This window comes from Eleutherodactylus coqui, chromosome 12 (assembly GCF_035609145.1).
Source record: "Eleutherodactylus coqui strain aEleCoq1 chromosome 12, aEleCoq1.hap1, whole genome shotgun sequence".
NCBI lineage: Eukaryota > Metazoa > Chordata > Amphibia > Anura > Eleutherodactylidae > Eleutherodactylus > Eleutherodactylus coqui.
Genome location: NC_089848.1, coordinates 95093216 through 95237394, shown reverse-complemented (window position 1 = coordinate 95237394; position 144179 = coordinate 95093216). Strand labels below are relative to the sequence as shown.

Here is a 144179-nt window from a genome sequence, read left to right as displayed (position 1 = left end):
GCCCCTCGCCTGCCCTATCCGTTTCTGTGTCGTTTCCATTACTTTCTTGGGTTTTCTAGATTTTCACAAATTAAAACCTTAGTGAGCATCGGCGATATACAAAAATGCTCGAGTCGCCCATTGACTTCAATGGGGTTCGTTACTCGAAACGAATTCTCGAGCATCACTGAAAGTTCGACTCGAGTAACGAGCACTCGAGCATTTTGGTGCTCGCTCATCTCTAATAGTAACCTAAGTTAGGAACCGTGAGGGGGGAGGGGGGGGAATGGGGGAGGAGAAAAGGAGAATTAAGGTAAAGTGGGTAAGGAAAGGTAAAAGTTTAGGGGTGTACAGGGACAGAGAAATAAAGAAGGCAGCCAAGAGGGCCAGCAGTTATATATGTGTATTAGGCACAATGTCAAGATCTATATTCGGGGGAGTTTGGGAATTTGTTCCAATAAAACAATGTTTTCAGAAATTTGTCTTCTGTTCCTGTAAGAGACGCCATAATGCGTAAAGAGAGCCAAGGTGGCCCCGACTCACACCAAAGCTTCGGGATACATGCCCGAGCCGCATTCACCAATGACGTACCACAGAGCACTTATAGGTGGATATTGGAATGTCACTTAAGTGCTGCAAAAACTACGATGGAGATTTAGGCAATACAGAACACTCCCCAAAGATATGCATCAGAACACCTCGTTCTCTCCGGCATCTCCAGCAAAGTGGAGACACAGAAGGCATCATGGTGTGAAGGTGGGAGGGCACCCTGTACCTACGAGAGAGAATCTTGAACCCTGACTCTTAAAATCTACTGGATATAGAAGATTTATGCATGAAGGTGTAAAGTTTTTGGTTTTGTTCCTCCATAAACGACATTGAGAGATCTCTCTGCCATTTTTTAATGTAGATGGGATCTGGTGATTCAGACTGTGAATTTAGTAGAATGTAAGTACATGACAGTGTGTTCCTAACCGGGCCTTGTGCGTTGCACAGTTGTTCAAAGGGCGTCTTAATACGAGAAAAAAGTCAAGGGGAGGGTAGTGAAATGAGAAAGTGACGGAGTTGAATGGTCTGCCATGGAGACAGCGGTACTGAGTCGGAGATATTTGATAACATTTCCATGGACATCCATGATCCATTTAGGAGGAAATGGTGTGCTTTGTCTTTGTGGTCATCTTGCCAATGTTGAAATATCCCATTCTCCATACCCGGGGAAAGCCCAGATTACAACTCATGCAGTTGACTTTTTTTTCATAAATTAAAGTACAAGAAATACTTCCTGTGAATCCATTTACTGCTGCAGACAGTCATTATAATAGGGCCAGTAGAAGGTGCGGTTTTGTTTCCCCTGGAAGTTGTTGTTCTGTATTTTTCGTCATGGCCAACAAGGAGCAGTATGTATCTATAGTATTTTTTAAGGCTTTATTTCTGAATTTTTGGAAACATTACAAACTGTTGATTGACAGACAAAGGAACACGAAAAATATTCAGCAATGGACCATCAGGACGGAATGGAAATCACAGAATGTGACACGTTGGATATATAAATACATTGTAATGCAGCATTCAAATAGAGGAAACTTTAAGTAGTATTCCTATCTTTCATAGCCAAGATGGGAAACTGCTGCCATAGCTACCGGCCATCCGGCTGAGCCTACAAAAAAAGAGCTGAGTGCTTAGCTCAGTGCTGTTTCCATAGCTCTCGTTGAAGTGAGTGGGTGCTATGGAAGCAGCATAGCTCCCATTCACTGCAACGAGAGCTACAGAAACAGTGCTGCACTAAGTGCTCGTCCCTTTCTGACAAGTGATCGGAACGGGCTTTTGTTTTTTTTATCTTGGGCATGAAAAGTTATGATGGGAATACCTCTTTAAGATAAACATGCACGGTGTGGTATGTAGCTCTAGTATTTAATGCCTCAGTGTATCAAGAGCATGTGTCACATATTGTTAAAATAAAATTGCTAGTGAAAGCGCAAATTAATTTGCTGTGAAAGCGTCTTTACTAGAGATGAGCGAACACGTTCGGCCCGCCCCTTTTTCGCCCGAACACCGAACTTTGCGAACACTTCAGTGTTCGGGCGAAAAAGTTCGGGTGCCGCCGGGGGGCGGGGAGATGCGCGGCGGCGCGGGCGGCAGTAGCGGGGAACAGGGGGGAGCCCTCTCTCTCTCCCTCTCCCCCCCACTCCCCGCCGCACCCCCCCGCGCTGCCACGGCGGCCCCCGAACTTTTTCGCCCGAACACTGAAGTGTTCGCAAAGTTCGGTGTTCGGGCGAAAAAGGGGCGTGGCCGAACGTGTTCGCTCATCTCTAGTCTTTACTCCAGGATCTCTACACTGAAGCAGCAGACATCTGTAATGTGTGGGATCTAAATTAATAAAACAATTATGAGGTTTTCATAAGACGAGTCTTGTGGTGATAAGTGAATACGGCTCATACTGGTGGAGCCTTAACCCTTTGCAATCCAATTTTGGATTCAGGGTTTCCTAGGGAGTTTTCTCTTTCTGCCATTATACAATTGCGCCACCTGCTGGCTGGAGCCAGTACTGCGGTATGTGACATGCTGGAGAAGCCCCTGACAACAGAGCGGCCAGTAATATACAGTAAGAATACCCAGCTGGATGTCTTCCGACATCGGAAGCTGTACAGCCTTCAATCAGAATGTCTTGAGACGTCAGACAGTAGATTGGAAAGGGTTAAAAGAGGTTGTCTTCTTACCGGACAACATCCCTTCAATAGCATTCGCTGTAGTAAAAGAACAAAATAATGAGCATTAATCCCTCCACCACTGCCAGGATCGAACGCTGTAGCACCATTGATGTCCCAGGTTTTTTGTGACAGTTGACGTCACCGGAAGTCAGATGACCACTGCAGCCAATCCGAAGCTCCGGGGCCACGTTATCCGAACTCCTGGCAATATGGTGCTCGGAATGTGAGCGTTGATGCCAGGAGAACGAGCAGTGACACTGCAGCCTCTGCTTGGATGCAGCGGTCACCTGACTTCTAGTGATGTCAGCTGTCACAACAAGCGCCAGAACCACAGCGGGACTGCAGCGTTTCATTCTGGCGGAGGAGTAAGTACTGTTCAGTTTATTTTACTACAGGGGGCACTATTATAGAGATGCTGTCCGGTAACTGGACAACCCCTTTAACCCTTTCCAATCCACTGTCTGACATCTGAAGACATTATGATTTAAGGCTGTACAGCTCTGATATTGGAAGACGTCTGTCGGGGTTCTCTTACTGTATATTGCCAGCCTCTCTGCTGTCGGAGCCTATCCAACGTGTCACCTCATGCAGTACTGGCTTTAGCCAGCATATGGCGCTGTTGTATAACAGAAGAAAAAGAGTAAGCCGCCTAGGAAAACCAGGATACAAATTAGATTGGAAAGGGATGAGACTGTAGTATTGTTGGGTATATGTGCCGCCATATACCCTCTATATACAGATAAAAGTATTTATTCCTAGACAGTAATTATCTACATATAAAGCACTGGGGTCTGTTATATGTGTATGTAATCACCTCAGTACTTCTGAATTCTATACTTTACCCATCTCCTCTCCCACCCAACTCATCCCCATCCTCCTCTTCTTCCTCTTCCTTCATGTTCTCATCAATGTCTTTGTTTCTATATAAGATCAGTTCTGTCTTACATTGTATTGTGGCAGCCAATGTATATACCTACAAGTTATGTCTCATCCATAGAAGTTATATAATTGGCTACACTTACGAGAAGTGGTGCCATAATCGGAAGATAACCAATCAGATGGCTGTGTTTATTGAGTTTTTAGGGACTTCACACAATATTGTTTTCTATAAAACACCAGTTTAGTATTACAGTAAATTATCAACACATTACAGATTATATATAGATCAAGTCCCAATGCTTAGCTACTTTTTTATTAGGAGAATGTGAGGTAACGCTCAGGAGAAAGAAAGCGAATTGATATAGTGGGGTTATACTCATCGTTTTACACAATGTCTAATATCACTACACCATACTTCCATGATACATACAGCAGATGTTCTTCCTCCTCCTCCTCCTCTTTATCTTTCACCTTCAACTCCTCCACCTTCATCTCTGCCTCCCTCCCCTCCTCCTCTTCCTGTTTGTCTTCCTTATGTTTTTTCTGTGTACTGTTAGAAAAGAATGAAGACCATGAGAATCAAGGACAATGAGGCTTATTTACTTAGACCAACATTTCACACGCCATTTCCAAGAAAGCCCTTCGCTACAAGCAACAAAGTAGTTAGGCATCACAAAAAAGTGTAATCATTTATTCCAGTAATTCCTCATGACCATGTGCGAGTTGGATTCCGCATGCGGGAACTTGCACCAAAATCAGACCCTGCCCGCGGCCAAGGACCCTGCGTACCTATCCGGGTCTTCTATTTTCTGTACTGCGGATGTGTGCGGAAGCGCCGGCCAGTACACGTGCGCAGTACATTCTCTTTTTTTCTTCAAACTCCTGCTTTCACACGGAATCCACGGATGGGCTGTGGATTGCATGGCTTCTATTGACTTCAATGGAAGCCGTCCACACGGAATCCGCATTAAAATAGAGCATGCTGTGATTTGTTTTCCACATGCAGAATACGGAAAACAAATCCACATGTGCAAATTCAAGTGTAGGCGCCCATGTTTCCCTATGTGCAGCTTGAACTGTGGCTCTTCTGCACAGATTCAGCAATTTAGATCTGCCTCTGGACATTGGGCCTCAAGTGTATATGAACAAGGGTGGCTGCTGCACATACTTTTGGGGGTTGTACAGCCTCACAAATCTTCCTTTTTAAGCAGGAAAATAAATGTCCTCCCAAAAATCTCCAAATTTATATGTGCATTGGTGACAGTGGGATGTGTGATTTGAGTGCCGGTTTCACCTGTAGTGGCCCAGAACAATGGGGCTTCTCCATAACTGTATGCCTGCATACAGTTATGAGAAGCATTTAATATCAATATGCTGGAAAGAAGGGCCATCTATGCACTTAAGAGGAACAAGGAGATCACCATTAAGCCTGCAGATAAGGGTGGCACTATAGTCCTAATGAATACATCAGACTACACGAAAGAAGCAGAAGGACAGCTGACGGACACCAGATACTACACCAAACCGGATCAAGACCTGACTCAGAAATATGTGAGGGAATTGAGAGGCGTCATCAGAAGCCTGTCTGTGGGCTCCACAAGACTTTTGGACTTGATACCGGAGAACCCTAGAGTTGGAGTATTCTATATGCTTCCCAAATTACACAAAGCTGGCAACCCAGGGAGGCCAATTATCTCAGATGTGGGAACCCTCACTGAAAAAATCTCAGGATGGGTGGAAGGTGCCCTCAAACCACTGGTGAGGAATACAACTAGCTACTTGCAGGACACCACAGACCTACTGAACAAACTGTCAACCATAGGTCCCCTCTCAGATAGTGCAATCCTGGGCACAATGGATGTGGAGTCCTTATACTCCAACATCCCACACGAAGATGGACTGACCGCCTGCCAGGCGCACCATGAGACCAATGGGGTTACCTCTGAATCGGTGTTACAAGATTCATACTCACACACTATTATTTCTCCTTTGACAAAGATATTCCCTCAACTCACCGGGACTGCCAGGGGCAGTAAAATGGCACCACAATATGCCAACCTTTTCATGGCAAAACTGGAGAGTGACTTTTTGGCCACCTGCCCCAACAAACCATTGGCCTACTTCCGCTACATTGATAACATCATAATCATCTGGACCAACACCGAACAAGAGCTGATAAAATTCCATGATGTGGAATGCATTTCACCCCACCATAAACCTGACATTAAGCTACTCGCATACAGAAATAAACTTTTTGGACACCACCATAAAAATTTTGAACAACTCAATACAGACATCCCTATACCGGAAACCGATTGATCGACCCACATACCTCAGATGGGACAGTTCCTATCCAAAACACATCAAAAAGTCCAATGTCTACAGCCAGGCCATCAGATACAACCGGATCTGTTCCAACTCAACAGACAGAGAGGAACATTTACACAATCTCAAAAATACATTTTTAAATCAGGGCTACACTCCCACCTTAATTGATGACCAAATCACCACAGCCACCAGGATACACAGGAATCAACTACTCCAATACAAGGAGAAAGAAAAAAATGGACGTGTGCCTTTAGTAGTGACCTACAATTCACAGCTAGAGGCACTAAGGAAGGCTGCAAAGAAACATCATCATAAACACAAGGATGACTGTCTGAAAAGCATAGTCCCGGACCCTCCCCTTCTATATTCTAGGCAACCTCCTAATTTGAGAAACTTTATAATCAGGAGTGCATTGTCTTCTGACGCACAAAAAGGAACTTATCCCACTAAGGTAAGTAACTGTAAGACCTGCTCACATACACTGACTGCGAACAGGATACGGATCCCCAACACACAGCAGGACTGTAAGATTCCTGGGACATTCACATTTTCCACGTCCAATGTTGTGTACCTGATCATGTGCAGTAAATGTTCTGTTGGGGGGCTTTATATTGGGGAAAGAATACAAAAACTGAGAGCCAGGATGAGATCTCATCACCACTCAATTAGAGAGGGAAAGACTGAATTACCTGTAGTAAAACATTTTTGTGGTCAGGGACACAGCATAGAGCAGATTGGAGTTATCATACTGAAGGGCAATTTCAAGTCGCAGCATCACAGAAGAATTTGGGAGTACAAAGTTATAACCATGTTTGATACCCTCAAGAATGGAATGAACCTCAGCCCGGGATTCTTACATAAGTGGAAAATATGAAAGCTCTGAAGGAGGTCAAGAGGGATGTTCTAATGGCTGCTTGGGGACTACTACTCTCAAGAGTCCACAGCTGGAAGAGAGAGAGTCAGGAGTCATCCTGCAGCATGTCTACCACCAACAGTGAGTGTGTAACGGTAGAAATGGAAAGAAAGGAAAGTGTGTTACTGGGCCCAGGACCTACAGATAACTAACACTGTGGTTTTTCCTGCCTACCCGTGAGTCCTCCCTGTCACACCACTTGTCAAGTTGCTGTTAAACTGCCACCAGATTTAAAGAGCTCTGCTAACCAATGTTTCAGTAAAACGACTAGTTGCCCGTCCGTTTCTGGAGGCTGTGTCTTAAAAAGTACCCGTGTGTGTGGATTTACTCCACCAACTAGGAATTCCCCCACGGAAGCTGTGCGAGAGAGGGTTTACTCCACCAGCTAGGAATCCCCCGCTACAGAAAAAATGGTGGCGTCACGCGTAACATAAAGGACTAAGGTAATCTATCAGTGGGTTCCCCTGTTTAATAACCTCCCCTTGGCACCTTCGACTTTGCACTGGTTACCCTCCAGGTGGGAGACGGTAGAGCCACCATGACAAGGCCTGAACTCTACCCCGCTGTCTCCTAGGCTCGGGGCCACTCCTCGGACACTGCACAGTATGTGTTCCAAGGACTGGAAGTAGAATACCCAGTGTTCCACCAAGACGTAAACGAAACCCATCATGAGAAATGGCCATGCGTTCCACTAATGTTATTGAATGAGGCAGCATTAGTTTCTCTATTTGGAACAGCGTCCACCTAATACATTGGACAGCACTAGAGATGAGCGAACGTACTCGTTACGAGTACTTACGCACCCGAGTACCGCCATTTTCGAGTACTGCAGTACTCGGGCGTAAAGATTCGGGGGGCGCCGTGGCGGCCCGGGGGGTAGCAGTGGGGAGTGGGGGGGAGAGGGAGAGAGAGAGGGCTCCCCCCTGTTCCCCGCTGCTCCCCCCCGCACCGCCGCGCCTCTCCCCGCCCCCCGGCGCCCCCCGAATCTTTACGCACGAGTACTGAAGTACTCGAAAATGGCGGTACTCGGGTGCGTAAGTACTCGTTACGAGTACGTTCGCTCATCTCTAGACAGCACACATAATTTTATTACAGTAGTTAGTTCTTATACGAGCTCTTCGTAGAGAAACTAATGTTACCTTATTCAAAAACATTATTGGAATACATGGCTATTTAGCATGATGAATTCTGTTTATGTCCTGGTGGAACGCACCGCACTTCTGGGTATTGGAGCGCAGTAGCATTCTAGCTGATGCAGTTCCAGTCCTCAGAATGCATGCTATGCTGACGCCGGCTCTTCAGTCACACATAGCGACTGCAACCAATGCAGATATATATAAATTAGGAGATTCTTTTCTTTTGACATTTATATTCTTGCTTGAGAAAGGAGGTTTGTGATGCTGTACACTCCCGAAATGTGTTGCAGCAACAGTCCTTGTACATATATTCTTTACTGGAATAAATGATTACAACTTCTTGTGATACTTGACTACTTGTGTGATTACCCGTTGGACTGTGTCGATTGACGCCTACCTGCAAGGGCATTCATTGGGTTATCCTCCACTGTCCTCTACTAGAAGCAAGTCATATTTAATCATCTTCAAACTACCACATATATTCCTCTTCTATTTGGACCAATCCCCTGAGCAATGGTTTTGTTTTTTCTGCTAATCATTAGTGTTTCAAGTAGAGTAGAGAGCCGTCACGTTGTGTGAATCTTCTAAAGCACAGCTTTTAGCAGTATGTTCTACCCAACAACAAGACTTTAACCACAGGTCTACCATGTCCCAAAGGTCTTGTTGCTTGCCTTTTTGTTGGACCTCATCTGGAGACAGACTTTCAGCAGTACACTGCCATCCAGGAGGGGCTGACTGCAATCCAGAGAAGTGAGGAGAGAGTCCTACATCAAAGCTCCTCTCTGAAAACCAGTGACAACAAATCCTGGATAGAGGATCTTCCCGAACAGTCATGTCTACCGCAGGACAGCATGGAGAAAGGAATAATAAATTACTGACAGACCATCAAAGTTGTGAAGGCCAGAGATAGATTTCTCCTTAGAGTCTGTTCTTTGGCAAATCAAGAAAAGTGGTGGAGTTACTTTGGCAACAAGGCCATTGGTGATGAGGAGACAAATACTTCTTCTGGACTTCCAAGAACCAGGGACTTTGTGGCTTTAGGGTGCATTCAGACGAGCGTGTGCTGGTGCGTACACAGGTGTGCACAAAACCGACGCTCCTACGTACGTGAACAAACATGCGTGAATGCAGGTCGGTGCAGCATTGGTCTGCCGGCAACCCCTACAGTGATTTTCAGGGAAGGGCTTTAAATATAAGCCCTTCCCTGAAAATCATTCCTATTTGGTGTAAAAAATAAAATATGTATACTCACCTCTCCGCCGCTGCCGGGGCTCAGGCATGTCTAGCCGCTTGGGTCCCATCACTGTAAGGAAGTTCTTTCAGCAGTTGGGGATTTAAAATCCCCGCCGGCTGAAAGGGCTGCGTCTGATTGGCTAAGTGGTCAGTCAATCACAGGCAGCGCTCAGCCATTCATTGAATGACAGCTGAACATTGCCTGTGATTGGTCATAGCGCTCAGCCATTAATTGAATTCATTGAATGGCTGAGCGCTGCCTGTGATTGGCTGAGCACTGTGACCAATCACAGGCAGCGCTCAGCTGTCATTCAATGAATGGCTGAGCGCTCAGCCAATCAGACACAGCCCTTTCAGAAAGCGGGGATTTTAAATCCCGAACTGCTGAAAGAACTTCATTACAGTGACAGGACCCAAGTGGCGGAGAAGTGAGTATATATATATTTTTTATTTTTTACTACAACTAGAATTGATTTTTCAGTGAAGGGCTTATATTTAAAGCCCTTCCCCAAAAATCACTGTGGGTGTGCCGGCAGTGGTGGCACCATTGAAATCAATCGGAGAGCTTCACAATCCTCTGCCACAGTTGTGGCAGGGGATTCTTTACTCTCCGCGGGGAGTCCCCTTGTCACTGAACAATGTGACAGTGCTGTTACAGTTGTCAGTGATGAGGGGACTCCCCGTGGGGAATATTGACACGAACCACGGACCTATGGTGCACGCATGTCCTATCTTCTACAGGTACGCCTGTAAAACACGGACATGTGAACACAGCATAGGGAACCAATGGTTCTAATAGATACGCATGTATGTACGCACATAAACACACTCGTCTGAATGCACCCTTAGGGTCTAAGAAGAAAGAAGATCTCCATAAAAGAAAACTGCTGATTTTTAAAAAATATTTACCTTTTGATTTTTTGCTCTGAAGCTCAATTGTAACCACATTGATTTTCCATTACAGAAAAAGGGAAACAATGTAGTAGTATTTTAATTTCACTAATCCCACTAAGGGATAACTGTAGGGAAATGTATCTGTATAATATCCCCAGTGATTTTAATGGATTGCTTGAATGATGAACTTAGAGGGTCTTGTAAATATTTGACTATTTCAATGTATACTGAAAAGTGCTTTTGGTTTAAGCTAATTGACTGCTTAATCCCTTCCCTCCATATGACGTAAGGTTACATCATGGCTGCAGCGTACTTCACGCAACTAGACGTACCATTACGTCATATGGATAGCGCGAGATCAGAAGCGATCTTGCGCTATCCGTCAGCGGGAGCTGTCTATCACTGATAGCCGGCCTCCGCCTGCAACAGCGGGGGTGTATCGGAGATGCATCCCCTGCTGTTAACCCCTTCCCTGCCGTGATCTATGTAGATCGCGGGATGGGAAGGGTTCACAGAGGGAGCGTAGAGAGCCTGGCTAGTTGCCATGGCAACAGGATGCCAGATACCGGCTTCCTGTATTGTCATTGCCTATGATCGCTGAGATAAGCGATAAGGCATTGCAGGAGAGAAGTCCTGCAATGCCTTATCATAGCGAACAGAGCTGGTATGGTGTAAGTCCTTCAGAGGGACAGAAATGGTGTAAAAAAAGATCAAAATAATGTACAAAAAATAAAAATGTAAAAAAAACTTTTGGGGGGCTTTTTCAGTTGACAGCCGCTGTTGCTGGCGGGTGTCAGCTCTAAGAAACAGCTGGCACCTGCATTGTATGGAGCAGAATTGGTACCCAATTACCCTCCATACAAACCCAGAATGCACAGTACTTGATTGTTCATCCAGTGTTGTTAAAGGGTTAACAGATTACAGTCTTTTCTTATATTCCAGAGGTGCACCTATTTAAAGGAGTATTACTGTGATTCAAAGTGAAAGCTCAATGCTTCATAAGTAGAGATGAGCGAGCGTACTCGGAAAAGCACTACTCGCTCGAGTAATGTGCTTTATCCGAGTATCGCTGTGCTCGTCCCTGAAGATTCGGGTGCCGCTGCGGCTGACAGGTGAGTCGCAGCGGGGAGCAGGGGAGAGCGGGCGGGAGAGAGGGAGAGAAAGATCTCCCCTCCGTTCTTCCCCGCTCTCCCCTGCAGCCCCCCGCTCCGTGCCGGCACCCGAATCTTCAGGGACGAGCACAGCGATACTCGGATAAAGCAAATTACTCGAGCGAGTAGTGCTTTTCCGAGTACGCTCGCTCATCTCTATTCATAAGGCAATAGCATGTAATCTTGCAATATAATGTTAGAACTTGTGTTATAAAGTTGCAGAGACATTGCTTTGCCGGTGGTGTCCACCCTGCTTAGTTCTCCATTGGTATCCAATGGCTTCGACCTGTATGCCCCACTGTATTACTGGTCAGACATGCTCAGTGCGTCCAAATTCTGTAATGACAGTTTGTACAGTTATGTAGGCACACTTGTCAATAACTGGCAGTGGAAAACAGAGGTGGCGCAAGCCGATAAAAAAAGGTCTTGCAGTTAAGTTTGATGATTTAGGTGGACATTTAGAATAATGACAAAAAATGGAAATTAAGATTTTTTTTTTTAAATGTATCCAATCTCCGGAAAACCCCTTTAAGTACAACTGATGCTTCTAAAACCTTTTCAACAGTCACCAATGTCATTCATACTATTAACTTGGTCAAGTCTACACTGGCCAAAGTCTTTTATCCTGAAGTATATTCCGGCAGATTGGAAAGTACCTGAAAGCTGCAGTGTTAATAATCAGATTCACTTTATGCACATACGGAGTTCTGAGAACAATATCTAAGTCTACTTGCGCTTCATAAGGCATGAGCTTTCGAAATGGCAGATGTGATCCCAGCACTGAAGGCAAGAAGGTTGCGTGATAGCTTAAACATTTACACCAAATTCTCCTGATGACATAATGCAGTTTAAATAGGCCCTTCCTCTGTCTTGAATACTAAGGCCTCATGTCCGCGGGCAGATTGGGTTCCGCATGCGGGAGCCTGCAGTGAATTCCGACTCTGCCCGCGGCCGAGGACACTGCGGGTCTTCTGCGGACCTATCTGGGTCTTCTATTTTCTTCACTGTGGATGTATGCAGTAGCGCCGGCTGCCGCGCCGCCGCACATACGCAGTGGAGTGTTTTTTTTAAACTACTACTTTCCCGCGGAATCCACGACTCATCCGCAATTCAATTGCGGACGGGCCGCTGATCAGATGACTACCATTGACTTCAATGGAAGCCGTCCATGTGGGATCCGCACTGGAATGAAGCATGCTGCAATTTTTTTTTTTGACCAAAAGGTCTGCAAATCAAATCCACATGCTTTATTTCATTTGCGGACGCCCATGTCTCCTTATTGGCAGCTTGATTTGCGGATCTTATGCAAATCAAACCCGCCTGTGGACATTGGACCTAAGAGTGTATTCACATGGGCATCAGCGATATTGGCCAATTTTACACTCATAAACTTGCAATTTTTGCCTGTGATTGCGACTGCATGCAGTTTTTTTGCGCCCACGAAAATCTCATGTTTTTTCAATGCTAAAAACAGAAAAATCACACTCACATGAAAATTGCATTTACATGCAACTGTGATGCTATTTTTTCACACTTCCATAGGAAATAATAGGTGATTCTTAAACAAGAATCACCCAAAAATAGGATTGCTGTGACCGTTCTATCTTGAACCATTGGTCTGGGAGAAAAATTGTTGATATGAATAAACAGATTTTAATTAATGTGTTTTTTTCACATGCAAGTTCCGTCTATATTGCTATCAGAATGGAACTTGTGTGTTAAACTTGTTCTTGTGAATAAACCCAAATAAGTCTCTCTTACTCCACTTTATATGATTTGACCTTCAAAAGAGTGATAATGACTGTGTAACAGAAAAAAGACTAGTAGAGGCAATGGAGTATGTTCACTCAGGGAGTAAAGTTCCAGCCAGGCATTTACCATTATAACACACTACTTTCAGATCTGTCACTACGTTGCTTCTTCTCCTGCGATGGGAAAGCCATTGAGGAGAACCATTGGCTCTTCTCTCATTGCCCTCTGGTGAATCATTTAAATATAACATTTATTGATATACATTTAAAGGGGTTGTCCCGCGCCGAAACGGGTTTTTTTTTTTTCAACAGCCCCCCCGTTCGGCGCGAGACAACCCCGATGCAGGGGTTAAACAAGAAAACCGGACAGCGCTTACCTGAATCCCCGCGCTCCGGTGACTTCTTACTTACCGGCTGAAGATGGCCGCCGGGATCTTCTCCCTCGGTGGACCGCAGGGCTTCTGTGCGGTCCATTGCCGATTCCAGCCTCCTGATTGGCTGGAATCGGCACGTGACGGGGCGGAGCTACAAGGAGCCGCTCTCCGGCACGAGCGGCCCCATTCAGAAAAGAAGAAGACCCGGACTGCGCAAGCGCGTCTAATCTGGCGATTAGACGCTGAAAATTAGACGGCACCATGGAGACGAGGACGCTAGCAACGGAGCAGGTAAGTGAATAACTTCTGTATGGCTCATAATTAATGCACAATGTACATTACAAAGTGCATTAATATGGCCATACAGAAATGTATAGACCCACTTGCTTTCGCGGGACAACCCCTTTAAATCCTAATTGCTTAAAAGTAAACAAAACTATATAACCTCCGAGTATCATTATTAAAAAGATTCAGGGAAAGAAAAACTTTCACTTCTTATTTTTTTTGGAAATTATTAGTTATATGAATATGTACAATACGAGTATGCTCCATCTAGGCTTTTTTTTTTAATTTAAAGGGGTTGTCTAGCGGCGAAAGCGAAAATTTATTTTTAAAATGGACCTCTGCATTATGCCCTGTGAAAAAGAAAGCATTTGTTAGTTTTTTAAAAAGTACATTTCGCTTACCTGCATCAGCGTTCTGCAGCTTCTTCATTTCTTCCTTTAAAGATGGCGCCGCTGGTCTTCTCCCACGGTGCACCGCGGATCTTCCCATGGTGCACCGTGGAGTTTCTTCTTCTGTCTTCCGCGTTCCACTGCCGATACAGCCACCTCATTGGCTGATCGGCACCACGTGACGGAGGCGGAGCTTCGATGACGACGCGCAGACCAGCTCTCCGGCGCGCGCGGCCCCATTCACCAGGCAGAAGACCGCACAGCGCAAGCGCATCTAAAAACGCCAGAAGACAGCAAAATTTGACGGAGCCATGGAGACGTGGACGCTAGCAACGGAGCAGGTATGTGAATAACTTCTGTATGGCTCATATTTAATGCACGATGTATATTACAAAGTGCATTAATATGGCCATACAGAAGTGTATAACCCCACTTGCTTTCACGAGACAACCCCTTTAACCCTTTCCAATCCAATGTCGGGCCTGCCCCGACATCATCATTTCCCTCCCCAGCTCCGATGTCGGGACAGGCCCGACACTGCAGTGCAGGAGTGAATCTGCACCCGATCATTAGACACACAGGGTGCAGATACACTTCTGCACTGGTCCTCATCAAGGAGCCCCAAGGAAAAGGCAGAAAGGGTTTTTAACCCTTTCTGCCTTCTCCTTTACACATTACATTGCGCTCAATTAGCACAATGTAATGCACGGAGATTCTGCCCGGCGATCATGTCACTGCCGGTTGTCACCTGACCCCAGCTGTTACATAATTGCCGGGCCGGGAGGCTGAAGGGAGAATGCAGAAGTATTACTTCCGTATTCCGCCCGGCGATCATGTGACCGCTGGGTGCCACCTGACCCCAACTGTCACGTGATCGCTGAGCCGGGAAGCTGAAGGGAGCACCCGGCACCCTCCTGAACTCTTTCAGATCAGGAGGGTGAAGGAAGAATTTATTTTTTCTCATCCATTCTCCCCAGCTCCAATTTATTTGGAGCTGGGGAGAATGGATGAGAAAAAGTAAATGGATTGGAAAGGGTTAATACAAACAGCTGATTTAGTATCCATATGTTACACATGGTCTATGCTATGTAAAACAACAAGCGTGATGCCAATGTCTTTGTAATTATTTTGATTGAAAAATATGCAAAATCAACAAATAAAGAGAAGTTTAAAATAAAATTGACTCAATTAGGTAGTTGGCGCAGGAATATGGGATGGTGCTGGAATCACCTTGTAAGGCCCTATTTCTCGCTGCCATACCTAGACAAGGTAGACGCACTGAAAAGCGCATCTCCGTATGGAAACCTCACCCTAATCCCCTTCATTTGCCCAATAAAAACTCAAAATATACAGGCAAAAAATATATATTAGCAGAACTATCCCACTTTAAATACCAAAAAAATCAGCACTCAATACCTAATATGCTCAACCTGCACATAGTGCATAATACTACCTAATTGTTGTTTACATAGGAGCCTTGTCTCACAAATTACACAAGATGCATGACTCATATATCCATATTTCAGATCCAGACGTGCTCCACTTCATCTACCAATATGCAGAAAGACATAAATGCTCTCGGATCAATATGCACATGTATTTTTCTGAAATTAGACAAGATACATGGATGATAAATCCATGTTTCAAAACTAATAATACTCCCCCTTCCATGGGTTCATCAGGGAGACGTCATACAGACATAAGCGAAAATTGAAAGAATCAATACACGTCTCCTCAAAGAATCATTCTATGCAATCGTCCTCCTTTGACACCATGGTCAGTCATGGACACAGGGTCTACCTTGTCGGGATATACCAGCTTGTAATAGGGCTTTATAAGGCGATTGTAGGCAGCTTCTATTCACCCTTATTTTTACCAGCTACTATCCCACATTCCTGCGCCACCTACCTTATTTGGTCCATTTTTGATCATGATCCTCAAAGGTTATATAGTTTTGCTTATTTTTAAGCAACTGGGATTTTAACAATAAAAGCTAGATTTTATGTTTCACATAGAGACAGTAATAGTATTTATGTTAGGGTATACTACCCTTGATATGCCAGCCCGGGTGCCCTAGATCTCACCCACAACCCCTGTCCCTGCCTGCTTGCCTCCACTCCTGGCTAACCCCAGGCGGGCAACTGGGCGGCGGTCCCTACTCTCACTAGGGACCGAAAAAGGGATGCTGGCATACCTGGATGGAAAGGGTAGAACACCAACAGAAAAGGCAGATATAAATAACCAACACGAACAAAACTAAACAGAACTGAGGCAGATGGAAAAACCTGGCAGATAATAGCAAAGTATTGCAGACAAGATGACAGAAGCAGGAGACCCATCGAGGCAGACTAGCTAGCATACTCAGGGAAACCAATAACTGGCAGTAATTGCAAGTCTCTGCCCAACCTTTAACCAAAAGCCTCCGCCCAGGGGTGGAGAGAGGGAGACAGGCAACTCCCAACAGAACGCAACAAAAGGGAGCTCGTGCACGGCAGCTGCACTCACAGGTGACCGGAGCCGGCGGCCGGGTGAGTGCGTGCCCCGCAGAAAATTAGAACATGCCGCGGTTTGTTTGCCGCGCGAGATTTCGCGCGGCCAAACCGCGGCCGTCTGCATAGGAGTGCGTATTTTAATGCACTCCTATGCAAACTTTCAGCAGCGGAAATCCCACGGCGGGATTTCCGCTCGTGTGCAGGCGGCCATACTCTGTGGCCTTCTGTTCTCACATATTGTGCAACCCAGGAACTGTGGCCTATGTTTTGTGTTGTTGTAAAACAAAAAAACCCAAACAAACATAAAAACAGCATGATTTTAAGGCCTCCTGTACATGGGCGGAAATTCCGCAACAGGGTTAGCCGCAGAATTTTCACCTGTGCCCGCTGCCATAGGATTGCATTAGATAATGCAATCCTATGCAGACAGCCGCGATTTGACCATGTGAAAACTTGCACAGTAAACAAATCGCGGCATGTCCTAGTTCTGTGCGACTCCACTGAGGCCCGCACAGAAACATCACTGGTGATGCGCCGACTCTGCACTGCGCAGGTGCGGCTATGTGCCAGCTGGCACATGGCAGTGCAGAAAGAGAAGACACCGGCCATTTGAGTATAAGGTCAATACCAGGGCACAGATAGCATCCCGCTGCGAGAATTTATTTATTATTTTCAATATAAGTAGATTTTTGATGTCAGAGATCTGCTGAGTCAATTTATGAGGGGCAGACATGCTTACAGGGATACAAGCAACATTTGCGTATACCCCAAATGGTATTAAGGTGACTAACCCCCTAATTTACCAATAGTTAACTATTTGTGCTGTGTTCACTGTTACAGATTTCCAAGACAATGTATCTTCTTAGATTCAACAACTTTTTGCAACAGTACCAAAGATACTGTGGGCTAAAGAAAAAATGGATGTTGGACGACTGCTTGTCATTTTAGTGGACATAAAAGTCAAACCTGGCATACAGCCACCCAACATCAGGCAATACTTTTGTTTAACAAAATTTTTATTAATTTTGAAAAGGTCAAAACATATTAATCATGACTTTCAACATTACACTCATGTCTAGTCAGGGATTACAGAGTTGAGCAAAATGCCCATAACTTACATTTCAGATATTAATTCTTACAAAGTAAAATAAAGTAATATTCAAGGTTCTGTTTCTTTAATAGCTTAACCCCTTAAAAAAGTAAAATAGAATCAACTTAAGTAGACCAGAAACAAGAATAACAGTTGGGGGAAGATGGGAAAAAAATGGGGAAAACACATAAGGAGAAGATCAAGGGGGCTGAAGGCAGTTAGGCTGTGGTTATTGCTAGTCATATTGGTGCACCTGTGTTGGGAAAGTAAAGTAAACTCTTCTGTTGACTAGCTCTGAAGATATGTACCTCATAAGTTTTGTGGGGGAAGGGGGTAGAGGATGTATTTGATAGTTAGCTAGATTCCCCTGGAAGGAATGATGATCTGGCTGTTGGGTTTCAAAAACGCATAGTGAGCAAGTATTGTTGCCATGAAGACCAGGTTCTCTCATATACTGTTTCACGGTCTGACACAATAGCCGCAAGTTTCTCATTGATCACAATCCATGATAATTTTGATACCAGTGCATTAGAAATTTGTAACCCGCTTCTGTAATTGACACATTAATAGAAAGTTTTGCATTTGATATGGAGATGTTATGCCACTCTGAAATTGTTAATTCCTCGTCTAACTTCTCTTCCCATCTCCGCATATAGGGGAGTTTATCCTTAGGTGTTGTAAAATTGGAGTACAATTTGAGGCAGTACCCTTTAAGTACTGCTCAGTAAGCCAGTATTCATAAGCAGTTCCAGGCCTACCTTGGAAAGGGGATCATAAAGGAATGTGATTCCCGTTACAATACTCCATTGTTCCCAGTCAAGAAAAAGGTAGCTAAGGAACAACCTCAAACCTTTCACATGGTCCATGATTTACAAGCAGTTAATGCTGTCACAATTATCAATTCCCCACTGGTGCCAAATCCCCACACATTGTTGTTACAGGTACGGCCAGCACCACCTCCTCCACAGTGGTGGATCTCGCAAATGCTTCTTCAGTGTATCCCTAAAGAGAGCGGCCAGCATCGTGGTAAGCAATATTGCTGTGTGTTTTGCCACAGGGGGCAGTCAACTTCCAAGGGTAGGACTCTGATGCCCTACAGTTTTGAAAAACTGGGTCCCAGTTACTTCATTACTTCCACTGAACTCAGAAAAGAGGGGGGAGAAAACGTGTAACACCAAATGAAATGCATGATTGTTTTGCAGTTAATGGAAAATGAGACCAAGGGTCTTGAAAATATTGTTGAAACTCCCATTGCTAATGTAGACTTTGAGTTTTTTGTAGATGACTCCAGATACCATTAGAAAGGACAAGCAAAAACAGGCTATGCAGTGGTAACCGACAACCAGATACAAAACCAACTCCCTCCTCTGAAGTCTGCTCAGGAGTCTGAGCTAATGGCCCTCGCTGAAGCCTGTAAGCTGGCTGTAGGTAAGACTGTTAATGACTACACAATTTCAAGATACGCTTTCGGAATCGCACACAATTTCACCCTGATACAGCGCAACAAAAATTTTGTTGGCTCATCAGGTAAGCCAATCAGTAATGCAGAAGCGGTATCATTACTATGCAATGCATTAACACTTCCCAAGCAGGTGGCAGTGATCAAGGTCCAGGCTTATACCAAGGAAATGAGTCTGGAGGCCCTAGAGAATTGAAGGGCTGATGTCACAGCTAATGTTGCAGTCAGACTCCCACAGGACCTGTCAGCTATACATCTGGTTGCAACTGAAACAGGTGTGGATATCTCTTTGTTGTCCCTTTTACAGAGGTGAAAAGGAAGAGTGGCACCAGGAGGGTGCGGAACTGGATGAGAAGGAAGTCTGGAGAAAAATCAAACCTCTGTGCCTCCCCCGAACACTCTACTCTATGATGTCAAATTTGAGACATGTTAATGTGTGGTGTAGTGTCTTGTGCTTGGATTGCACCAATGTTTAAAAATGCTGCAACCAGATTTGTGCAGGGATGCCTAGTTTGCAACTGACAAAAACCCAGGCAAAATTGCCAAAGTACCTCATTGCTGTTACTCCAAGGCCAGACTACCCATTTCAGCAACTTAATACAGCTACCTAAGGTAGGTGTTTGGGGGTTTGTGTTCGTTTGCATAGACCTCCTCTCGGGTTGACCAGACGTGTGGCCTGTAAAAATGCCAACGCCAAAACCACAGCTAAGAAACTGTTTAATGAAGTGATCTGTATACATGGTGTACCAGAGGTCATAGAAATCAATAGAGGTACACATTTCACCATTCAGATACTTCAGAAGATCATATAGGGGTTGGGAATCACTCAGGCATTCCATACTCCATACCAACCCCCAGAATAGTGGCAAGGTAGAGAGATTGAATGGCACTTTGAAGTTAAAAATACAAAAAGCAATAGAAGAGAAGGGAAAACCTTGGCCAGAATGTCTTCCCTTTGCTCTCTATTCAGTGTGAACCACACCCCTTAAAAGGCTGAAGCTGTACATTTTTAAGGTCCTGTAACAGGCCTATACTTTCCTTAGCAGTTGTAGGCACAGCATGGAGACCTCATGTCCTATGTGAAGGGGCTACACAAGCACTTGACAGCCACTCAATAGATATGTGTCCTTTTCAATTCCAGATCCACTCAAAAGAGAGTTCACACAAACTATTTCCATCGTATTGGGTGGTCCTCAAAAGGTATGTGAGAAAAAGCCTGGAGCCTAAATTTGACAGAACCGTACCAGATACAGCTCACAACTGCTACTTCAGCAAACTGGAAAGAGAAGACACCTGGATACATCTCAGTCATTGCAACGAAAAAAGTATTGACCCCAAACCTGAACAATATTTGCAAGTCTGTTTTTATTGTTCTGCATAGTTCCTAATATCAAGGCACTCAATGACATGTCACAAGATGATTGGGACAATAAGTTTGTGAATCACCATAAAGTTGTTGTTGATGGTTTAATGACAGATCAAAAACAGATCAAGCACTCTTGGACTTGTACACATAGCCCCATAGCCTCAAAAATTATGCCATATGAGGCCATACCTTTGAATCAAGGGGAAATTTATCAATTAGTTAACCCCTTAGTGACCAGCCCATAGTGTTTTTACGTCCTGCCTAAGTGGGCTTTAATCCCCTAGGACGTAAAAACATGCATTCCTGCGTGAATTAAAGCCATGTGGGCTACTAACGTGACAGTTCTATGCTGTCGGTGCCCGGAGGTAGCTGACAACGTGGAACTGTCATCCCGGGCCGCGGGGAGCTCCCCTCGGCAATTTCATTGAAGTGCAAAAAAGATTTTTTCAAAAAGTTAAAGATTCATCTGCCCTCATAGATCGGATATATGGGGGCAGCTGAGATTACTCACTCCAGGCCTCCATGCTGTCCTGCGGTGATCTGGTCCTCCAGGAATTGATGTCGGCCTTCTGCGCATGCACACCTGGCGTTATTACATCAGCTGCATGCGCAGAAGGCTGGGAGCCCGGCAATTTGAAATCTCCTGGCTCCCAGCTCCTGAAGGTAGCTGGCAGGCAGGAGATGTCACTGGGGACCATGGTGACCAGTCCCCAAGCCCATGATTGCCGTTATCCATTGGATAACGGTGATCATGGAAAAGCAAAAAAAAGTTTTAAAAAGTTACAGTTTCACCTCCCCTCATGGATCGAATCAATGAGTGGAGGTCAGAATACTCCCCCCCCATCCTCCATGATGTCCGGCAGCGATCTACAGCTGCCATGGGTTTCTGCGCAAGCTCCGATGTTGACGTACATGTGCAGAAGGCTGGAGAGCCCAGCAAATTTAAAATTCCCCTGCAACCAGCTGTCAAAGATAGCCGATTGCAGGGAGATGTCACCGGGGATCGCTGTATGTAGTTCCTGATCACATGATCACCGTTATCCATCGTATAACGGTGATCATGGAAAGTTAAAAAGTGTAAAAAAAAAAAGTTTAAAAAGTTTGTTTCATCTTCCCTTACGGATGATATCCGTGAGGGGAGATGAAATTACATTCCCAAGGTCCCTGGATTTGTTCCCCGATGAGATCTTTATCCGTGGACCTTACCCCGGCTGTGGCGCAAGCGCCCTTCAGCATAATGGCGGACGCATGCACAAACCTTAAGGATTGCCTGGGAAATTTAAAATCTCCCTGCTTCTGGCTAACAAAGGTAGCTTAGAGCCAGGAGATGTCACAGGGGGCCACAGTATGCACTTACTGGTCACGTGATCGCCGTTATTCAATGGATAATGGCGATCACGTAAAGGTTTTTTAAAAAGTTTAAGTTTCATCTCCCCTCCCTAATGTGATCAGTGAGAGGAGATGAAACATCTTCCCGGCGGCCTCCGCATTTGAACCCAATTCGATCATCCTCCATTGACCCTTCTGGCCTCTGCGCATGCCCCCACCGGCCAAACGCCGGACACATGCGCAGGAGCCGGGAGCCCAGGAAATTTTAAATCTTCTTGCTCCCGGCGACCAACGGTAGCTGAGTTCTTGGAGCAGTGACCGTTCATGTAATAAAAAGGTAGAGATCTACCATTAGGCTGATCTCACATGACCAGATAGAAATTGCGGATTCCACATGCGTTTGATCAGCGGTAATACGCGGATCAATCAAATGCATTGGATTGCACAATTTTGCTCAAATTAGCTGGTCGGAATTACGTAATCACTCGCAGAAAACAGAATGCAGCATGTTCTATTTTACTGCGGATATCCATGACATAGAGCCCATTGTTCTGTATGGTCGCGGATATACCCGCAGCCCATACGTAACTACATTATGTACGGGTACCCGCATCATCGGTAAGCGTCGTTGCAGGAAATTTAAACAAATAAAGGTGTACAGCGCATGACCGCCTGTGTGAGTACGCAGTTATGCGCAGTACATGGCCATATGGAGGGCCACGGCCAGGCTCACAGCTGGCATCCACTGCAGTCCTCCACAAGCGGATTCCACATACGGTTGTGTGAGCCCGGCGTTATTCAGACCGCTACCTGTAATACATAATTTACAAGAAGTCCCAGGAACGCTCGCCTTCCTGCAGTTCCAGGAGCAGCTTGTTGAGCGCCTTCTGTGTGAGACCGCCGCACCTCATCAAGCTTACGAAGCCTCACTGATCGCCACTTTCTACACCCCATCCCTGCCACTGGGGTCAAGAAATACCCCCTAAAAAAGCATGGTAGGAGGAGGGATACCTGATTTTATTGCCCCATGTGCCCATCCCAACCAGCCTCCGTAATTACCCCTGTCTTCGGACATACCACACAGTTTACATTATTACTTTTATGTAAGATTTAGAGAATGGCAAAAAATGGGGATTGGGGGGTGATTATTTTTAGGGAGTCAAATTTTTTTCTGCACAAGTGGGCAATGGGGCCTGGAATTTATTCAGTTGTGCCCTGAAATCCAATGGGTGTGCCCTCTATTATAGGCCTAGCCATGTGTCCTATTAGTAGATTGAGGCTACAGTGGGTATGTTTCTGAACACGGGACAAACAGGGGTATCTATTTTGTGGTGAAAGTCTTCATTCGTTTGCTTGCTGTACAAAAAAACTTTTTAAAATCACACAATTGTCAAAAAAATTTAAATTGCAATTATTTCATTCTACTTTGCTTAGATTTATTCAAAAACTGTGGGGTCAAAATATGCAGTACACCCCTAGATAAATTCATTAAGGGGTCTAATTTTCAAAATGGGGTCATTTGTGGGGGTTCTCCATCGTTTAAGCCGCTCAAGAGCTCTACAAGTGTTCTATGGGGCCTAAAACACCTTCAAGCAAAATGTCTGTTCTGAAAGCCTCCGGCTGCTCCTTTTGGTTTGGGCCCCGTTGTGCATACAGACATAAGATTAGGGCCACAATGGGTATGTCTCTGAACACGGGACAAACAGGGGTATCCAATTTGGGGTGCAAGTCTTTGTTGTGTGCTGTACAAAAAAACAGTTTTTTTTAAATTACACAATTGCCAAAAAAATGAAAATCGTAATTTCTTTCCTTCTGCTTTGCTTAGATTCATTCAAATACTGTGGGTTCAAAATACGCAGCGCACCCCTAGATGAATTCATTTAGGCCTCATGTCCACGGGGAAAATCGGGCCCGCTACGGATTCTACATGTAGAATCTGCAGCGGGTCCCTCCTGCCCCGCGGACATGAGCGCTGAAAATACAAATAAATGAGAATAAACTTACCTCCCATCCGCTCCGTTTCTTCTCTTCGCGGCGGCGTCATCTTCTCTCGTCGCGGCCGGATCTTCATTCTTCGGCTCGGCGGATGTGCACGATGACGTCGGTGACGTGCCCCGCGCATGCGCCGGGCCGAAGCAAAATGATCCGGCCGCGGCTGAGAGAGGATGGCGCGGCGCCGAAGAGAAGAACCGGAGCGGGTAAGTAAAATGTGATTTTTGTGTCCCGCGGATCCGGACGGCTTCCATAGGCTTCAATAGAAGCCTGCGGGAGCCGTCCCCGCGGGAGACCCGCATGAAAATGGAGCATGGTCCAGATTTTTTCATGCTCCATTTTTTTTAAAATCACTTTTATTGACGATCCGCGGGTATTTATCTACCCGCGGGTGGTCAATGCATCCCTATGGGGTGCGGATCCGCGCGCGGGAGAAGAGTTAAAATCCGCTGCGGATTTTAATTCTTCTTTTCCCCGTGGACATGAGCCCTAAGGGGTCTAGTTTACAAAATGGGGTCATTTGTGGGGGTTCTCTGTTGTTTTAGCTGCTCAAAGGCTCTACAAGTGGGCAATGAGGCCTAAATCACCTTCAAGCAAAATGTCTCTTCTGAAAGCCACTGGCTGCCCCTTTCATTTTGGGCCCCCTTCTGCATACAGACATAAGATTAGGGCCACAATGGGTATGTTCCTGAACACAGAACAAACACAGGTATCCCTTTTGGGGTGTAAATTCTCATTTTCATGTGCACTATAGAAAGAAAAACTGCCTTTAAAATGACATATTTGCAAAAATCTGAAATTTTATTTTTTTTCCTCTAAATTGCATTAACTACTGAAAAAAAAATTCCAGGGTCAAAATACTCCTCACCCCCTTAGTGAATACATTAAGGGGTGTAGTTTTTAAAATGGGGTCATTTGTGGGAGTATCTATCATTTTGACACCTATGAGCCTTTGCAATCTTGGCTTGGTGCAGGAAAACAAAGTGTTCCTCAAAATGTTGATATAATCAATGTTAAATTTGTACGTCTCCTAAATGGTTAAAAAGAAAAACTAAAGTTTTTCCAATGTGCGTCCAGAATAAAGTAAACAGATGCAAATATATGTCTTATCAAAAATGTGTGCAGTATGTTTGCACATATTTAATATACTACAATTGAAAATGTGAAAAGATGAAATTTTTTTAACATTTTTCCCAATTTTGACGCTTTTAATAAATATACACAAATTCTATCAGGCTATTTTAACCACCTAAATGAAGTACAACATGTGGCGAAAAAACAATGTCAGAATCACTTGGAAATGCAAAACCTTTACAGAGTTATCCTATGCCAATATATATTGAGGTTGGTTTGTGCTGTATTTATGTTATGAGCTTGGTTCTGGTATAGTATTTATGAGTTTGGTTCTTATGCTGCATTTTTATTAGGAGCTTGGTTCTGGTACTGTATTTTTTTACTGAGCTGTTCTGGTGTGGACATGCTTATATCTAGAACCAGAACCAAATTCATAACATAAAGACTGTGGAGGGGCGGTTGGTGATGGGGGCCTGCTTTCCTCCTCCTACACTGGCGGCTGTCCCCTGGCCTGCGCCCCGCAGATCCCACACCAGTGGCTCCCATGTGGCGTGATAAATGGGTGTTGTTGTGGAATATGTTTACCATTCCTATTCATTTGTTTGTGATGCCAGTGCTTTACAGCACGGAATGAAGATGCTGAATTAATCACCCCAAGCCAGGGTTTAGTAAAATAAACGTAATTAATTATTCTTTTTCTTTTCTCTTTTGTGTTGGAGATTATAGCAGAAATTATATCAGTGTACAGTACAGTCAATATATATATATATATATATATATATAGAGAGAGAGAGAGAGAGAGAGAGAGAGAGAGAGAGAGAGAGAGAGAGAGAGAGAGAGAGAGAGAGGTTGGTTTGTGCTGTATTTATGTTATGAGCTTGGTTATGGTACTGTATTTATGAGTGTGGTTCTTATGCTGCATTTTATTAGGAGCTTGGTTCTGGTACTGTATTTTTTCACTGAGCTGTTCTGGTGTTGGCATTCTTATATCTTGCAACGTCGTGCACAAGTAGGGTGCAGACACACTGCCTAACAGTGTAATTTTATTGTTTTTTCCTTATGATGAGCGGCGCAGGCAAAAAAATCTATATAATTAACCTTTGTAATATTTTACTAAGAGAGAAGTATCACATGCTGTAGTCTTTGAATTGTTTACTTTGTGGGGGGTGGCACATTATATAACCTCTGGCATTAGAACAATAAAACAGAAGAGCTTGTAAACATCGCTTGAGTGTTTCTCATTGTTTTCTTCTCCAGTGCATCAAATAAAATTAGGCATATCTGATTGATGTCTGCGATACCCACTGAGTATCAATTAAATGAAGTGACCACTTCAACAATTATAACAGATGACTGCTTTATTATTATTACACATGGCCTGCCACTGTGTCATGCGACCAATACGGTCGCACAGGGCTCCGGCCACCAGCTTATGAGGAGGACACCAAGCAGATGCCAACTGGGAGCAATTGTCCTCCTTACATCTGCCTGGCTAGATGATCTTCCTCAGTGCGACAGTATCTTGTGACGCTACATGAATCATCCTCCTCCTGGCTCTGTCTCTTCCCCTGTTGTTCTGCTGTTAGTCCATCAGCGTTTCTGCATGATAATTGCTTACCTTTCCTACTGTATTTATGTTATGAGCTTGGTTCTGGTATTGTATCTACATACTGGTTCATTCTGTATTTATGTTATGAGCTTGGTTCTGATGCTATATATATGTACTGAGCTTGTTTTTTGTGCCGTATATATGTACTGAGCTTGGCTCTGGTGCTGTATTTATGTACTGAGCTTGGTTTTGGTGCAGTATTAATGCACTGAGCTTAGTTCTGGTGTTATATTTATGTATTGAGCTTGGCTCTGGTGCCGTATTTATGTACTGAGCTTGGTTTCTGGTGCTGTATTTATGTACTGAGCTTGGTTCTGGTGCCGTATTTATGTACTGAGCTTGGTTCTGGTACAGTATCTATGTACTGAGCTTGGTTCTGGTGCCTTGTTTATGAATTGAGCTTGGTTTCTGATGTAGTATTTATGTACTGAGCTTGGTTCTGGTGCAGTATTTATGTACTGAGCTTGGTTCCGGTGCCGTATTTATGTACTGAGCTTGGTTCTGGTGCAGTATTTATGTACTAAGCTTGGTTCTGGTGCCGTGTTTATGAACTGAGCTTAGTTTCTGGTGCCGTATTTATGTACTGAGCTTGTTTCTTGTGCAGTATTTATGCACTGAGCTTAGTTTTGGTGCAGTAGTTATGTACTGGGCTTGTTTATGCTGCTGTATTCATGTACTAAACTTGGTTCTGGTGCCGTATTTATGTACTGAGCTTGGTTCTGGTGCCCTATTTATGTACTGAGCTTGGTTCTGGTGCAGTATTTATGTACTGAGCTTGGTTCTGGTGCCGTGTTTATGAACTGAGCTTAGTTTCTGGTGCCTTATTTATGTACTGAGCTTGTTTCTTGTGCAGTATTTATGCACTGAGCTTAGTTTTGGTGCAGTAGTTATGTACTGGGCTTGTTCATGCTGCTGTATTTATGTACTAAGCTTGGTTCTAGTGCCGTATTTATGTACTGAGCTTGGTTCTGGTGCCCTATTTATGTACTGAGCTTGGTTCTGGTGCTGTATTTATGTACTAAGCTTGGTTCTGGTGATATATATATATATATATATATATATATATACCAAGGTTGGTTTGTGCTATAATTATGTTACGAGCTTGGTACTGGTATAATATTTATGGGTGTAGTTCTTATATTGATTACATTGATATTATGAGCTTAACTCTGCTGCTATATTTATGTACTGAGCTTGGTTCTGGTGCCCTATTTATGTACTGAGCTTGGTTTGTGCTGTATTTAAGTTAGGAGCTTAGTTCTGGTATAGTATTTATGAGTGTGGTTCTTATGCTTCATTGATGAGCTTGGTTCTGGTGATATATATATCTATATATATACCAAGGTTGGTTTGTGCTGTATTTATCTTATGAGCTTGGTACTGGTATAATATTTATGAGTGTGGTTCTTATATTGATTACATTGATATTATGAGCTTGGTTCTGGTGCTGTATTTATTTACTGAGCTGTTCTGGTGTGGGAATGCTGCATTGTGTATAAGTAGGAGCTTGTCTGTCTACCCATAATATATATCATCCTTTCTTGTGAGGAGGGGGGAGGGCAAATCAAATCTGCCCAGGGAGCCATCTAAGCTGAAGCCATTACTGTTATTGCACTATTATGTCACATCATGCAGTTTTTTTGGCACTATCAGGCCATTATTATCGTGAGGGCGTGGTATTATCGCGATTCCAGCCACATCCCTCCTGTGTGAGGCCCGGGGCCGCCGCCTCAGTCTCCTCACACACATAGCTGCGGTGGGCGGGGATTGGTGTGACGTCACATCGCAATTTACGTCCCCGTCGTCACATCCGGGACCTTTCTCTCGCCGCCGCTCTCTTTCGCGCTTCATCTGCACCGCTCCTGTGTGCCGAGGACGCCGCTCGTCGGGTGGGTGACCGGAGAGGGGCCGCTTGTCCACACACGGCTTTGTTCCACGACCTCTAGCGCCGCAGTACCGGGAGTCGGGGCGGTATATCACTCTGTACAGGGCGCTCCGAGCCCGGGCACTGCGTCCGCCCGCACAAAGAGCGGGAAGCAAGGCCACGACGGGCGGTGGATGGCGGTAGTGAGGAGAAAGAGGTCGGCTGTGGGGGATTATTCTTGGGAGGACGGAGTGTTGGGAGGGAACCGCTGCAGCTGGAGGCCGGAGGGGAATGTGGCGGCTGCAGGAGGGAGGCGGGAACTGCAGCTGCGTGTGATAGGTCGCCATAGCCGGCGATACTCGGCCCTCATACATGTGCGTCCTGTCTGCAGGGGCGAGGAGCCGAGTAACCCCCCTCCCAGAAGTAGTGCACGGCTGGGCCTCGCCCCATTGTTAGTAGAGCGCCCCTGGGTGGTAATGCAGAGAACTGTGCAGTTGAACAAGTAGGGGATCCTGGGAGTTTCCATGTCTGAAGCCTGCAGAATAGGGAGTGCAGCTCTGGAGCTTAAAGGGGTTCTGACATGAATAATGTTTTTATGCTTTAGCAGCCATTGTTCCCTGGTCTGCCTAATGGACACAGGGAACCCACGATTAATGGCTGTTAAAGCATAAAAACATGATACCTTGTCTCCTGTTGTTGTTGACATCGGGGGGGGGGGGGGGGGGGTCATCTCCCGGCAGGCGCTGCTCCTCTTATTCTGTCTGCACAAGCCGCGCCGCTCCGGGATCACGCGCATGCGCAGTGGAGAGGTGCCCTCTGACAGGAGTCAGGACGGGCCACCTCTCCACTGCGCACGCGCAGAATCTCAGACTTCAGCCAGGACGGACGGGCCACCCACAGCAAGCACTGCTTGTGACGTGCATGCTGTGGGCGGCCCGTCCGTTCACCTCGGAAGTGACTGACTGACGGAGCAGAGCAGGAGCGGTCATTTGGACCGCTCCTGCTCTGCTTCTACAAGCCACAGAAAAAGATGCCGGCTGGAGGGGACATGCCTGGCCAGGCAAGGTGAGTACAATTTTTTTTTTTGTCAGAACCCCTTTAATACAGGATGTAGCTTAGGATCTGTTATGTATACAGCGACTGCATCAGCAGAATAGGGAGTGCAGCTCTGGAGTATAATGCAGGATGTAACTCAGGATCAGTACAGGATAAGTAATGTATGTACACAGTGACTCCACCAGCAGAATAGTGAGTGCAGCTCTGGAGTATAATGCAGGATGTAACTCAGGATCAGTACAGGATAAGTACTGTATGTACACAGTGACTCCACCAGCAGAATAGTGAGTGCAGCTCTGGAGTATAATACCGGATGTAAGTTGGGATCTGTGATGTGTACATAGTGAGTGCAGCTCTGGAGGACAATGCAGGGTCAGTACTGTAGGTACACAGCGACCCTGCTGGTTACAGTCATGCAAACTTCAATACTTAACCCCTTTCTGATTGGTCTATTTTGCACCTTAAAGACTACTTAGTTTTTCTAACTTTTTTTCATTGTTATCCTGAAAGCGCCAACACTTTTTTTTTTTTTTAATGGACAGCCATATGAGGCTTGCTTTTTTGTGTTGTAATATTATTTTTTATGGCGTTTCGGAGTACATGGAACGTACTGTAAAACTTCTTACAAACTTTAGGGAGGAATTCGATAAAGCGATTCCATCACTTGCTGCTTGGCTCTCATTTATAAGGCGTTCAGCACGCAGAATAAATACTGTGGTGACGCTGTTCTATTGGTCGGCGCAAATCTACCTTTTTTTAAAATCTATTTTGTGTTGTGATTTTTGTACACTAATTCCCCCCCCCCCCCTTAAAGAGTTTTATGTCACTGCGATTCAAAAATGCGCCCCTGTGCGTGAGGCCTAAGTCTGCCCAAGTCTTATAGCTTCTTGTTGCTCTTTTCAAAGGCCTGCACCGTTCTTTAAGGTTTGTTTGTTTTTTTTCTTTTGTGGGACGAGTTGTACATTTTTTAAGGTTCGCTCACACGGGCCTCTGTGGCCTACAAATCACACAAGCCACGTGTGTAACCTGCAGTGGACAGCAGATATGCATCTAACGTGTATTGGCTACATATGTTAAATCCCTGTAGTCTATATTGGTGACTTAAGTGCCATAATGGGACATGCTGTTTTTTTGGCAACACCCCCCTCCCCCAATGGCTGAAAAAAAACACAGGTATGAGTCGCCCCATAGAAATAAATGGGCTTTTAGGGCTCCCTAGGCCCGTATGTCTGAGCCCTAATGGTACCCTTTGGTGATCCATGTGACTTCTTGATCACTTTCTCTTCCATGTTATGTAAGGCGAGATGCGCCAAATTAGCTGTGTTCGCCGTGTTTTTGTAGGAAGGAAATGAAAAGAAAATGGACTTTAATGGGGTTTCAAAGAAACTGAAAGGCTTCAGTTTTCTGCTGCTCTGTTAGGCCTCTCTTTTTGGGGGGGGGGGGGGGGGGGATGGGAAGATGGCGCAGTCTGCAGCGTTTTTTTTCCATTTAAAAAAAAAAAGTAACCTGACAGAAGCAAACGCTTTCTGCATATTTGAAACCCCATTGAAATCAATCGGAAAGAAAACTGATCCGTGTCTACCCTGTCTGATATTAATTTTTTGCCCCAAGCGAGGCACTAGGTCTTCTTTTTGGGGATGTCTTATTATACTTGCCTAGCAGGCTTGGTCCAGGTCCCTCACGCTGCTGTCTGGAGGGCTGACGCGCTTCTTGCAGTCCTCGTCCGCCCACAGAGAATCACTCCAGGAAGTAATGGCTCTGATTGGTTCTCAAGAACTGCTCAGCCAATCAATGCAGTGCTTGATGAACCAATGCAATGGCTGTGATTGGTTCATCAAGCGCTGCATTGATTGTCCATTTTCATAAATCCTGCCTCCATAACACAATGGATGTGATTGGTTCTTCGACCGCTGCTCAGCCAATCAATGCAGAGCTCGATGAACCAATCACAGCCGTGGCATTGGTTCATTGAGCGTTGCAGTGCTCAAGAACCAATCAGAGCCATTGCATTCTGGAGGTGGGATTTATGAATCCTGTAACCAGAAAGTGATCTTCTGTGGGTGGGCGAGGACTGTAAAAAGTGTGTATGAGCTCCAGGCAGCAGCAGGAGGACATGGACTGAGCCTGCTAGGTAATATGTTCCTTTTTTAAATGTAATGCAGCTAGGGCTTATTTTCAGGGTAGGGCTTATATTTCAAGTCTCCCAAAAATCAGAGTAGGGTTTATTTTTAGGCTAGGTCTTATTTTCGCAGAAACAGGCTAGGTGGGACCATTACCTACCAGACGTTTATTACATAACCTGTGGCTATATATATTGCTATTATCCTCACCCTCTGTAGGCATGTGTAGGTGCAGGTTTTATATTTTGCCACATAATATACTGATGATCTAAAATTGCTCTGTTTTTCATCTGCCAGATTGTGGGAATTTTTAGACAACCGGGTGCTGGATTAATAGAAACAGAGAAAATAGGTGGTAGGAAAAAGATCACATGGTCCCATCTAGTTTGCCCTTATATTATGATGGTGTTAGTTCTCTTGGTATAGCGGTGTGCTGATCTCGGCCTTTAATTCATTTATTGTTGCTTTTCCAACCGCATCTGCTGGAGGTTTGTTCCAAGCATCTAATGATATTTTCTGCCATCGCTTCTGATCTTCCCTCCCAATAGAAGTCTGCTATATGTGGATAAAACACGTTTTTGTACTGTTTTCACATGTAAGCTGGCCTTTCCCTTTTATGTGGTGATTCATATTGGCCTTCTTTCTTTTTACAGGTAGCCTCCGGCTCGCTGCTGTGGTTTCTGTTGACTGATACTGATTAACGTTGATTACCTGGTAAGTACATTATTATATCGCCCTGATTTGCTGGCTCAATGGAATCTGCTCCATTCCTGAAGAATAGTCTAGCTACAAATACAAGTTGAATGTAGCTTAATATCTAGTGAAAAGTGGGGGCTGTCCTTTAAATCTATTTATCGCACAGGTGGATCTTAAGAACAAATCCGCAAGTACTAACTACCAGCGAGAGCTCCCCCCCACTCCCGGGTTTACCACTTTCTTTTACTTTCTACAGACTATATAGAAACAGCCGGCTGGAAGCAAGTTGGAAATTCTGAGAAAATGGATGAAAGTCCAACCCATGTAGAAACTATTGATGTCTATATTGAACCTGACCCTGAAGAAGAGGAAGTGAGAAGGCCGGTGAAAAAGCCTCGTAGGGATGAGGACTTTGTTCCTCCTGAGGATGATCTGGATGAAGAAAGCCTTAATGAGGATGACGACGACAGTGACTATTCTCCACCTACCCATGGACGAAACCTGAGAAGACGTCGACAGTACTACTGTGCGGAATGTGAGAAGTGCTTCAAGCGTAGCGCCTCTCTGGAAGCCCACCGCAAGATGCACAAAGTCGAGAACAACAACGTGTGCGAAATCTGCAATGCCCGTTTTATCTCCAAGAGCGACCTGATGGTTCATCGGAGGGGGCACCAACCTAATAATAATCGTATTGATATTCCAATAACTAACAGAACACAAACAACAACAACTATCATAGCAACGCCGACAACTATCATAGCAACACCAACAACTATCATAACCCCAACTGAAAGCTCTAACTCGAGTGGCAGCAACAGCCCTCTCCTTCTCTTGGATGAAAAGCCACATCAGTGCAACTACTGCGAGAAAAGGTTCAGAGACAAGTCTATTCTGGAAGCCCATCAAAGAATCCACACTGGAAAACTTGCTTATCCCTGTCCCTTGTGTGATGAGAGCTTTTCCAAGCCGGCGCTGCTTGCGGCTCATAGCAACATTCATCGAGAAGGGAAACCCTACCATTGTGACCAGTGCGAGAAGAAATTCAACGACCAATCTCTTCTTGTTGCCCACAAGAGAACCCACACTGGGGAGAAGCCTCAAAAGTGCAACCACTGCAACAAATGGTTCCCCAACCGTAGCAGCCTGGAAGCTCATGGAGAGTGCCACCTGAAACCCAAGCCCTACAAGTGCCGACACTGCGAGAAGAGCTTCAACGACAAGTCCCTGCTCATCACTCATGAGGGAGTGCACACAGACACTAAGCCTTTCAAGTGCACCCAATGCAACGAGAGCTTCTTCCTGAAAACCCAGTTGGTAGCCCACCAGGCCACTCACGCCCCTGACAAACCTTTCCCATGCAGCCAATGTGAAAGGAGCTTCAACAAAGAGGAAACCTTGCTGGCGCACATCCGAGTGCACAATATGCAGAATGTGGAAAGGCCAAAGCCCTTTAATTAATTGCTTTTAAAACTTAGTTTTTAATTTTCAAGCCGACTTCCGGAACTTTTCCAGCAAGCTTTCCGAAGGTCTTCATTGGCAGTATCAAACATTTTCTCTTAACTGCGTGTCCGCCATATTATTCTAATGGAATGGACATTGTGAATATAGTTATCCATGTACAGCATATAGTCACAGTAGAGGACATCAGCAGGAAGATCTTATAAGACACTCAGGGGGTCTTGGAGATAGCTGCATGCCAATTGATGAACATACTGGACTTTTCCCTGATGTAGATAGTAGAACTCAAGTTACTGGATGGGGAAATGACTTCTCTGGAAACAAAATCAGAAGGCAAGGACCTAAAATGTGGGGAACGAAAGAAGCCGGACATCTGTCAACTGCTTAAGAGATAGTGGAGGGGGGAACGGTGTAGGTTCTCTGCGACCTACAGCATGGAGACATGTTGGATGAAAGGGTAGCATGAACTTGTGATACTGATCATTCATATTCTTATTTCTACACACCTGAATCTCATCTTTTCCCCCTCTTTTTGGCTTCACTGATCACTACCACCGTTGCCTTTTATTTTTTTTTCCTAGATTCTGCAGCAGTGCTGGATGCCTCACTGATCGGTTTGCCTGTATAAGAGTTGTACGCTATTAGCGGTTACATAATAAATCAGGGAGGAAGAGGTTTGTTTTGTTTTGTTTTGTTTTTTTAAGTTCAGAAAGGAGAAACAAAAATGTCATTTCAGTCCAAACAAGATGAGAAATGTTTGGGTTTTTCAAGTTCATTAAGCTTTTAATGGTATCTTTACTTGATCTGTATTCTGTATGACAATGTTCTGTAAAACATTTAAAGTGCATTTCCAGTGATCTGGCGACAATGCGAGATGTGTCACAGGTTCTACAATAAAGTTGCTCTAGATGTTTTTTTTATCATTAATCTCGTCTTACTTCTTTTCCCACTTCCAATGCACCAAACTCTGAAAAAAGGAGCTTTAGGCCTAATTCCCACGGGCGGATTTCCGTGTCGTTGCCCCGCAGCTATTAGGTTCTATTAGGTTCTACTGCGCATGCACGCCGGAGCGTCATGCGGGGCCTCGGATCCGGAGGTAAGTATGGGGTCTCTGGGAGGCACCGTGGCGGAATTCTGCTTGTGGAGCCCGTCACGGCCGTGGGCACTAGGCCTTAGTTCTCTGCAGACAGAAGCTCCTCCCATAGTATAACAACCATTTCCCATAATGCTTTGTTGCTATGTACTTTGCTGGAGGGTGCCATCTATACCGGTCTGTATTAATGTATGCATGTGTTTTGTTAGCATATTTTTTTAAATTGTTGGTTTGTTTTGTCCATTTAATTACACAGAATTACCATGACACCCTTTCTCCCTTAGGGTGCCTTCAGATGGACGTATGAACAATTGTGCACTCTTTGGCGCAATGCATTTGTGCTGTGCACAAGGCACTTTTGTGCGCATTTTACTGTGCTTTGGGTGTGCGGCACCCCACCACCACCGTGATGTAAAAATGTATTTTTAGCCTAATGAGGCCTAGATGTTTTTTTTTTAATGAATTGTGCAGCGTATTGTGCATTTCCCATAGACTTGTATTGGGACACTTGGTGCGCAAATGTGCAAAAAAATAGAGCTTTTTTTTTTTCTGTGCGCACAAGAAAAAAAAGACAATGAACCTATTGAAATCAATGGGTTCTGTTCTAGTGCAAATAGGTCTGTCCGAAGGAGCCCTTAGTCTGCCTGGCGTACTGATACAGGCATGTAAGGCTTTTGCATTCCTTTTTATGAAACTTTGGCATTCTTGGACATCTTTATAAAACTATACAGACAACAGTTTTCCTGGTCATTGCCAGCTAGAAGCATTAGTTTCTGGAGGTTTACTTGCGAAGCTGTCTGGTCAGTCTGCTAACAGTAAGTACAGCAGACAAAGCAGTAGCTTCTTGTGTCAACTTGAAGGAAGGTTGTAATTGCTTATTTTGTACCAATTCATGAGACTCCAGATTGTTGTGTCCCGGAACAGTTATCCATGATCTCAATGCAGGCGAGCCATTCAGGACCTCTAAATGTTGCTGTCAGCCTTCGATTGCGGTTGGTGGTTGTTACAGATGGTCATCTCCCTTCTTACAATCCCTGTGCACAAATGCAGTACATATACGACAGATATTGCCAACAAGTTATTGGCTGAGAATCGCCATAAAAACACACTTTTTGTGACGTGCTTAGTTGTTTGTTTTTTTTTTTTACATTTTCCACCTTTACCAACCTGGATAATTTTCACACATGCAAATAAAGTTACTGAACCTCTGTATCTTTCTGAAAGACAGCTGATGCAAAGTGATAAAAGTTCAACAGAGTTTATGTATACTATTTAGACTGATGTCTATATGCACATACCTTGATAAAAATGACCAGAACTGAAAAGACCAAAAAACTAGTTTAAAATGTAACTTGCCCTCACCTTTGAGCCCCATAAATGACATTATGGAGCTCAAAGGTGAGGGAATGGGGAGCTGTGTTTGATACTTATTGGGTGTTCTGTGCCAGCACTGTCCCAGCGAAGTTGGCGTGCGCACCTCCCATAGAGACGAATGGAAGATGTGCATGCATGCGAATGGAGCCGGGACACAGTAGTGGAACGTGATGCCTGTTGAGTAAGAAATACAGATTTCCAACTACCCCCCCCCTTCTCCCCCACCACCTTTGAGCCCCCTAACTTAGTTTATAGGTCTCAAAGGTGATGACAAGTTCCCTTCAAGTAGGAGGTATTTGGGAATTGCACACTTTGAAAAAGTGCATCTTTAAACCTCATATAGCCTGTCAAAATATATATATTTTTTTTCACACTAACATATTAAAAGAAAAATGTAACGAGTTTGTGCTCTGAAAAATGCTGAAACTGAGAACCTGCAATATTTGGCTGTCGTGCACAAATGCTACTAGGCTATCGGAATCTACATTTTTTGAGAGCGAGCGCACTGTTACTGAGTCCTGTAGCTAGCCTGTCTCCAAAGGCAGACTTTGACCGATGATGAGCTTAAAGGAACTCTACGGACTAAAATGTATACTTAAGCAGGCCTCTGGAAAACAAAATCTAATCTGCAAAAACTGTAGGAAGTGAGTGCGTGTACATACCCCATGTCTGTGTTCAAAAAAAAGCCAGCTGATTTTTGCATGCCGATTAGATTGGGAATTCTTGAGTTATACAATCTTCCATTGCTTTATATAAACCCTATAAATATTTATTGTTAATTAAATGGACATTAACTCTTCAAACAACTTTTGCTTACATGAGGGCCAGTGTGATATGTAGTAAAATTGTTACTTAAAGGGGTTGTACCGCAAATACAAGTAAAGTTAAACACGTCTGTATGACCATATACATGCACTTTGTAATATACATCGTGCATTAAATATTGGCCATACAGAAGTTATATACTTACCTACAGGGGGTCCCCCCCCTGTGTTGGCGTCCCCGTCTCCCTGGCGCCAACCGAATCCTTCTCCTGGCTCGAATAGACGTGCTCGACCCCCACCCCCTGTAGGTAAGTGTATAACTTCTGTATGGCCAATATTTAATGCACGATGTATATTACAAAGTGCATTTATATGGCCATACAGAAGTGTTTAGCTTTACTTGTATTTGCGGTACAACCCCTTTTCAATGATTTTTTTTTTGTGTGTGTGAGAAAAAAATTTAATTGTAAATTAAATGTAATTGTTTCCCTTTCTCTCGATTAAGAGAGTTATCCAGGAATGTCTGCCTGGATACACTGGAGTTGGCGTGAAAGCACTGCTTTGACCGCTGTGTAGGGTCCAGTGCTCGTAAGTGTAAGCACAGCGCCCATTGAAATCAAGGGGAGCCGCACCTGCAATACAGATATTATTTAAATGTATGGAGGGAAGGAGAGACTTTGGTCAGATGCTACCTGCAAACAAAGAGGAAGGCAATTTTTACTGTGGTTTAGCTACAGAAATCACATCTCCACTGCTCACTTGGTATACACTGTTCTACAATATGTGTCTTTTAGTTGAGTGAACGTACTCTGCCGAGCTTGATGCTTGTTTGAGTATTAGCATACTCGATGGTGCTCGCTACTTGAGCGAGCGGCACGCTGTATTCGACCCCCGCCCCTGTTTTTTTTCCCCTCCCCATTGTGATGTGTCAGTTTTGGCCTCTCCCTGCTGCAACGCACAGCACGTCAACAGCAAATTTTTTGGCTGGCTGGGCGGAGGAGAGAGAACACACACACAGGAACCAAAAAAAAAACTCGGCACCCAGCGGGCCCACATACAAAAATGCTCGAGTCTCCCATTGTAGTCAATGGGGTTCGTTACTCGAGTAGAGCTATCGAATTTCACGAAAAGCTCAACTCGAATAACGCGGACCCGAGCATTTGGGTGCTCGCTCATCTCTATTAGACATTTACAGAGCAGGATCTGCAGTGCTCTGTGTACAGTATAGAGAACATATCACGCGTAGCATAGAGGAAAATATACAATACAAGTCGTATAATGACCAGAAATTGTGCCCTTTCTAATGTACACACAAATTGCAGCTTCTTTCTGAAGAGTCAGCTGAAAAGTTAGGTATGCGTCAATGTTTCTTTCAGATGGGTGTAAAACTTGTGCTTTTTTTTTTTCTTGCTCCCATATTATGAACACAACATCTAAATCTCCAACGGTTCATCAGCACCATAGCTCGGAATCTGATGAACTGTACAACACACCTGAAAGCAGGCAAATGCTAATTTTAATATATGATTTTTTGTAGAATACGTTGAAAATGATTTATGATAACGGAGTAGTCAGTGAGTGGAAATGTCTTTTCTGTCTGGAAAAAAAAAAGATCATATATAGTAGATGTTCTTCTCTAGTGCTGTTCTTTGTCGCTGACTGTAGCATGTATCTGGTACCATTAAAGAAGTGATCAGCATGGTTTTGACTAAAGATTCTGTACGGGCAGGATAGGTGCAGTGTAAAACATATACATTTTATTGAGATTTGCGCAACTCGTCTGACGCCACAGTTGAAACGCTGATAAACAGCAGCTTCGTGGAGGCAACAGGGTTATTAGGTGAAGAGGGGTGATTTAAATGGGGAAATACTAATCTCCTTTTCTGAAGGAAGAAATGAGGACCCAGATATGGGACAATTGGAGAGCAAGTATGCTTTCTAATTGATAAGTAGGGTGATAGTATGAATAAAAGTCTGTTACTCCACCCCATGGGATCATCTACAGTTGCACAGAGACACGAGGATTTGATCTAACTCTCTTCTCCATGCAGCCGGTCAGCTTTCCCACAGCCTCCCTGTGCCTACTTTACACTGAAGTGAAAGCGAGCAGAGGAGGGGGTGATGCACTTCAACTTGCTATATCTCAGTCTATAACACACCTAGAGCAACGATCATGGTTCTTTTAAAACCAAGATTATTGGCTTTATCTGTAATGCAGCCAGAGGAGCCATTTGTAGCCAGAATTAAAGGGGTTGTCTCGCGAAATCAAGTGGGGTTATACACTTCTGTATGGCCATATTAATGCACTTTGTAATATACATCGTGCATTAAATATGAGCCATACAGAAGTTATTCACTTACCTGCTCCGTTGCTAGCGTCCTCGTCTCCATGGTTCCGTCTAAATTCGCTGGCAGCTTGCTTTTTTAGACGCGCTTGCGCAGTCCGGTCTTCTCCTTTCAGCACGAGCCGCTTCAGTGTGCTCGCCGCTACAGCTCTTCTGCGCATGCGCAGACGAGCTGTCACTGCTCGAGAGCGCGCTGGAGCGGCCATTCTGTACCATCCTCTGTTAGAGGAAGGTGCAGAGCCGCCCAGCTGTCCCGCCGTCCTGCTGTCCAGGTAAGTGATGTGCCGGGGGGGCTGCGGCTGTGCCGGGGGGGACTGCCGCTGGGCCGGGGGGGCTGCCGCTGGGCCGGGCGGAGCTGCGCCGGTTACCTGCTGCCTGGCGGTGGGTGACTGTGTGCCGTGGTCGGCCGCGTTCAATCCAGGGGTCCGGTCGGCGGCTGCGGGGCGTCTGGTTGTCAGGGAGACACAGCTGGTAGCGTCTCGGGAGCGCGCACGTCGGGCTACAGCAAGCGATGGGAAAAGAGCCGGCGGCCATCTTGGGAAAATTTTTATAAGTTGCTGAAACGCTGGAACTGTAAGTACAAACCAGCTAGAAAAGTCATTTACAGGGGGGCTTAGTAATGTATGCTTAATTAGGGGAACTGGGCAAAAAAAAAATTCACTGCTTCCTCGAGACAACGCCTTTAATCTCATACTCTGCTGAAGTGTCTCATAAGATATGAGGGCAAGGAAAAGGTTACATCGCTTAATATATATTTAGAGAGGTTGTCCCACTAAAGAAAAGTTTCTCACAGCAGTACATGGCATAAAATAAAGATACTTGCCTAATCTCCCCCCACTTCCGTGGAAACAGATAAGCAGCTCTGGCACCCCTTATATATGTTTAACGGAAATCGGAGACCGCAGTGTCACTATCCTGAACTCCATGGTGCCCAGCATATTAATGCTGGGAGTTGGGGAGATTACTCTTCAGCCTCTTGTTGGCTGCAGCACCTGACTTACACCAGGCATACATACCGCAAGCCGCTCAGCTGTTTCCCAGGGGCTGAAGAAAGGCAAGTATTGTGTCTCTTTTTTTTTATCTAGGCCTCGTTCACATGGGTGCCACAGCATAGCTGCGAGAAAATCGCAGCGATATCGCTACTATTTCTCGCGGTGATACCGCGACTTTGTAGCACCACATGCGAGGATTTTCAGGGGAGGCTTGAAATATAAGCCCTTCCCCGAAAATACACCGTAGCTGAAGAAAAAAAACCATACATCACCTGTCCCGTGCTGTCAGCCCGGCCGCATCTTCTCCCCGAGTCCAAGGCACAGATTATCTTCTTCTTTTCTGGCTGGGGATTCAAAAATCCCTGCCTCCTGAAGCACTGGCTGTGATTGGCTGACACTTATTCAATCACAGCCAGCACTTGATGAATGGCAGTGATTGAACAAATCACAGCCAATCATTGAGTGCTGGCTGTGATTTGCTAAGCATCAGCCAATCCCAGCCAGCACTCGAAGAATGGCTGTGATTGTTTTAATCACTGCCATTCATCGAGCTCTGGCTGTGATTGGCTTGTGAGGGTATATGTATATATTGCCATATGTTCTTTATGCTTTATACCTATATGCAAGTTCTATTCAATTCCAAATGAGAAAAAAAAACTTATATGTCGCCTTACATCAGATATTCCAAAGGCCTTGCAAGGCGAAGACAAAATGTATCTTAAAACCCAGCAAAGGAAGAACCAGACACAAGGACGCGTACTTGGCTGTTTTTCCAGAGGCGCCGTAGCAAGATAACGACTGTTTTCACTGTCTCAGGCCGGAAATCCGGACTTCCCATGTATGGTTATGAGCCCATCACACATTCCTGGTGGTGAGACAAAGGGTATAAGATCTCATGTAATCTGTAATAAAGCGTGAAGCGCTGTCATGTCCCCGTGTGAGGAACGATACCAGACCTCCGTGTGGTGTTTCTTTCTTTACGGCCGGCAGCGGGGCAAGTGGGGTGGGCCTGATTGGTGCTGTACTTAGAATTTTACCCTGACAATTTGGCGCCCGAACGTGGGGCGGTAAAACACCGGAGCTTACAACGCATTCCACCCGGATCCACGCCACGGAGAAGCCGTCCTGCTGCAAACCGAGCCTGATCAACTCACAGAACTCCAGGTAAGACCAGCATATATTTATGTTGTGTTTTACGCTGAGAGTCTTGCAGCAGGACTGACTATCTGTGGTTTGTGACCGGACGGGTTGGGTTAAGAGTTCTACACGGTAACTCGTGGGCTTCGGGTTTGCCGTCATGGACCACTGACCGTGATATGCGCACCAATCGGTCACCCGGAAACTAGTCTGTAGTTTATTTGTACTTTGAAGTCCATGGTGTTTTTAACGATAGTGAAGGTTGTTTGTTGTATCTGCAGAAGTTTTTTTTTCTCTTACTTTTCATTTGGTCTCACAGAAGAAGGAACCCTCGGTTGTTTTAGTTGTTGATGGTTTAGCTAAGGAGAGGGAAGCACTCTGTGAGACAGGTCCCATAGAAGAGACCCTCGGTTTTAGTTTAGTTAGTTGTTGATGGTTTAGCTGAGGAGAGGGATGCACTCTTTGGGACTGGTTCCATAGAAGAAGATGCCTTCGGTTGTTTTGCCATATATAAGGGGCTGACAATTCGGGTCAGAAGGATGCACTCTATGGAGCGTGTTATTATTATTGTTGTTGTTGTTGTTCTAATATGCGTAAGATCTTATTAAAGAAGACAGAGCCCCTTATGGGCCGCCGCCGTGCGGATGAATTTGTAAACTGTAAGAAAACCTATGAAAATGTGTGACATCGACCCGCACGGTAGATTACAAAAATGGTGTCTGGGAGGAGGTTTTTAGGACCGAGAGGTGCCTTGGAAGATCAAGGTTTGCTAGAAAGTGCTGGAGGAGGAGGAGAGAGAGAGACAGTCAGAGAAAGTTGTATGTACACATTATTTGTTTAAGAAATCCGTAAGTGAAATGTTGAAAAGTACAGTAAGTGATCAAGAGGGCGTCAGGAGAGTGTCTATTGAAGGTTATATTGGCAGTTAGGTAGGGGAGAGAAATAAGAGGAACAAGCAAAGTCGAGAAGAAAGTTACAATGCATGTGATTTGTTGGCAGAGAGAGGAAAATGTGTATAATACAAGATAGATAATATATATATGTGTGTAAATATGTATATACTGTATGTGCAAATAGTTAACTGAGCTTGCTTTTAGAAGAGAAGGTTTTGTTGACATGTAAAGCTAGAGCTTGTGTTTAGTTTTCAAGGTCAAGAGATAACGAAGCGAGAGAAAATGCAATAATAACCCTGGATAATATCTCTGCTTGCTTAAATGGAATGGAGGCTTGAAATGAATTTAATTAATTATACTGTCTTAGTAGGCAGGAAATATAGCAATTTCTAAGGTATATTCTTACTTATACAGGGGTTGAAAATGAATGTTGCAAGGTCCCAGCATATGTGTTAATTATGAGTTCAAATGCAGGGAATAGTTAAGCTAAAACAATTCAGTCTGTGTTTCATATTCGTAGAGAGATAACACATGTTTTAAAAAGGTGGGGGCTTTCAGACTTGACTCAAACTCAGGGTCACGCATTCTAAAATACTTCAGTGTTTAATACGGCATATAATAGTTTCAGTAGATAAGAAATATAGAATGTCTCAGTCACTCAGCAAACTTTTTTTCACATAATTTGTCAAAGATAGCGCTCATTCACAATCTCATCTCAATAGAATCATGTACTTTGTAACATTATAGCACTCACCTCAATGTTTTTCAACTGATGTATGTATGTATGTTTGTCAAACTTTTTTTGTCTGTGCATCTGCATGTACTGGGACACGTTCAATGGGGGGTGACGGAGCAGACTTGAGCACATGGATGGATGAGAGTTAGTGACCCGTGTTCGGGCTGTGGTGAGTGTGTGATGCAGATATTGACTGGGGATAAAAAGTTCCTACCCCATGCATGGGACTTTGCTTGGTTGAGATGTGGACGTGTAGACTGTTAAGCTGAAATGAGCTGTGAAAAAAGACGCACGGAGCCAATATCGAAGGGGTGGAGCTAGATGATGTAATAGTACGTAATGTTTCATCCCTCTTGTCCACAAGGGAGGGGGTGAGGATCTTGAGCAGCTAGTAAAAGTTTTTTTTTTTTTTTTTTCTCCTGTCTCAAATTTGATAAGACATTGCAGGCAGGATCAGACTAATAATGAATTCACTTAAAGGAATATCACATTTCCAATATTAATAGGTGTTTGTAGATTATTCTGTCCCGATGTAACTCATGTCTCTGGTATTGGTGCTAACATTTTACAGGCCTTATCTTCATCCATCAAATCTTTTTACAATGTTGTACTAACTTGAACCCGGCTACTATTTCTTCCAATTGCGTACCCGGGTTCAAAGGGGGGGAGGAGAAGGCATAGGTGATCTAGGTATTGCAAGTCAGCCATTTTTAAATTTTTTGCAAGCCATTTTTAAAATTTTTACATTTTTTGCAACAAGGTTCTGATCTATTTCAAGTAGAATATCAGCCTGATTGTCTAGCATTGATGCAACAAGAAAATTTAAGTTTTAAAAAGTTACTGAAAGCCCTTGTTAACAATGCATATTTTGAGTTGTTTTTTATAGATGGTACCAGGGTGATTGACAGCTCCACACTGGATATGCAGTGGTTACACTAGGTGTCCTAAAAAGCAGAATGTCTCCGCATGTCGCAGCACAAGAAGCGGAACTAAAAGCCCTCGCTGAGGCGTGTAGAGTGGCAGAAGGTAAGACGGCAAACATTTACACTGACTCCTGGTATGCATTTGGCATAGCTCATGATTACGGCCCAAAATAGAAGGCCAGACAGTTTTTTACCTCAGCAGGACAGCCAATTAAGAATGATGCAGCGGTGCAGAGTCTCACGGAGGCTCTACTTCTACCTGACAAAGTGGAAAGCTCACACCAATTCCTACACCGGAGAAACAAGAGGCAACGCCATCACAGGCCACACAGCAAAAGCAGCGGCCCTTAAGCCGTGGAAGAAAAGAAGAATTTGACAATAACTTTGGACTTTGACTAAACCTTGGACTTTGATAAGAACTTGGACTTTGATAAAAACTTGGACTTTGATAAAAACTTGGACTTTGATAAAAACTTGGACTTTGATAAAAACTTGGACTTTGATAAAAACTTGGACTTTGATAAAAACTTGGACTTTGATAAAAACTTGGACTTTGATAAAAACTTGGACTTTGATAAAAACTTGGACTTTGATAAAAACTTGGACTTTGATAAAAACTTGGACTTTGATAAAAACTTGGACTTTGATAAAAACTTGGACTTTGATATGCTAAAGACTTTACAGTTACAAGCCAGCAAGGAAGAAAAAGGAAAAATGGACTAAAAAGGGATGGTGTATGGTGAACAGTCAACAGCACTTGCCTACCACGATCCCTGTGCCCCATGATGGCCCAGCTGATGCACAGAAAGACGCACCTCTCAAAGCAGCAATGATGTCAACACTTGAACAAGGACGGGTGGCTCCTTGGTTTTCTGTAGCTGCTGCATCATTTGTCCAATTTTGCATGATGCAAACAGGGCAGAAGTAAATTTGCCACATCACACTTGCCGGGGCCACTCTACCCATTTCAGGGATTGCAAATTGGCTACATTCAGCTACCACTTGTTGGGAAGCATGAATATGTGCTTGTTGTTGTTGATGTCTTTTCAGGTTGGAGACCTACCCTGTTACCAAAGTAAATAAGCAGGTAATCGCACAGAAGCTCATGAATGAGGTAATCCGCAGATATGGGGTACCGGAAGTGATTGAGTCAACAAAGGTACACAGTTCACAGGTGAAATAATGCAATACATCATGTCTGTTTGGGGTATATTCCAGGCTTTTCACACACCCTACCATCCGCGGAGTAGTGGGAAAGTAGATACAAAAGACAATGAAGAAAATGGGTAAATTTTGAATTGAGTGTCTTCTATTAGTTTTTCTTTTTCTTAGGAGGATACATGCCACAGTAGCTGAGTTTGGGGAATGATTTTCTTGTTAATTTTGTCATAGGTCCCTCCAAGGAATTGTCAATAATGCATTCTGTAGTCTCTGCTTTTCTCCCAGGTCCTACAGATGAGTGTCACAATCTAAAACAAGGTGACAGGGTCTATGTGAAAAAGTTTGAGCGAGAAACCCAGTTTAAAGGTCCTTACCAGATGTTGTTCACCACCCCAACTGCAGTCAAGCTCGAAGGAAAGCCCACTTGGATCCACACTTCGCACTGAAAGAACTAATGATCCTGCATATCCTTTACATGCTATAATGCGGTACAATTCCTCTAACACACACCTTTGACTACTGTACACTAGCCCCCTGTTTCAGAACAAATTAATACAATCAAATGTGCAATATGAAGAGTACACTGAGGGTGAGAATCCAACACCGCATCGTGCTAAGAGAGACATTGACGCTCCAGGTGGTAACTTTAATCCACATGTACACATAGATGCAATAGGAGTGCCAAGGAGGGTGCCAGATGAATTTAATTCTAGAGATCAGGTTAACCCATTCCCGCTGCAGGGCGTAAGTTTACGTCCTGGGAGCGGGGTACTTCCCGCAACAGGGCGTAAACTTACGTCCTGGAGATAGCGCGGGATCACATATGATCCAGCGCTATCCCGCAGCGAGAGCCGGCTGTCAGTCACAGCCGGCGTCTCGCTGCAACAGCGGGGGGACATCGGAGATGCGCCCGCCACTGTTAACCCCTTCCCTGCCGCGATCTAAGTAGATCGCGGCAGGGAAAGAGTTCACAGCGGGAGCGCGGCTCCCTCTGTGTCTCTGGCCGGAACTCGCGATGTCATCGCGAGAGCCCGGCCTGTCACCATGGCAACAGGACGCCAGACACTGGCGTCCTGTATTGCCCATGCCTGAGATCGCTGTATGAGCGATAAGGCATGGGAGAGCAGTAGCTCTGCCATACCTTATGACAGCGATCATCAGGGCAGTGGTTAAAGTCCCTCAGAGGGACACAAACAGTGTAAAAAAAAAGAAAGATTTAAAAAATGAATTTAAAAAAATGTAAAAAAAAGAGTAAGAAAACCATTTTTTATGCTTTTTCTCAGATTAGCATAAAAAAAGGTAAAAAAAAATAAAACCCCACATATTTGGTATTGTCGCGTCCGTAACGATGCGTACAATAAGTTGCACATGCTTTTGACTGTGCACGGAAAAAAACGCTTAAAAAAAAGCTAAAAAACTGAGGCAAAATGCTCATTTTTAGCATTTTGCCTCACTAAAAACGCAATAAAAGTGATCAAAAAAGCCGTATGTACGCCAAAATGGTACCAATAAAATCTACAGCTCGTCTCGCAAAAAATAAGCCCGCATAGAGCTCTGTACATCAAAAAATAAAAAAGTTACGGGACTTTGAATGCAGCAATTTAGAATAGAAAAAAAGATTTCCAAAAAAAGGGTTTTTATTGCAGAAAAGTGGGAAAACCTAAAAAAAATGTTAGAATTTTGGTATCGTTGTAACCGTACCGGTCTGCAGAAAAAATGGAAAGTCTCATTTATGCTGCATGATTAACGGTGTAAAAAAAAAAATCTATGGCAGAATTGATGCGTTTTCTCTCTCTGCTATCATAAAAAAGAAATAAAAAATTTTTACAATATAGTCTATGTACCCAAAATTGGCATCGATAAAAACTACAGTTCGCCACGCAAAAAACAAGCCCTCATACGGCCGCGTCGACGGAAAAATAAAAAAGTTATGGCTTTTGATAAACGGAGAAGAAAATCCGCCAAAAATTGTTGCGTCCTTAAGCCCAAAATAGGCCGTGTCCTTAAGGGGTTAAAGCAGGTTAGGAGTCCTTATTTGCTTTTGTCACTGTTAATAATAATGTAGATTGGATGAATTATATCTATTACAATCAGCAGAGGTTTGTAAACTACACCAGAGATGCTTCACAAGGGTTAGCTGACCAATTAGTGCCTACTGCTTCCATGGCCCTAGAGTGGCCCTGGATATGATTTTAGCAGAAAGAGGTGGGGTATGTAATTTCCTGTATGTGTATTATCCCTTTGATCAAAAAGAGTATGAGTAAGGGACTGGATAATGTGACACCAAAATTTCCCTTGTTTGAAAAAAAAGATGAAGAGCCAGTTCCGATAATGACAACCAGATACGTTACCAGAAGAAAAATGGAGAAATGTACTAGTACTGCGCCGCCCCGGTCTCATAAGATGGACTGTCAGTGGAATTCCCATTTGCCTAGGGAAAGTGCAGAAGACCTTAGGTTCCGGCGAGGGCACACCCTGCGGGGTGTTAACTCGTACAGATAGAGGGTATGGATGCCCGGAAATAAGCCCAGGGAATCCATGGCCTCCTTCTGAGGTGAGGTAGGGATCCCCCCCTTTTAGGAGTAGGGACTTACGGGCAGTGGAGAAAACCCTGACGCAAGGGAGAGACGACCGAGGAAGAGTGCAAGGTCTGGTACTTGATCTCCATATAAGTTTTTTAGGGGGGTTTGTGAGGGTATATGTATATATTGCCATATGTTCTTTATGCTTTATACCTATATGCAAGTTCTATTCAATTCCAAATGAGAAAAAAAAAACTTTTATGTCGCCTTACATCAGATATTCCAAAGGCCTTGCAAGGCGAAGACAAAATGTATCTTGAACAAAATGTATCTTAAAACCCAGCAAAGGAAGAACCAGACACAAGGACGCGTACTTGGCTGTTTTTCCAGAGGCGCCATAGCAAGATAACGACTGTTTTCACTGTCTCAGGCCGGAAATCCGGACTTCCCATATATGGTTATGAGCCCATCACACATTCCTGGTGATGAGACAAAGGGTATAAGATCTCATGTAATCTGTAAAAAAGCGCGAAGCGCTGTCATGTCCCCATGTGAGGAACGATACCAGACCTCCGTGTGGTGTTTCTTTCTTTACGGCCGGCAGCGGGGCAAGTGGGGTGGGCCTGATTGGTGCTGTACTTAGAATTTTACCCTGACAGGCTGAGGCTTAGCCAATCACAGCCAGCGCTTAGAGAAGGCGGAGATTTTTGAATTACCGCCAGAAGAGGAGAAGCTGCGGCCGGACTGACAGCACGAGACAGGTGATGTATGAGTGGGTTTTTTTCTGCAGCCAGGGCTTAAATTTTAGCTTTGACAGTATGATTTCCTACTGTCAAAGTTGCATTGCACCAAAATCGCATTTTCATGCGATGCAACAAGGGAGGAAGGCTCCATAGAGAAACATGGGCTACAAAACCTAACGAGTCCCGTGCATATAGCAGGACCCGTGAGGTTTGTGTGTCGTTTTGCAGCATGCTACAAAACATGGCATGTGGGAAGTAACACATAGGAAAGCATGGGCTTCACATACATGCGATTTGTAGCAATGATACAAAATCGCGCAACTTTGTCGCTCATGTGAACGAGGCCTTAATACTATGTCCAGCTCTTAGAATTTTTGTTACAGTGGGACAACATCCTTAAAGGGATAGCATCAGAAAATGACCTATTATATAAATCACGTTTTTGGGCTAAACATATTTTTTTAGCTCAAAAGAATTTGTGGTGATTTTTTTTTTTTTTGTCATGTAGATTAAAAAAAAAAAGGGAGCATTTTTCACACTGACCACAGAGCCTAATTGGCTGATACTACCTGATCTTTAGGCCGCTTCCACACAAGTGACACAATATCACCGTGAGAAAAGTGATATTGCAACTGTATTATGTGCGATATCGCTGTGCAGTACTGAGAAAATACAGAAAACATGACCTGTTGGCGGTCCCTGAGGACTGGAGTTTGGAAACACTGCCTTCACACGAGCGTTTTATAAAATGCTGGCCGAAAATCGTGACCATCTGATGCATTGCATTCCAATGCATCCGTTCAGATGGGCGATTTTCCATTGCGTAAAATCGTCTAGCTGGAAAAGATAACTCATCAGCCGCTTTTACGCTAGCCTGGAAAGCTAGGTCTCGACCTGTATTCTGGACGGAATGCCTCGGCCGGCCCATAGACTCCTATGAGAGCTTCCGGAAAAGGGAGGTGGGAGGGACTTTAGTAGCGTATCTGCTAAACCCCCTCCCTGCCCCTTGCCAGCTGCTGGCAAAGGGACAGGCCGAAAGATTTGCACACTAGCTTCGCTAAGCTCCCGCCCCCTCCTGTTGCTGGCAGCTGGCAAGGGGCAGACAGAGGGCAGGAGTTTAGCAAACTAGCTTCCGTCTTCTCAGTGCCCGTGTGAAGGAGCCCTTACAGGAATAAAATACTTAGTAATAGGAGAAAATCAATGTAGCTCAATAAAGAAGTAAATGGGGCAAAAAAACAACAAAAAAGAAGGCGTTTAAACTACTAAAACAAGGCAGTGAAGAAGCACTAAAAACCTAAAAAAAATAAAATTATGTAAAAAGCAGCAAAGGTAGAGACAGAGAGACTTATTGTCAAAAAGATTAAAGCTAAACCTAAACTGTTCTTTGATTTTATAAATAGTAAAAAGTTTAATACTGAAAGTGTTAGCCCTTAATAAATAATGTTGGAAAAACTGTAAAGGGTGATGAGGAGAAAGCAAATCTATTAAATAGTTTTTTCTCCAGTGTATTCACAAAGGAAAATGAAACGTCAGATGAGATGCAGCGTGATAAAGTAAACTCTCCACTAAATGTCACCAGTTTAACCCAGAAAGAAGTACAGACTCTCCTTAAAAAGATTAAAAAACAGACAAACGGCCAGGTCCTGATGGCACACACGCCTGGGTTCGAATGGAATGAAGTAATGTGATAGACAAACCGTTGTTTCTTATATGCAAGAACTTTATAATTTAGGGGACTGTTCCACTAGATTGGCATATCGCCAATGTAGTGCCAAAATTAAAAAAGGGGTCAAAAGGTGAACCTGGAAACTACAGGCTGGTAAGTCTTACTTCTATTATGGGTAAAATGTTTGAAGAGTTTCTCAGAGATGCTATCCTGGAGAACCTCAAGGAAAATGCTGTATAACTCCAATCAGCATGGGTTTATGAGGGGTTGCTCCTGTCAAACCACCCTGATCAGCTTCTACGAGGAGGTAAGTTCTAGACTGGACCGTGGAGAGTCACTGGATCTTGTGAATCTGGGCTTTTCTAAAGTGTTTGATACTGTGCCGCATAAAAGGTTGGTATATAAAATGAGAATGCTTGGTCTGGGTGAGAAGGTGGGTAAGTAACTGGTCAGTGATAGAAAGCAGAGGGTGGTTATAAATGGTACATACTCTTATTGGGTTACCGTCCCTCTGATGTAATGTATGCACATAGGTAGAGGAAATACATGTCACCATTACACACTAAATGGCAAACCACTGGGGACACTGACCTGGAAAAGGACTTGGGAATTTTAGTTTACTGTAAACTTAACTAGAGCAATTAGTGTCTGGCTGCTGCTGGCAAGGCAAATAGGATCATGGGGTGCATCAAAAGAGGTCTAGGGGCACATGACGAGAACAATGTTCTTCCTCTTTATAAATCACTAGTGAAACCACTTATGGAATATTGTGGACAGTTTTGGGTACCGATACTCAAGAAAGACATATCAAAGCTTGAACAGGTTCAAAGGTAAGCAACTGAAGTAATAAATGGAATGGGCGGACTACAATAACCAGAGAGGTTATCAAAACTGGGGTTATTTAGTTAAAAAAAAAAAGATGGCTGAAGGGTGACCTAATAATTAAGGAGATAATGCAGAGATCTCTCCCATCTATTTATACACAGTACTGTGACTGTAGCAAGGGGGTGCCCTCTATATCTAGAGGAAAGAAGGTTTCTACACCAACATAGAAGGGAGTTCTTTACTGTAAGTGCAGTGGAACTCTCTGCCTGAGGACGTGGTGATGGCTGCCTTTCTTGAGTGTTACAATATTACATGTTATAGGGTCCTCCTAGACGAGCTGCTTATCATTGAAACTGATAACGTCATTGCTAGCTCCTTCGCTCTCATGCACCCAGTTTAGACCGGCAGATAAATCATTGTCTCGTTCAAGCGAGAATAGTTCAGAATCGTTCAGTCTTACTTTAGCGAATGTGAAAGATTAAATGAGAGCTGTTTAAACTGAACGATAAGTGAACGAGCTAATGATGATTTTTATGAAATGAATGATGAACAAAATGAACAATTATCGTTTGTTCTTCAGTTGTTAGCTCACGCTTAGACCAAACTATTATCGTTGACTTTTGCTCATTTGAAGGTTTTTTTTTTAATGATAACCATTCTGTCTAAAAGCACCCATAGTCACTAATTACTTCAGAAGGGTCTGTGATCCTGGTTGCCAGATTAGAGTTGGGCCTCATGTCCACGACACGTGTGGATTTCGCACGGAAGATCCCTAATGGAATCCGCCAGTGCCTTTGTACCTGTATGTTTTCTTTCTTCTATACTGCGAATGTGTGCGGACGTGTTGGCCACCACGCCAGCACACTTGAGCATTACAAAAAATGTTTTTAAACTCTCCTGCTCTTCCCACGGAATCCACTGCCCCCGCCCACAGTGTCAACGGACACGGACTGCAGGTCAGACGGCTTCCATTGACTTCAATGGAAGCCATCTGTCTGGGAACCACAGTAAAATGGAGCAGGCTACGATTTTTCATCCACGAGCGGAAACTGCAATTGGTTTTCACTCGTGTGCATGAGCAATAGTTTTTCCATAGCATGAGATATGGAGGGTTATTGCTGTGGAATCCGGAGGCGGACACCCATGCCTAAGGCTGCATTCACACGAACATATATCGGCTCGGTTTTCACGCCGAGCTGATATACGTCGTCCTCATCTGCAGAGGGGGGAGGATGGAAGAGCCAGGAGCAGGAACTGAGCTCCCGCCCCCTCTCTGCCTCCTCTCCGCCCCTCTGCACTATTGCAATGGGGAGAGGCAAGGCGGGGTGGGGCTAAGTTCCGAGAATTAGCTCTGTTCCTGCTCCTGGCTCTTCCATCCTGCCCCCTCTGCAGATGAGGACGACGTATATCGGTTCAGCGTGAAAACAGAGCCGATATATGTTCGTGGGAATGCAGCCTTAGGAAGGATTTTTTTCCCCTTAAATGAGGAAAATTCGCTTCTTCCTCATTGGGGTTTTTGCCTTTCTCTAGATCAACACTGGGGAGTAATAGGCTGAACTGGCTGGACATATGTCTTTTTTCAGGCCAACATACTATGTTACTCTTATCAACATTCCAAAAAAGCTCCCATTATGTGCAAAAAACTAATGGGAAACAGATGTGGGAATCTTTTCAGAGGAACAAAGGAATATTATCCTTTAGCAAACAATCTAAGTATCTCCGCGTGAGGCTCAGAGATTGCCTCAACTTTCTTCTTAAATTCCTAGAGTATATAACACCAGGAGTCTTTTGCACAGAATAGGGGGGATTAAAGACCGAAAATGGACATTATATTCCTTGGCTGAGGTGCATTTGATGCATATGCTGGGGAAATGCTGCTCCCTATGGTCATAAGGAAGGGTATTCTGAGTCCTCTAACTAGAATATACAGTATAAACTTAGGGGCAGACACCAAAATTTGCATATTTGGTCTGACTGATGCAGAAATAGGTGAAAATCAAATCGATATAGGTATTTCCTGCATCTTATTCCATGCTAGAAAATTCACTCCTTTCCACTGGATACAAGCAACTCGTACTTTGGTAATTTCAAAATTAAAATGTATAACTCAATTAGAAAAGGGTGTGTATAAAAAGGAATGCTATGTATAAATGGTATACATATTGAACGACAAACATGTAATCAAATTCAAATTAATAATTATTTTACTTACAGCAACAACTTTTATTCAAGGGCACCGCCATGGGAACACAATTTGCTCCCAGTTACGCCAATTTATATATATATATATATATTTGAGGAATCATATATTAATAATCCCCAATTAGTATTTTACAAACATTTTATTGATGGCCTTTTTAGTAGTATGGGATGGCCCAGAAATTGACCTGCGTAGTCTTATTTCAGATTTTAATAATTATAATCTATAGCAGGGGTCCGCAACTCCAGTCCTCAGGGACCACCAACAGGTCATGTTTTCAGGATATCCTATGGTAAGAACCCCTGTGGCAATGTCTGAAGCACCGACAATAATTACATCACCTGTGCAATACTGAGGAAATCCTGAAAACATGACCTGTTGACTGTCCCTGAGGACTGGAGTTGGGGAACACTGATCTGTAGGAACCAGAGCTTATAAGTAATAACATTACGGTATTTTTAAATCTAGAGCTTTTTAATTTTGAGGGGAAAATCCACTCCAAAACTCATTTTAAATCAGTTGATGCAAATAGTTATTTGGATTTTAAGAGCTGCCATGCTAAATCGTGGAAAGTTAATATCCCTTAAATTCTGTAGGATAAGGAGAAATTGTTCCACATTCGCATTTCATTGAGAACCGTTTTCTATAGAAAGGTTATCCTGACACCTTATCGGCTTCAGCAATTTTTAAAGCTCAATTTGGAAAATCATCCACAAACTTGAACTTCTCTATTATTAAAGAACACAATAAAAGTACCACATTTGTAACTCGCTACAATATCCAGCATAACGGTATAAAAAATATTTTATCCAAATATTGGGGCATCCTACTAGGTGACTCCTTTCTCTCCAAAGATATTCCAAGCCAACCATGGGTGGTTTTTACGGGGAATGTAACTGTTAGAAATATATTCGGCCCCTCACTACATGGGAGACATCAGCAGAACCACCATGGAACATCATTGGATGTATGGGGAAATCGCCTTGGTGTCGCTTTCAAATGCAGTGTAAGAAATTGCAAATGCTGTTTCACTATTTGTCACAACAGAAGGGGTGATACTTTTGATGGAGGAAAATAACTATATGATAAAAGATTTCTTGAACTGTAGATCTAAGTATATAGTCCATCTTCTAGAGTGTCCTTGTGGCCTCAAATATATGGAGAACACTATTAATGCTCTCCAAATTAAGGTAAACAAATACCATGCCAATATAGTATATGGCTTCTAGTGCCAGAATGTCTCCTGCCACTTTTCTGTTTATTAAGAAACAAATGTATTGGATTTTTCATCTCGATAATTTATGAATTCTTTAAAAACAAATTTTAATCCCTCCTTCAGAATACTAATGCCACTCATGGGGTCTGCGAGCACAGTGGGAGAAGGTGAATATATTACATTGTGTACTCATGATTTCACTCACCTCCCGCTTTGCTACTAATAGGTCAGCTTCCCAGACTTGCCTTCCCTCTGCTGTTTCTGGCAGATGCGGGTATCATCCTGCTTTCTCTATTACATGAACTACTGCACACTTCCTGCCAGCAAATCAGGGGTTACTTCCTCCAGTACTCCAGAAATTCAGCTGTAGGGCATGGGCAATTACCTCCCTATTTAGCTGAGCTGGGAATCCTCCCTCCTTGCCTCAGTGTTTGCGTGTTTGTCTCAGACACCCAGCATAGGTCCTGTCTATGACTTCTTACTCTGTATTGATACCTGTATTCATTTGTTTGCTGTCTTCCTGTCTTTGTTCCTCGTCTGTCTATGACCTCATGGTCATCTCTGTGTTTTGTTCTCGTCTGTGTGCTTTTGTTCATTGCCTTCCTGTCTCTGCACTATTCCGGTCCCTGTGGTGTGTACTGTCCTGTGTTCTATCAGGGATAGTCAGGCCTGAGAGGAAGACCGTGGAGCTGTCCTTGATAGGACGTCTATGCTTTTAGTGAAAAGAGAAAAGAACTCCTGCTCTCAGAGTGCCCCAGACGTAAGCGCAAGAGTTTTTTTCTCTTTTCACTTCTAGTTCTCACCCCTCCCTGAGGCTGCCTTTACTCCCAAGGGATTTCTCCTTGCTCTAGCTCTCCTCTGGATGTCCTTTGGGACAGGGTGTCTCCCTTTTTGCGCAGCAGTTTTTCTACACACAGTTATGGCAGGCATGCCCCACCAAGGATTTGACTGCAATCAACTGGATACATACCTAGAGGCGCAGTCCTACCAAGCTTCCTTTGTGATCTAAGTACCCCCATCTTCCCAACTAGCAAAGGGTGAGATTTCCCCTCTGACCACCGAAAGAAAGGGATATCTCAGCACGGAGGACGCTGCAGACTTCCGCATCGCCACTGGAGACCAGCAGCGCAAGGTACCGGGACGCCCCGGACCAGGTGACTATAAGTTCCCCCAAAATAAGACACTGCCTCTTTTGGGGCAAAAATTAATATAAGACAGTGTCTTATTTTGGGGTAAACACGGTATAATTTCTAGTAATTATTAGGAAATTATAGTACCAGTATTTCTCTGCTGCATGCACGCCAGATACAGTTCTACTACATACATTCTTCATCCCATACAACAGGCATCACAAGCAGCACATCGGGATGAAGGATTTGGGATGAAGTCACCATCATGCTTGACTCCCGATCACATGATGGTGATGTCATCACAGGTCCTTCATCCCGAGAGTTACATGCTCCGCCCCTGATCACATGGTGGTGATGTTATCACAGGTCCTTAATCCTGAGTGAGCCACATGCTCCGCCCTTGATCACATGATGATGGTGACCTCACCACAGGTCCTTCAACCCGAGTTACATGCTCTGCCGCTGATCACATGATCGTGATGTCATCACAGGTCCTACATCCTGAGTTGCATGCTCCGCCCCTGATCACATGACAGTGATGTCATCACAGGTCCTTTATCCCTGTGCAGATTATAGGCAGACTACATCTACAAACTACCGGACCTCTGATGATGTTATCTTCAAGTGATCAGGGGTGGAGCATGTAACTCCCTCACTGGGAATGAAAGACCATTAATCGCAGTCATGTGATCAGGGCGTAGCATGTAAGTCCCTCACAAACCCACTCACTACTCACTCACGCATAGACAGGTCATCGTTAGTATTTTCACTAGTAATTATAGTACCAGTGTTTCTGGTGGTACAACGCGACATTGACTAATATAAAATAGTGAAATAGATTGGCGTTGTAAGCACACAGCTGCTAGTTTACGACCTGTGATCACGTCACTGTCATTGTACCTCTAGGGTGTGTCATAGATAATAGCTAGCTCTGCTATATGCAAGTCACACACACAGGTCTGCTACACGCACGACACACACAGGTCTGCTACATGCACATCACACACGCACAGCCCTGCTACACGCATGTAGCACAGCACTGTTACATGCACAACTCCTCTACGCTCGTGTCACAGACACGCACACCTCTACTATACCTACGTCAGAGACACACCTCTGCTACATGCACGTCTCACACACAGCTCTGCTACATGCACGTCTCACACACAGCTCTGCTACATGCAAGTCTCAGATGCACAGCTCTGCTACATGCACATCACACATACCTCTGCTACTCGCACATTACGCACACAAATGTACACAGCTCTGCTACTCGCATATCACACACACAGCTCTGCTCCACACGTCACACAAAGCTCTGCTACACACACGTCACATACACACAACTGCTGCGTGCACGTCAGACACGCATAGCTCTGCTGCACGCACGTCACAGAAACAACTCTGCTGCACGCATGTCACAGAAACAACTCTGCTGCACGCATGTCACAGAAACAACTCTGCTGCACGCATGTCACAGAAACAACTCTGCTGCACGGCCCACAGCTGTGCTTCACACACACAGCTGTTATAGACACACACACACACGGCTCCGCTGCACGCACATCCCACACATGCAGCTGTGTGACAGGCACGTCACACAACTCTGCTAGATATGCGCATACAGCTCTGCTACACATACATCCCACACAGCTCTGCTACAAATACGTCCCACACAAAGCTTTACTGCAGGCAAATCATACAGAGCCTTGCACATCATCATGGCACACACAGCTCTGCTACATGCACAACACACATAGCTGCTACACGCATGTCAGACACACCTCTGCTCCTCGTACTAACGCACACACAGTTCTGCTGCACGCACGTCACACATACTTCTGCTATACACACGAGCGCCTCACGCACGCGCAGCCCTGTGCTACGCACGCGCAGCTCTACTACGCACGCGCAGCTCTGCTACACCCAAGTCACACGCGCACAGCTCTGCTACACCCAAGTCACACGCGCACAGCTCTGCTACATCCAAGTCTCACACAGCTCTGCTACATCCAAGTCTCACACAGCTCTGCTACATCCAAGTCTCACACAGCTCTGCTACATTCACGTCTCACACAGCTCTGCTACATCCACGTCTCACACAGCTCTGCTACATCCACGTCTCACACAGCTCTGCTACATCCACGTCTCACACAGCTCTGCTACATCCACGTCTCACACAGCTCTGCTACATCCACGTCTCACACAGCTCTGCTACATCCAAGACTCACACAGCTCTGCTACATCCAAGACTCACACAGCTCTGCTACATCCAAGACTCACACAGCTCTGCTACATCCAAGTCTCACACACAGCTTTGCTACATCCAAGACTCACACAGCTCTGCTACATCCAAGTCACACACACAGCTTTGCTACATCCAAGTCACACACACAGCTTTGCTACATCCAAGACACACACACACACAGCTCTGCTACATCCAAGACACACACACACAGCTCTGCTACATCCAAGTCACACACACAGCTTTGCTACGTCCAAGTCTCACACACAGCTTTGCTACATCCAAGACACACACACACAGCTCTGCTACATCCAAGTCACACACACAAACAGCACTGCTACACACACTTCACGAACACAGCTTTGCTACATGCACATAATAAACACATAGCTCTGGTACATGTACAGGACATACAGCATCCCATACAATGACCACAGCAGGGTCCTGCGCACACTCATCACCCCCTGGTCATGTGACCCTAGACTTTTCCCACACAGATGACTAATCACATAACGGTGACATCTTCACAGGTACCATAAGCACATAACTGCTGCCTAGCTCTGCAGGTTTTTAATAAAGCTCAGAGCCCCTGTGACTTGAGGATGTGAATATGATGGTGTCATCTTCACATGTAGCTGACAGTCAGTGACTTACAGACAGGTCTTTAGTATTCCATAGCAACTGTGGCCATGGGGGTTTGTAGGGGGATGTAGTCTACCTGTAATCTGCACAGGGATGAAGGACCTTTGATGTCACCATCATGTGATTAGGGACAGAGCATCTAACACACTCGCAGACGGACAGGTGGCCGTTAGTATTTTGATTGGGGTGGTGTTAGAAGGTTCTAGCTTACCTGCCTATTATAGTTTTTGCCTTGCTTTTATCAGAACTTGAAGGTAACAATGACTTTAATGCATCACTAAAGTTACATTCTTGGATATGGAGCTTCAGGAAAGGGCATAATCTTATGATCAGTAGGGGTCCAATCATGGGTCTCCTCACCAATTCCTAGAACGGGGGTCCCAAAGGCCACAAATTCACACTATGCCTCCATTCATTTCAATATGAGCATTGGAAAATTGTCAAACACAAGTCCTTGACAATCTCTGGTTCTACCATTGAAATGAATAAAGCAGCACACATGCATGACTTCCGCTCCAAACATGCAGGGACCTCGTGAGCCCCGTTTCTCAGGATCAGTGGGCATCTCAGTGGTTGGACCCCAACCCATGACAAAGTTACCTCTGGCTTGTGGCTAAGGGATAACATAACTTTGCAGAACTTCAATAGGTTTATAGTTCTGCATGCAGTGAGCTCCGCCAAGTGGGGGTTGGAAGCTTTTTTCGGTGTTCCTGTAGCGGTTACTTTACTAATGTCCCTGAATGTACAGCAATGCAAATCTAAAATGAAGGAGATACAAGGCCTTACCAGTCAGTATTGCATTAAAGTGGTATTCCCAATATCAGTGTGTTCAAAATAGTAAAACAAACATCTTATGGGTGAGTGCATGATTTGCAAAATGCTCCATTCTCCAGATATTGATTCCTCTACTTTCTGGTTGTTTACTGTTTGTTGCCAGGGGAACTAACTAGCAGATTTAGAGGAAGGAAAGACGTAATAAGTGCACAAGTGCCTGCCTCTTCTGAGATATAGTGGAGCTGGTCGATTCCCCTGGCAATGAACAGTAAACAAGCAGAAAGCAGAGGAATCAATATCTGGAGAATAGAGCATTTTGGAAATAAATCATCCTATGGGAGTGTGCATTGTTTGGCGATTTCAAAACGCATTCAAATAGGATTTCCGAAATGCGAATACCCCCTTTAAATATGTCAGTCAACTCATTAGGCATTTAAGGCTTCCCCTCCCTTACACCACCTCATGGCTGAATTACATGTACACTAACCATTCGTAACAAAAATGGCACATGTTTAAGCCTCATCCCTTTCTCTAAAGCAGGGGTGTCAAACTCATTTTCACAGAGAGCCACATCAGCCTTATGGCTGCCTTCAAAAGGCCGATTCTAATTGTAAGACCAGTGGCGCACACTATTATACACACACATATATATATATATATATATATATATATATATATATATATATATACACACACATATACACATAGGCGCAAACTATTATTATACATATGTGTATACACAGACGCACACCGTTCTGCACATATATACGCACACCGTTCTGCACATATATACGCACACCGTTCTGCACATATATATATATATACGCACACCATTCTGCACATATATACGCACACCGTTCTGCACATATATATATATATACGCACACCGTTCTGCACATATATACGCACACCGTTCTGCACATATATACGCACACCATTCTGCACATATATACGCACACCATTCTGCACATATATACGCACACCATTCTGCACATATATACGCACACCATTCTGCACATATATACGCACACCATTCTGCACATATATACGCACGGACGCACACCATTCTGCACATATATACGCACGGACGCACACCATTCTGCACATATATACGCACGGACGCACACCATTCTGCACATATATACGCACGGACGCACACCATTCTGCACATATATACGCACGGACGCACACCATTCTGCACATATATACGCACGGACGCACACCATTCTGCACATATATACGCACGGACGCACACCATTCTACACATATATACGCAGACGCACACCATTCTACACATATATACGCAGACGCACACCATTCTACACATATATACGCAGACGCACACCATTCTACACATATATACGCAGACGCACACCATTCTACACATATATACGCACACTATTCTACACATATAGCACAGACGCACACTATTATACAAATATATGTACAGACACACACACTATATATATATATATATATATATATATACACATACACACACACACATATACATACACACACACAAATATATAATGTGTGTGTGTGTGTGCACCTATCTCTACACACACAGGTGCACATACATATATGACATGTGCACACACATATGCACACTTCTGCATTTTTATACACATTTTTATACTTACCTGCATCCAATATGTCCCACTGGCAGGTATACCGGCTGCTCTCAGTCCTTCTTGGGGCCCTCTTGCATATTTGGGCCACTGCTGTCTCCCAGGCCTGCAGCCATGAACAGAGGGAGGGCCAGTGACAGAAGGTCAGCGCTGACCAGGCTCTCACACTTCAGCTGCTCCTCCTTAGCGCTGCTCTCTTCGCACCAGAGATCATGTTCTCTGCAGTCTTCTTCCCTCCTCCGCGGCCGTTGTCAGTCTGCTATCGGCACTCCTATCACTGTCTGCACTAGACAGAACAAGCCGATAGAAGATCGCATACTGACAGCAGCACTGGTGAGGGAACTTTGTGCACAGCCAGTGGGCCACAGAAAACAAGGTGGTGGGCTGGATTCGGCCCGCAGGGCTTGTGTTTGACACCTGTGCTCTAAAGACCTCATCGATAAAAAGTATTGAAAACACATAATACTGTAAGTCTTACGTGAATTTTGCCAAGAAAATTTCCCTTAATACCAATGAACGCCTGTGGGGTAAATAGTTTTATGCATGGCTCTTACACAATGAGCAGAAGCAATGCTCATGAGATCTAGAAGAAATATTTTCAAAAATGGATCTTCATTTACTCAGTGATTTGCACTGTTGAGTTGAATGCCAACCAAGAACATGAAATTCGTATGACATTATGTGTGTTCACATTTGACCATTAATTACATTTAAATACAGTTATACTATGTAGACGTGGAGTTTGTGTTGTACTCCAGAGCTGCACTCACTATTCTGCTGATTGTTATTGGAGACAGTCAGCAAGCTTGTCATCAACCACCCTTGCTGCTTAACTGAGCTCCTATAATGCAGGGTGAGTTTGTTGTTTCTTACATCGGAAAACTTAAGTGTCTTGTGTAAAGATAACACTTCCCAGGATGGAAATTTTCAGAGCAAGTCCCATGCAGACCCTGAACAAGGAGGGGGTGTTAAAAGGGTTGTCCAAGTTTTAGATCTTATGTAAAATGCATTCACCAAGCAGTAACATCAATAGACATACTCGCCTCTCCTAGCTCCTGCTGTGTCCCACGGCTCCCCTCTACCATTACGTCTACAGGCTTACTCAGCCTATTTATGGGAGGTCACAGGTGCTGCAGCCAATAACAGAACTCCGTGCTCGATCGCTGAGTTCGGTTATTGGCTGCAATGCCTGTTATGTCCCGTAAACCAGTCGGGACTGCAGCCACTAAAGCAAACACCAGAACAGAGGACTGAGAGTCGCTGCAGGACACAGTGGGAGTGGGGAGTATAAGCCTGAATGCATTTTACACATGATATATAACTTAAAGAAAAGCACTTTAACCCCTTAGTGATGGCCCAATAGTGTTTTTACGTCCTGCCATTGCAGGACATGTATGGAGGGAGATAGCGCCACTATCTCCCTCCATACAGCGGGGGTGTCAGCTGTTTATTACAGCTGACACCCGCGGGCAATAGCTGTAATCAGCCGCACAGCTGATTGCAGGCTATAAACCTTTTAAATGCCCCAACGATGTTCGGGGGTCCCCGTTCCCCGTCGAGTGGCTTGATAGGCTGCCTGTCAGAATGCAGTATGATGTAATGCTACAGCATTACATCATACATACTACAGGAGCGATCAAAGCATCGCTGATTGTTGTCCCCTCTGGGGACTGAAAGAAAGTGTAAAAATAAAAACAATAGTCTTACTAATTATTTAAAAAAAATGTAAGTAAAAAAAAAACCTTTTTGCCATATTTGCAATAAAAGAATCTAAATAATAAAGCAAAAAAACGTATTTGGTATCGCTGCGTCTGTAAAAGTCCGATCTACCAAAGTAATGCATTATTTACCCCATACAGTGAACGTCCCTTTAAGATTACCTTTAAGAGATTTCTCCTCTGCAGACATCCTATGACCTCAGACTATAACTTCTCCCCCACTAGCTACAAAGAGGGTCTTAATGGTGCCCTATAGACTCTGCTGGTGTCGGTTACTGGGATCTAACGAATGTAGGATGATGTATAAAGTGAGGATTTGGGGAAACGTAATACTTTATAGAACTAAACTTTTTTCATTGGTCCAGGGAAACCACACACAAAATGTCCATAATCTGACGTCACATGAGCCATGAACAATATGCCATTCAATAGTGATTACATTTTTCTTTAATAAATAGATTTGGTTATGTTTACATTGTATATCTAGACTCACAGGACCAGTAACAAACGCGTTTCACATAGTCCTTGCAGGCAATTTCCTGATGTGGCCTCTTCCCCAAAGTTTTATTTGGAGAAACCGGAGATATCCTAATATTGTGGACGTCGTGTGAACAGCCATCAAATGGGTTCTTGGTTGTGTTCATCCCTTGTAATTTCTGGTGTTGGGGGTGGCTTGATTGTGTAGTACACTCTCCTGTATTTGGAGAGGTCTCCTTGGACGGGAGCTGGAAGGATTTGGAAAAAATATGTGTACGCTGATGCAGATGCAACAGGGACTGGAAGCTGAAGGCTCTCTCACAGAACTTGCACTTGTATGGTCTCATCCTCTTATGTTTACCCCTGTGCATGAATAGTGTAAGCATTTTCTCAAACCTTTGTCCACATTCGTGACAAACAAGCACCAGGCTGTGGGACAATCGGTGCTTCATTAATGTCCTACGGTGCCTGAAACATTTCTTGCACTTCTTACACCTAAAGAGCCTCTCATCAGAAAACACTTTTGGTTGCTCTTCCACAAGACTTTCTTCTTTCTTGAAGTTTCGTCTTTGTTCCTTCGCAGAGTGAACAGCAAAGACAGGAACTAAAGGAAGTACACATGGGGACACGTCTTCAGTCAACCAACCAAGGTCTGCGCGCCCATCGTGGTTAGAAAGTGGTGTGTTTTGGCTGTGGGCTGAAAAGTGGCCATCAGCAGCTTCAGGTTCCATTAGAGGACTCACGGGTTGTAGGTCACCATCTCCATCTTCGTCCTTGGAATGAACTTCGGCATGTCTAAGAAGATAGGGCAGTCTAGTGTAGACCTTCTCACACTTATGACACTTGTAGAATTTGTTTCCCAAGTGCTCTCGCATGTGGTTCATTAAAGTAGTCTTGAAGCGGAAGTGCTGGTGACACAGGGTACATTCTAGGAGCTTCGCATGAGCTTCTTTTATGTGCAGTTTAAGCTTCAGAACACTATTGAACTTCTCACCGCAATTTACACACAGCTTTGGTGTCCGATGGACTGCTTTGTGCTTTTTTAAGTCGCTGGGATTCTGGAACACTGCCTGGCATGTATAACACTTATGTTCGATAGCTTGATGGGTTTTCAGGTGTTTCTTAAGGTGGTGAGGCTTCTTGAAGCTCTTCTCACAGAAGGAGCACTTATAAGGTTGTTTGTGGAAGTGACTCCTCTGGTGCGCTATCAGATAACCCTCCTGGCTGTAACGTTTTCCACAGTCAACACAGACAAACGGTTTATCGCTGTTGAGCTTTGCAAAGCTGCAGTAACAGTTTACAACACCTTTACACTTCAGACATATCGGTTGACAATCTTTCAACTTTATCTTCTGCCCAGGAGTTACAGAGTCATTGATTGCTTGATTCAAGATTTGACTCTCAGTGACGACTCCACTTCCTAAAATACAAAAATTGAAGAGTCCATTAAATGAAGACCTTATCATCCATGTAAGATTCCTATATTTCTCCAAAGTCTATAGTGGAGCATATAAAATGTTACATAGGCTTTAACGCCTTCCCAAGTAACCTAATCTGTTAGTGGCATGGCCCCGGTGACTGAAGTCTGTTAATTTACCTGCGGTCTTCGATGGCATTGTATGCTACCGCATGCAGTGCAATCGGCAAAATCAGGTTGTCACACTTACAGTCAGACCCTGTATTGTGACATGAAAATTTAGAATTGTCTGGACCGGCTACAATTAAAGCCCAACCATACCCCCACCAATCCAGAAAATGGCAGGCCCGACTGTCCCCACATAAATGTAGCAGCAGTTTACACATTCGTGCCACTCTGTTAATTTCAATAACAGCTCCAGAAGTAGTTGAGTATTAGCGCTTGGGATTTTCCAACACGGCCATTAAAATGAATGGAGTAGTGGTATGTGAGACCACCGCTTCATTCATGGAGGACCAACGGGACATCCATTCTCAGGATTGGTGGGTGTACCAATAGTCGGACCCCCACCGATCATAAAATTATTCCATCCTGTGAATAGTGGATGAAATTATAATATTTTTGGTACAACCCCTTTAAAGGAATTGCCTTATTAATCACAGGCAACCCCTTTAATACTGTATGAGAGCACCAGCTCCTGAGATTCTTAGAAAATAGTTATTTTGGGGAGGGGAAGTTGCTGTTTTCTTTACATTTCCTCTGTGGCTGTCACTACCATTGAAATGTAGTATTACAGGTGTCCATTCGTCCATTTAGAAATGACGAATGGACACAGGGAGTCCCCTCTATAACATCTGTTATGTCCTTATAGCCCACATGGGCAGAGGTTGTCCCGATGACACAAACCCTTTAGTGTTCTTGCCCAAATCATACAGCAAGCCTTTTTCTAGACTGTATTCTCCTGTATGTTGACAATGTACACATAGATTTACTCTCATCATCCTGTGTCCTTCTCTACTGATTCTGGAATATCAGAGGATATTGATTCAGTGTTCATTACTTACTAGGTAACACATAATTGGCGTTGGACTGCACTATGAGCAAATACGTCATACCCTCCAATGCTTGCGGCTTTGGCCTCTTCATTTCTAAGAAATAAAAAAAATAATATGGATTCTGCAGATATACACGAAGCCAGAACAATGCTACCAATAAGGAATGGACCCTAAAAGTGCATTTACACTGAAAGATGATCGCTTAAAAAAAGAAATAAATAAATCGCTCAAAAGGACAGTTTGAGTGACAGTTTTGAGCGATCATATCTGCATGACTCTTAAGTAGCTAATTAGCTACTTAAAGAGTTAAATGCAGCCGAAGTGGGACACAACTGATAACTCAGAGAAAAGCAGCTGTTTCGTATATGCAAACAGCTGCTTTGTTCTCTGAGCTTTCAGCTGGTATCCTGCTGAGAAGTCCCAGCAGGATACCAGCTGAAAGAAAGCTATCAGCGCCGCCCACTGAGAAAATCAGCATGCGGCGCTGAAAACAGTTATTGCTAATTTCTAGCTCGCTAGAAATCAACGATTAACAAACAGTGCACGATGGCAGTGCGTTTAGAGACAACGATGATCGGGCAAAAGATGGCTTTTGAGTGATAATTATTGTGTCTAAATGGGCCTTAAGAGCTTGAGAATGGGATGGTCTCACAATAATGCCTACATTAAATATGTAAACAAATCTTTGAGCCATCTTAGAAGTGTGGTCTCAATGTAGACAGTGGTGGCAAATACCTAGGATATACCACTTATGTCTGGCTAGCTGGGGTTTGACTGCTAGAACAAAGCGGCAATAGAGGTATGAGAGATCTCTGCCACTTATTTCCAGCTAGACCATTATAACCGGTGGCAGCTGCAAGGGAAACACTGAGTGGAACTAGGTTTAGGATGAGACAAGCTCATTGAGTCGTTTGTTCAGTCTTTTCTAACCTATAGTGGGTAGCATTACTAGGGCTGTCCCTACAGCCCCCAGATCTTCAGTGATATAAGAGTAGTGGATCTATGCCTAACTAGGCACTGGTTGCGGTCACCCAGAGACAAAATAAAAAATTGACAGAAGATGGGCTAAATATTACTGGAGGACTTACGTTATTGGGGGAGCAGTGATTATTGGTAGACAGATCAATATCTATACCTGTATGTGAGGAGAGCCTTGAGGTTTTACATTCCTTAGATGAATCGGACATCTCCCACTGCTCAATTTGATTGAACAAGGCTGGTTCTTCAATGTCAAGTCCTGAAAAATAAAAGTTACAACATTTACCATAGAATGGTAGAGTTAGAAGGGACCTCCAGGGTCATCGGGCCCAACCCCCTGCTCAGTGCAGGATTCACTAAATCATCCAAGACAGATATCTGTCCAGCCTTTTGTTTGAACACTTTCATTGAAGGAGAACTCACCACCTCCTGTGGTAACCTGTTCCACTCATTGATCATCCTGAGCCTCGTGTGGCGCAGAGTGTAAGCTCTCACCTACGACCTGAAGGCTGCAAGTTCGATCCCCGCATGATTCAGGTAGCCAGCTCAAGGTTGACTCAGCCTTCCATCCTTCCGAGGTCGGTAAAATGAGAACCCAGCTTGGTGGGGGGGGTAATAAGTAATTATTACCTGAAAGCACTGCGGAATAAGTTGGCGCTATACAAATACCAAGATTTATTTATTTTATTTTATTTATCACCCTCACTGTCAGAAAGTTTTTTTCTAATATCTAATTTGTGTCTCCTCCCTTTCAGTTTCATCCCGTCGCTTCTGGTTTTTCCTTGTGCAAATGAGAATAGGGCTGATCCCTCTGCACTGTGACAGCCCTTCAGATATTTGTAGACAGCTATTAAGTCTCCTCTCAGCCTTTTTTTTGCAAGCTAAACATTCCCAGATCCTTTAACTGTTCCTCATAGGACATGATTTGCATACCGCTCACCATCTTGGTAACTTTTCTCTGAACTTGCTTCAGTTTGTCTATCTCTTTTTTAAAGTGGGGTGCCCAGAACTGGACACAGTATTCCAGATGAGGTCTGACTAAGGAAGAGTAGAGGGTGATAATGACCTCACATGATCTAGACTCTATGCTTCTCTTAATACATCCCAGAATTGTGTTTGCCTTTTTGGCTGCTGCATCACATTGTAGACTCATGTTCAGTCTATGATCTATTAGTATACCCAAGTCTTTGTCACATGTGCTGCTGCTTAGCCCAATTCCTCCCATTCTGTATGTGCTTTTTTTCATTTTTCTTGCCCAGACAGCGGACTTTGCATTTCTCCTTGTTAAATACCATTGTTAGCTGCTGCCCACTGTTCAAGCTTTTATGGATCTTTTTGAATCCTCCCTCTCTTCCCTAGTGTTAGCTATCCCTCCTAGCTTTGTGTCATCAGCAAATTTGATCAGTTTCCTATCAATTCCCTCCTCCAGATCATTTATAAAAAATGTTGAACACTGGGCCTAGGACAGAGCCTTGTGGTATCCAACTTGATATATTCTTCCACTTGGATGTGCAGCCATTTATAACCACTCTGAGTACGATCACTCAGCCAGTTGTGAATCCACCTAACAGTTGCCTTGTCAATCCCATATTTGGGCATTTTTTCAATAGGTATGGTATGAGATACTTTGTCAAATGCTTTCCTAAAGTCAAGATATACTATCTACCGCATTTCCCTGATCAACCCAGTCAGTGATTCTGTCATAGAAGTAAATTAAATTTGTCTGGCATGACTTGTTTGTTACAAACCCATGCTGGCTCTGGTTAATTACTCCATTTTAATCCAAGTACTTGCATACATGCTGTTTAATAATTTGTTCAAAGATCTTTCCCGGTATAGAAGTCATGCTCACAGGCCTGTAGTTTCCTGGATCCACCTTCTTCCCTTTTTTGAAGATAAGGACAACATTTGCCCTTTTCCAATCTTCTGGGACTTCTGATCTCCAGGAATTTTCAAAGATTATGGCGAATGGTTCAGCAATTACCTCCGCTGCTTCCTTAAGTATCCTAGGATGTAATTCATCTGAACTTTGAGACTCGAATTCATTTAAGTTAGCTAAGTGTTCCCTCACCATCTCTCTGCTTACAGATAGCCTGCATTCTTTTATTCCCCCAATAGCACAGGGAAGATCAGTTGATGTTCCATCTACTTTCTGAGAGAAAACAGATACAAAATAGGAATTTAAAAGTTCGGCCTTTTCAACATCATTCTTAACCAATTCACCTTTTTCATCTTATAAGCAACCTATAGCATTTTTGACTTTTCTTTTGCTTTTGACATACCCCCAAAATCCTTTTTATTGCTTTTGGCCTCTTTAGCAAGGATCAATTCATTATCAGTAGAGATGAGCGAGTATACTCGCTAAGGCACATTACTCGAGCGAGTAGTGTCTTAGCCGAGTATCTCCCCGCTCGTCTCTAAAGATTTGGGGACAGTCACCGGTGACAGGTGAGTTGCGGCGGGGAGCAGGGGGGAGAGAGATCTCCCCTCCGTTCCTCCCCGCTCTCCCCCGCCGCTCCCCACCCCCCGAATCTATAGAGACGAACGGGGAGATACTCGGCTAATGCACTACTCGCTCGAGTAATGTGCCTTAGTGAGTATACTCGCTCATCTCTAATTATCAGCTTTAGCTCTTCTGACACTTGCCCTACAGTTTCTGCAGACCGCATTATATTCTTCTTTAGATATTCCTCCGTCTTTCCATCTGATAAACACGTTTTTCATTGTTTTTAACGTGTGCAAGTTCTGTGTCTCTTTAAATGCTTCCCATTCTTCCTTCTTTTAGGGATTGTTAACAATTGTGCTTTGAGAATCTCATTTCGCAATATTTCCCAACCTTCTTGGCACGTGACAAAGGGACCAAACCCAATTACAAAGTTATACTATGTAAACTGGCTTAACCATGTACAGTGGGGGAAAAAAGTATTTAGTCAGATACCAATTGTACAAGTTCTCCCATTTATAAAGATGAGAGGCCTGTAATTGACATCATAGGTAGACCTCAACTATGAGAGACAACATGAGAAAACACATCCAGAAAATCACATTGTCTGATTTTTAACAAATTTATTTGCAAATTATGGTGGAAAATAAGTATTTGGTCAATAACAAAAGTTCATCTCAATACTTTGTTATAAATCCTTTATTGGCAATGACAGAGGTCAAACGTTTTCTGTAAGTCCTCACAAGGTTGGCACACACTGTGGCTGGTATGTTGGCCCATTCCTCCATGCAGATCTCCTCAAGAGCAGTGATGTTTTGGGGCTGTCGCTGGGCAACACGGACCTTCAACTCCCTCCAAAGGTTTTCTATAGGGTAGAGATCTGGAAATTGGCTAGGCCACTCCAGGAACTTGAAATGCTTCTTACGAAGCCACTCCTTCATTGCCCTGGTGGTGTGCTTGGGATCATTGTCATGCTGAAAGACCCAGCCACGTTTCATCTTCAGTGCCCTTGCTGATGGAAGGAGGTTTGCACTCAAAATCTCACGATACATGGCCCTATTCATTCTTTCATGTGTACGGATCAGCCATCCTGGTCCCTTTGCAGAGAAACAGCCCCAAAGCATGATGTTGCCACCCCCATGTTTCACAGTAGGTATGGTGTTCTTTGGATGCAACTCAGCATTCTTTCTCCTGTAAACACGACAAGTTGTCTTTCTGCCAAACAGTTCTACTTTGGTTTCATCTGACCATATGACATTCTCCCAATACTCTTCTGGATCATCCAAATGTTCTCTAGCAAACTTCAGTCGGGCCCGGACATGCACTGGCTTAAGAAGAAGGACATGTCTGGCACTGCAGGATCTGAGTCCCTGGCGGCATAGTATGTTACTGATGGTAGCCTTTGTTACATTGGTCCCAGGTCTCTGCAGGTCATTCACTAGGTTCCCCCGTGTGGTTCTGGGATTTTTGCTCATCTTTCTTGTAATCATTTTGACCCCACGGGGTGAGATCTTGCATGGAGCCCCAGATCGAGGGAGATTATCAGTGGTCTTGTATCCCTTCCATTTTCTAATTATTGCTCCCACAGTTGATTTCTTCACACCAAGCTGCTTGCCTATTGCAGATTCAGTCTTCCCATTCTGGTGCAGGGCTACAATTTTGTTTCTGGTGTCCTTCAACAGCTCTTTGGTCTTCACTATAGAGGAGTTTGGAGTGTGACTGCTTGAGGTTGTGGACAGGTGTCTATTATACTGATAACAAGTTTAAACAGGTGCTATTATTACAGGTAATGAGTGGAGGACCGAGGAGCCTCTTAAAGAAGAAGTTACAGGTCTGTGGGACCTAGAAATCTTGCTTGTCTGTAGGTGACCAAATACTTATTTTCCACCATACTTTGCAAATAAATTAGTTAAAAATCAGACAATGTGATTTTCTGGATGTGTTTTCTCATGTTGTCTCTCATAGTTGAGGTCTACCTATGATGTCAATTACAAGCCTCTCATCTTTTTAAGTGGGAGAACTTGTACAATTGGTATCTGACTAAATACTTCCCCCCCCCCCCCCCCCCACACTGTATGTCAGGGAACATCCCATAATAAAAAGAAAAGTTAATAGACTTTCTGCACTGCTTACAGCCCCATGGGCCAACCTTTTTTGTAGGAGGGGGCATATTCGGAACCCTGTGGACAAGCCTCCGTATCACAATATGGTGAAAAACGGGCGGTATGTGGTGAAGCATACTTAATGTTTTCCAGGGTTATTCAAAAAGAAGGGTGTAAAGCTAAGTATGGTTTATTCTTAAGTAGTTTGACATAAAAAATAGAATAACTTCAAATTTTTAATGCAGCTTACAGATGTTTGTTGCTACAGAACATAGATAGGATATAGTGGGACACGTTTGGCCGGAACTGGACTACACACTTGACTTCTGTTGTGTCACTTAGGCGCCCACATCGAACATCTGTAAGGTGCATTAGAAACTTGAAGAGTTCTTTTATTATTTCATTCTGCCACTTGTATGGCAATTCATGTACAAATTAATCGGCTTTAGTTTTGCATCATCCTGTTTGAATCACTCTCGACCATTATATAATGAACAGTTCTACAACTTTTTAATAGTTTTTGCTTATTTGCACACCAAGATCTTTGCTTGAGGTCAATAAATTGAAACAAATTATTTACATTTCAATGGTTACAAACACAGCTCCTTAAAGGGAACCGGTCATCAGTTCTGCAACTATAAAACTACCTATCCCAATAAAACAATAAGGAAGTAGTGCACTATTTCCAATTAATTTGGTAAAAAAAAAAAAACTGAGCAAATTATAGATTTAAAGGGATTCTTTTATTAGGTTTGTGCTGCCTGAACTACGGGCAGTATAAACCCAGGGCAGGGATGCCTGTTGCTTCCGTGTATGTTTATTCTGAAACGCTGCACAAAACGGGAGAGGACGGTTAATCTTCATGCTGCAGGTAAGAAGAGGTCGGCATTGCATGACTCTGTGACTCGAAACTCAGCTCCATGTCAAACTTCAAAGTATGTTTTTCTAAACCGCTGCAGCATTTCAGAATAAAGCATGCACGAGGACTATAGGAATACCTGTTCCGGGATCATACTGCCTGGGGTTTGGGCAGCATGAGCCCAATGACAGAATCCCTAAAGGTTGAAAGATTATCCACGCTGCATGCCAATTCTTGGTGCCCCTTCGTCAGTAAGCTGTGGATGATGTGGGACATCAAATCTTGAAGTGCCCTTTACGGACTAAAAAAATAGCATTAAAAAAAAAAAAAAAGGTTCAATAAAGTTAATTTAAAGAAAAAAAAATCTAGTAAAAAATAAATTTTCCCCACAAAAAGCGGTGTTAAATGCATAAACTAAATAAAAAGGCTAAAAAAAAACCCCACAATAGCTATTACTATATTTGTAATGACCCAAACAATGAAAATATTTTGTTATTTATCTTACATGGTGAACGCAGTAAAAAATAAATTTTAAAAAGTAATGGCTGGATTGCTATTTTTATTTTGTTCGCCTCCCAGAAAATGTAGTAAACAGTCCAAAAGTTATATATACCTCAAAATAGTGCCAACAACAACTCTTTCTGTAAAAAACAAGCCCTCGCATAGCGCCATCGTTGGAAAAATGACAATGTTATTGGTCCTCAAATGGAACAATGCAGATTCCATTATTTTTCTTTAAAAACGTGTTTTTATTTTGCTAAACTAGTAAAAAATAAAAAAAATATTTAAACTTGGTATTGCAGTAAGGCCGCCTGCAGACGGGCGGGTCGGATCCGGCGGCGAGGATTCTCACCGTGGGACCCGACCCGAGCGCCTGCAGGGACCAGCGCGTACTCACCCGCGGCTCCGGGTGTTTGATGTGCCGGCTTGCCGGGCAGCCGGCGCATGCGCAGACCGGAGCCGGGTGAGTCACAGAAATAGAACATGCCGTGGTTTGTTTGCCGCGCGAAATTTCGCGTGGCCAAACCCCGGCCGTCTGCATAGGATTGCATTTGTTAACGCAATCCTATGCAGGCTTCCCACCGAATTTCCGCTCGTGTGCAGGGGGCCTAATCGTACCGCAGCAGATAAGAACGTTATCGTGTTATATTTACTGAATAGTGAACACTGTAAAAGCCAAAAACAATGGCAGAATTTCTGGATGTTTTCCCCATCTGCCCCTTCAAAAAAATTTAACAAATGTTATACAACACATTATATGTAACCCAGAGTGATGCTATTAACCCTTTGCAATCCAATTTTAGATTCAGGGTTTCCTAGGGAGCTTTCTCTTCCTGCCATTATACAATGGCGCCATCTACTAGCTAGAGCCAGTACTGTAGTATGGGACATGCTGGAGAGGCCCCCGACAACAGAGCAGCCAGTAATATACAGTAAGAATACCCTGCCGGACGTCTTCAGACATCGGAGCTGTTCAGCCTTCAATCAGAAGGTCTTCAGACGTCAGACAGTGGATTGGAAAGGGTTAAAATATGAAACTCCTCCCATAAAAACAAGCCCTCATGGTTTTTGTAACGCAATGATAAAAATCGCTTGGTCCTTAAGGCACAAATAAGCTGGTCACTAAGAGGTTAAAAAATAGAAACCCAACAGAACGGAAACAAAACCCCACTGAACTCAATAGTGGCAAAACTGATCCGTTTAATACCAAAACAGATTAAATACAAGTGTGAATCTACTCTTTGCTTGGATTACAGAACTAGAGAGAGAGAGGGAAATTTGTACCGATGTATCTACAGATTATTGTGCAGACTGGATACAAGTGTAACAGACCTTCAGCTGTGTGAGCTTTTCAGTTTCTCAGGCCGGCTTCACACGCCCAGATTTCAATTACGGGATCTGCGATTGTCACACGTGTGGACGATACACAGTGAAGTAAATGGAAGCCGTCTAACCCGCAGCCCATCCGGAATTGAATTCCGCGGATATGCTGCAGGTACCTGTGTCATCGCATAGCACAGCAATTAAAAAAATCTGTATTGATCATAACTGACGGCGAGCGTCCACGGTCACCCACAATACAGAATGAGTATGTATGAGGGGGTCGCTGGCTGGGGTCAGAGTCTTATAGGGATTTTTCAAGAAAATTGTATTTGTTCTTAAGCTGGCTGGTTATGCTGAAAAATAATAAAAGAGCATATACTCACTTGTTCTGGGCCATCGCGGGTCCAGCGCTGCATCTAGCATTCTCCTCCCCGGGTCTATTCACATTCTAGTCTGTTAAAGGAATGGCGACGACTGCTGCAGTCTCAGACCTCAGAGTAAGGGGGCGTGGGGTTCACACGAATGGATTCCAATTGTGGAATCCGCAATTGGATTTGAAAGGCATGAAGTCAATGGAGGCCGTCTGATCCGCAGCCCATATTTAATTAACATTGCGTATAGGCTGTGGGTACCCGCGTCATTGCTTAGCGACGGCACAGAAAAAACAAAACAAAAACAGTACTGCACATTACCGATGGTGAGCCACCGTGGTCATCCGCAATACAGAAAAATCAGGTACGCCGGGTGACCGGCCAGGCTCAAACACGGAATCCGCTGTGAGCCTCCTGCATACGGAATCCAATCCGTTCCGACATATCCTGTGTGTGGAAACACTTACCTGCCGTTACTTCACCACCGGATGCCCATCCTTCTACTGGGTTTCTTTTTAAGATTTCATTTCGAGTACAGTTTGCCATTGACAATGTCTGATCAGCAATCTGCTCAAGATGGGAGGATGGTTTCATCTACCAAAAAATCTGAGAACTATGGACTCTTATTTCAGGCAGCTGAAGTTTTAGTCTTTACCCGTTTATATTGAGGATTGTCATTTGTAGGGAGCAGCATCTGACCTATGCCTGACTCTCTGCTGTGCTTCCATTATTACACATACAGTGCTTTTATGTGATGGCTTATATCGTACACCCTGGTGGCAGATATGAGTATTTGCACCATTTTGGAACTTTTATGAAGTGTATGTTGGAAGTAATTACATACAAAAGCCCAAATTTAAGAGCATCCTGGTGATCATCCCTAATACAATACTCATCACTTATATTAAGGATACTTATATTACCCATGGACAGAAGATCTGCATAGTTTTCCTTCATGACTTCCTTGTACAGTTCTTTGTGGCTTCGGCTCAGGTTCCTCCATTCCTCCTCTGAGAAATACACGGCCACGTCATCAAACGTCAGGTGCATCTTCAAAGACAAAGCAGAGAGAATGTGAGACTAGCTGAAGGGGTTACAACTGGAAAATGACCCGATTCTAGTTGGTCAGAGACACTGGACCTCTGCTGGTCCGATCTGGGAATATACATAGGATTCAATAACGGTCATACTTTTATAGAGCCAGTATAATGTCTTTTGAGGTTTGGCAACATGATAAGACTTCTCATTGAGACAAGTGGTGTTAGCCGTCTTTGGCAGCCCCTTAGCGTACTCTACTAAAACAAAGATGTATTATTGGCTTACCCAACAGATATCGAAAGTCTATGACCAGCGTAGGGACATTTCAGAGTTAAAAAGGGTTGTCCACAACTTTTACTACTGATGACCAATTCCTCATGATAGGTCATAAATAGTTTAACCCCTTAGTGACCAAGCTGTTTGTGCCTTAATGACCAGGCCAAATTTTGGAAATTTGACATGGGCTTTAGTCTATAGGGCCTGCATGTTTTTACAGCCCTGTAGATGAAAAGTCCAGACACCCAGGATATGAAAACACGTATGGGCGGTCACTAAGGGGTTAAATAGTGTGGACAGCACTGGAAGCAAATAGCGCTGTCTGTTTTGCAGCAACCCGGTTTGGTATTGTAGGCAAAGCTCTCACCAAATTCAACGGGAGCTGTGCATGTACCACCAAACCAGGCCGCGACAATCTTGACAACGCTATCTGCTTCCACCACTGTTCGCACTGACAGCGGGCCTAGTGATTAGCGGAGATCCCGAGCGTTGGACCCCAGCCTATCAACTACTGGTGACTAGAGAGGAGCGAGCGTACTCGCTAAGGCAAACTATTTGAGCGAGTAGTGCCTTATGCTAGTACCTGCCCGCTTGTCTCAAAATATTCGGGTGTCGGCAGGAAAGAGCGGGGAGGAACAGGGGGAGATCTCTCTCTCACTCTCTCCCCCCGCTCCTCCCTGCTCACTCCCGCAACTCACCGCTCTCCCCCGCCGGCAACCGAATCTTTAGAGACGAGCGGGCAGGTACTCGAATAAGGCACTACTCGCTCATCTCTCCTGGTGACCTTACCTGAGGATAGGTTGTCAATAGTGAAAGTCCTGGACATCCCCTTTAACAAGCATGACTAGTCAACATGTAAAACAGATTAGTGTTTCTGAATTTTATAAGTAGTTGGAGATGCATTCAGTAATGTATAACTGGAGCTATAAAAAAGGTGTCTGCAGGAGAAGATGGAAGAGACATTACTTATCAGTATGAAAATAAGCCAAATGTAAATGCACTGCTGTTCAGTATTCTTACAATTACTCTTCAAACAGAAAAGTTCAAGGGGTGGGAATATTTTTATATGAACTGTACATGTGATTGGGAAACATTACATTCCTTAAATTATGGACTTGACGCAGCAGAATTTGTTTGTGCTTCTAGAATACATATAGGCCTCCTGCACACGGGCGGAAAATTCCGCACCTGGATTTCCCGCAGAATTTCCGCCTGTGCCCGCCTAGGATTGCATTACAAAACACAATCCTATGCAGACAGCCGCGATTTGTCCGCGTGACAACGCAAGCGGAAAACAAATCGCGGCATGTTCTATTTCTGTGCGGGTCTCGCAGAGGCCCCCACAGAAATGTCACTCCCGGCATGCCGGCTCCGCTCTGCACACACCCAGGCTGGGCGGAAGCCGTCACATCAGAGCCGGAGCCGCGGGAGCAGGCGAGACCCGCACTGGTCCCTGCACAGACCGAATCCTGCTGCGAGAACAGGCCCGGCCGTCTGCAGGCGGCCATACAGTCATTTAACAACTGTCCTGATAATTTAAAAATAAATTTTGAACACAAGCAAAACAATCCCCTTATGTAAAAGACTATATCTGCTATACTCTTATTCAAGGAGGTGCAGTGATATAATAATGCTCCAATGTACAGAAAAATAATTACTATATCTACTATAATACTGCCCCCTATGTACAAGAATATAACTAGTATAATATTGTCCCAGATGTACAAGAATATAACTACTATAATACTGCCCCCTATGTGCAAGAATATAACTACCATAATACTGCCCCCTATGTGCAAGAATATAACTACTATAATACTGCTCCGCTATGTACAAGAATATAACTAGTATAATACTGCCCCTATGTACAAGAATATAACTAGTATAATACTGCCCCCTATGTACAAGAATATAACTAGTATAATACTGCCCCCTATGTACAAGAATATAACTAGTATAATACTGCCCCCTATGTACAAGAATATAACTAGTATAATACTGCCCCAGATGTACAAGAATATAACTACTATAATACTGCCCCCTATGTGCAAGAATATAACTACCATAATACTGCCCCCTATGTGCAAGAATATAACTACTATAATACTGCTCCGCTATGTACAAGAATATAACTAGTATAATACTGCCCCTATGTACAAGAATATAACTAGTATAATACTGCCCCCTATGTACAAGAATATAACTAGTATAATACTGCCCCCTATGTACAAGAATATAACTAGTATAATACTGCCCCTTATGTACAAGAATATAACTAGTATAATACTGCCCCCTATGTACAAGAATATAACTAGTATAATACTGCCCCCTATGTACAAGAATATAACTAGTATAATACTGCCCCAGATGTACAAGAATATAACTAGTATAATACTGCCCCAGATGTACAAGAATATAACTAGTATAATACTGCCCCTATGTACAAGAATATAACTACTATAATACTGCCCCCTATGTACAAGAATATAACTACTATAATACTGCCCCCCTATGTACTATATTATACCTACTATAATACTGCCCCCTATGTACAAGAATCTAACTAGTATAAAACTGCCCCCTGATGTACAAGAATCTAGCTAGTATAATACTGCCCCCTGATGTACAAGAATCTAACTAGTATAATACTGCCCCCTATGTACAAGAATCTAACTAGTATAATACTGCCCCCTATGTACAAGAATCTAACTAGTATAATACTGCCCCCTATGTACAAGAATCTAACTAGTATAATACTGCCCCCTATGTACAAGAATCTAACTAGTATAATACTGCCCCCTATGTACAAGAATCTAACTAGTATAATACTGCCCCCTATGTACAAGAATCTAACTAGTATAATACTGCCCCCTATGTACAAGAATCTAACTAGTATAATACTGCCCCCTATGTACAAGAATATAACTAGTATAATACTGTCCCAGATGTACAAGAATATAACTACTATAATACTCCCCCCTATGTACAAGAATAGAAATACTATTATACTGCTACTACCGTGTTTCCCCAAAAATAAGACAGTGTCTTATATTAATTTTTTTCCAAAAAGGTTTAACTTTTTTACATGTATAGCTGCCTGGACACTGTTTAAATTGACTTTTTTAATTAACTGTTAGCAGGGCTTAATTTTGGAGTAGGTCTTATATTTCATGCATCCTCAAAAATTCTGGAAAATCATGTTATGTCTTATTTTCAGGATATGTCTTATTTTCAGGGAAACAGGGTATGTACAAGAATATAACTACTATAATACTGTCCCCTATGTACAAGAATATAACTGCTATAATACTGCCCCCTATGTACACGAATATAACTACTATAATACTACCCTCTATGTACAAGAATATAACTACTACAATACTGTCCCCTATGTACAAGAATATAACTACTACAATACTGCCCCCTATGTACAAGAATATAACTACTACAATACTGCCCCCTATGTACAAGAATATAACTACTATAATACTGCCCCCTATGTACAAGAATATAACTACTATAATACTGCCCCCTATGTACAAGAATATAACTACTATAATACTGCCCCCTATGTACAAGAATATAACTACTATAATACTGCCCCCTATGTACAAGAATATAACTACTATAATACTGCCCCCTATGTACAAGAATATAACTACTATAATACTGCCCCCTATGTACAAGAATATAACTACTATAATACTGCCCCCTATGTACAAGAATATAACTACTATAATACTGCCCCCTATGTACAAGAATATAACTACTATAATACTGCCCCCTATGTACAAGAATATAACTACTATAATACTGCCCCCTATGTACAAGAATATAACTACTATAATACTGCCCCCTATGTACAAGAATATAACTACTATAATACTGCCCCCTATGTACAAGAATATAACTACTATAATACTGCCCCCTATGTACAAGAATATAACTACTATAATACTGCCCCCTATGTACAAGAATATAACTACTATAATACTGCCCCCTATGTACAAGAATATAACTACTATAATACTGCCCCCTATGTACAAGAATATAACTACTATAATACTGCTCCCTATGTACAAGAATATAACTACTATAATACTGCCCCCTATGTACAAGAATATAACTACTATAATACTACCCTCTATGTACAAAAATATAACTACTATAATACTACCCTCTATGTACAAGAATATAACTACTATAATACTGTCCCCTATGTACAAGAATATAACTACTATAATACTGTCCCCTATGTACAAGAATATAACTACTATAATACTGTCCCCTATGTACAAGAATATAACTACTATAATACTGCCCCCTATGTACAAGAATATAACTACTATAATACTGCCCCCTATGTACAAGAATATAACTACTATTATACTGCTCCCTATGTACAAGAATATAACTACTATTATACTGCTCCCTATGTACAAGAATATAACTACTATAATACTGCCCCCTATGTACAAGAATATAACTACTATAATACTGCCCCCTATGTACAAGAATATAACTACTATAATACTGCCCCCTATGTACAAGAATATAACTACTATAATACTGCCCCCTATGTACAAGAATATAACTACTATAATACTGCCCCCTATGTACAAGAATATAACTACTATAATACTACCCTCTATGTACAAGAATATAACTACTATAATACTGCTCCCTATGTACAAGAATATAACTACTATAATACTGCCCCCTATGTACAAGAATATAACTACTATAATACTGCCCCCCATGTACAAGAATATAACTACTATAATACTGTCCCCTATGTACAAGAATATAACTACTATTATACTGCTGTCACAGTCACGTATCAGATGTGAATTCTCTAAACTAGACTGGGGTGAGGAATATAAGGGATCCCCTGGTCTTCATCCTTAACTCTCACAAGGAGGCATGGACTTTGTTGCAGGAAGACTCCTGGTCCACAGTTCTCAAAAAAAATCAAAGATTGGCATCTGTAACACAGTTGTAGTTCCAGTTAAGCCATGAATGGGCCAAGTACCGTCACCAGGATAGTGGTCAGGACGTGACAAGCCAAAAGACAAGAAGGGAGCTTAATCAGGAGTGGATCAGACTGTAAGGAGCCAGGAATAGTAGAATTACAGGTACCAGGTGAACAATCCAAAAAATAGAGAGAGAAGAGATATCCAAGAAATAAGTTGGTCAGGTTTATGGTCAAAAGGATTTACGATCAAGATCAGAATCCATGGAGGAGAAGCCAGGAACAGGATAAAACCATGATCTACAGGCAAGGTGGATAGGCTTGAGTCTGACGGAGCCACAACTGCTAGAAGAAACACGCTGTTGAAACTGGGTGACGCGCAAAAAGTAGCCCCATCCTTAAGACCCTTCCTTTAAGGGGTTCTGAAAGACCAGATGAGATGCTTCAAGTGACTTTCCAATGAGCATGTTGGGTAAATCTAGGGGTCTCCTTCCAATATGTTACGATTGCCAAATTAGCAGAGTATCAAGCCGGCTTGGAGAAATCAATGTGACACGGGCAACAGGCTGTGTGCTAAGAAATTTCTGATTTTTATTGCGGAAACTCTAGTTTATATACCATTCCAAAGATATGAAGGCTTTATGCCAAAAAGTGTATGTATATTCTCGACAATCTGGAATTTCCAATATATTTTTAGAGGTTACAGTATTTGAGGCGAAACTGCTTATGGTTGCGTTTCACCCGAAACCAAAGTACACAAAACAGGAAGCCAGCTGCATAGTAGTCATGGTCAGCAGGTTAGTATTTTTATGTTCAAATGGATTTTAGTAAACATTTTCCAAAACAAGTTTACATTAGCATGGATGAAGAAAGGTTATCAGGAGGGGGAGTAAGGGTAGGGTGGGGAGGGTAGTCGTGAACAATATTGGGTTCGATATGAGTATGCGGGTATGACGGTGGGGATGTCTTCTGGATCCGTCTCGGTTGTCCGTCTTGAGCAGAACATAACCTCTCGCTTTTCGGGTGCCTCTATCTGTATGAAGTCCCAACTTAGAACTATCCCACTGGATACCATTGAGGGGTTTCTCTACTAATGGGGTGGGTTGGTTCTATCCTATGTATCTCCTTAACCCTCTGCCTGCAAGTCTAGGCCTTCTTCGTCACTCTCTATAATCTTAAAGCATTTCTTCGCGTGTTTTCTCCTCATGTTCCCAGTCGTTTGGCCTAAAATAGTTTCGAGGCTAGGATTAAAGCAGTTAGACATATAGATATGTAACATATAGCAGGCCTGCCATGCTCTTTAGTCACCGGTGGGGGTTTGTAACGAGGTGTGGACACAAGAGGAAGGCACATGTGGGGGGGAATCAAAGGTCTATGTGTGAGTCGTCGCTCACAAGGACAGTCTTCCGTACCTCTCCATTCTGTTTTGTTAAAGAGTACCTGTAGCCAACCACTTTTCAAGTGTGACCCGAGGACCTGAAAGTTATCCATGTCTGCCATGTGTGGTAGTACTCCCCCCCCCCCAGGTTTCCGGCTCATCCACACCCTGCTCTTCAAAATGCATTAGTATGTGGATCTCTTCAACCCACATTATCCGATTTGGAGCGACATTAGAGCGCCACAATATCGGGATAATCCTTCTGACTGCAGTAATGAAGAATTGGAGGAGGCCTTTCTTTAGTTGTTTATTGATCCTAGTAGTATGGAGAGAAGAGACAGTTCCGGGGTAGGGGACACCTCTCCATGGCAGACATGATTGTATAGTTCTATCACCTCCTTCCACAGGTTTGACACCTGGGGACATCCCCACCAGATGTGTAGCATTGTGCCTCTACTGTTGCTACACCTCCAACATGCGGGAGAGATCTGGGGGAACATCCTCTGGAGTCGATTTGGGGTTCTGTACCACCTTGATAATATTCTAAAATTCAGGTCCTGGACTCTTCCCGCCGAAGAGAGCTTGTGTGTCAACTGCCAAGCTTTATTCCAGTTTTCTGGAGGGAGGCATCTACCTAGCTCCCTTTCCCAAGGCCCCACGTATTCAGGGTCTTCGCCCTAGGTTAGTATTTTTATCTTGTACGGAGATCATCATGTGTTAGTAAAAAATCATGTTAGTATTGTCCATTAACTGTGATTATGAATAGACGAGATGGAGGGACTTCAGCTCTTATCCCTCACAAGCATGAGCATCCTTCTTCATAATTCAATGGCGCTATCTGCTGGCTAAAGCCAGTACTGCATGAAGTGACATGTTGGATAGGCTTCGACAGCAGAGAGGCTGGCAATATACAGTAAGAGAACCCCGACGGATGTCTACCATCATCGGAGCTCTAACGCCTTAAATCATAATGTCTTCAGACAGTGGATTGGAAAGGGTTAAGAGTCCAGCTCACTAACGTTTGTCAGTGGATTTTCTCACTTTGGTAACCGAGAGAAATTAGTTGTTTTTTTTTCCCTCTCTTTTTTTGGACTTCAGTCCAAAAGTTGATAATCAAGAGACTCGTTAACAGCTGCCACCTGAGGCCTGACCACAAAGGGAAGATGAAAAATTAGATGTTAGCCATATACTGACGATTACACTGTGCAACAATTTTTGTGGAATAATGTAATCCAATTGCCGTTGTATTGTTGTTTTTGGAAATCTGCCTAAACAATTAATCCAGTCGGCTCGTCATTAACCTTGCGTAATAAAAAGAACAAAAGTGTCATTCTTGGCGAAGGGCGTCATTAGACTTTTCAGAGGTTAAACGCAGAATGAACTGATACCTGATCAACGAATACTGTGACAAATTTCTGAGTTTTTGGACCCCATGGATAGATTACGCTCTCCCTGTAGTGGAGGTTAACCCATCAACTTCCTGATAAAAAAGACAACACCAAAAACATAGCCTTGCAGCATCTCCTCCCTTCTGGGTCATGGTCCCGAGAGAGAAGGACCCCTCCCCCACCCCTAAGACTCCCCCATTCTCTTCTTTCTAGAACTGTATTTTGGCCCTGGCCAGGCCATTGTTTTCAGTGGAATACATCTACAAGAAAAGCACTATCGAAAAGCGATAAATTCTTACTAAATAATACCTGATCAGAATTATTTTGGTAAGCCTGTATACCGCTTTGTATTCACTCAACTATGATATGCTTGTATAACTTCTTTTACTGACACATTACTTGTAAATTGAAAATTTTCAATAAAAATCCGTGTTAAAAAACAAAACAAACATATGAACAAAAGTGATTGCACAACTATTTCGCAATCACTATTACACACCGCGCTCTGACTCAACACTATAAGGGTAGGTTTATGTAACATATAGGGCAGGAGTCCCCAACTCCAGTCCTCAGGGACCACCAACAGGTCATGTTTTCAGGATATCCTATAGTAAGAACACCTGTGCCAGTGTCTGAGGCACTGACAATAATTATATCACCTGTGTAACACTGAGGAAATCCTGAAAACATGACCTGTTGGTGGTTCCTGAGGACTGGAGTTGGGGAACCCTGATATAGGGTATGTTCTAGAGATGGGCGAGTACCCAAATGCTCGGGTCCTCATTATTCGAGAGCTCTATTTGAGTAACGAACTCCATTGACTTCAATGGGAGCTCTCTCTCCCCATCCCCCGCCCCCCCAAGCCAGCCACAAATTACCGTTAACGTGCGCAGCGGGGAGGGGTCAAAACTGACACGTCGCAGCAGGGAGGGGTCGAACACGGCGTGATGCTTGCTCGAGTAGCAAGCCCGGCAGAGTACGTTCGCTCAACTCTAGCATGTTTGCACTTGGCGTAAACACTGCAGATCGTCCACCGGTAAGTTGTAATTAATGAACTGTATCATTGGTTAGACTAAATAAAAGAGTCAAAATCATAAAAGAAAAATACATGTTTAGTATCGCTGCGTCCGTAAAAGTCCGACCTACCAAAGTAATGCATTTACCCCACACGGTGAACGTCATCTGAAGAAAAAAAAATGCTTTTTTTTGGTCATTCTGTCTCCATGAAAAAATTGCTATAAAAAGTGATCAAAAAGTAGTATGTATTCCAAAATGGTACTGATGCAAACTACAGGACATCCGGCGAGAAATGAGCCCATGCACAACTATGTGAATTGAAAAAATGAAACATTTATTGTGCGCAGAAGATGGCAGCGGAAAATCTTTTAAAAATTAAATGTCTTTGACAAAAAATTTGTACCATTGAAAACTACAACTTGTCCCACAAAAAACAAGCCCTCATACAGCCACGTTGATGAATTAATAAAAGGAGTTACGGTTTTTTAAAACAAAAAAACTTGGCACTAAGGGGTTAAATAATTTAAAAATGAGACAAGCTGCTATTATTCAGTTTTACATGTAATCAGGTTTTAATTTTACAGAATCGTATCAATTACTTTCTGTTACAATTTTTTTTTTAAATTTGTTGCACAGTGTTATTGTGGGTGAATCTACCCCAGGGAGGAATAGATGACGAGAATAATGCAAAAGTAGGCAGCATCAGTAGTGGATATAACCGGATACATCTTTTGTTCTTCCATGTTCAATACACAGCAACTAGAGTTGAGCGAACCGACTCTGCCGAGCTTGATGCTCGTTCGAGTATTAGCGTACTCAATGGTGCTCGTTACTCGAACGTGTTTGACCCCGCTCCATTTTTTGGCTTTCCCCCGCAACACAGCGCGAGCCATTGGGAAATTTTTTGGCAGGCGGGAGGGAGGGGGAGAGGGGGGAAAGAGGGAAGAGGGGGAGGGGCTGGTAAGAGGGAACCAAGAGAAAAAAAAAAAGCTCGGGACCTGACGTCCCACATACAAAAATGCTCGAGTCTCCCATTGCAGTCAATGGGGTTCGTTACTCGAGTAGAGCTCTCGAATTTTACAAAAAAGCTCGACTCGAATAACGCGAACCCAAGCATTTGGGTGCTCGCTCATCTCTAACAGCAACGTTTCGACTCCTACCAGGAGTCTTTATCAAGCTCGTAGATTATAATCACTCCACTTTGTGTTGGTCTTTTCAGTGTTGCTGACAAAGTCTGCTTAAGAATATGTGACGAAATATCCTGATGAATATTGGCATGAAGACGCAGAAATTGCTCAAAAGTTTCATTTGCCCATTACTTTATGGACAGTAACTGGAAGGACAATCCAGAGAGATGGCTAAATACAATGCTCTCCAGAATTTAGAAACATATTGCACTCTTCAATCAAAGACAAACTGCTGGGGTAGGTCATGAATGTGGAAGATCTCATGCAGTTGACAAGTTCATAGGTCTTGGGAATCAATGAAAACGTAATCAAGATAGACTAAAGATGTGCTGGTATAGAACATCCCTGAAGAGGTCGTTAACTGCATCGGGAGAGTTGCAGAGGCACAATGGAATCACTGAATATTTCTAGTATCCATCTAGGGTGTTAAAGGCGGTCTTGCATAACCCCCCTCTTTGACCAGGATTAAATTGTATGCCTCATGGAGGTCTAATTTGGAGCAGAAACTCAGCAGTCAAAACAGTTCTGGAATCAAAGGAAAGTTGATATCTGTTCTTTATAGTAATCTTGGTACGCCCACAATATTCAATGCAGGGTCTCAAGGAACTGTTGTAACTAAGAAGAGGCCAGTGACAGCAGGGAAAGAGGATTTTCAGATGAGCCCTTGTCCAGGAGACATTGCTTTTGTCTTGAGGTAGACAACACCTGAGAGGTTTGTGCCAAATTGTGACCAATGTATGTGTGATCCATTTACAGAAATGGGTCTCGAAGGAACAGTAATGTATTCTGAGGTTTCACGGCCAGATTATGTTCCAGAAAACTTCCTACCGCTCCACAGTCCTGAGAGAATTCCAAGTAACCCCTATAGGTTACGGTGACAGGTACTAGGAATATGTCTTTAGGGAAGGCGTTGTCGAGCCCAAGGTGATCACCCTTCTTGTTAAATTTGATGGTATATGGTTTTACTATAAAGTACGTTGACTGAGGTAAAGTAGAGCTGAAGCAGCTAAGGTATGGACTGGCTACTCAGACTCTTTGAAACATAGCCTGGAAGGTGGTCAGAAGTGACAAAAATTGGGTTACCTTACTCCCATAAGAGTGATGCCCAAGCCAAGACTTCTTCTGAAAGCTAAGAGAGATGACATAGGCCACCACGGCACGGTTAGAGCAGCATTGCCAGGGGCACGGTTCAAACTGTATGCGTAGGAAGATGAGGCATCGAAAGAGAAGTTGAAGGCTCAGATCGAGTGGTCACATGCTGGATTACAGGAGTAAATGGAACTGAGGCAAAAGGTTACAAGGCATCAACATGCTTAGCAATCTCTTAGAGAGCCGATATAATTTCTTGTTGGAAGAAGCCTTGCTGGGCCACTTTTCCGGCAAGCGTAAAGGTATCAGGGTAAAGAAAGACGTGGTATTTTTTAATCCATGGCCTGTATTTACTATTATTATGGTCATGGACCAGTGCAGGTATGGACTTTGGGCATGCAGATCCGCAGGTCACAGTGCCAAGATCTGTCATGGAGCAGCAATGGTAACGCAGATGGAGCAGTAGCATAGTCAAAAATGGAGGCAAGGATCATCACCAGGAGAGCAGTCAGGATGCAACAAGCCAGATGCCAAAACGGGAGCATAGTCATGAATCAAGTCAAGGGTCAGAGCCAGGGGTAGTAGAGCTATAGATACCAGGCAAATACTCTGTAGAGTGAGATATAGCAGCTACTACTATAATACTGCCCCCAGTGTACAGAAGTATAACTACTATAACACTGCCCCACTATGAAAATGGAGCAAATGTTTTCACAAATCTACTCCTACCGAGAGTCATTCTTTTTTGACCACTTGCCTTTCTGACTACAGAGTCTTTACGGGAGAGCTCAGACAGTAGGCGAGTTGCTGTGGAGTCATTAGGACTAGCGATCTGACGAGTGGAAAAACTTTCATTACTTAAAGCTGCACTTTTGTTTCTTAGTATGAACTGAACCCATAATACCCCATAACAAGCATGCCGAAATCTAAGCAGTGAATACAGGAACCCTAACTCTGCCTTCTATAGGAGTATGCGACAATGACCTCAACACCCGCAGCACATCTCACCCACCCAGGATGTTTCACTGTACATGTAGATCGCAGCTCAATATGTATATGGAGGCTGCAGTTTATCTTATGGGGGGGCGGGGACGGACAATATCAAAGATCACCTTTCCATCATAGGAGCGGATGTGCAGTAACATTACTTACAGGAGGGGATATCAATATATACACAAACAGAAGTCGGTTTGAAATAAGCCACTGAGTGATTAACGGATTTTGCAATCCGCGCCCCCCTTAATGTCAGTGGATCCAACACTTTAATTTTTTCCCATCTATATCATATATTCATTCCCTATATATCCACACTTGGCTGCCTCATTACTGTATAGGCCCTATTCACATTTGTGTTGGAGGCTCCTGTTATATTTAATTGGAGGTATAGCGCTGTATGCGCCTTCCCTGCGCTGTTGGTATCCACCAGATGACAGTTAAAGCGATGTGATCCTCCGGGGCAACAGTAACTCCTTGTAGCCATCCAGCACAATGGTGTATAGGAAATGGAGAAGGGTACAACCCCTGTACAATAAACAGCCCCCGGATACGGCTTACGAGACTGGGAAGATTTATCCATAGTGATGCCTGAAGTTAGGAGTTTGGAAAGTAGTTAAACTGCACTGTATATGGAGCTTGTGGCTTTATAATAATATATACACATACATTATATATGGTGTGTGCGGCCAGATTTATTTTCCTCATAGCACTGCGACCACCAAAAAGTAGCACCAAGAAACCGCTGACTGCTCTAATAACTTTGGTGCAACACTTTTATAAACCCCTTAAGGAGCGGGCCGTCATTTACGTGTCGCATAGTAAGGAAACCCCAAGTACACGCATTACCTTCACTGGAAGCGTTCGTGCCATCTTGCTCCACAGATGATCAGACGACTACGTCGGGTTACAGAGCTTGGGAAGGTTTTGTCCTATATAATCAGTCTCAATTACCAGCAGCCATGCTGCCAGCCACTCTCAGCTGCTCCAACTAACACTGAGCATGAGGGTGGAGTGACGTCATCAGTTTATACACCACCACTGGGAGCTGAGGAGACTCCATATACACAGAGCAGCAGAGGAATGGTGGCCTTCGGGGGACTGTGAATGGTTATTCATCCCTATGCAAAGTCATTTATGGATCTTTACTTATAAAACAGCTTTCATATGGGATACAAATGTCTTAGTTTGTGCCGCCTTCTTTATAGCTTTCCCAATTTGGAAACGGCGCTCGGGTAGCTGCTTCCCTAGACTATCAACGGTTTTTGAGGCAGCAAACCGCTGCTCCCATACTAAAAAGGTAAATAACCATAATCATAGGGGTAGTAATAAGAGATTTTATTGTTTTGCCTGTATTTTGCATACAAAAAAGGGAAGAAAAAACAACAACTTTCTTTACACGCAACTAGAACATTTTTTTCCTCCCCCCCCCCCCCACAGAGGTGCTGTAAGGTTTAAAAAAAAAAAAATTGCTGCATATTCTACTTTTTCGCGTTCCTCCGTTGGCATTGCCCAATGTTTTCAATGAGACTGTCCAATACATTGCATGCAGCATGATGTACACGCCAGTTCAATGTGATGTTTCCAATGGAAATCAATGGGAAACACTTGCCGATCCTCCGGCACCCGATATCGCGCTCGCCCGTGTGAAGGTAGCCTCATTCTGGAGACTTCTGAAAATGAAGTTTGAGGAAATTGGAGACTATGTTACCCTCAACTTGAGAAACGTTTGCCGGACCCCAAGTAAGAATTTATTTTTTGTTTTTGCAAATGGTAAAAGCATTCTGGAAACCCAAGTAAATTTCCGTAACTCTGTCTAGGCATGATGGTAGCTCGTTGGTTGGGGCTAAAGATTTAAATGTAACCAAGGCGACCTTTGCATGTTCTCTTTGAAAACGTTTGTGCGCCCAGACAGTCTTGGGACTGCTTGTTGCCGTGAGACTTTGACTACGGGCTCATTCACACGGGCGTATTGTCGCTGCGTATTACACATGTGTATTTCCCGTGTGTAACACGCAGTGAATAGAGGCAATGAAAGTCTATAGGCCTCATGTCAACAGGCAAAATCCGAATTAAAATCCGCAGCGGATTTTAACTCTTCTCCCACCTGCGGATGGTCAATAAAAGTGATTTTTTTAAAAATGGAGCATGAAAAAATCTGGACCATGCTCCATTTTCGTGCGAGTCTCCTGCGGGCTTCTATTGAAGCCTATAGAAGCCATCCGGATCCGCAGGAGACCAAAATCGGAATTTACTCACCTGCTCCGGATATTCCCTTCGCCGCGGCTTCATCTTCTCTCCGTCGTGGCCGTTTCTTTTTTCTTCGGGCCGGCGCATGCGCGGGGCACGCAACCGACGTGCCCTGCGCATCCGCCGGGCCGAAGAAAGAAGATCCGGCAGCGACGGAGAGAAGATGAAGCCGTGCGAAGGGAAGATCCGGAGCGGGCGAGAGGTGAGTTAATTCTTATTTTTATGACTCATGTCCGTGGGGCAGGAGGGACCCGCTACGGATTCTACATGGAGAATCCGTAGCGGGCCTGATTTTCCCCGTGGACATGAGGCCATAAACTTTTATTCACACCTGCGTTCAGACTGCGAGTGGAAACTGCGTATTACGCGCAGGAGAAATACATCGCAGCATGCTCTATTTCTCTGCGTATCAAGCGCAGTCCTTGAAGGCCTGCATGTGTAACACTGTCCATCCGCAGGCATTGTGAAGGAGCAGCGTTTCAATCCCAGCCCGCTCTGCACGGAGAGGGGAATTGAAAGAAAAGAGTCACACTGTACATGTCCGTGACGTCAGAATCCTGGGCATGCGCGATGCCAATCGCAGCCTGTATGCGATCTCTGCCAGCAAAGCGAATGGGCTGCAATGAGTTCAATGCTGTGAGATACTCACAAGTTTGTGCTTTGCGACTTTTGTGCGAAGCATTTTTAACATTAGAACATTTGCGTTAAAGGCAATATCACGTGAAAAAAACGCGCAAGAAAAACGCAAGTGAGCAAGAACCCTAATGTCTGCTGTCCTCCATTTTCTTCTTTACCTTTTTTATGTATCTTGTTTAACCCCTTAGTGACAGCCCCATAGTGTTTTAACATCCTTCAGCTGCAGGACGTGTATGAAGGAAGATCACATGCCCGGGATCTCCCTCCATACATCGCAGGTATCAGCTGTTTTTCACAGACGATACCCGTGGGCAACAGCCCAGACGAGCCGTGCGGACAATCGGGGCTGATAACCCTTTAAATGCTTCTGTCAACGGCATTTAAATCCATCTGCATACAGGCCCACCGCAATGCGATCACAGGGAGCTGTGTGGGTGTCATGGCAGCCGCGGGCCTTCTGAAAGGCCCCAAGGCTGTCTAGGTAGTATGCCTATTAAGCCATCCCCGTGGGGTGGCTTATTAAACTGCCTGTCAGATAGCAGAATGATGTAATGCTATAGCATTACATCATATGGCAGAAGTGATCAAAGTGTCACAAGTTGTGGTCCCCTAGGAGGGCTAAAAGAAAATGTAAAAATAAGAGCAATAAAGTTTTACTAATTATTATTTAAAAAAAAAAACTTTTGCCATATTTGCAATAAAAGTATCTAAATAATAAAACAAAAATCCGTATTTGGTATCGCTGCGTCCGTAAAAGTCTGATCGATCAAAGTAGCGCATTATTTACCCTGCAGTCAACGTTGTCTGAAAAAAAAAGAGCCTTTGCACAACTATATCGACGAAAAAATTAAAACGCTATTGTGCACAGAAGATGGAGACAGAAAATAATTTAAAAAAATTAATATCTTTAAAAAAATAATACAAGTAGTACAGCTAAAAAAAAAAATATATATATATATATATTATATATATATATATATATATATATATATATATATATATATAAAAATAAATAAATAAAAGGGCTTATTCACGCCCGGCCGATATACGTTCTCCCTCTCTGCAATGCGGGCCTGGCCGTGAGCTAGTGCACTGAGCTCCCGCCCCCTCTCCCTGCTCCTGCTTGCAATGGGAGGGGGAGGGAGGGGTGGAGCTAAGTTAAACCCACCCCGCCCCCTCCCATTGCAAACAGCAGAGAGGGGGCGGGAGCTCAGTGCACTAGCTCCCGGCCAGGCCTGCATCCTCCCCTTGCAGAGAGGGAGAGCGTATGTTGGCCAGGCGTGAAAACCTGGCCGATATACGCCTTTTTGAATAAGCCCTAAGATTGGTATCGCAGTAATCGTACCGACCCATAGAATAAAGTTATGTCTTTTTTGTTGCAGTTTGTGCCCCATAGAAACAAAACGCACCGAAAGATGGCGGAATGTCATTTTTTTTCCATTTCTCTCCACCTTGAATTTTTTTTTAAAGTTTTTCAGTACATTATATGCTGCAATAAATAGCACCATTGAAAAATACAACTTGTCCCGCAAAACATAAGCCTTCATACAGCTACGTCGGTGGATGAATAAAGGAGCTATAATTTTTTTTAAAGGGGGGAGAAAAAAATGAAAATGGGGAAAAAAACAAAAAAAGCTCCATCACTAAGGGGTTAACAGATAACCAGATGCTTTTACTCAGCAGACAGGCAGAGGAATGCGAGGTGATCCTGTGAGGTCTCTCCTACAGAGTGAACTGCATGTGGCCCCCTGGAAGGCGGGAAAGACAAGAGACTAGAAGCTGGTCTTTGTCCAGAAATATACGTGTGTGTGTGTGTGTGTGTGTGTGTGTGTGTGTGTGTGTGTGTGTGTGTGTGTGTGTGTGTGTATATATTATATATATGTGTGTTTGTGTATATTTTATTTATATATATATATATATATATATAATGTGTGTGTGTCTGTCTGTTTGGTGTAACACATAAATACTGTATTTTTCACTTTAGAAGATGCACCTAAGTTTTAGAGGAGGAAAATAGGAAAAAAAGATTTTGAACTCTCCCAGAGCAGGGAGCGCAAAGAGGCAGTGTCTTATTTTCGGGGGTGTCTAATAATACTCACCTAGCAGCTGGCATTTGGGTCCCTCACGCTGGTCTCCATCCCTGCTGCAGCCTGCCTTGTCCTCCTTCACACCAACGGAGCAGTTCTTCCTGGTAGCGGGGCTTGAATACCCCGCCTCCAGCAAGCTAATGCTTTGATTGGTTAATTGAGCTCCACGTCAGCCAATGAGAGCCGGCACTCGATTAACAAATCACAGCCATTGAATGGACATAATGAAATGGCTGTGATTGGTTAATCCAGCACCGGGTTTCATTGGCTGACGCGGCACTTGATTAGCCAATCAGAGCATTAGCTTGCTGGAGGCAGGGTATTCAAGCCCCGCTACCAGGAAGAACTGCTCTGTCAGTGTGAAGGACACAGCAGCCCAGTGCGAGGGCCCCGAACGCCAGATGCTAGGCAAGTACTGTTTTTGGGGTTTTTTTTTAACATGTAGCCTAGCTAGGGCTTATTTTCAGGGAAAGGCATACATTTCAAGCCCCCTAAAGGTTTTGCATATCCAATCAATTCTTGCTTTGTTTTTTTTTGCCACATATTGTACTTCATTTAGGTGGTAAAAGGAGACCAATAAAATATTTGTATATTTATTAAAAGTGCCAAAATTGGGAACATTTTGAAAAAAAAAGTGTCTTTTTTTTAACTGCAATACGTCAAACATGTGCAAAAACACGGTACAAATTTTTGATGACGTATATATTTCCATCTGTTTACTTTATTCTGGAGGCACATTAGAAAAACTTTTAGTTGTTTTTTCTAAACCATTTACGAGACGTACACCAAGCCAAGATTGCAAAGGCTCATAAGTATCTGAATGATAGATGCCCCCACAAATGACACCATTTAAAAAAAGCACATGTTAATCACTGAGGGGGGCAGGAGTATTTCGACCCCACAGTTTCTTTCCAGGAGTTAATGCAATTTAGAGGAGGAAAAATAAACTTTCATATTTTTGCAAATATGTCATTTTAAAGGCAGTTTTTTTATTTTCTACAGTGCAAATAAAAATGAGGATTCGCACCCCAAAATGGAAACGCCTGGTTGTCCTGTGTTCAGAAACATATCAGTTGTGCGGATACAGCCTCAGGGCTAATTTACACAAGCATATATCGGCCGGCCGATATATGCTTCCATCTAAGCAATCCCCTCCCCCCCCCCCCCCCCCCCCACCGGCTTTCTGCTTCTCTCCTCCACTCCGGGGTTTGCAATGGGAGGGGGCGGGACACGAGCGAAGCTAAGCTCCGCTCTGTCCTGCCCCCTACCATTGCTGGCTATGGACAAGGGGTTGGAGCTTAGCTCCGCCCCATCCCGCCCACTCGCATTGCAAACCACTTGGAGGGGAGGGGAGAGTCGGTGAGGGGGAGGGAACTGCTTAGATGGTACCTGGTGGCCTTTATGTCTTCATCTTGACATGCTTGTACTGTAAATGATGCAGTGAGTCCACTAGAGGGAATTCTGCAGTATTTTACTGCCTGTGTGAAGGAGGCCCGACAATTGCCAAGCGGAACTGCAAGTGCAGCCTGGCAATTAGCGCTATTACACAAGCATTAATAGCGCCATACCACAGGACAATGATTGGCCTAATGCATATTCGTATAAATCTCAGTTTCCGACCAGGGTAACCATACCAGTGGTAATCTGGCAAATGAGCAAACACGCGTTATGTGGCTGATCGCATAGCCCTGTGCCCAACGTCCCACCGCCCGTGTTTTACATTTCTCACGTCCCTCCCATGTCGCCGTTCCCCGGCTCTGCAAAGAAGCGCTCACTCCCCTTCGGGCTCGATGCACTGACAGGGGCTCAGTGCATCAGGCTGTGACGTACACAGTGCATTGGATCTGGCAATGAGCGAGCGCTGTGAGGAGAGAAGCCGTATGCAGAAAACAGCGCTTCTCCTTCGCAGCGCCAGGCGACATATGAGAGAGACGTAAGAATTGTACAACATGGGGCCGTGGGGTGCAGGGTTATTAAAAATAAATGATGTATGGTAGTGGGACTTATCAATCAGCTGTAAGGTGGGAAGGGAACTGTGTCTGCAGCTGTTCCACTTCCAGACACAGCTGGATGGAGCACCCTCTACTGTTACATGGCTAGATGAAGACTGGTTTGTCAGCCCCATCTTCACCTAGATACATACCAAGAAGATGGGTTATTTAAAGGAAAATGTACAGAATAAGCTAATAAAACCTATTTTAAAAAGGAATCGTCTGTTCTATCCATTTTTAAAAAAAAGGGCAGGTACTCTTTAAAAATAAAACACTAAAATCTTGGTATCGACACAATTGTACCGACCCACAGAATAACGTTAACCCTTTCCAATCCACTGTCTGACGTCTCAAGACATTCTGATTAATAGCTGTACAGCTTCCGATGTCAGAAAACGTATTCTTACTGTATATTACTGGCCGCTCTGTTGTCGGAGGCCTCTCCAGCATGTCACATACCGCAGTACCGGCTCCAGCCAGCAGGAGGCGCCATTGTATAATGGCAGAAAGAGAAAACTCTCTAGGAAACCCTGAATTCAAAATTGGATTGCAAAGGGTTAACATGTCCTTTCCCCCTGAACACCGTATAAACAAAACCCCAAAAAACAACAACGCAATTGTGTTTTCTTGCTTCCACCCCATATAAAAATGAAGTTTTGCAATATAGTATATGGTAGATGAAATGGAATTATTAAAAAATACAACTTATCACACAAAAAAAAAAATAAACCCTCACACAGCCGTGTCAACAGAAAAAGGACCTTTTACACGAGGCACGCAGATTCGAATTTTGCCAATTGGTGCGGGTTTTGTTGCGTTCTATGGAAAGTCTTACAGTATTTCTAGTGTTCTTTTCACAAAGAGGTTAATTACATCTGCTGTATTATAGAAATCTGCAACGACAATTCCGCAGGGCGCACATTCTGCTGCAGAATTTAATCGTGCGCAAAGACGCGCAGAATTTAAGAGGCGCGAAATTCAAGCCCCTCGGGGATATCACTGCGACGCAGAAATGTCCGCGCAGACTATTCTGTCCCGTGTGAAGGGTCCCTAAGAATTCTAGCTACTGGGAACAGGCAAATTTGAGACATTTCTAGCCTCCCCGGCCGCAGCATGTCCAATCTTTTTTTTTCCATTGCGGCCTCGCTTCTCCCTGCAACGGAATAGCATGCGGCGAAGCGCTGCGGGTTTTGAAGCTGTGCTTATCCCACGGAAATCTTGCGGTTTTTCGCTACGGCAAAAACGCAAGATTACCGCTGGGAATACGTCCCATGTGACCCCAGCCTAAAGGTCCATTTACACAGAAGGATTACCATTCAGAAAAATCGTTTAAATGAGCGAAAGTGACCAATAATCATCCAGTGTAAACGTAGCAAAAGATCAAACGATCAATCGGTCGCTTTTTGTTGATTTTGCGTAAAAACGATCGGTTTAAATAGCGCTCATTCAGTCGAATGTCAGCGATTTCTCGTTTGAACGAGCCAACGATGTATCTGCCAGAATTGCAGGCCGATTAACGCCATTGTCTTCCGTATCAAAACCCACGCGGAGCTGTGCAGAATTTACCCCAACTTGCGGTACGGAATGCAGAGAATTCCACCCGCTGGGACCGCCCCCTCAGGCTATTTAAACAGCAGCGCTGTTGTCCGTATCAAGACTGGCGTCACTCAGGTATATTTCGCCGCGCCAAGTCTGCACGCAGAGAATAGAGCCCGTTGGTTTCGTTCACGCGTGTATTTTTCCTGCGCATCTCAGTCACACAAAAAAAAAGAAGAAAAAACGCAGCGCGCTCTATTTTCCTGCACATTTGCAAAAGCCAACATAGAAGTCAATGGGGATGCGCAAATGTGCGCAGAGACGCTAGGAGATGCGTGAAACACCGCATGATTGCGCAGGTAAAAGAACACATCTGGAATTCATTGGACTAGCCTTTTCAACGGACGCTTATTTTTTTTGCCGCGCGCAAATGAACATGAAAAGTACAATAAAATACGTGACACACACAAAAAAATTGCGCAAAAGCGGTACAGTCTTGCATAAACACGAAAAGATAGAACATGCAGCGTTTTTTTCCTCACGCCACAAAAACATCGCTCATGTATAGGAATCCATTTAAAAGAAAGGGGTTCATCTTCGCGCGAGATTGTCGACCGCGTGAAACCGGTCCAAGTGCGTTTTTAATGCAACAAAAGCCGCGTTAGCAAAATCACGCGCGTATTTGATGTGATTTTTCATGTAGTTGTGGCAGCGGGAGGGGAAAAAAAATCGTATATGGTTTTTGGTGATGCAATTTTTTCCTCAATCAAACTACCCGGTGTGAAGACGCCCGACGCTGCGCCCAAGGACAAAGGAGCGGACTACAGAGGAGATTCCCTGCGCCGTTGTGGGGCTGCTGCCAGAATTCCCAGCATCCTCTATGGTCGGGGGAGGACGCTCGTTCATAATAAGGGCCCACTAAAGCATCCTGGGTGCGTTCGTCTGACATTGGCCCTTTTTTGGGATTGCCATATGGAACGAAAGTAAAGCATATAATTAATTACGGAAACCACATGGTGGTGCTAATGAGTAGGGTTATTTACGGTAACTATTAGGGCAAAAGGAAAAAAAAAGGTGTTTCATAAAAGAACATTTATTTCCTATAGCAACCAATCACAGCACAGCTTTCATGTTAGATCTTGCTCTAAAAATATGAAAGCTGTGCTGTGATTGGTTGTTGCTACGTGGAGGTATCATAAGGGGTCTTATAAACCAATCATGTCACTGCTTTCATGTTCACATTTTAGCCGGTTAAATGAAAGCTGCAATCTGATTGGCTGCAGTGGTCCACACCACGGCTCTTACTGGTTAGTCAATCATTACCTCAGTGTGCAATGGAGCACGGTTGACAGATGCTCACTTCTGGCTTCTTTTTCTCCTTCTGTCAATCAACGCGCTAGTTGCTCTGTTATTGGCCAGTAACCACGCCGGACACTTCACGATCCCTCTGTCTACGCATTCCGTCCCTCCACGGCTCGCGCAGCTATTGGATAGCGCCGATGTCACTTTTTTTCTCTGGCAAGCTGTTACGTTTTTCCCTATTGGATAACATTCCCGTCACTCACTGACCACGTGGTGCGCAATCTACGCTGTTATTGGTTATTGTAACTGTCACTCACGTGTATCTCGGTCATTGACCAATCAATAACTTTCAGAATTGGCGCCATCGAATAGTCAGCGCATACGGGGGGCATATTAACACATTCTGCCGCAGTTCTACAGCGCGGCCGATTCAGCCAATCAGCTGGCTGGAATCGGCACCACGTGACACAGCGGCGTGCCCGCGCATTGCCGTGCACGATGAGCTGTGCCCGCGCGTCACGTGGGCTGTGACGTCACCGTGCCTTGCATTTGCCCGCGGATTTTGAACAGTATTGATCTACGGAGGAAGCAAGCTGATGGTTGGAGCCTTTTCCCCAATTTACAAGATGGGAGAGTAAGATTTGTGCGCTACGTGTGGTGAGTACCCACCTGAGATTTGTGCGCTGTGCGCTACGCTGTGCGCTACGTGTGGAGACGCGGTTACCTGAGATTAATGCGCCGTGCGCTACGTGTGGAGACGCGGTTACCTGAGATTTGTGCGCTGTGCGCTACGTGTGGAGACGCGGTTACCTGAGATTTGTGCGCCGTGCGCTACGCTGTGCGCTACGTGTGGAGACGCGGTTACCTGAGATTTGTGCGCCGTGCGCTACGCTGTGCGCTACGTGTGGAGACGCGGTTACCTGAGATTTGTGCGCTGTGCGTGTGGAGACGCGGTCACCTGAGATTTGTGCGCTACGTGTGGAGACGCGGTTACCTGAGATTTGTGCGCCGTGCGCTACGCTGTGCGCTACGTGTGGAGACGCGGTTACCTGAGATTAATGCGCCGTGCGCTACGCTGTGCGCTTCGTGTGGAGACGCGGTTACCTGAGATTAATGCGCTGTGCGCTACGCTGTGCGCTACGTGTGGAGACGCGGTCACCTGAGATTTGTGCGCCGTGTGCTGCGCTGTGCGCTACGTGTGGAGACGCGGTTACCTGAGATTTGTGCGCTGTGCGCTACGCTGTGCGCTACGTGTGGAGACGCGGTTACCTGAGATTTGTGCGCTATGTGTGGAGACGCGGTTACCTGAGATTTGTGCGCCGTGCGCTACGCTGTGCGCTACGTGTGGAGACGCGGTTACCTGAGATTAATGCGCCGTGCGCTACGTGTGGAGACGCGGTCACCTGAGATTTGTGCGCTGTGCGCTACGTGTGGAGACGCGGTCACCTGAGATTTGTGCGCCGTGCGCTACGCTGTGCGCTATGTGTGGAGACGCGGTCACCTGAGATTTGTGCGCCGTGCGCTACGCTGTGCGCTACGTGTGGAGACGCGGTTACCTGAGATTTGTGCGCCGCGCGCTACGTGTGGAGACGCGGTTACCTGAGATTTGTGCGCTGTGCGCTACGCTGTGCGCTATGTGTGGAGACGCGGTCACCTGAGATTTGTGCGCCGTGTGCTGCGCTGTGCGCTACGTGTGGAGACGCGGTTACCTGAGATTTGTGCGCTGTGCGCTACGCTGTGCGCTACGTGTGGAGACGCGGTTACCTGAGATTTGTGCGCTATGTGTGGAGACGCGGTTACCTGAGATTTGTGCGCCGTGCGCTACGCTGTGCGCTACGTGTGGAGACGCGGTTACCTGAGATTAATGCGCCGTGCGCTACGTGTGGAGACGCGGTCACCTGAGATTTGTGCGCTGTGCGCTACGCTGTGCGCTACGTGTGGAGACGCGGTCACCTGAGATTTGTGCGCCGTGTGCTGCGCTGTGCGCTACGTGTGGAGACGCGGTTACCTGAGATTTGTGCGCCGTGCGCTACGCTGTGCGCTACGTGTGGAGACGCGGTTACCTGAGATTAATGCGCCGTGCGCTACGTGTGGAGACGCGGTCACCTGAGATTTGTGCGCTGTGCGCTACGTGTGGAGACGCGGTCACCTGAGATTTGTGCGCCGTGCGCTACGCTGTGCGCTATGTGTGGAGACGCGGTCACCTGAGATTTGTGCGCCGTGCGCTACGCTGTGCGCTACGTGTGGAGACGCGGTTACCTGAGATTTGTGCGCCGCGCGCTACGTGTGGAGACGCGGTTACCTGAGATTTGTGCGCTGTGCGCTACGCTGTGCGCTATGTGTGGAGACGCGGTCACCTGAGATTTGTGCGCCGTGCGCTACGCTGTGCGCTATGTGTGGAGACGCGGTTACCTGAGATTTGTGCGCCGTGCGCTACGCTGTGCGCTACGTGTGGAGACGCGGTTACCTGAGATTTGTGCGCTATGTGTGGAGATGCGGTTACCTGAGATTTGTGCGCCGTGCGCTACGCTGTGTGCTATGTGTGGAGACGCGGTTACCTGAGATTTGTGCGCCGTGCGCTATGTGTGGAGACACGGTTACCTGAGATTTGTGCGCCGTGCGCTACGCTGTGCGCTATGTGTGGAGACGCGGTTACCTGAGATTTGTGCGCCGTGCGCTACGCTGTGCGCTATTTGTGGAGACGCGGTTACCTGAGATTTGTGCGCTGTGCGCTACGCTGTGCGCTACGTGTGGAGACGCGGTTACCTGAGATTTGTGCGCTGTGCGCTACGTGTGGAGACGCGGTCACCTGAGATTTGTGCGCTGTGCGCTACGTGTGGAGACGCGGTCACCTGAGATTTGTGCGCCGTGCGCTACGTGTGGAGACGCGGTCACCTGAGATTTGTGCGCTGTGCGCTACGTGTGGTGAGCACGTCACCTGAGATTTGTGCGCTGTGCGCTACGTGTGGAGACAACACCCAAGATTTGTGCGCTACGTGTGGTGAGTACGTCACCTGAGATTTGCGCGACGCCACCTGGCGCAACCTGTCTTTTTTTGCAGATTTGTGCGCCTTATTGCAAAATTACGTGTGGAGAGGATCCTGACGTTTGGACGCGTTTCGAGAAGAATTTCGCTTTGCTAGGACACCACCTGACATCACTCAGCGAGGTAAGCTGCTGCATCTGCCCAAATTTTCATCGCGTGCATCTGCTCATATGCGCATATTTGGCGCATATTTGCAGGTTTTCGCTTGCATCTGCTGATATGCGCATATTTGCAGGTTTTCGCTTGCATGTGGTGATATGCTCTCCGTTTTCCACAGGACGACTCGTGTGGAGAGGAACCTGACATTTGGCTGCGTTTTGTACAACGTACGGAACCGGAGATGGGCGTTTTAGGTGCTGATCTCACATTTGCCCCCCGCCTTTTGGAGAGGACGACTCTTCTGGAGAGGAATTTCGCTTCGCTAGGACACCACCTGACGTCACTCGGCGAGGTAAGCTGCTGCATCTGCCACATTTTTCATTGCTTGCATCTGCTCATATGTACATGCATGCCTGTATGCGTACATGCATGCATGCCTGTATGCGTACATGCATGCATGTATGCGTGCGTGCATGCATGCCTGTATGCGTACACGCATGCCTGTATGCGTACACACATTCATGCCTGTATGCGTGCATTCATGCCTGTATGCGTGCGTGCATGCCTGTATGCGTGCGTGCATGCCTGTATGCGTGCGTGCATGCCTGTATGCGTGCGTGCGTGCCTGTATGCGTGCGTGCGTGCCTGTGTGCGTGCGTGCCTGTATGCGTGCGTGCGTGCCTGTATGCGTGCGTGCGTGCCTGTATGCGTGCGTGCGTGCCTGTATGCGTGCGTGCGTGCCTGTATGCGTGCCTGTATGCGTGCGTGCGTGCGTGCCTGTATGCGTGCGTGCGTGCCTGTATGCGTGCGTGCGTGCCTGTATGCGTGCGTGCGTGCCTGTATGCGTACGTGCCTGCCTGTATGCGTACGTGCATGCCTGTGTGCGTACGTGCATGCATGCCTGTATGCGTGCGTGCATGCATGCCTGTATGCGTGCGTGCATGCATGCCTGTATGCGTGCGTGCATGCATGCCTGTATGCGTGCGTGCATGCATGCCTGTATGCGTGCGTGCATGCATGCCTGTATGCGTGCGTGCATGCCTGTATGCGTGCGTGCATGCCTGTATGCGTACGTGCATGCCTGTATGCGTGCGTGCATGCCTGTGTGCGTACGTGCATGCATGCCTGTATGCGTACGTGCATGCATGCCTGTATGCGTGCATGCATGCCTGTATGCGTGCGTGCATGCATGCCTGTATGCGTGCGTGCATGCATGCCTGTATGCGTGCGTGCATGCATGCCTGTATGCGTGCGTGCATGCATGCCTGTATGCGTGCGTGCATGCATGCCTGTATGCGTGCGTGCATGCATGCCTGTATGCGTGCGTGCATGCATGCCTGTATGCGTGCGTGCATGCATGTATGCGTGCGTGCATGCATGCCTGTATGCGTGCGTGCATGCATGCCTGTATGTGTGCGTGCGTGCATGCATGCGTACGTGCGTGCCTGTATGCGTACATGCCTGTGTGCATGCCTGTATGCGTGCATGCCTGTATGCGTGCATGCCTGCATGCCTGTATGTGTACATGCGTGTATGCGTACATGCGTGCATGTCTGTATGAGTATATGCGTGCATGCCTGTATGCGTACATGTGTGCATGCCTGTATGCGTGCCTGTATGCGTATATGCGTGCGTGCCTGTATGCGTACATGCCTCTATGCGTGCCTGTATGCGTATATGCGTGCGTGCCTGTATGCGTGCCTGTATGCGTACATGCGTGCGTGCCTGTATGCGTACATGCGTGCGTGCCTGTATGCGTGCATGCGTGCGTGCCTGCCTGTATGCGTGCCTGTATGCGTGCGTGCGTGCTTGTATGCGTACATGCCTTATGCGTACGTGCGTGCTTGTATGCGTACATGCCTTATGCGTACATGCATGTATGTATGTATACATGCATGTATGCTCACCCACTTACTCAGCCACCCCCTCTCTCTCACACACACACTTGCTGTGTTAAATTCGTCTTATTGGCCGAAAAAGACATTACATCAGATTTGAGTATTTAATTCCTTTTTTTAGCAAACGTACAGGTTCCATCCCAATACTGCACCAACCTTCGGAGAAACATACCAATTGTCCAAATACGATGTCTTTATCTATTAAAGTAGGAGTGAAGAAAAGCAGGGACAGTGCAAGAACTATGAAAACCCACGGAATTAAGCCAATTGCAGGCAGGGTTAATTTTTTTTTTCTTCCTCCTTCTAGGTCAGCTGATACGTTTTGGTCAGAATCTTGCACTGTGGTAACCGTTTCCGCTGCTCGCAACCAGAGTTGAATCACCAGAGAGCCAGAAGTTCCCAGATGTTGGCTCCGGAGGACGCTTAAAAGCTGGAAATGGCCCATCACCTGCTATGGAAATACATCATCAGGATCTGATGGAGCAGTACGATGAAGATTGTCAGGTTGCATGTGATGCTGCTCACTGTCCCTCGTTAGTCGGTTCACAGTTTATACACTAAGCTATTTATCCCCTTAGAGAACAAGACTGTTTGCGCCTTAGTGACAGACCGAAAATTTGGAACTTTACATGTGTCACTTGACATATCATAAGTCCGTAAAGGTTTTGCATATCCAAGTGACTGACATTTTTTTCTTCCCCTTGTTGTACTTCTGTTAGGTAGTAAAAAAGGACTGTTAAAAGTTGTGTATATTTATTAAAATTGCTACTTTGCACAATTTTGAATTTTCATTTTTTCACATTGTCAAATGTCATATATAAAATAAGTGCAAACATTCTGTACAAATCTCTGCGAACATATAGATTTCCATCTGTTCACTTTATTCTGGATGCACGGTTTAAAACCTTTGTAAATTTATTTTTTCCATTTAGGAGACGTACAAATTTAACATTTCTTTTCAGAATTTAGAGGAACACTTAGGCCTCATGTCTACGGGGAAAATCAGGCCCGCTACGGATTCTCCATGTAGAATCTGCAGCGGGTCCCTCCTGCCCCGCGGACATGAGCGCTGAAAATAACAATAAATCAGAATTAACTTACCTCTCACACGCTCCGGATACTTCCTTCGCTGCGGCGTCATCTTCTCTCGTCGCGGCCGGATCTTCTTTCTTCAGCTCAGCGGATGTGCATGATGACGTCGGTGACGTGCCCCGCACATGCGCCGGGCCAAAGCAAAATGATCCGGCCGCGACTGAGAGAAGATGGTGCCGCGGCGAAGAGAAGAAACGGAGCGGATGGGAGGTGAGTTTATTCTGATTTATTGTTATTTTCAGCGCTCATGTCCGCGGGGCAGGAGGGACCCGTTACGGATTCTACATGGAGAATCCGGAGCGGGCCAGATTTTCCCCGTGGACATGAGGCCTTAATGTATTCTCTGAGAGGGTCAGGAGTATTTTGGCCCCACATTTATTTTTAGGAATGAATGCAATTTAGGAGACCAAATAATATTTAATTTTTAGAAAACATGTCCTTTTCAAGACCTTTTTTTTTCTATATTGCACATCAAAAGGAGGATTGAACCTCCGAAATGGATACCCCTGTTTTGTCTCGTGTTCACAAGTATACACAGTGTGGCCCTAATGTTATGTCTGTATGCACCACTGGGCCCAAAAAGAAAGGAGTAGTCAGTGGCTTTCTGAACAGACTGTTACAATCGTGTGAGCAGATAAAGCAGAGGGCCCACACGATCGTGACTAAAGGAGTGGTAGTCTAGTAGTATACACGCACACCGGGAACACAGGAGAGTCACACAGTATCCAGGCAACCAAGCCTGTGCTACAGGGGGGATGACAGTGGCCCTACCTAAGCGGGGACATCAGCCGAGTAAGAGGGCGGCCCAGCGATCTTAAGAACTGGGCCCTAGCAGATCCGAGGAGCCACACCACAGAACAGGAGTCATACACATGCCACATAACAGACACCGCCAACTGCATCAGGAACAGGACAGGGCACACCTCCAATTGCATCAGGAGCAGGACAGGGCACACCACCAACTGCATCAGGAGCAGGACAGGGCACACCACCAACTGCATCAGGAGCAGGACAGGGCACACCGCCAACTGCATCAGGAGCAGGACAGGGCACACCGCCAACTGCATCAGGAGCAGGACAGGGCACACCGCCAACTGCAACGTATAGTCAAAACACGACAGACTCCACCCAATTCAGATTTTATAATTTATTGCTAGTGTGGATGTTACAACAAGGTTCATTCCGTGATATAGACCAAAGGCGGCTGTGTTTATGGGTCTTTTCTGTTTACTGCATTGCAGTAAAATATTGCGCAGTTTTTCAGGATCCTGCGTCATAATTCTTTTTTTTTTTTTTAAACGTATTAAAAAAAAAAGGGAGTCCCTGGGAAAAAACAGTTCATAAAAAGAAGGGTTTCAAGATTGCTGAACGTCGAGGGTCTCTTCACTGTCCGCCAGCCTTCCCGTTCTCAAGGACATCAGATCTGCAGGAAATGAGAAATCAGCAGGTTAACAGTCACATCCCACCATTATTACTGATTCCTAGATCCGCTCAACCCACTTACAATGACCACTACTCCCCCAACCTGGACAGAAGAATTAGACATACATACATACAGGCATGCACGCACGCATGTATACACACACAGGCATGCACGTATACACGTATCCACGCACGCACGTATACATACACGCACGCATGCATGCATACAGGCACGCACGCACGCACACAGGCACGCACACACGCATGCACACATGTACGCATACAGGCACGCATACAGGCATGCACGCATATACGCATACAGGCACGCATACAGGCATGCACGCATATACGCATACAGGCATGCACACAGGCATGTACGCATACAGGCACGCACGTACGCATGCATGCACGCACGCATACAGGCATGCATGCACGCACGCATACAGGCATGCATGCACGCACGCATACAGGCATGCATGCACGCACGCATACAGGCATGCATGCACGCACGCATACAGACATGCATGCACGCACGCATACAGGCATGCATGCACGTACGCATACAGGCATGCATGCACGTACGCACACAGGCATGCACGCACGCATACAGGCATGCACGTACGCATACAGGCATGCACGCACGCATACAGGCATGCACGCACGCATACAGGCATGCATGCACGCACGCATACAGGCATGCATGCACGCACGCATACAGGCATGCACGCACGCATACAGGCATGCATGCACGCACGCATACAGGCATGCATGCACGCACGCATACAGACATGCATGCACGCACGCATACAGGCATGCATGCACGTACGCATACAGGCATGCATGCACGTACGCACACAGGCATGCACGCACGCATACAGGCATGCACGTACGCATACAGGCACGCACGTACGCATACAGGCACGCACGTACGCATACAGGCACGCACGTACGCATACAGGCACGCACGCACGCATACAGGCACGCACGCACGCATACAGGCACGCACGCACGCATACAGGCACGCACGCACGCATACAGGCACGCACGCACGCATACAGGCACGCACGCATACAGGCACGCACGCACGCATACAGGCACGAATGCACGCATACAGGCATGAATGTGTGTACGCATACAGGCATGCATGCACGCATACAGGCATGCGTGTACGCATACAGGCATGCATGCACGCACGCATACATGCATGCATGTACGCATACAGGCATGCATGCATGTACGCATACAGGCATGCATGTACATATGAGCAGATGCAAGCAATGAAAAATGTGGCAGATGCAGCAGCTTACCTCGCCGAGTGACGTCAGGTGGTGTCCTAGCGAAGCGAAATTCCTCTCCAGAAGAGTCGTCCTCTCCAAAAGGCGGGGGGCAAATGTGAGATCAGCACCTAAAACGCCCATCTCCGGTTCCGTACGTTGTACAAAACGCAGCCAAATGTCAGGTTCCTCTCCACACGAGTCGTCCTGTGGAAAACGGAGAGCATATCACCACATGCAAGCGAAAACCTGCAAATATGCGCATATCAGCAGATGCAAGCGAAAACCTGCAAATATGCGCCAAATATGCGCATATGAGCAGATGCACGCGATGAAAATTTGGGCAGATGCAGCAGCTTACCTCGCTGAGTGATGTCAGGTGGTGTCCTAGCAAAGCGAAATTCTTCTCGAAACGCGTCCAAACGTCAGGATCCTCTCCACACGTAATTTTGCAATAAGGCGCACAAATCTGCAAAAAAAGACAGGTTGCGCCAGGTGGCGTCGCGCAAATCTCAGGTGACGTACTCACCACACGTAGCGCACAAATCTTGGGTGTTGTCTCCACACGTAGCGCACAGCGCACAAATCTCAGGTGACGTGCTCACCACACGTAGCGCACAGCGCACAAATCTCAGGTGACCGCGTCTCCACACGTAGCGCACGGCGCACAAATCTCAGGTGACCGCGTCTCCACACGTAGCGCACAGCGCACAAATCTCAGGTGACCGCGTCTCCACACGTAGCGCACAGCGCACAAATCTCAGGTAACCGCGTCTCCACACGTAGCGCACAGCGTAGCGCACAGCGCACAAATCTCAGGTAACCGCGTCTCCACAAATAGCGCACAGCGTAGCGCACGGCGCACAAATCTCAGGTAACCGCGTCTCCACACATAGCGCACAGCGTAGCGCACGGCGCACAAATCTCAGGTAACCGTGTCTCCACACATAGCGCACGGCGCACAAATCTCAGGTAACCGCGTCTCCACACATAGCACACAGCGTAGCGCACGGCGCACAAATCTCAGGTAACCGCATCTCCACACATAGCGCACAAATCTCAGGTAACCGCGTCTCCACACGTAGCGCACAGCGTAGCGCACGGCGCACAAATCTCAGGTAACCGCGTCTCCACACATAGCGCACAGCGTAGCGCACGGCGCACAAATCTCAGGTAACCGTGTCTCCACACATAGCGCACGGCGCACAAATCTCAGGTAACCGCGTCTCCACACATAGCACACAGCGTAGCGCACGGCGCACAAATCTCAGGTAACCGCATCTCCACACATAGCGCACAAATCTCAGGTAACCGCGTCTCCACACGTAGCGCACAGCGTAGCGCACGGCGCACAAATCTCAGGTAACCGCGTCTCCACACATAGCGCACAGCGTAGCGCACGGCGCACAAATCTCAGGTGACCGCGTCTCCACACATAGCGCACAGCGTAGCGCACAGCGCACAAATCTCAGGTAACCGCGTCTCCACACGTAGCGCGCGGCGCACAAATCTCAGGTAACCGCGTCTCCACACGTAGCGCACAGCGTAGCGCACGGCGCACAAATCTCAGGTGACCGCGTCTCCACACATAGCGCACAGCGTAGCGCACGGCGCACAAATCTCAGGTGACCGCGTCTCCACACGTAGCGCACAGCGCACAAATCTCAGGTGACCGCGTCTCCACACGTAGCGCACGGCGCATTAATCTCAGGTAACCGCGTCTCCACACGTAGCGCACAGCGTAGCGCACGGCGCACAAATCTCAGGTAACCGCGTCTCCACACGTAGCGCACAGCGCAGCACACGGCGCACAAATCTCAGGTGACCGCGTCTCCACACGTAGCGCACAGCGTAGCGCACAGCGCACAAATCTCAGGTGACCGCGTCTCCACACGTAGCGCACGGCGCATTAATCTCAGGTAACCGCGTCTCCACACGTAGCGCACAGCGTAGCGCACGGCGCACAAATCTCAGGTAACCGCGTCTCCACACATAGCGCACAAATCTCAGGTAACCGCGTCTCCACACGTAGCGCACAGCGTAGCGCACAGCGCACAAATCTCAGGTAACCGCGTCTCCACACGTAGCGCACAGCGCAGCACACGGCGCACAAATCTCAGGTGACCGCGTCTCCACACATAGCGCACAGCGTAGCGCACAGCGCACAAATCTCAGGTAACCGCGTCTCCACACGTAGCGCGCGGCGCACAAATCTCAGGTAACCGCGTCTCCACACGTAGCGCACAGCGTAGCGCACGGCGCACAAATCTCAGGTGACCGCGTCTCCACACATAGCGCACAGCGTAGCGCACGGCGCACAAATCTCAGGTGACCGCGTCTCCACACGTAGCGCACAGCGCACAAATCTCAGGTGACCGCGTCTCCACACGTAGCGCACGGCGCATTAATCTCAGGTAACCGCGTCTCCACACGTAGCGCACAGCGTAGCGCACGGCGCACAAATCTCAGGTAACCGCGTCTCCACACATAGCGCACAAATCTCAGGTAACCGCGTCTCCACACGTAGCGCACAGCGTAGCGCACAGCGCACAAATCTCAGGTAACCGCGTCTCCACACGTAGCGCACAGCGCAGCACACGGCGCACAAATCTCAGGTGACCGCGTCTCCACACGTAGCGCACAGCGTAGCGCACAGCGCATTAATCTCAGGTAACCGCGTCTCCACACGAAGCGCACAGCGTAGCGCACGGCGCATTAATCTCAGGTAACCGCGTCTCCACACGTAGCGCACAGCGTAGCGCACGGCGCACAAATCTCAGGTAACCGCGTCTCCACACGTAGCGCACAAATCTCAGGTGACCGCGTCTCCACACGCACAGCGCACAAATCTCAGGTAACCGCGTCTCCACACGTAGCGCACAGCGTAGCGCACGGCGCACAAATCTCAGGTAACCGCGTCTCCACACGTAGCGCACAGCGTAGCGCACGGCGCACAAATCTCAGGTAACCGCGTCTCCACACGTAGCGCACAGCGCACAAATCTCAGGTAACCGCGTCTCCACACGTAGCGCACGGCGCATTAATCTCAGGTAACCGCGTCTCCACACGTAGCGCACAGCGTAGCGCACAGCGCACAAATCTCAGGTGACCGCGTCTCCACACATAGCGCACAGCGTAGCGCACAGCGCACAAATCTCAGGTAACCGCGTCTCCACACGTAGCGCGCGGCGCACAAATCTCAGGTAACCGCGTCTCCACACGTAGCGCACAGCGTAGCGCACGGCGCACAAATCTCAGGTGACCGCGTCTCCACACATAGCGCACAGCGTAGCGCACAGCGCACAAATCTCAGGTAACCGCGTCTCCACACGTAGCGCGCGGCGCACAAATCTCAGGTAACCGCGTCTCCACACGTAGCGCACAGCGTAGCGCACGGCGCACAAATCTCAGGTGACCGCGTCTCCACACATAGCGCACAGCGTAGCGCACGGCGCACAAATCTCAGGTGACCGCGTCTCCACACGTAGCGCACAGCGCACAAATCTCAGGTGACCGCGTCTCCACACGTAGCGCACGGCGCATTAATCTCAGGTAACCGCGTCTCCACACGTAGCGCACAGCGTAGCGCACGGCGCACAAATCTCAGGTAACCGCGTCTCCACACGTAGCGCACAGCGCAGCACACGGCGCACAAATCTCAGGTGACCGCGTCTCCACACGTAGCGCACAGCGTAGCGCACAGCGCACAAATCTCAGGTGACCGCGTCTCCACACGTAGCGCACGGCGCATTAATCTCAGGTAACCGCGTCTCCACACGTAGCGCACAGCGTAGCGCACGGCGCACAAATCTCAGGTAACCGCGTCTCCACACATAGCGCACAAATCTCAGGTAACCGCGTCTCCACACGTAGCGCACAGCGTAGCGCACAGCGCACAAATCTCAGGTAACCGCGTCTCCACACGTAGCGCACAGCGCAGCACACGGCGCACAAATCTCAGGTGACCGCGTCTCCACACATAGCGCACAGCGTAGCGCACAGCGCACAAATCTCAGGTAACCGCGTCTCCACACGTAGCGCGCGGCGCACAAATCTCAGGTAACCGCGTCTCCACACGTAGCGCACAGCGTAGCGCACGGCGCACAAATCTCAGGTGACCGCGTCTCCACACATAGCGCACAGCGTAGCGCACGGCGCACAAATCTCAGGTGACCGCGTCTCCACACGTAGCGCACAGCGCACAAATCTCAGGTGACCGCGTCTCCACACGTAGCGCACGGCGCATTAATCTCAGGTAACCGCGTCTCCACACGTAGCGCACAGCGTAGCGCACGGCGCACAAATCTCAGGTAACCGCGTCTCCACACATAGCGCACAAATCTCAGGTAACCGCGTCTCCACACGTAGCGCACAGCGTAGCGCACAGCGCACAAATCTCAGGTAACCGCGTCTCCACACGTAGCGCACAGCGCAGCACACGGCGCACAAATCTCAGGTGACCGCGTCTCCACACGTAGCGCACAGCGTAGCGCACAGCGCATTAATCTCAGGTAACCGCGTCTCCACACGAAGCGCACAGCGTAGCGCACGGCGCATTAATCTCAGGTAACCGCGTCTCCACACGTAGCGCACAGCGTAGCGCACGGCGCACAAATCTCAGGTAACCGCGTCTCCACACGTAGCGCACAAATCTCAGGTGACCGCGTCTCCACACGCACAGCGCACAAATCTCAGGTAACCGCGTCTCCACACGTAGCGCACAGCGTAGCGCACGGCGCACAAATCTCAGGTAACCGCGTCTCCACACGTAGCGCACAGCGTAGCGCACGGCGCACAAATCTCAGGTAACCGCGTCTCCACACGTAGCGCACAGCGCACAAATCTCAGGTAACCGCGTCTCCACACGTAGCGCACGGCGCATTAATCTCAGGTAACCGCGTCTCCACACGTAGCGCACAGCGTAGCGCACAGCGCACAAATCTCAGGTGGGTACTCACCACACGTAGCGCACAAATCTTACTCTCCCATCTTGTAAATTGGGGAAAAGGCTCCAACCATCAGCTTGCTTCCTCCGTAGATCAATACTGTTCAAAATCCGCGGGCAAATGCAAGGCACGGTGACGTCACAGCCCACGTGACGCGCGGGCACAGCTCATCGTGCACGGCAATGCGCGGGCACGCCGCTGTGTCACGTGGTGCCGATTCCAGCCAGCTGATTGGCTGAATCGGCCGCGCTGTAGAACTGCGGCAGAATGTGTTAATATGCATACGGGGGTGTCCTTCGCTCGAGCGTTTGATTGGCTGGCCTCGTTGTCGCTCAGAGCTCTGATTGGTCACACGTTGATGGCGCCAAATCCAAGGCGGGCTGGGCGGTGGAGATGGTGGTCGGTGAGGGTTAAGAGGGGAGCTGCGGGCCGAGCTCGGTAGAGTCATCGCATGTCCGGCCGTGAGGGTGCTGGTTGAGGCTTGCATAGAAGGGATAACACACAGGTTACAGTGAGCGCCAGTGCAGGTACGATATGTTTCCATATCATTTGTCTCTTCCGCTGTGACTGACCGCACGGTAAAAATACTGGTTTATGTAGTGGTGAAACTCAATATTTACCTTTCGGTTCTAACCGACCACGTGTGTTTGCTCCATAAGATTTATCATTTAGCTCTGTTTAAACTGACCCTGCTGATACTTTGTTTTGCAGTTGCTGTGCCCGGCCGCAGGGTTCTTTGCAAAGATGGACATGTACCGCTCGGCCCCAACTGACGTTAAGGGAAGCAGCCGCCTCTCTGGGTTACCTGTGGTGAAGGCCTTATTCTCCTGTGAAGCAGCTACTGCCTCGGCCTTGTCTCCAGTCACCCACCTGTCTCTCAACATGAACAAGCTAAAAGGCCTTGGGAGGTGACTTGCAGCAATGTGACCCTTTCTCTGTAGTATAACTTTTGCCTCAGCATGGCTGCATGGATCTGGTTGTGGAGCCATCTGTCACTCGTGATTCTGCGCTGTATGCATACTCTGCATAAGGGCCCTTCTAGATGGAACAATTTATCGTTTGAGCGAATGATGTCGGGGCTCGCTTGTGCAGCCTATTTATACAGGCAGATCAATCGCTGGTAGAATTGTTCAGTCGCTCACATTCGCTGTATAAGTGAATGGGAAGGACTGATCAACACTAGTTAAACCAATTAGCAAATGAGCCAGCAATGACTTTCATTTCTACATGAAATGAATGATACGCAAACAACTTGTCTGCTCATCGTTCCATTGCTGCCTGTTTGCATTGAATAACTATCAGTCACGTTTGTATACATTTCTGTCCAAACACGTTAAAGGGGTTCTGACATGAAAAAGAAAAACTTTTACTTACCTTGCCTGACCAGGACCGATCGCCAGGCATGTCCCCTCTATCCGGCATCCTCTTCTGTGGCTTCTTGAAGCAGAGCAGGAGCGGTCAAAATGACCGCTTCCTGCTCTACTCCGTACGTCAGCCACTTCCGAGGTGAACGGACGGGCTGCCCACAGCAAGCATGTCACAAGCAGTGCTTGCTGTGGGCGGCCCGTCCGTCCTAGATGAACTCCCGAGTTCTGCGCATGCGCAGTGGAGAGGCGGCCTGTGCTGACTCCTGTTAGAGGGCACCTGTCTTCTGCGCCTGCGTGCAATCTCGCTCATCGGAGGAAGACTGCCTGCTGGGAGATGACCCTGCAGCACAACAATGGAACACAATGTAAGTGTTAGTTTTTATGCTTTAACAGCCATTAATCGTGGGTTCCCTGTGTCCATTAGGCAGACCAGGGAACAATGGCTGTTAAAGCATAATGTCAGAACCCCTTTAAGCCCCAATGCACATGGGCATATTTGTATTGCAGAACCTGGAGCTGACGTCCATCTCTGGATTCCGCTGCAAATACTGCCCATAAACACGCTATTAAAAATTTGCTTATCCATGAGCAGAAATCAGTTGTGACTTTCTGCTCGTGGAGGGAAAACCGCAGCCTGTTCAATTTCTACGCGGGCGGCTTCCGGTGTCGGCTGTGGAATCTGCGACATCGCTCAGCGACCACGCGGCATAATCTGTACTGCACGTGTACTGGCCAGCATATCCGCAATACAGATCCGTACAGGCACACGGGTCCCTGGCCGCTCTCAGGGTTGGATCTCTCATGCGGCCTCTGACCTGGCCATGTGCATTAAGCCTAAGGGGGTATCAATGATTCTATAAGCACAGGATTAACTGTTTCCACGGCAGCTTTAATTCATACCGTCAAATAGGTTATATTAGCACCACAATCTGATCATAACTGGATAAGGTACAGTATATGACAGGTTCCCTTTAAATAGCAGACACCTTCTATAAGCACCATAAACTAAGATGTAGTGCTTATATGATGGGTCCTACTGAGTCTGGGGGGCTGTAGTTTTATACTTGCCCAGATCATTGCTCTTGGAGCATCGACTACCCAAGGTGACCGTACATCTATCAGTGACTCTTTTCATTCAGTCTGCGCACACGCTCTATCGTTCTCTCTGGGCATGTGCGCTCTCTGAAGACTCGGACTGATAGATGGAATTTTGACTTCCTGGGTTGACTATATGGGAACAGGGGCACAGGTAGGTGTAAAGCCCTTCCCCAGACTCAATAGGACCAATCCTAGAAGCCTATTAGTCTGTAGGCGACGCTCTAATGTACCTTTTACACAGGCTGAGAATTGCACAACTCATTTGCCCAAGCGAGCCAACTGGTGACGTCACCAGCTAGTCTGCGCTTGGGCAGCGTGTTTAGACCGCATGCTTCTTGTTGAGAATCTTGCAGTTTTCTTGCACTAATTGTTCAGCATTTCATATAGGAATGTGAAACAATGAACGGTTGGTGTTTAAAACTGCAGAAGCCGGCAGGGCCTTTTTTTCTTTTTTTTTTTGGGCGCTGGCTAAAACTGAACGACGAATGGGAAGAACACAATAATTCTTCGGTGGTGTGTAAACTGAACTATCATCTTTCTACAGTTTGCTCTGATAAGGGCCCATTCACACATGGACCAGGGCTTTCCGGCACAGCTGTTTCCGTTTTTGTAACAGAAAATGGAACACTTCCATTTTTTTCATCTCAATGCTTCCAAATAGCTTTTCAAAAAAACGTATTGTCCGTTTACTTCTGTGCTTTTTTTTCTTTTTGCTTTAATTTTTTTTTCCCTTCTACTCTGAAACTGTGCCGGAAAGCCCCATCATGGGTGTTGACTTGGCCTGACTTGGGTTTTGGGTGCTTTTATGCTGAATGTATAGATTTCAGACTTAAAAAAAAAAAAAAACTAACAGTAGTTTTCCACCTGTGACTATTTAACCTGTAAATACATGTGGTCTAACTACTACATTTTATCTTTAGTCAATGTGAGACCCCAAAAAGGATACTACAGGACAGCTATTCCATGCAAAGAACAGATTCCTCAGAGTCCATGGATGCTGGTAAGAATAGTGAACTTATTCTATGACTTAAAAGGTTCTTGCCCCCAGGTAATCCTTGAAAGCACAAGCTGACAATGGCCTATGCCATAGATGCAGATTGCAGGAGGTTGGACCCAAATCTATCTCTATAACGGAGCACCCTGGCCTTTTTTATAGGACTTGCGTAAACTGCATAGAACAGTCCCCTTTGCTGTTTCCATGCTGCTGGCCTCTGTGTATAGAAGATTATTGGGGTTTTGGTCAAGATGGGCATTGAACGAGCTCCTAGAATGTCACTCATTAAAATGCTAATCTAACAGGGAAAATGCATTATTACATGGCAGACATTCACATAAATAACTGCTTGTGCCTGATTGGAAGCTGATACTTGTTGGTTGGGCTGCTGGCCCTGAGATGGGGACAACTCTCATTACCACTTATTCTTAAGCCCTTTTACACAAACCGGTCATTTAAACAACTGCACGATCGCTCAGATCCTTAGATGTGACAGCTGTTCCTTATTACACACGATAAGCTGCTGACTAGGGATATGTACCTTTTGAAATCTACTTCTGGTGACTGTAGATAAGGGTTGGGTGGGTACAGGCCCTCTTACACTGATTATAGTTCAAAAACTGCTGGAGCCTTCAAATTTGTGCAATCGATCAGTATAAACAGCAAATAACTGATAAAATGCTTATCGTTCATTTATGCAAGCCTAAAAATCCTTGCTGGCTTGTTTAAACACCGATCATTCAGTTGGTACAGTGGACTGAACGATCCTATACACTTTTGTTTGTTTCCCTGTTTAAACTGCTCGTGTGAACAATTTCTTGCTACGTGTAAACATACTGTCAGATGTTAGGTCAGCAGACTAATAAGATGGAATGCAGTAAACTAATTGCATGCATTGCTGCAAAACTATCCTGTAAGAGTACAAGTAATCACAACTCTTATCATATATATCCTGGAATTCTATAAGGGTTCCTTCACACTGAGTGCGATATCTAATTCATGGCCCAATATCCTTCTCCCCACCATGTGAAAACCCTGTGGATGTGAGGCGTTCATGTGAAAACTGCTTCACGTCACTGTGGGGGGGGGGGGGTGTATGGGAATCAGAGGATTGCAAAGTTCTCCCATTGATTTCAATGGTGCTAGCACTGCTGTCCCATTGAAAGCAATGGCTCTGTGAGGCAAGATCTCTCAGCTAGATAGAACATGCAACTTATTTCCTGCATTGTGGTGCGATTCAGGAAAACATCGCTAATGTCAGTAGGGTGCATCTCACAATACACAACTTGTGTGACACTTCTCACCAGTGTGGAGGAAGAAAAGTAGTTTGTATACCAATATGGCTAACTTTGCAGCAGCTGTTGCTAAATTGCAGACTGATGCATGGTATCTACTTGGGCAACCATATTGATAACTGGATGACCCTCCTTTGTCTTTTTAGGTCTTGGTCTTGAATCACCCAGTGCAATGAACTTAAAGGACCTGGAAGAGACGTAAGTTTCTAGAATCCGTTCTCTTACCCCCACCTTTAAAAACTGTTCCAGGTTAAAAATACTATAATTGCCTTTTTAAAATCCGTGGCATGTGGCTTCAGTACGCTCTTGTGCACTTTTTTTTTAATCTGAGATCTGTGCTTGGAGGGGATCTTGGTCGTCTTGTCCCACTGAAACTGGTTTTGGACAGCGTTTGTGTATTTGGATCTTAAAGGGGTTGTCTCGCGAAACCAAGTGGGGTTATACACTTCCGTATGGCCATATTAATGCACTTTGTAATATACATCGTGCATTAAATATGAGCCATACAGAAGTTATTCCACTTACCTGCTCCGTTGCTAGCGTCCTCGTCTCCATGGTGCCGTCTAAATTCGCTGGCAGCTTGCTTTTTTAGACGCGCTTGCGCAGTCCGGTCTTCTCCTTTCAGCACGAGCCGCTTCAGTGTGCTCCCCGCTACAGCTCTTCTGCGCATGCGCAGATGAGCTGTCACTGCTTGGGAGCGCGCTGGAGCGGCCATTCTGTACCTTCCTCTGTTAGAGGAAGGTGCAGAGCCGCCCAGCTGTCCGGAGAAGCCGCCCAGCTGTCCTGCCGTCCAGGTAAGTGATGGGCCGGGGGGGGGGCTGCCGCTGCGATGGGGGGGGCTGTCGCTAGGCCGGGGGAACTAGCGCTGGGCCAGGGGGGTAAGTGATGGGTCGGGGGTGATGTTCACTGACAGGTGAAGGCCCCGGAGCCCAGCGCTGGGCTCCGGGGCCTTCACCTGGGCTGAGGGTCTAGCGCTGGGGAGCCGGGAGCGTAGCGCTGGGGAGCCGGGGGCTAGCGCCGGTTACCTGCTGCCTGGCGGTGGGTGACTGGTCGGCGGCTGCAGGGCGTCCGGTTGCCATGGAGACACAGCTGGCAGCGTCTCGGGAGCGCGCACGTCGGGCTGCAGCGAGCGACGGGGAAAGAGCCGGCGGCCATCTTGGGGAAACTTTTATAAGTTGCTGGAACGGTAAGTACAAACCAGCTAGGAAAGTCATTTACAGGGGTAATTAGTAATGTATGTTTAATTAGGGGGACTGGGCAAAAAAAAAAAATCACTGCTTCCTCGAGACATCTCCTTTAATGCTGGTTCTCTCCGGTTTCAGATTTGAAAAGGCGCTGTTTGATTCTGGACAAAGTACAAAGTAAGTTTGATGCTTTTGGCCTTTTTACATGCTACAGTTGTCCTGTATGAAGGATACTGTGGACACCAGACTGGTACATGTTATAGCACAATGTTGGGAGAGTTCTTGGAGCACTAGCCCTATATGATGAGGCCTAGTGTATAGTCACTGGAGAGCTGAAATATGCTGTTTCCTCCCCACAATGCAATGAGTAAGTACAGAAGGTGAAGTCTAAAGGAAGAATCTGCAGAGAACTGATAGTGGGGCCGTGCTAACTTGGCTTACAGCAGTAGAGGCCACACTAGGGGCTAAATTAAAATCCTGCCACCAGGAGTAGTAGGCAGGCTGGGAACATAACTTTTCTGACTTCTCAGATACTGGAGGTTGCGGCCTCTAGCAATAGAGGGGCTGGGGAGCTGAAAGGGAGTACCCTATAAAGCGGTGCTGCCAACTGAAGGATGTTGTGAAGGTGGAAGCCTAGGGCCACTGTTGCCATGAATAGCTGCTTGGCAGGGTGCATAAAGATGTAGATGGGATGGTAGTACCCACTGAGTGAGGTGGAAGAGTGTATTAAAGGCTAAGAAAATGAAGGGGTAGAACAGGGGTGGAGGACTTTGGGGTAGGGGGGCACAGGAAGAAGTCAAACTTGACTGTCTTGTAGCCAAGAGGAGCTTTCTTTCAGTCTTCATGGTGGAGCCAAGCTTCTGTAGCTTTGCAATGCCATGCTCACAGGTGGGATAAGGTAACGTAGACCATGCCACCTTGGTGGATAGCTGGGCAGCACAAATTGGCCTGTTTTAAATGGTCTGGCTGTTTATGAGCAAGACTAACTTTCTTAGTGCTGTTCCCTTGACTGGGGGTGGGAAGACACCCCAACTTAAAAGATATTGACAGATCTGTTTCCTGTCAAAGCTAAAACTGAGCTTGGTGCCTGTACAGTAACTTTTTCGCTATACCCATTTATCAGCCTCCTTGTGGCAGCAGTCTATACCCAGAATTCCCTCTGTCCCCAATTAAATGAGTGTTGCTCTTGTATAGACTTGTCCATGATAAAACTACATGCAAATCCTGCTTAGACTAATCCTGCCATCATACTTTAGTCAGCTGCTCCTTGCTAACAACCAAATGAATAGAATCAACTAAGATTCCCTGTCACACTCCGCTCCCTCTGGCCCTGTTCTAAGCATATTACAGTCAGTTCTGCTGGGGGAATTCCTCCAAAAAAGTGTGTATGTTGCAGCGTATGCTTCTAGCATGACATGTTCTATATTTTGTTTTAACCATGTAATCTTAAACTTATTTCAGTACAAAGTTGCCCCTGGGCAGGAGACGATCCTTGCCGGTAAGAACTTTATTGCATGGAAATGTTGGCTATTTTATGGTCTTGTAACATGGTAAAATTCTCACTCTATGTTCTGAAAAATGCTGCATTATCATGTATCACTTGATTTCTGAGGCTTTTTTTTTCCCTCCAGCAAAAATTCCTCGGTTCTAGCCCTGCCTTTAAGAGAAATCTCTTGCATTCCCTGGATTGTGAAGTATTTGCTCATGGTGATGAGAACAAGGAAAATGTAAGTAACACAGCTCACTGTACTGTATCTGTAGCTTTGTATTATAAAAAAGTTCAATAAAGTTGTCATAGAACTTGTTTCTGTACTTATTGTTGGTAAGTGGCAACATCCTTGTTCACATCCAGAGGCTGAAAAGCAATTCTCACCTAATCTTGCTTAAACAGGAGGTACTGCCTTCACTGAAAAAAGTTCAAAGCTCTATTCTTCTAGCTCTTACACTTGAATGAAAACTGAAAATTAAAAAAAAAAAGCCCCGTTTACATGGAACGAATGTCTCGCAAACTGAACAACACATCCCTGAATGTACTCTCTCCCATGCTGTTGCACAGGAGCGAGCATCATTGGCTTGCAGTGGGGCAGCTTCTCTCTTCATGGCCCACTCCACCTTCGTTCACTTGAACAACTATTACTTCTGTGTAAGCGCAGGAGCAATTGTGGGGCAGCAGTCCATGAGGTGGGTGTTTATGTGCCTGACAGTCCTCCATGAAAAGGGACCTTAAGACTTGGCTTGACAAGTGCATCTAGCCTGCAGCTTCTATAATGAGAGTATTTGGTGCAATTACACTTTTTTTTTTTTTCTCCACTTTTAGGAACCCTTTCAATTCAAAATCCCACCCAGACCAAGTTTCAGAAGCTTCACACAACCACAGTGCCATGGAGAAGGCAAAGAAGTGTTTGTACAACGACAGAAATCCGCTCCAGCTTGCATAGTACGTTACAAGCATTGCTGCTTCTGCAAAGCCAACTTTATGATGAAACTGCGTTGGGTTGTGCAACGTGGCCTCTTATAACTTTCTTTTTTTTTTTTCTCTCCTAGTTGTCTTCTCCTGGGAAGATCTCTGAATCCAGAGGCTGTGATCTGGCCTTGGTGAGGAAGTCGTCTTGCACATCCACTACAACAGAGAGCAGTGATGATGGCTTCCTGGACATGTTGGATGGAGATGATCAGGAGGTAGGGGTCTTGTTGGATTAGCAAGTAGTACATGGCTAATACAAGGTTATAGCATGTGGCCTAAAGCAGTAACTGTTGAAAGCCAATTTATTGGGTATTAATGGAAATGTTATACTTTACCTTTAAGGTCCATGTACACACAAGGATTATCGCTCAAAAAATGTCTTTTGAGCAATGATCGTTGTCATTTACATCGCAAGATAACTCAAATGTTGAGTGATCGCCTTGCGCTCCAGAGGATTCAGAGAACAAGCGGGTGGCTGGTGGTTCTCTGCATCCAGGGTTGTTATACAGCCGAGCACTCCGTGTGGGATATGGAGAATGCAGCTGGACTGGAGGGTGGGTTTGGCATGGCTAGCCTCCAGCTCATATTTATCAGACTATCTATAGTCCTTTGACAGAAACTTGCATTTTAATCAGTAGCAGCATACACCGCTTCAATCATTGTGCCTGTCACCATTTTATGCAGCCTTCAGTGTAGCACAATGGTGCTAACAGATTCCCTCTAACTATCAAATGGGTGAAATGGCTATTTGATTAGAATAAATCCTTTCGCACAATTATGCTTTAATCTTCTCTTGCATATTGACATTGTAGTATTGCGCCACTGGGAATTGAACTTTAGTTTTTTTTTTCCAGCTCTTCCTTGATATAGACCCTCTTGTCCCCTGATGAGCGTGCCTTGCATCTGCAAGGCGAGAAGCATTTAGATGCCAACTTGACCCACTGAACACAATCCGAATCCACATTTTTGATTCATTCTTGCCCATATCATAGGAATATCAACAGGGTCTCTTTACAGTGTCCTTGTCATGGTATACAAGCTGTTAAGGCATACTAGAGTAGCTAATTTTTTTTTTTATATATAGCCCAATAACTGCATAGACTCACCGGTCATCTGGTTGCACATTGCTTTAATATACAATCTAGTTGTCATGTGGAATTATGAATCTCTTGGTACATCTAAATCCTGTCAGATTGATGAGACTGTTTCAATTTTATTCTATGATGTGCAGATCCAAGAAGGTGTGCTGTATTGAGACGCTCTTCTTGCGTCTTGTATTGGCTATTAGATTTAAACATAACATTAGATGTGTTATAGCTATATGAAACAATCCACTAAATATATTTCACCTGTTTGATATTGTTAGACTTCTGCTGGATGATATTTGCAGACTGGTAATCTAGGTCAGTTTCTGCTAGCCTTCAAAGAACAGTCTTTCCCCAGCCTAAAGTCTGACTAGGAGATACATTCTATTTCTTTGTTCTCCAGTTGGCATAGGGGACTGTATACATGATTCTCATGTAGGGTCACTCTCTGACTATAGCAATAGAGCAGCCTGATAAATGTAAAAAAAAACCAAACTGTACAGGACTATAAAACATGGTTGGTTGCCTCCTGAAAACCTATAAGCACACCTGTCCAATAGTTGTTGGGTATCGCAACTTGGCCCCATTCACTATTGAAGCTAAGCTGCAATATCTGACATTACTAGAAAGGGAATCATGCCTATCCACAGGCCAACTTTTTTTTTGACTGGTATGAACAGACTTGCAGCTGGTATTTCACCCTGATTTCTTTTCCTCCCAGACTGATGCTGAAATTCCTTGCGGTGTTGCCAGTCTCTGGACTGCTCCCTTGGTTTTGAACCGTCCTGAGTTTGTAAGTAGCTGCTCATCTCTTTTCTCTATATTCAGATCATGGTAAAAGATCTTAAGTTGTATGGCCTTAACTCCTCTAGTGTCATGAGGCTGGTTCCCCCTCCATTACTCCAGTGGGCAGACATGCTACAAAGAGGTCCGAAACTTCCCATGAAGACATGCCAGAGAAGGTCAAGCGACGACGCAGCATGTTTGAAGTGACTGAGGTTCATGAGCCTGAGAAGGTGAGTATCTAGAAGATGAAGGTTTATTGACTGCCTCCTGCAGATGACCTATATTGCCTGACTCTCTCTTACAGGGTACATGTTTAATGCAGTCCAAATCTTTCCCTGAAACGATTGAAAGTATATTTGACAGTGGCCAAAGGGATCTTATTGGAGACTTCTCAAAAGTAAGCGCAAAATGTTCACACTCCTGACATGCTGCTTCTTCCAATGCTCATCTGTAATATGTGCTGCAGGAGTCTTGCAAGTCTCACATCAGTTACATGTTCATTCTGAATACACTGCGTGATCCAAGCGCTGCACTGACTGAGCTGCAGAAGCTTGTGCTACAGATGAAACTTCATGTCCACTTGTACAACTAATTTGCTACCATTGTGTCTACAGCTTCTATGCAGATCAGTCACCATAGTAACTGAAGCCACAACTGTGTGTAGTCTGATCCCACAGTTTTACTCCAACTTTGTGCAACCCCCCCCCCCCCCCCCTCAAGAGAACAGATGGGTTTGTAGTCTGTTGCTATGGAGGCACATTGGTCTGTTCCAAAGCTGAAGACCAGTCATGTTAGATGCATAGGGGGAATAAAGTGTTTAGGGAGATGCTGTAGTCTTTAAAGGGCTCATCCTGCAATGCTTATATGGCCTCTTCTTGGTGATCTGGGCATCTATGGCCTTGCTGATTTTGGGATCAGACCCTGCAGATCACACATCTTAACTTGTTTGGGTAGGCCATGAATGTATGTCAGTCAGGATTACAATGATTGGTAATGGTATTTCTAAAGCTGGTGGTAGATGGCTGGTTCCCCCAATTATGGTCATGGTTTACCACCTCCCCTCCCTACACAAGTTACAATGCATGGCCAGTGGCTAGTATTACTACTTCTACACTTTGGTCCAAGCTTAGCCCTTCACCAGTGCATTTTCTGAAATTTAGATTCTGTGCCTGGCACAAATGCTACAAGTATTTCGTAGTCTATTTTTTTTTTTTTTTTTTTTTAAACTCGTTTTATTGACAAGTTAATAACATATCGAATACAGAAAGAAAAAAGAACAGAAACACTGTGCAGTACATAGACTTGCATGTAATATAAGCCAATCTGGCTTGTACATTGCGGTTTACGTCATATTTGGTGAGTTTTCCCGACCCTGAGCAGAGGGGGAGGCGGTAGGCATGTAGTATAGTACCGTGTTGTAGGAGGGATAGGAAGGTAGGGAAAAGTGAAGGTAATGGGGGGTTCATGGAAAGAGGTATACCCGTGCTAGAGCCCCTTTCAAAAGCATCTGTCTATTGGCTCACTTGTCTTAAGCCCATAAGTATGCACTTGCATCAAGATGTGCCAATCAATTGGGCGTGTCACAGTATGTGGCCAGGGCCCCCAAGGTGTTTTATTTATTTTAAGGGAGAAGGGAAGCGTAAAGTGATATTCCAGGTGGCTGACCGTGCGCGAGGCCGGGTCCCCCCCCCCCATCTCACCACTGTTCCTCGACAGTTTTTATTATCGCCTTTGTAGCGCTGATATTGCTGACGTGAGCGGCTGCGGGGGAAACAAGGTCAGCGAGGAATCACACCACTGGCCCCACACCTTTTGAAATTTATCCGGGCATTTGCGGGCTTTGTATACTATATTGTTGTAGGGTATAATTGAGTTTGTGGTTTTCTTCCACATTGCCACAGTCGGGCCCCTCTGGTCCATCCATCTCATCGCGATGACCTTTCTGGCCATGAATAGTACCTCCTTTAGGAATACTCTGTGATAATGTTGCCACTGCTCCTCGTCGAGGATACCGAAAAGGCAAATTTCTGGAGTGGCAGAGATTGGGATTTCAAGAATCGTGGATAACAGATCTATGACTTCGTCCCAATATGATCGGATCCGCGGGCAGTCCCAAATCATGTGCCAAAAATCAGCATATGTGCAGGTGCATCTAATACAACATGTGGATGGCAGCCTGCCCATTTTATGTAGTCTCGCCGGGGTGAGGTAACATTGATGGACTATATAGAGCTGAGTCAGCTTATTATTTGCTGAGGGGGAGACGGACATCGGTGACTCCAGTACCTCTTGGAACGTCTCTTCCGTCAACGTTGGGATCAGGGACTTCCACTTAATCAAAGCGGGAGGGATTTCCCCTGTGGCTTTTGAAATTGTTAGATGGGAATATAATGTCGAGATAAGTCCGCGTGGCCCTTGTGATCTTAATATTCCAATTAGTGGGTAATGGGATATGGTGCTACTCGTGGGCGGAAATTGGGTCTGGAGCGCATGCCGGATCTGTAGGTATTTGTAAAAGTGAGATCTAGGTATTTGGTATTGGGCCTGGAGTTGCTCAAAGGATAGCAGGATATTAGTTGTATAGGTCTCCTAGATGAGCTATACAATGCTGTTCCCATACCTCTAGGTCAGTTAGCAACCGCAGCTCCCCCAGCCCAGGGTTCCTCCACAGCGGCATGTCTGCGGCTATATCCGAGAATCCACTCGCCTCCCTCGCCTGGCGCCAGACCCGCATAGCCAGTCTGTGAATAGGCAGTATTTTGCCCCTCACCGTGGCGGGGAGCTCCAGCAGCGGCCAGAGACTAGAAGTGTTCAGAATCTGTGCCAGATGGGCCTCTGAATTGGGCAGTGGACCGTTTTTCAGCCAACATTTTAGGTGTATCAATTGGCCGGCTAGGTAATATAGTGATAAGTCTGGGAGTGCCGACCCGGCTTCGTCTTTCGGTCTCTGCAGCGTGGAGAGCTTGAGTTTTGGGCGAGAATTGCCCCATATGAAGGAGGTCATGAGGGAGTTCATCATTCGGAAAAATCTAGTCGGGATTGGAACGGAGATGTGCTGCATGACGTATAGACACTTCGGTAAGACTATCATTTTGATCAAATTAATACGGCCTGCGACCGACAGGGGTAGTGATCCCCATACTCTAAATTTGGATCTATATAGGTCTATTAATGGATAGATATTCAGATCAAGGACTCTAGTAGTTGTATTGGTGATCTGAACTCCCAGGTATTTGAATTCTCTAGAGACTCGTAATCCGCACAGTGTGTCCATAGATTGTAGGGGGTTCTGTGTGGACACTAGCATTAAGGCGGATTTTGACCAATTTATCTGTAATCCTGAGAAGGATCCAAATGTGTTAATAACATCTATGGCATGAGGCAGGGTAGTTGTCGGGTCTGCCATGAATAGCATGAGGTCGTCCGCGTATAACGCCACGCGGTCCTCCCGATTTCCGATTTGAATCCCGTGGTATAAAGGGCTTGCACGGAGCATGAGGGCCAATGGTTCCATGGCCAGGGCAAAGAGAAGCGGGGAGAGGGGGCACCCCTGTCTAGTCCCTCTATACAGGGGAAAGTACGTAGAACAGGTGCCGTTCACGGAGATCGCTGCCAATGGTGTTTTGTAGATTATGGAGATCCATTGGATAAAACGGTCTCCGAACCCAAATCTCCTCAGCACCTGGAGCAGGAAGGGCCACTCTATGGAATCGAAGGCCTTGGCTGCATCCAATGAAGCCAGGGCCCAGTCCGCTTTGTCTGTCGCTCCGATTTGCGTTATTACCTGTACCCTTCGTAGGTTTTCTCTTGTGGCTTTGCCCGGCATGAATCCGGTTTGGTCTGGATGTATCAGGTCTAGAATGACGTTATTGAGGCGTCGGGCAAGCATTTTTGTCAGGAGTTTATAATCCGAGTTAAGGAGGGATATGGGTCTATATGAGCCACATTCCAGGGCGTCTTTTCCTGGCTTTAGGATGAGTACGATTGTAGCCTCATAGAAGGATGGGGGTAGTGTTTTATTATTATAGGCCGCATTATAAGTTTCAAGCAGTGTGGGCAGGAGTATTTCTTGGTATTTTGCGAATACCTCTACTGGTAGGCCATCTGGGCCTGGGGCTTTACCGTTGGACATCTCCTGAAGAGCCTCCGAAAGTTCAGTTAGAGTAAATGGGGCATCTACTAGGGTCTGTTGGTCCTGGGAGAGTGTGGGGAAATTAAGGTTAGACAAGAAGCTTGTTAGTTCTTGTTGTGTGGCATGGAATCCAGTGGCGTAGAGGTCTCTATAAAAACGTTGAAATCTTGCTCCTATTGAGTCTTTTTGGTGGAGTATCTCTCCTGTTTCCGATGCGATACGGAGTATCGACGGTGATGCCGAATTTTGATGCACCAGAGTAGCCAATAGGCTGCTGGACTGATTGCCAAGTTCATAAAACCGTTGTTTTACAAAGGAGGCTCTACGAGCCTTCTCTTGTAGGTGGGTTAAATATTGCCTGCCCTGCCTTAGCCACTGCTCTCTGTGTTCGTCGGTTGGGTCTACAATATAGTCTGCCTCTAGACGTTCATACTGGGACGCCATCTCCCGTTCCAGCCTGGAAGACTCCCTTTTAATATGAGATGGACGATTTTAGAGCGCCTCGTAAGAAGGCCTTTAATGTCTCCCACAGCACCGCCGGGTCGGTGTCTGGCTGATTTAGTTCTAGAAAGACAGAGTTGGTCGGGTACTCTATCATTTGTTCCGAATAGATTTAACCAGAATGGGTGTACACGCCAGTTATGTCTATGGGCCTGCGTGTCTGGCGTGGAGACTTCTACGAATATAGGTGAGTGGTCCGATACACCTCTAGTGAGGTATTTAATGTGGGTTATTGCAGTGCACAGTCTGGCGTTACCAAGACAGTAGTCTATTCGGGATAGAGTATTCCTACCAATGGAGTGACACGAGTATTCACGTGTCGCCGGATGTCTAACTCTCCACACATCGCGCCAGCCGACCTCCTGTAAGAATTGCATCAGAGGCGAGGGGCTGGTTTGGGCTGGGTGAGCTGCGGGGGCACCAAATCTGTCCATTTGTGGGTCCAGTGTCAAATTTAAGTCGCCCATACATATTATGGAGGCGTTGGGGTACTGGGTGGCGAATTGGGCCGCCTGGTGTAGGATTGCTATGTTGGCTGGTGGGGGGGGGGGGAAGTATAGCCCGATTATTACATAGGGTTGGGACTCGATCCACGCCTGGATGAACAGAAATCTGCCTTCTGGGTCTCTGACTGTGCGTCCCGGTTCCCACCGCAGCCGCTTGTGGATTAGTATGGATACTCCTCTGGCATATGAAGAGTAGGTTGAGTGTATAGCCCATTGTACCCAAGGTTTTTGCAATAGTTTTGTTTTTTCAGAGATCATATGCGTCTCCTGGAGGCACACTATGTGAGGGTTGTGGTTCCTGACATATGAGAAAATCATAGAACGTTTTCTGGGGGCTCCCATTCCCCTCACGTTCCAGGAAAGTATGTTTATGTTGGCCATTTAACTCGGGTGTTTCTATGGTTATGCGGGAGAATGTACCTCACCAAACTAGGTCGAGCCCGTGCCCGGCCAGCCACCAGGTCCCCCCCCCAAACAGGGGCCAAGGAATGCATCCCCATGCTCCTGTCAGGCCTGATTCCATGTGTTGCACTGCACAAACCTGTCCAAAACTTAACGATTGTAATTACTTCAACAGCAAATTGCCTGGGTATTACAAACATCATAACGTTTAACATTACTTGAACGTGCGTGTGATAACGGGGAAGACTGTGCACCTAAAATGCGGTGGTAAAACTGGGCACAGTCAGACAGATTAGATCTGCATAGAACTCTCGGCCCCCAATATCACAGGTACATTTACTTCTCTGCCCGACTATTTTATCTTATGCATATTTAGACCAGAAAGCATTTTATATATCATACAGTACATTCTTTCTGCAGTTGTTCCTCTTTACTCAAGATCGCACCTCTATACGGTAGCGTGTGGGGAGGTGGGAGGATAATAGTGGGGGAGAGGGGAGAGCAGGGACAGGCCGGGGGTACGCCCAGGTGTGTGTCCACACTCTCCTGGGAGTCATGGGGGGGTATAATACTGACTCTAGTCAAATGTTTCAGACTCTCTGGAGTGGAGAAGAAGGTAGCTCGTTCATTGTGGACCACACGTAGGCGAGCTGGATACATCATGGAATATGGTATAGCGGCTTCCCTCAGTCGGCGCTTGACCGCTACAAAGGATGCTCTGGTTTTCTGCAGGGCAGCCGAAAAATCTGGGAAAAGAGAGATTAGCGTTCTGGAATTGGAGGTTCTGCACTCGCCTTGCGGCCTGGAGGGCGATGTCTCTATCCTTGCTGCTCAGAAGTCTTGCCAGCATTGGTCTCGGGGGCGCTCCTGGAGGCAGTGGGCGACCCGGGATCCTATGGGCCCGCTCGATGGCGAAGGCCGTTGTGAATTTGGCCTCTGGCAAAAGTTCTTTCAACCAGGTTTCCATAAATGAGCAGGGATCTTGACCCTCTGCGCGTTCCGGTAGCCCTATTATCCGGAGATTGTTTCTGCGCAGTCTATTTTCCAGATCGTCTGCTCGCTGGAACCAGGTGTTTGCTGCCTTGTCAAGTTCTGTGAGCCTATCTGGTATTGGAGCCATAGTATCTTCAAGCTGTGATATACGTGTCTCGGCCTCCCCCACTCTGCTTCTGAGGTTTTGCATGTCTTGCCTTATCAAGCCTACATCTATTTTGACCTCCTCTATTTTCCCGGTTAAGGAGGTGGTACTGGTCTGTATGGCCTCCAAGAGTTGCGCTGTGACTTGCCTGAGCGTTGGTTCATTTTCTGCCTCTGGAGATGTTGCCGAGCCTGAGGCCCCGTTTGCTTCTTCCTCTAGTCTGGGTGGTCGGCGTGGGGTGTCTGTTGTTGGGTCAAGTGCGTAGGCCTTGAGGCGCTCTGTTATCGTGGGGGAGTGTTGCGGCTCATTCTGGACGACTTGCGGTTGCCCCGCCTGCGGGAGGAGGACGGCGGCGGTAGTATGTTTGCGGTCTTTATGCGCCGAAGAAGCCGTGGAGGGCCTCCTTGCTGTTGAGGATTTGAGATGTATGAATATGCTCCGCTGCAGCGGGGTGGGGGGCCCGGGGGATAAAAGTTGCTAACCTGCTTGATTTGATTGGGTTAGGTATCGGTTAGGTGTGTTCGATGTTTACTCTTTGTCGCAGTCTAGGATGTCGTTGAGTCTCGCCAGAATATAAAGGTGGCGGTTGTAGTGCTCAGAGTTCGTTTGGCTTGACTGCGGTCTCTATACTTTGGCGAGAGGCCAGTGCCTCCCAGGTCGTAATCCGGCACCTCCTTGAAGAGGAAGGCGAGTGTTTACAGTATGTTTCACGTGCTGTTTGTCCGCTTCAGAGGCGTTGCAATTACAGGTAGGTATTGCGTACAGCCCGATGATGGTTGTCCGCGCCGGACTAAGGAGTATCTGGGCATGTGGGGTGCTGTCTTGCACCTTGGTTGGATGGTGCTAATTGCCAGCTGTGCTGGTTATTAGTGGATCACCCGCTTTGGAGTTGTTAGGGAGGGGTTCCACCATGCACCTTGTAATAGAATGGTGCAGGTTGTCGGTGGATCCTTGTTATGGGGTGTCCGCTCGTTTCAGGAGTGGCCCCTTTAAGGGGTGTTTGGCAGGCCTTCAGTGTGCCTCTCACGCAGAGCTGCTGTTGGAGCTAGGGGGGAGGGGATGTAGCCCCTCTGCTCTCCGCTGCTCAGAGGGAACAGTTCAATGGTCTCTATGTGAACTTCTCACCCCTCCTTCGTTACCCCATCGCCCCTCACTTCCACAGCGGGGGTCCCGCTGTACTGGGCTGTTGGGTCTGGGGCGCTATCCCCCTCGGTCGGTGTCTGCCGCTCGCCGAGGCCCCGCCCCCTTCTCTATGCAGCGGGAAGCCTCCGAGTCCTCTGGGCCGTGGCGCTCCGGTCCTCCGCCGGCACCCCTCTCACCTCTCAGCCTTCCTGGCTTTGTCTCCTGCCGTCACACACGCCCCACACTCCCGTCGGGTCCCCCCGGCACAGTCGGGCCGCGGGATGTGCGCTGCCTCTCTCGGCCGGAAGTGCTCGCTCCGGAGCCCCAGGAGCAGGCCCAAGGCCGATATCAGCCGCTTCTCACCGCCGGTTGTCCGCAAAGGCTCTCCCGGTCCCTCCAGAGGTGCTCCCTGCGTCTCGGTAAGTCTTTCTAGCCGTTTGTGATGTCGGGCAGTCAGGATGATGTCAGGATAACGGGGATTGCCACGGAGCTCAAGTCACTTGCGACTTCACAGCATGGCTGCTGGACACGCCCCCCCTTAGTAGTCTATTTTAGTGAGGTGGGGAGTCCTTCAGTATTTTTTATATATATATCCATTTTTTTTTTTAATCTTCTCTATAGGCCTTCTTATTCCCAACCGTGAGTGGTAAACATGAGGAGCTAAAGTACATAACTCCAGAGATGGTGAGTTGTCATCGTGTGAGTAAATTACTTGTTACTGTCGTCATGGCTCTTGTACTGACACTTTGCCTTTCACTACAGATGGTAATGATCCTGAATGGACAGTTTGAGTCTCTTATTGAGCACTGTGTGGTCATTGACTGCCGATACCCATATGAGTATGAAGGAGGGCACATACAGGTGAGTGTCTCTAATCAATTTGTTTTTATGGAAATGGATCTTTAAGACTATAAACCTCTGCATGGAGTTGCAGGGAAAAGTTGATCTAAGGGCCTTTTACACGGGACGATTATCATTCAAACTAGCAAAATTATTTCTCAATGACTAGCTGGCTTGTGTATCTGTCATCACCCAGATTGATGTAAGATTTAAAGAGCCTTTGTAATCCTTCACAGGGAGCCATCAATCTATACATGGAGCAAGAAGTAGAAAACCATCTGCTGAAGAATCCCATCCAACCTCACAGATCCAAGCGAGTGATTATTATCTTTCACTGTGAATTCTCCTCTGAGAGGGGACCCAGAATGTGAGTGCTTTTTATTCATGGTTGTGATTGTGGAAAGATCTTCAGCTTTTCATCTTTCTCAGAACTAGTCAGTGACTGAGAACACTTGCTTGCTTTGGGCGCTCTTGCACCAAATATTTTTTTTTCCCCCAGTCTCCATGACAGCACCAATTGAGATTGCCTCCTCCTGATAGGACAGGAACATACTGAGAGGTTAAAAGCTCCCCCCCCCCCCCCCTTACCCACTTTCCTCAGTGTCTTCCTGTCCTGCCAGGAGGCAGGATCTCTGAGAGGAGCTGGTGGAGAAGCCAGCCGGAAGCCTACTCACGGGCGGATTGGAGGGCAGTGGGTCAGCCTGTCCTCCCTTCCCAGCCAGACTCCCGGGACGCCACATGGGGTGGTAACCCTCGGGCCAGGTTCCTCCCGCGGCAGCCCATGGGGGGTACAAAGCGGGAGCCTCAGTCCCCCTCGTCCTCCCTGCACGTCATCGTCTGCATCAGGAGCGGAGGGGGCGGGGCTTAGCGCAGGAGCGCGAAAATTAAAAAATAAATAAATAAAAACCTGAGAAGCCAGAACAAACCAGCACTACAGGTCGCAGGGTGTCTGCAGCACCGGTATAGTAATGAGTGCTCCAGCCCCAGAGACAGCTGAAACCTCAGCCTCAGCGGCCGTAAGTAGCCAGTGCGGCAAAAAATACAAAATGCAAAATCCAATGTATTGTATATGGAAAAATTGCATATTTACCCGCAAAAAATACAATGCAAACATCCAGTGTATTGTGTATGGAAAAATTGCATATTTACACGCAAAAATGCTTTATTTGTCAGGGGGTTAAAAAAACATTCCCCCCCCCCCCACCCCCCGGAACAAAGCTCAGAAAATGCGTGGAATGCGGGATAAAACTGCCAGCTACGTACCAGGGGCCTCTATGCAAGGCATACGTAGCTAGGCTAGTTAAAGAGGAATCAGGAGGACGTTAGGAAGCTGGTGAAAGAAGAGGTAGATCAGCCCTAACGTCACAGCTGGCGCCGCCAGCGAAACGCCATAAAAGGACGTATGCTCCTGACGAGCCTTCCGACTCCGTATCGGGTCGGAGCAAGAGGAACAGGCGGCGAGGAGTCCTCAGATTAGGAGGACTACAAAAAATACTTATTCCATCAGGACGATTTAAGGGAATTAAGTCAGTCAGGGCGTACCCTACAAGATGAGAGATTTGGGGGACTAGGGGAGAGGCGCAAGCATACCTTCCCTGTCCACAAGAATATCACCAAAATAATCCAGAAAGAGTGGAGGAAATCAGACGCAAGCTCCTTCTCCACTAGAGGGGTAAAAAGAAGGTACCCATTCGAGGAGGAAGTTTGCGCAAGCTGGGAGGAGGTACCTGAGGTAGACGTCCCAGTGGCCAAAGTAGCCAGGAAAACGACCCTGCCCTTTGAGGACGCCGCACAGTTAAAAGATCCCATGGATCGCAAAGCTGAGGGCCTTCTTAAGAAATCAGGGGAGGCAGCGGCAAACATACTTAGGCCAGGGATCGCAGCCACTTGTGTGGCGCGAACCCTGGGGGTACGGCTAGAACAGCTACAGCTACACCTAACCAATAAGATGCCGAGGGAACAGATCCTAAATTCCCTTCCGATCCGGCGTATGGCAACAAATTTCCTAAGCGGACACCGCGGCCGAAACTGTCAAACTCTCAGCGACAGCTACAGCCCGGTCTAACTCAGCCAGAAGAGAGTTATGGCTGAAATCGTGGTCAGGCGACCTAGCCTCAAAAAATAAGCTATGCGCCCTCCCGTTCTACGGCCAGTTTTGTTCGGACCGGACCTTGACAAGATTCTAGAGAAGACGGCCGACAAAAAGAAGGGATTCCCGGAAGAAAAGCCACAGAGGGAAGACCTTCTTCCGGGCCCCAAGGCAACAGCCAGAGGCCTACCGAGGCAAGGGCAAGACAGGCCGCTGGAGTTACCCCAAGGGGGGCAGAGGAAGGAACATCCTCTTTAACCCCCACCAGGGGGAGCCAAAGCGGAGACCCTGACGTCATCCCCGTAGGGGCAAGGCTGGGGGGCTTTGTGGATCAAGGGGCTGCGATTTCTGAAGGCCCAGGAATCCCAAAGATTTTACAGCAGGGATACCGGATAGAACTAGTGTCCCTCCCCAGAAGAAAATTCATTATCACGGGAGGCTCCAAACAGTTACACCTACTAGGCCAAAGCGTTGGGGACCTGCAACAACTAAATGCAATATCCCCCGTACCGCAAAACGAGGAAACCCAGGGCCATTATTCCAGGCTCTTCCTAGTAAGGAAACCCTGCGGGAAACAGCGAATGATGGTGAACCTGAAACCTCTGAACACCCGCATCAGATACAGAAAATTCAAGATGGAGTCCATCTCCTCAACGATAAAGTTGATTCCCAAAGGAGCCTACATGGCATCCACCGATTTAAAGGATGCTTATTTCCACGTACCGATCCACGAGGGGTCCCGGAAATACCTAAGGTCCGCAGTGGATATGGGCAAAGGAATAGAGCACCACCAATTCAGATGCCTGCCCTTCGGGATCTCCTCAGCACCCAGAATCTTCACCAAAATTATGGCAGAGGTAGCCGCCTACCTGAGGAAGAGTCGGTCCTAATAATACCCTACCTGGACGATATTTTAATAATAGCAGAGTCCAGAGAACTCCTAACGGAACACATGAGGATAGTGCTAGAACTTCTCCAATCCTTAGGATGGATCATAAACTGGGAAAAATCCAGCCTAGATCCCGACAAACATAAAACGTTTCTGGGTATAACGCTCGACTCAGAATCGCAATGCTCCTGCCTACCCGAGGAGAAAATACAAAAAATCCGACGGCTAGTCAAAACCTTTTTACGGAGACGATTATGCACAGTTTGGTAAGCAATGTCTCTCCTGGGAAGCTTGATGTCGTGCATTCCAGGAGTGGCATGGGCCCAGGCTCACACCAGAGCCCTGCAAAGCCTCAGTCCTATCCACGTGGGACAAAAGGCAGTCCTCCCTAGGGACAAGAATGTACATCCCAAGCATGGTGAAAACATCCCCGCGTTGGTGGACATCCCCAGAGACTCTGCGGAGAGGGGTTCATTGGCTACAAAACCCAGCCACTCACATCACAACGGATGCAAGCGCCTGGGGATGGGGAGCGTATGTGGGGAACCAGTTCTTTCAGGGTCCATGGCCTCAAAGGACAAAAGAACAGTCCTCAAATTACAGGGAACTACAGGCCGTATGGCAGGTCCTACAGCAGTTAGGGAACTCGCTACGGGACCAGCATATAAAGATATTGTCAGACAATATCACCACGGTCGCCCATATACGACACCAAGGGGGCACAAGATCTCCTGCTCTGCAAAAAAATCGCACAGAAAATTTTCCACTGGGCAGAGGGCCGGATCCTCTCGATCACGGCAACCCATTTGAAGGGGACGCTAAACTAAATAGCAGGCTTTCTCAGCAGGAGGCAAATAGACCCAGGAGAAGGGTCTCTCTCCCTGAAAGCATTCAGAATCCTGATCAACCAGTGGGGGACCCCACAATTGCACCTGTTCGCAACCAGGGAAAATGCCAAAGTAAGCAATTTCTTCTCCCTCTGGCCAGGAGATCGTCTGACAGCAGTAGACGCCCTAGGCCAAGACTGGGGAGAGGGGCTGGTGTACGCCTTTCCTCCTATACCATTGATCCCCAGAGTCTTAAAACATTTCAGAACCCAGGTATGCACACTAATCCTGGTGACCCCCTTCTGGCCCAAAAGAAGCTGGTTCGGTCTCGTAGCAACATTGAGCGTCCAGGACCCAGTCATCTTCCCTACCTGGACAGATCTTCTATCGCAGTGGCCACTGAGCCATCCGAGCCTAGACAAGCTCCACTTAACAGCATGGCTCTCGAGGAATCCTCACTAAAAGAGAAGGGATTCTCAGAGTAGTAGAAACGTTAATGTCCAGCAGAAAAAAGACTACCCACCTTATCTACCAGAAAGTTTGGAGAAAGGTTTTCCTCATGGAGACAGGGAAGGGGTCGCGGGGATTCTATCCCGGACATCCCTCTAATCTTAGAGTTCCTGCAGGAGGGCCTAGAGATGGGCCTCTCTCAAAGCACCCTGAAGGTCCAGGTCGCAGCCCTTAGCGCCATATGTGACACAAAGTTCGCAGACAACAGATGGGTCAACAGGTTCCTAGCAGCAGCAACTAGATTACGGCCTAGACCCATAAATCTTTTTCCAGACTGGAACGTTAATTGGGCCCTAAGGGCCATGTTGGCGGTACCATTCGAGCCGACCGAAGCACTACCCATAAAAATGCTTACTATCAAGACCATTTTCTTAGTAGCCATCACCTCCGCAAGACGGGTTAGCGAGCTGCAGGCCTTGTCCATTCGCCACCCGTTCCTGAAAACCTCAGACACCAAATTAGTATTTAAAACGGACCCTGCCTTCATGCCAAAAGTAGTATTACATTGTCATAGGTCCCAAGACCTAATAATCCCCTCATTTTTTTTTTTTTAGTAAACCTAAAAACGAGGAAGAAAAAACCCTAAGCTGCCTGGACGTTAGGAGAGCAGTCCTAGGCTACATAGAGGCGACAAGCCACTGGAGGCGGGACGACAACCTGTTCATCCAGTTCAGTGGCCCAAATAAAGGGAGCAAAGCAGCAAAAAGCTCCATAGCCAGGTGGATCCGCCTGGCCATCATAGTCTTATAAAGCCCTCGGGAAGGAAATCCCCTTAGCCCTTAAAGCCCATTCTACAAGGGCAGTAGCATCCTCATGGGCCGAACATAGCTCAGCTTCGGTCGAGCAGATATGCAAAGCCGCAGTCTGGAAGGAACCCCACACGTTTGTTAAACACTATAGGGTAAAAGTGCAGCAGGACGAGGACATGGCCTTCGGCCGCAAAGTCCTCTCGGCAGCAATCCCACCCTAGGGAAACTTTAGTTGGTACGTCTCAATTGGTGCTGTCGTGGAGACGACTGGGGGAAAAATGGATTTTATCTACCTGATAATCAGGTTTCCAGTAGTCTCCACGACAGCACCCGTACCTTCCCCCCCCCTAAATTGATAGAAAAGAAACTATGTAATATAATATTAAAAAAATATATATATTATAAATAACGATAACTTTATTCTAAAAAACAAAAAAATCCCGGTTAAGGGAAAAAATTAAAGTTGAGCTCCTACCCCGGCAATTCGTTAGAATCCACTGAGGAAAGTGGGGAAGGGAGGGAGCTTTTAACCTCAGTATGTTCCTGTCCTATCAGGAGGAGGCTCTCAATTGGTGCTGTCGTGGGGACTACTGGAAACCTGATTATCAGGTAGGTATAATCCATTTTTTTTGTCCCTGTGGGTGTCTGCCACCTGAAAACACGCAATACACTGCAAGCTTGCCACTTTCTGACAATCTCCATGTGCTCTTGGCATGTATGTGTGCATAATACGTGTCAAGATGATATATTTTTATTTTTTTTTTGTGTGCGCTGAGGCACAATTGAAAGTAATGTAAAGTCTGTTAATGCAGAATGCACAGTAAATGAGCAAATAACCTTGTAAAGGGGTTACCATTGTATCCAGTCTAGACAATGCTCTGAGCTAAAAGCATAAACGGCTGCACCAATCTTTGCTTGTGGTGGTCCAGTGGGTCAGTCCGGCGTCCTGCTTGTTAGATTCAGAGCATTCTCCTAGTTAATGTCGGCCCTATTTTCCTTGTTCACGGTAAAATTTGTGCAGGACTAAAACTATATGAACATCTTGTCTCTTCGCAGATGCAAGTTTGTACGCGGGAAAGACCGAGATATGAATGAGTATCCCCAACTGCACTACCCAGAGTTGTACATCTTGTTAGGAGGTTACAAGGATTTCTTCCACAAGTACAAGGTAACCTTATTTGCTTCCACTGTATGAATATAAATCAATGATTCTTTCATAACCAGATGAATAGTTATCTATTTTTGTTATAATTGTAAACCGGCTTGATCATAACATCTCAATATTAGCTGGTCGTCTTTTGTTTCTTGATTTCTGCTTGCAGTCAGTGAATGAGATTAGAAACATGACTGCTTTTCTTAAATGGCATCACATCTGCCCTATTGGTTATTTAGTACTGCATTTCAGCTAATTACTTCAGTGGTGCTGAACTACAATACAAAGTCTATGAGCAAGATTGATATTTCTGAATGAGAGCTGCAATAGTTTACTAATGTCACATAGCCCTTTAATGTAGTTGGGCACACTGTAGGATGCAATCTGTCAAAACAAATTTCAGTGAAACGGGAAGGGACCACTCCAGAGTTTATAAAAACTGAATGCAGCTCTGAAGGCCCATTTACACACTATTATCGCTCAAAATGCGTTCAGTGTCTCTCGAGCGGTATCTTTGTGTAAATGCTACCATTGTTCGCTTTTCAGTTGAACAATCTGTTTGCCAGCTGATGGCAGAGAGCGCTGATAACCTTGTTTTCAGCTGCTGTCCCGCTGTATGCAGATAATAGACCCGCTGTTGCCTGCATACAGTGAAGGGAGCTATATTTAAATTCAAATGAAGCTAATGGGCATTAATGCCTATTAGTACCGGTAGCTATGCAAAATGATCTTTCAAAACGGTCTTGAGCGATCATCTTTGCGTGTAAGTGGGGCTTAATCTATAATATAGACTTCTTGTCACTGGGAGACTTGTACATCTAGAACATACTCCATATCTGGTCACAACACTTGCAAAATAAAGCTTGCACTATTTTTGGTTCTGCACTGACCACCTATACAGTAGATATGTGAATTTGCAGTAATTAACCTTAAACAACCCCCCCCCCCCCCAAACTTCTCCTGGAACTTGATCACCACATTAAGGCCCAATGTCCACAGGTGGATTTGAATTGCAGAATCCGCACAAGGCACCCGGTCAGATCTGCAGTTCAAGCTGCCAATAGGGAACCATGGATGGCTGCAACGGAATTAAAGCATGTGGATTTGCCATGCGGACCTCAAATCTCAGCATGCTCCATTTCAGTGCGGTTCCCACATGGACGGCTTCCATTGAAGTCAATAAAGGCTATCCCATCTGTGGCCCATTGTGGATGGGCTGTGGATTCTGTGGGAAAGCAGGAGTTTAAAAAAACTTCTACTGCGCATGTGCACCAGCACTTCTGCACACATCCGCAGTACAGAAAACACCCGGATGGGTAAGCGGAGTTCTCTGCCGTGGGCAGGGTCAGATTCTGCTGCGGGCTCCCACATGCAGAATCCGACCCGCCTATGGACACTAGCCCTAAAGCATGGGTTGAGCTCTTGGTTTTCACTTAATTGGTAAGACCGACAAAGTAATCTTCTGGTTTAGGGACAATTTGTAGCAAATCTGCATGCTGTTTTACCGTGAATTGCTGCGGCTAGCAGAGGCAACTTGATGACCACTGCACTGGAGTATACCTGGTCTTCCTTCACTTTCCTGCTGGAAATGGAGGAGCTACCAGTGAGTGATGGTCAAGGTGATCTGTAGCTAGTCCTAACTTTTTTTTTTTTTTGTTCAACAGTCCCTTTGTGATCCAGAAGGCTACCGTCCCATGCACCATGAAGACTTTAAAGATGATTTTCGGAAGTGTCGCATGAAGAGTCGGACATGGGCTGGAGAGAAGAGCAAAAGGGAGCTGTATAGCCGTCTAAAAAAGCTCTGACTACACTGTACAAACTGTGTTTCCATGGACCATGATCCACCTCTGGGAATGTTTTAAACTTGCGTGAACCTTGAAGTGGAGCAGACAAACTTCAGTGTTTCTGGAATACAGAGCTGCGAATAAGGCTTTGCTTGGGACTACCTCGTGCAGCCGCATCTTGTAAATTCCATGAACTTTGGGATGTACTTTCTGCGGCTTGCACTAATGAGCCTACTGGTGACTTTTTGCCAGCTGGTACTACAAATTCTGCAGATCACTTGATATATGGCAGGATGTTCAGATAACCACCCTCTTATCGAACAGTGAATATCTTCTGGTACTGAAACCACCTCCCCAAGTGAACACTGGCTTGAGTCTCGCTCAGTTTCTCATGTACCACTGTTTTTATATAATATTTTTTTTAACCCTTCATTGCTCAGTGAGTTTTTATTGAATCAAGAATTTTATTTTATGGCCTATTCAGATGGCTGTATTTGCAAGCCAAAACCAGGAAGGTGCCAAAATATAGAAGACATGCAAATCTTTCCATATACTTTTCCTGTAAGGTACCATTCCTGGTTTTGGCTTCAAATACTACAGTCTATATGAGGGCTTAATCTTTTTACCATATGATCCTGTATTTTAAGATGTGGTAGAGCCCAAATCTTACCCAATGTACAGGAATGTTTAATCAGTGTGTGACCCAGGCAGAAGAAATGCCTGTCTCCAAACCTGCATTGTCTTTGTATTCTCCTATCTTGGCCATGGCTGGACGACTTTGTCCTCCTGACCTTGATTAAGCAGATTGCTTGTCCTCATTCACTTTAGGAATGTCTGAACCTTGCTGACATTCTCTGATGCCACACTTTACTTCCTTAACACCTGCTGTTTGGGTCTGCGCACAACTGGTGCAATAACTCCTTCAGTCTATTGACAATTCCTCTGTCAAGGCTGACTTTACTGTCTGTTTTATGGGGTATTCTTGGCAAAATTTAGCTTTTTCACTTTGTGCACTTAATTTTCAGGTCCTGTCTACTTTGGTGTTGAGGCATATGTTTACCTTAATGTTTACAGCTTTTTATATATTAATCTACATATACAGTGTAGTCATAGAGTAACGGCCTGATGCGTAATCCAGACTGCATGGGTATACCCCCTGGTTACTGGTAAAGTCAGCAAGCTTATTGGAGATGGGTGAGACCCCTCCCACCCCTGCACAAGCTTGGCTGTGGTACTATTAGGCAAGGCATTTGACTAAATAACTCTGCCCCACATCTGTGCAGGTAATGCTAAAAGGGGTTTTGTCATAAAAAAAAATATCTAAACTTGCCTATTCCTTCCCTGTCTCTCTCCTTATCACATCTTCTCCTGGTTGAGCTTCTCCAGCGCCCCAGGTCAGCTCACTGCAGGCTGGGACCAGCTTGTTATGAGGGCTGCATATCTCAAATACCTTCCGGCTGGGTCAGTGAAGGTCGCATCCCTGTGCTGTAGCTTCACTGCTTGGGAAGGAATTGCCATCTATTTCAGAGATGGCTCTCCTGAACAATCTCAGAAGATAGGTAGTCCCATTCATTGGTTGGCAGGCAGAAGACTGCCAACGAAATGTACATAACGTCACAGGAAGGAGAAGAATCAGGCAGCTGGAGGTGAAGTGACTCCCCCTCCCCGGACTGCAGGAGACAGGAGAAGATGAGGGAGGTTAAGATCTGGTAAGTAGACTGATGGGGGAGGAATAGATAAGTATAGGTTTTTTGTTTTGTTTTTTTGGTGACAAAATCCCTTTAAAGTTCAGCTCTGAAGCATGCAGAATTATGGCTGCAGTTATCCAGTATGATACTGGATAATACACTTAAAGTGACTAATATATAATCAATCTTAAAGCTGTAACATGGGATTAATTCATTTATGATTATGGGCTACTCCAATTTTTTTTTTTTTTTTCTTTTTTACTGCTCGCACAAACTATTCTGCAGGAAACAATGGCGTCTCCTTGGAATATCCTAGTGTGGAAATTCATCAACGCAGCTGTTAATGGCTGCTGCCATATGTCCAAGGAAGACCTAATGCATGGGGTTCAGGAAACAAACTTTCCTACACCCTATTACAGAATTATAAGTTTATGGGGTATTCCAGACCCCTCCCTACTCCTTTTAACAGGATCAGGTCATCAATAGATCTGTGGGGACCTGCAGCTTAGATCCTTGCCAATCTGCTGATTCCTGGGGTCACGGTTGCTGCTGTCAGTGCAGAAAGTGCTAAACGTAGTGCAACAGCCCAGATTGGTATCGCAGGTGCTGCTTCCATTCAACAGGAGCTGTGCCTGTAATACCAACAGTTTGATAGTTAAAGGGGTATTCCAGTATTTTATTTATATTTGATCTTGATGGGGCTTTTCCTACTCAGCAGCCTCATTACCAGGCCAGAGAAGCTACAGCAATCATCTCTTGCTCTGAATGACCTGTTTGGTCCTGCAATACACACAAGCAACCACTGATGTGAATGAACACACTGTAATGCTTAATTTTCCCTGTGGAGGAGCTGCAGGGAAACTGAACACTTATTAGATTTCCCCACAGATTAGCCTATTACAGGGAGACTGACTAGTTCCATTCAAGTTATTCTAACAATTGGGGATTGTCAAAAGTGAAGAACCCCTTTTCTGTGACTCTTCAGCTGTGTTTAGTTTAACTTTTAAAGTGACAAAACTGACAAAGGGGGTGTTGCATTACCTGCTCTCCCTTTTATAGCTTTCTCTCTGTATCCACTGGCTTTTGTGTTTCAAGATGGCAGCACTGCTGCTGTGGGAACTCTGTGCCCACTGCATTGGTAGTCCAAGGCACTACATGCTGCCCTACTTTGTCTAGCCAGCATGGCTCATGTAAGCCGTGCTGGCCAATCACACAGCATGTAGTGTCCTGGTGACTGGTGTAGCATGCATGTGAGATTGCTGGCCACTCACACAGCATGTCTTGTTCTGGATAACTAGTGTAGCATGCATGTGCGATCGCTGGCGAGTCTGGAACGGAATGCAAGAAAGTGAGAGCAGAAAGTAATACCTCCACCTCCTGGGCCTGGAATTGGTAGGCTGCGTTAAGGACTGTTGGACAAGGGTCAATTTGGGTTTTATTGTACAATCTACAACCCTTCTGTATTTGCAACACTTTTATTTTTCAGGAGATCATGTTACTGTCTGGACTATAGTCCTGTGACTGTTCCAAGGTTTGCAGTACCCTGTAGAGAATTTGCAGTTTTGTATATTTGCATTTTTTTTTCCCCTTGCAGGAAAATAAATGACCTAAAACATCTTTTGTGTCATTCTGGAATATAACCTGGTCATTCTAAAATTGGCCCTATGTTGGCATATAAACGTTTTGGATTAGTCGCTAAAACTGTTTAGTATTCTAAATAGCTTAGAATATCAAACTTAATGTATGGATACAAAGTGTAGGTGGATACACACTGCTCAGGCCAATCCGTGCCACCCAGTTTTAATAAAAGTTCTACAACTTTTTCATACCTCACCACTTTCAAGATCACTTACAATGACCAGTCCTAGAAAAACTGTCTGCACCCTTTCTGGCTACCTGATGCACACTGCATTAGTATGCATCGGTAGTCTATAGCTTAGTTCACACCAGCATCAAAAGTTCTGATTGGAACCACCCCTTGCTTGAAAGCAGGGCAAAATATGCTGCAAGCAGCACTATTTTGTTCTATGAAGACTTTGCAGAATGCTAACTGAAGACTAAACAGACCACAATATAGTCATTGGGGGTCTGTTTAGCACTGGCTGGTTCCATTTTATGGCAGATCTATTCATCAAGTGGCTGCTGGTTTTCTGCTTCCCATTATCAGTCCCCCCTCCTAAACAAACATCCTTAAAGGGGTTGTCCCGCACCGAAACGGGTTTTTTTTTAAACCCCCCCCCCCCCCCCGTTCGGCGCGAGACAACCCCGATGCAGGGGTTAAAAAAACAACCCGCACAGCGCTTACCTGAATCCCGGCGGTCCGGCGTCTTCATACTCACCTGCTGAAGATGGCCGCCGGGATCCTCTGTCTCCATGGACCGCAGGGCTTCTGTGCGGTCCATTGCCGATTCCAGCCTCCTGATTGGCTGGAATCGGCACGTGACGGGGCGGAGCTACACGGAGCCCCATTCAGAAAGGAAGAAGACCCGGACTGCGCAAGCGCGGCTAATTTGGCCATCGGAGGGCGAAAATTAGTCGGCACCATGGAGACGAGGACGCCAGCAACGGAGCAGGTAAGTATAAAACTTTTTATAACTTCTGTATGGCTCATAATTAATGCACAATGTACATTACAAAGTGCATTATTATGGCCATGCAGAAGTGTATAGACCCACTTGCTGCCTCGGGACAACCCCTTTAAACGCTGAGCCTTAAGTGACTACAAGCTGCTGACTGGGCAATCAGTGGGGTGTAGTGTCTTAGGCTGGATTCCCACGAACATATATCGGCTCGGTTTTCATGCAGGGGGGGGGGGGGGGCAGGATGGAAGAGCCAGGGGGAACTGAGCTCCCACCCCCTCTCATCCCCACCTCCTTTCATTGCAAATAGTGCAGAGGGGCGGAGAGGAGGCAAAGTTCCAAGAATTAGCCCCATCCCACCTCTCCCCATTGCAAATAGTGCAGAGGGTGCGGGAGCTCAGTTCCTACTCCTGGCTCTCCCCCGCAGATGAGGACGACTTATATCGGCTCGGCGTGAATACCGAGCCGATATAAGGTCGTGTGAATGCAGCCTTAGACTGATGCATACTGATGTAATCGTTAGTCTGTTTACCATGACACATTAACAGCATTTTAGGCTGAAAAAGGTGTCCATCCAGTTCAGCCTATTTTCCTGCAATGTTGATACAGGATAAAGCAAAACCCCAATGAGGTAGAAGCTGAAGGTGCTTCCATGTGGCTCTGTGTTTGGTGGTAGACAACATGGAACTCTTGCTACTCCAGAAGATGGAACCCATACCCCTTTCCCACTCTGTCACTCCTATTTATACCTATACTCATACCACATGACATGCAGCAGACTGGAAATAAGACAGGTTTGCACAGTGCATCTACATTGGACAAACATGTATGACATTTATGGAGGGGACCAGGATGATGTACTGGGTCACGGTATTCTTGTATCTTGTCACCACCCTAAGTGTGGGAGGTGACAAGATACTGTCTGCTTTACAGGCCGGCCACGCCCTTCTCTCAGGTCCTGGCAGTCAAAGAGTGGCTTACCTGGCAGCACAGCGGCGGCTTCTCCTTGGATGGGGCAGCGGCAGAGCAGCTTCCCCACCGGCCTCCCTTGTCTGGGCAGCATCGGCGCACACGGGGGGAGTGACGCCATTAGCAGCACACCGCTGCTTCACAGTGACTGAGTGGGTAAGGGGGGGGAGGGAAGGCTGCAGGGCACCAGGGACCAGCAGGAAATCGGCGGCAGCACAACACTGAGTGAGAGGGGGACGGGGAGGCTGGCTGGAAGGCTGCGGGGGAGTGGTGGCAGCACAGCGCTGGGTGCCAGTGGGTGATGGAGGGAGGGGCACGGGGAGGCTGGAGGGCAACGGGGATAGCGCTGGGTGACAGTGTCCATGGATCCAGGTGGTGAACTCCGCACTTCCAATGTATAAAGTGACCTTTATGGCCAGAGGATGCCCAGAGAAATTTGGCTGGGTAAACTGTCCTGTAACGGCAATGGAGATGCCTGTCTAGATACTGGGAATGGATATGCTGAAGGATACCTGCTTGAACCGATCTACCATTTAGGCTAATCCTTCTTTTTTCTTAAGAGTCGTGCAGGGTTGTTTGAAGCGGGATGGGAGGGGGAGGGGGTGTTGAAGTTTTTCTTGTTTTTTTTGGGGGGGGGTTCTTTCTATTATCTGTCCCCCTTTTTTTTCTCCTAGTGTTTAGGACTTCGAAACTAGGAGCCCTCTTTGGCTTGGGTTTGCTCCACTAATTGATAAATAAAAGTGAAAATGAACAAGTATTATGTCTTATGAGAAATGCACATGTTTTTTTTGTTGTTCAGTTCTCATGTACTGTGATGTACCACCAAGGTTTTCATTCTTTTTGGTGCCTGCTGTTTCTGTATATTTGTTTATTTTGGCTAAATAAATGTTCCTTTAAAAAAAAAATAAAAAAAATTATATATATAGATTGAAGCTGCCAACCTGGAATGCGCTTTCTACTAGTCTTGAATATTTGACCAGAGGCAGAGGGTGTTATTTTAGCATCTACATCACAACTGCGACTTCTGGTCCTGTATCAGGTCTACTCAGCTGAACTTCCATGGTGTTCTGTGGCCTTACGAGCAGTTGCTTTGCATATACAGTATGTACACCAATGTGCCACAAGATGGCACTGCTAGCCCTATATCAGGACCTGTCCTGTCACTAACAAGACACAAGAGGCCACTTCAATGGTGTCAACACTCACAGGTGATTATGGGATTGTCAGCAG

General features: G+C 45.7%; 3 protein-coding genes and 3 long non-coding RNA genes across 8 annotated transcripts; 3 read left to right on the top strand and 3 right to left on the bottom strand.

Moving 5' to 3' along the window:
• The first annotated feature begins 28208 nt into the window (after positions 1–28208).
• LOC136586466 (zinc finger protein 660-like) lies at positions 28209–34552 on the top strand. The gene is made up of 3 exons (XM_066584558.1): positions 28209–28320; positions 32125–32185; positions 32424–34552. The coding sequence occupies exon 3, from the start codon at positions 32471–32473 to the stop codon at positions 33623–33625; it is 1155 nt and encodes a 384-aa protein (XP_066440655.1). The 5' UTR covers positions 28209–28320; positions 32125–32185; positions 32424–32470; the 3' UTR covers positions 33626–34552.
• A 28232-nt stretch (positions 34553–62784) lies between these two features.
• LOC136586627 (zinc finger protein 140-like) lies at positions 62785–97184 on the bottom strand. Its single transcript, XM_066584776.1, has 5 exons — positions 97043–97184; positions 74805–74931; positions 66440–66541; positions 65314–65397; positions 62785–64252 (listed from the first exon to the last, which is right to left on the bottom strand). Exons 2-5 carry the CDS (start codon positions 74929–74931, stop codon positions 62826–62828), a joined length of 1740 nt encoding a protein of 579 aa, XP_066440873.1. The 5' UTR covers positions 97043–97184; the 3' UTR covers positions 62785–62825.
• A 230-nt stretch (positions 97185–97414) lies between these two features.
• Positions 97415–102831, top strand: LOC136586684 (uncharacterized). 2 transcript variants are annotated; one of them, XR_010787319.1, is made up of 4 exons: positions 97415–97678; positions 100083–100190; positions 100345–100518; positions 102372–102831. It is a non-coding gene; the product is annotated as an uncharacterized lncRNA (long non-coding RNA). The 2 variants fall into 2 exon arrangements; XR_010787318.1 differs by lacking the exon at positions 97415–97678 and having other exon boundaries at positions 99909–100190.
• On the bottom strand, positions 97576–97974 carry LOC136586686 (uncharacterized). Its single transcript, XR_010787322.1, has 3 exons — positions 97942–97974; positions 97789–97886; positions 97576–97690 (listed from the first exon to the last, which is right to left on the bottom strand). It is a non-coding gene; the product is annotated as an uncharacterized lncRNA (long non-coding RNA).
• A 1457-nt stretch (positions 102832–104288) lies between the features above and the next one.
• On the bottom strand, positions 104289–111073 carry LOC136586685 (uncharacterized). 2 transcript variants are annotated; one of them, XR_010787321.1, is made up of 4 exons: positions 110811–111073; positions 106214–106321; positions 105886–106059; positions 104289–104579 (listed from the first exon to the last, which is right to left on the bottom strand). It is a non-coding gene; the product is annotated as an uncharacterized lncRNA (long non-coding RNA). The 2 variants fall into 2 exon arrangements; XR_010787320.1 differs by lacking the exon at positions 110811–111073 and having other exon boundaries at positions 106214–106496.
• A 109-nt stretch (positions 111074–111182) lies between these two features.
• On the top strand, positions 111183–141018 carry CDC25A (cell division cycle 25A). Its single transcript, XM_066585672.1, has 17 exons — positions 111183–111325; positions 111510–111706; positions 114184–114263; positions 115699–115750; positions 116875–116913; positions 118198–118234; positions 118368–118463; positions 119054–119173; positions 119281–119415; positions 121007–121078; positions 121158–121301; positions 121376–121468; positions 129494–129556; positions 129635–129733; positions 129949–130079; positions 135833–135944; positions 137594–141018. The coding sequence occupies exons 2-17, from the start codon at positions 111543–111545 to the stop codon at positions 137732–137734; spliced, it is 1578 nt and encodes a 525-aa protein (XP_066441769.1). The 5' UTR covers positions 111183–111325; positions 111510–111542; the 3' UTR covers positions 137735–141018.
• The last annotated feature ends 3161 nt before the right edge of the window (positions 141019–144179 follow it).

Coding starts and splice junctions, on each gene's coding strand:
- LOC136586466 (XM_066584558.1), top strand. CDS start 32,471: ATGGATGAAAGTCCAACCCATGTAGAAACTATTGATGTCTATATTGAA.
- LOC136586627 (XM_066584776.1), bottom strand. CDS start 74,931: ATGCACCTGACGTTTGATGACGTGGCCGTGTATTTCTCAGAGGAGGAA. Junction 66,542..74,804: donor TGCAGATCTTCTGTCCATGG/GTAATATAAGTA, acceptor TTTATTTTTCAG/GACTTGACATTGAAGAACCA. Junction 64,253..65,313: donor CGCCAATTATGTGTTACCTA/GTAAGTAATGAA, acceptor TTTGTATTTTAG/GAAGTGGAGTCGTCACTGAG.
- CDC25A (XM_066585672.1), top strand. CDS start 111,543: ATGGACATGTACCGCTCGGCCCCAACTGACGTTAAGGGAAGCAGCCGC. Junction 116,914..118,197: donor GATTCTGGACAAAGTACAAA/GTAAGTTTGATG, acceptor AACTTATTTCAG/TACAAAGTTGCCCCTGGGCA. Junction 130,080..135,832: donor TCTGAGAGGGGACCCAGAAT/GTGAGTGCTTTT, acceptor GTCTCTTCGCAG/ATGCAAGTTTGTACGCGGGA.